The sequence below is a fragment of the Balaenoptera borealis genome, assembly GCF_965194805.1.
Source record: "Balaenoptera borealis genome assembly, chromosome: 1".
Classification (NCBI taxonomy): domain Eukaryota; kingdom Metazoa; phylum Chordata; class Mammalia; order Artiodactyla; family Balaenopteridae; genus Balaenoptera; species Balaenoptera borealis.
In genome coordinates, this window is record NC_138860.1 from 167,962,300 (window position 1) to 168,077,755 (window position 115,456).

The following is a 115,456-nucleotide window of genomic DNA, read 5'->3' on the forward strand; positions in this document are numbered from 1 at the left end:
CAAGCATGGATAATACGTGAAAAGGGCCTATAAGGATATAAACCAAGTATTAACACTAGTTCTTTCTGGGTGGTGTAATCATGAATATTTCAAAGTTCCTTTTAATTTGTCTCTGTGTTTCGTTTTTCTGCAGCGACCACTATGTATTAGCCGCTATATTTAATTGGCAATTAGGAGATTACTAATGAGTTCAGTGGCGTGGTGGGGAGCAGGGCCAGGCTGCCATGGTTGATGAATGGCAGGGCAGGGTGTGTAGATGATTCTTTCAAGAGGCTGGGCTAGAGAAAGGCAAGGAGGTGGTCGCTGAAGGTGGGGGGGGAGTGGAGGGAGGGCTGTTTTAGGAGAAACTTGAGCCTGTTTATAGGCTGAGGGCAAGTAGCCAATGCCAAGGAAGGAAACAAAAATACAGAGTGGAGAGGGGGAGAACTGAAGAAGTCAGGTCCCAGAGGAGGCCCGAGAGGATTAGACCCAGACCCAGGTGGAGGAATTCGTTTTGAACAGAAGTCAACTTCATCCTCAAACCAGAGGAAGGGAGGTGAGGAGGAATAAAGTTATAAATGCACTGACTTCATCCATTTGTTTATTTTACACTCAGCGTCATTTCACAAAGGATTGACAGGTTGAAGGGGAGTGGCCATTGAGAAGTCCCCTTGGAGGGACTTTCTTCCTGGTGTGGGACGCAAGGTCCCCCACTGAGAAAGAAGCAGGGGTGTGTCTATGGGGCTTGAGGAGACAGGCAAAGGTTTGGCATGATGGGGAAGGGACAGAGGAAGGGGGGCTAGCTGGATGGTTTATAAAGACCATTGGATGGAGCCAAGGACCCAGATTTGGCCCAGGTCCAAGGTCCACAACTGTGGGATCTTCTCCAGCAGCTGGGGGTGGAGAAGGCCGTGCCTCTTACTTGCTTTGGCTTTAGGCAAGTCACATCACTCCTCTGAGCTGCAGTTTCCTCATCTGCAAAGGGGAGAAAAATGACAATTCTGGAGGGCTGCTGTGAGGATTAAATAAAGCCACGGACACCAAGCACCTAGTGCAGTGTCTGGCACACAGGAGTGGCTCAATCCATGTTCATTCTCTTGCCCCTCTCCCTTGGACGTGACTGAATCAATGTTACCTGGACAGAAGGAGGCATGGGGGTTGGTACCTCATATTGATGGCTGCTGTTAGACACAACTTTAAATACAGGTGACTCTCGACATTCATGTAGTTATGTTCTACTAAGTTGCTGCAGAGACTGAAATAGGGAATACTGAATCATTGCCCCTTGAGGAAATACAGCGTTAGGTTCCTGCGAGCCTCTGGCCACATTTTCATCAACCGATCAATACATAACCTTGTTTTATGTGTGTTTCTGTTTAAAGATGCCTTATTTAATATATGTTGTTGATTCATTAACGTTGAACTCACAGCCAACAGCACTATAACTCACGCCTGAATGAAGCTTATCAAACACACATATTTTCTCCCCAATGCCCATCACGGCCTTCGTGCACTTGGGAACACTAGACAGCACTTCAGTGCCACGCTTGGAGGTTATTTTAAAACAGCAAAATCACCAATAAAAAAGCCCCAAAGTGAGAAAAATGTGGCATGAAACAGACCACAAAAAGTTGACAATGTGAGAGCTGAAAGAAGAAGGCAGAACGTCCCCTGGTTCCACCTGTCCTGGGAACATGCGTGTTGGGCAATCTAAATTTTTGCCACCCTGGGCCTGTGTATGTCCACAGATGACAGTGAAAACACCTCAAGCATTGATTGGGGGTTACAAGTAAATTTGAGGGGTAGGCAAACTTGCAAATACAGAGTCCATGAATAATGAGAATCAACTGTGTCTTTCTTTTTTTTTTTTTTTTTAGTTGAAGTATAGTTGATTTACAATGTTGTGCCAGTCTCTGCTATACAGCAAATATTTTTTCTGATTATAAAATTAAATAATAAACAAACAGAGCTATACAGTGTCATAATTAAAGTCCTCCCCCTACCCTAGCCCACAGATAAACGCGGTTAGGATTGCTATAGTGTTTTACAGATTTTTGCTATACACAATAATGCCTGTGAGCATGGGTAGGACTGCGTGTGTCCATGTCTGTGTATCTGTGTGTATTTGGGTCTCCCTTTTTCTTTTCACTCAACAACATCTCTTGGATAGCTGTGAAAAAAACTTTTTTTAAACCCCTGATGTTTTTTTTTAGAGATGAATAGAAGTGGGTGGCATACACTGCAGTCAGGGTCATGAAGTCTTGGTTCAGACCCCTCAACCGCATCAGGTTGGGGAAACAGATCCAGAAAGGGCAATGACTTGCCAAACTTAAGTATAACCAATAGTCTGTGGGAGTGTAGCGTTCAGCATCTTAATGGAGATGGGGTAAGTTTAGAAGAGCAACAGCTAGAAGGGTGAAAAGACTAAAAGCTGGAAAGTATTGTGAAGGGTCCAAGAGACTGTGACTTTCAGCCAGAGAAAACCGTGCTCTACACTTCAGAAGATATTGGTGCTAGATATTAAGAGGAACTTAGCTACTGAAAGGATTTAGACAATAGCATAAAATAGTACCAAAGCCTCTTCTAAAAACAGCTATAGAGTAGCATGGGGTAGACTAAGCTGCAGCAACAGAGCCCCCAAATACAATGGCTTCTAGAAAATGGAAGTTTATTTCTCATTCTCTAGTCCACGTTGGTGGGTGGCTCCACTCCATGCAGTCATTCAGGAACCCAGGTTCCTTCCTTATCTTTGCTCTGTCAGCCTCTTTGAAGCATTATTGAAGCTGGGTTCCTTACACATCTGTGTTTCAACTCGAGGCAAGAGGAAATGGAGCACGGAAGAGCAAAAGCCTTAAGGACTATTTCTATTTACTTTTTATTGGAAAAGATTTAGTCACAAAGCCACACTGAACTGCAAGAGTAGCTGGAAAATGCAGTGTCTGGTGGACTAGCCAGTTCTCCAGGTACTATATTGCTATAGAAGAGGAGGATGGATTACATGTTGAGTTAAATGAAACCCACTGTTTCATCCATCATCAAGCCTTTTTTCATTTCATTTCAAATGCTTCAATAATTTAGACCCTGCCCTCTTTACAAAAAAAAAAATTGGACGTGCATATCAGTGCATCATTTGGGATTCTTATGTTTGCCAAGTGCTATTAAACCTGCTTAAGCAATAAGATGGACCATCTCATATATCCAGAAGTCTAGGCTCTGCATCAGTGCACTAGCTCCTCTTCCCCAGGATTCTCCCCACCTCTGTCATGTGTTGGCTGCATCCTCAGGCTGGGAGCAATTCCAAGTATCACCACCAAACACATCCACATCCAGCCAAGGGGGCAGACTGTTTTTGAAAGGGAAGAGACCCTTTGCAAAAGCCACCTCCCTGCCACAGGCTTCCCCTCTGGTTTTTCAGGCCAGACTTGCATCACAGGTCTAAACGCAAACCATCACTGGTAAGAGGAATGCAACCACCATGACGGACTTGGACCAAACGGGATTTACCGCTAGAGCTGGGCTGAGGTCAGCCATTCCTTGGTCACGTGGGGAAGGGGGCCACCTGAACAAAATCAGAGCTCTGACTGCAAAGAAAAGTCAATGAATGGTTGCTGCATGAGCTACCAACTTGTTTCTGGCAATGATGGAGACATGGACCAGGTAATGATGTGATGGAGGACACACAAATAGCAGAGGCATAAACCTCAAGCTTTTTCTTAAATTGTGCCTCAGTAAAGTTTAACTCCAGTGAAGATATTGCTGGAGGAGCCAGAAACTTGGGGGAGCCACCCTCATGCCTCTTTCTTTCTCACTCCATATTCAATCCATTACAAAATTTCGTAGTGTCTATATTTTCAGTGCCCTGGTTTTCTCTCCTTATGCACTGTCATGGCCCCAGTTCAGGTCTCATCTCCTGCAGGCACTATGACAATGGTAATCTACTGGTGCGAAGTCTTCCTGAAATCCACATCTTTGCTACTGTTATTCAGTGACACACCTTCACTGTTCAAAGAGCACTGCACATATGCAGACACATCAGAAAGTGTCCCCGCCTTCATCTTGCTGATGGGATAATGAGCATCTCCTTGGTTCCTGAAACCCACATCAGACCAGGTCAGTCCCCTGCTTGAAAGCCCAATGCCTTCAGGAAATCCATCACCATGACCCTCAATGCCCTCCACCTCACCCTAGCCCCTTTCCCACCCCACCCCCAACAGTAGAGAACCACTTGCACTTCCCCAAATGTGCCTTCCCCTTTCACGCCTCCATGCTCTTGCACATGCTGCCCCCTCTGCCTAGAAATCCCTTATCCCCTCTCCATCTGGCATACAAGTCAAGGTCTCCTATTACTCTTTCTCCCTCTTTCCTGCTCCCTCCTCCCCCCTCCACCTCCACCGGCCACCTATAGCACTCCAGAAATGTCTGCTGAGAGGAGACAACTCCTTGGGTCAGACATTAGTCAGGGCCAGGACTTTCCAACTTCTCCAGCTAGCACTCCTTAAGAAAGTGAAGAGGAAATGGGACCCCAGGGCTTAGGAGTGTGAGGGACTTGAAATTGCTGTAAGCAAGCAGGGTATTTCTTGAGTTTTATCTTTATATTTTATGCAAAAGTTGTATTCTATGCAGATTAAACAACATACCCGCGTTTGTTTTAATACAAAATATTTTTCCCAAATCTTCACATTGATGATCCAACAAGATATTCCTCCTTTATTCGTTATCCTCTCAGATTAGCTGTTCCCCAGCCCCCATCCGCCGCAGGGACCCCAAGCGAGATCTGGATGTTGTTCCAAGTGCACACCCTGAAGGAACAGCTGGGTTTCGCACCCCTGGGAGCTGGAGAATGGTGGGGGCGGGGAGGGGGTCAGCTGGCTGCAGGCCGGGCCACGCCCCTCCTCTCCCCCGCCCGCCGCGGGGGCGGAGTCCTTGAGGCCCCGCCCCCGGGGGCGGGGAGGGAGCCACCTCCGCCGGCTACTCAGGCTCGGCTGGTTCCGGGTTGAGAGGCTGCGCTCGGACCGGAGCAGTGGCCGATGAGCCGGCGGGGGTAAGGGGCCGCGCGGGGCCGGGTCTTGGGGCCGGGATCGGGCAGCTGAGCGTGCTCACAGCCCTCCTCTCCTCTGCCAGGCACAGCCGAGGTGAGGCTCTGCCTGGCTTCCCCCTCCCGCTGAATTCCCCATCCCCAGCTTCTCCCCCTCCCCCCACCGCACCCATACCGGTATTACAGCCCCCCAAGGCCTCCGCCCCCCTCCTAGATCCCCTTCTCCCAGCACACATCCCTTCTGACTGCCCCTTTCCCTAGAAGCTTCTTGCTAGGAGCACCTTCCCTCAGACACCCACGGCTCCCTCCCTCCAGCACCCATCGCTCCGGGTCACCCACTGCCTCGAGACCACCCTCCTGGGCTCGCTTCCCGGGTAGTCTCTACCCCGCACCTCTTGCTCGCGTTACCCCACTCCCAGACAGCACCCATTCCTTCTCCTGTAGCTCCTGCTTCTCCGGGCCTGCTCCCCGCACCCATCCCTAGGTGCTGCCCCCGACAGCGTCGCGCTCTCCAGCCGGCCCCCTGCATCTCGGGGGACCCTCTCCGCCGTCCCCGGCGCCATGGCGTGCAGCCTCAAGGACGAGCTGCTCTGCTCTATCTGTCTGAGCATCTACCAGGACCCGGTGAGCCTGGGCTGCGAGCACTACTTCTGCCGCCGCTGCATCACCGAGCACTGGGTGAGGCAGGAGGCTCAGGGCGCCCGCGACTGCCCCGAGTGCCGGCGCACGTTTGCCGAGCCCGCGCTCGCGCCCAGCCTCAAGCTGGCCAACATCGTGGAGCGCTACAGCGCCTTCCCGCTGGACGCCATCCTCAACGCACGCCGTGCCGCGCGACCCTGCCAGGCACACGACAAGGTCAAGCTCTTCTGCCTCACGGACCGCGCGCTGCTCTGCTTTTTCTGCGATGAACCCGCGCTGCACGAGCAGCACCAGGTCACGGGCATCGATGACGCCTTCGAGGAGTTGCAGGTGAGCCGCTTGGCGGGCCTGGAGCGGGGGCGGGGTCGGCCCGGGGGCGGGGTCAGGGTTGGACCGCAGGCAGGGCCCAGTCAGAATTGCCATGGGGCGGGGCCGCCGGCAGGGTCAGGGCCCTATCAGAATTAGGACGGGGCGGGGCCGCGGCGAGGAGGCGGTGTTGAGGGTGGGGCCTTGGGCCGTGCTCACCAGGCGGGGTCTCAGAGAGACCTGAAGTGGGGGGTGGGTGGGTCCATGGCTGGGGAGAGATCACCAATGGAGTGGAACGGCAGGGACAGATGAGATCAGAGCTGAACCAGGTACCGCCTGGACAAGGTTAGGGACGGAGCCAAATCAGAGCTGGGCAAGGGCAGGGCCACTGTAAGGGGTCATGGGGCTGGACCTGGAGACAGGACCCACGTAAGAAGGGTTCAGGACTGAGTTGGAGACAAAGACACAGATGGGGAATGGGACAAAGTCGGGGCTAGACAGGAGGTGGGGCCGCCATCCGAGGATGAGTCTGGACTATACGGAGTAGCTGAGCTGCAGGCTTTGGGGCACGATGACCCGGGATTCAATCAGGTATGCATCAGGGCCTGGGGAGCAGTACCTGGGCTAGATCGCTCTGGGCAGGTCAGGGTTAAATCTAAGAGAGGGTCTAAATGAGTGTCAGCAAACTGCTGAGAGAGCAGGTTTGGGTGCCAGGGGCTAGGCCGAGGTGTATGAGGGGCTAAGGCTGGGATCAAGTTCAGATACTGTAAAGACCATTCTGGGTTTAAATCACGGTAGAGGCCAGGCTGAGAGTGAGGACAGGACTTAAAGACTCAAGATTTGGAGAATAAGGCCCCGAGGTGAGGTGATTCAAGAAAAGCGAGGGAGGTGGACCTCTAGAAGTCTCCAGGGACTTTTGGTGACCTCCTTAGCTCTGTCACCCGCATCAGGACCTTGAGGACTAAATGAAACAGTACATGCAGGGTAACCTGAACATAGTCAGCCTAGGTCTGTAACTGGTCTCCCTTAAGCCTTCCTGTCCTCACGGACTAACTCCTACTCAACTCTCAAAGCCCTGCTCAAATGCCCTCTCCATGTAAGCCTTCTCTAAGCTCCACTGGCCAAAACAATAGCATTAGAGCTGCATCTTCCCAATCTCTGTTAATAAGTATAATGTTTTAAAAAAAAATAGTGTTCCAAGATTAGCTATATTTAGGAAATATAGTATATTCTCTATACCCTCCTTGGAGGATTCTCAGTGTACATTTGCATATTAAAGGCTTGGAGAAATCTTGTAGCAAAGAAACCCATTTTGCTGTGTTTAATAAAATGATTCCCAAGGTTATTTGAGCCTGGAATCTTTTTCTCAAGCTAAACCATTTAAATCTAGCAGCCCATTTAAATCTAGCAGCTAAACCATTTAAATCTAGCAGCAGTGTGTTTGGCCTTGGGATACCAGGCTAGCACACAGTCCCCAAGAGAAGTCTCTTAGTCATCATATCTATGGCCCCAAAGCCTGCCACAAGGCCTGGCCCACAGTGAACATCAGTAAAGGCTGAATGAATGACTAGTCCTGACCTGAGCTGGCCCAGACTGTGGAGCCTTCGGAAGAAGAAGGTTTTTGACTCCTTAAGCAGGAGCTAAATAACTATTTTCCCTGTTGTAGGGGGTCACCTCCCCCCCTTATACATGAGTCTCTGTGAGCCAGCCTGCACCAGCTGATGCCCTGGCCCTAGGAGAAATGACTCCATGTTCACCTTACCCACTCCTTGTCCCTTTAATCCCCAACCACCACTGACTCCCTTCCAGTTTGGCTGTTTGAGGATGGAGAGCAAGAGTTGGGGGCTCTGGGAGCTTGCACAAGGTTGGCATTGACCGTCTACCCCCAGAGCCCCTTGTGCCAGGCACTGGTATACCCATCTCCCCGTCTATGAAATCACATAAACAGGGAGGAGGAGAGAAGCTTGGACAGGACTAGGTGCAGGTCGTGAGTTTGAAGGGACTCCATCTGAAACCATCTGCCCAACCTCTTCATTATGTAGATGTGGAGACTGAGGTCCAGAGAGGTGATGTGACTTACCCAAAGCCACACTGCCAGACAGTGAGAGCGCCGGCCAAGAAAGCTCAGCCTGACCCCGGCTGGATCCCGCCCCTGCTGCTCACCCCCTCCTCTCCCTGTCTGACTTGCAAGCTGGAGAGAACTCTGTGTTCCAAGGCTTGGTTCCCCTGTCTGCAAACCAGCAAATCCAAATTATTGTGTTGTGGTTTTTTTCAGTCCATTCCATGACCTGGGGCAGGCAGGAGAAATTGAACATATATTTTCCCCCAACGTTATTGAAACACTGTCATTCTTGGGTGAAAAGAAAAAGAGGACTGCCACTCACTTACCCTCTAGTGTACTGTCCTGGGGTCAGTCACACGTGGGTTCCAAACCTTCCTTTAGCACTGTCTGTGTAATCAACACATCTCTTCATGGAAGCCTTGATGCTCTCGCCTGTAAACCGGGGTCAGGATGATTCTTTCCTACCAGGATTTTCATGAGGCTGACCTGAGATGAACCTGCTACTGAGATGCCTGGCACTTGGTAGGGGCTGGATCAGCAAGTGCTCCCATTCTTTCTCCTTCTACCTCTGAGAACTCATGTGCCCAGCTGGGCAAATGCCCAGACCTGCCTCTCACCTGAGCAGGAGGCCTTGCTTTGGTGCCTCCTTTGGGCTTGGCAAGAAAGTAGCAGAGAAACATGCCTCCCCCTGGAGAAGTAAGCTCCTGGGTGAGGTTCAAGCCACTCCCCACCCTCACCACCCCACGCCCTCTCTTCATGGGGAAGTGGGGCTCATTAGCTAGTTATGCACTGGAAATGAGGCTGAGCCTGCCCATCACACCCCTTCCTCTCCCAGCAGCTGGTGGTTTGTCCCCAGGGCTCCTGGAGCCTGGGCTTGGACCCCTCTCCTGGAGAATAACAGACTCAGAGCCGGCAGGGCCTTGGAGATCGCCTGATGCAAACTTCGTTTGACAGATGGGGAAATGCCCCGGGGTTGGGGGGAAACTTTCCCAAGGCCTTGAGGCCAGAGGAGACTCCTGGCTCAGCCAGAGTCTCCTTACACCCCGCTGCTTAGCAGTTGGCCTGGAGCTTTTTTCATTTATTATAAATCCTGGAGGCAGCAGAGCAGAAAGGTTAAAGGCTCTGGCTTTGTATTCAGGCAGCTCAAACCTTGCACTCCTATTTTCTGGCTGTGTGACCTTTGGGAAGTTCCTTATCATCTCTGAGCCTCAGGTCCCTCGTTCACAGCATGGGAATAATGGGGTTGAATTAAGTAAGATGACATTTGCAAGAACTTGGTACAGAACTTGACACATAGTAAGCACTCGATAAATGACAGCTCTAGTATGTTACATCATACTTGGCACTAATGACATTTGGGGCCAGATAAGTCTTTGTTATGCAAGGCAATCCTATGCATCGTAGGATGTTTAGCTGCATCCCTGACCTCCACCCACTGGATGCCAGTAGCACCACCCACCCCAAGCTCTGACAACCAAGAATGTCTCCAGGCTTCATCAAATGTCCTCTACGGTCAAAATCACCCCTGGCTGAGAACCCAGGCCTACAGAAGTCCTACTCAGCTTTCCAGGCTCAGTGCAGATATCACCTCCTTCATGAAGCTTTCCCTGACCTGCCAGGCAGAATCGCTCTGTGCCCCAGATTCCAATACTGGGGTCAGATCCTGGCATCGTCACTGATAATCTGTGTGTCCTTGGTCAGATCACTTCACTTCTCTAAGCCTCCACCTGCTCGTCTAGAACATGGGGATAACCTGACCTTCCTGGGAAGGATGTTGTAGGGGTTAGGGAGGCTGTATCAAAAGTGCCTGATGCTGTGCCTGGCACACAGTAGCACACGACAATTTTTAAATATCTTGATTTTTTCTGATTATAAAATGAACATAATAAACAGAGCTATATAATGTAAAAGTTAAAATCCCCCATAATTTTACCCGTTGGAAAAACATGGTCTTTTTCTTAATGATTTGCTTTATAGTTCTACAGAATTATTGTTGTGTAAACGGCATGTGAGCATGTTTTGTGTGTGTGTGTGTGTGTGCACGTACCTTTCCTTTTTTTTCACTGCTGAGCACTGGACCATAGAGCAAAGGGGATGGAAGGAGCCCCATCTCAGAAGGGTTTGGGGGCTTCTCGGCCAATACTTACTGAGCCCTAGCCCACTGCCTGGGACTATACTAAGCGCTTTTCTGGTATTGCCTCATTTAATCTTCATAACACCCTGTCGAGTGGGTACTGTAAACTATTCCTTTTACAGATAAGAAAACAGAGACTCAGAGGAATTCAGTGACTTGTTTGGTCACCCAGCTGGTAAATGGCAGGGACAGGATTTGAAGCTTAGCTAACTGGCCACACATGGCCTCCGAGCTGCCTCTGAGGGCTGGGTAGTTGTCTCCCCCACACCCTGCCTGTCTTTGTATTTTAAGTGTACTCAGCACAGGGTCAGGCTAAGGACACAGTCTGCCCGTGCCAGCTGATGCACCGAGGGCAGGTGCTGGATGTCATCTTGCTCAGGCATGCCATCCGGCTCTCTGGCCATCTCAGCTTCCTAACCTCCAGAGGAGGGATTGGATGCAGTCCCAGCCACCCCCTCCAGGTCTCATGTGACCACTGGAGCCCTTCCCAAGGCCTCCTTCATGCCAAGGGAGACAGCAGTGGATCAGCCTGGGATGGGAGCCCTGAGGAGTTGGGCATGAGGCTCCAGAGATGTCGAGGCAGCCACACGGGGAAAGAACAGAGCTGGAGGACCGGATTCAAATCCTGGCGCTGGCTTCTTCCAGCTGAGTGGAAGGTGCTGCCTTCTCTGCACCCTTTCCCAACCTGGGAAGTGGAAATAAGAACAAAACCGTCCACTTAATGTATAAAGAGGGAGAGAGAATTGCTGCCTATCCAGAGACAACTGATGCGAAGGCGCTTTATTTTGTACTGTGGACAGGGAGGCAGCCAGGTTATCTGCGTCCTGGGGAAGTGGCCTCTGACGTTACTTTTCCCGAGAGAGGGCAGGATTTGTGTGCAAAGAGCAGCCTCCATGGGGGCGAGGCTGGCAGTGAGTCAGACCCCGGGCTGCTGTTAGCATCTCTACTTCCCTCTTCACAGGTGTGTCAGTCAGCAGCCAGCAAAGCCTGTTCATCCAGGACACCTTGGCTAAGCACAGGCCACGGTGTCAAAACTCAGAATTGAAGTTGGGGCCCCAGGATGTTTATCTTCTAGAGAGAAAAGGATCTGGTAGGAAGTGACAACAGAAACAGTAACAACCCTATGTAAAAAAACACTAGTCAGAGGGTATTGGACACTTGTTATGTGCCAGGTGCTGTTACGGGCATTGAATCCTCACAGCGGCCGTTTTTCCTTTCCCTACTCCCCCAGTGGGACTAGGATCAGCCCCATTTCACAGAAGAAGACGTTGAGGCTCAGAGGCTCAGTAACTTGCCGAAGATCACACTGCAAGCAGGAGGCAGAGCTGGGATTCAGACTCAGGTCTGTCTGGCTCAGAACTCAACCTCACCAAAACGCTAACTGCCTCAGGGAGCATCCAAGTGGGGAGGGACCTCAGAAACCATCCACTTCCATCCTCTCCCCACTTTACAGATGGGGAAACTGACTTGCCCGTGGTTGGTCCAGAGCCCAGCTCCCTGGAATCTCAGTCCAGTGCTATTTTCACAGCATCATTTACCTTCCAGACCTTGAATTCTGCTTGAACACTGGGGCAGGTGTGGAGGATTTGGAGATGGTTCTATCTTGGATTCAGGGATTCATTCAATAATTTCTTCAGTTGACACTCCTGCTATAGCTAACTGAGGGCCAGGTCCTGGGCCCAGGAGAGAGCAGGACAAGCTTGGCCCTGCAGTGGTTCTTGGGTGATAGGCCCAGAAGCTGCAAGGTCATGTCCTAGGCTCCTCTGGCCATAACTGAGGGTTGCCCAGGTCCCCCTGGAGCTGACAACTGAGCTGAATCCTGAGAGCAGAGAAAGGAGACGTTACAGACAGAGGGAATAGCTACATCCACAGCCCCACTGCCTGGGTGCAGAGAGTGCCAGGGGCAGGCGCCCTTTCTCGTTTAATCCTCACAGCAGCCCTAGGAGATGGGTCTCATTGCCCCCTTTTATACATAAGGAAACTGAGGCTCAGAAACTGTGCCTAAGACCACACAACCAATAAGTGTCGCTGAAGCTAGAATTCAGACTCAGATGATCTGAGTCAGACAGGGGCAAGCATGGAGGTGAGCCAGTGGTTCGTTGTAGCTGCAGGGGAAGGGGTGGGAAAGTGAGGCTTGACCAGCTCATAAAGGGCCTTGAATGTGCCACCCCTACCCAAGGAGCTTGGACTTGATCCTGGAGATTCAGGGGAGCCGGGAACAGGTTGGAGCAGGCGAGGCTGGCCGGGTCGGTGTGCATTAAGGGGCAGCGTGCAGGTGGGACGGGTGGGGGGCAGCCTGGAGGAAGGGGAGCAGCCATGAGGTGCTGCCTGCCAGAGACCGCGAGGCTCAGAGGTGTGTGGACAGGGTTGGGGCTCAGAGGCAGAGAAGATGTGCGAGAGTTCAGGTCTGTCGGGAGGGGCAGGAGCGTCGGAGGGCTGTGAGTAGAAGAGAGAAAAGGGGGGAAAGGAGAAAAGAGGCAAGTTCAGTTTGCCATGTGAAGATCTGGTGTATCCTTGGGTCAGAGAGGGGAAGAGAAGGCAGTAACTGGGCACGGAGAAGGGGAGCGGGCCTTGAGCACCTACTGTGTGCCGCGTCATGCTGGGCCCTTCAAGGGTGTCATCTCATTTAATCCTCATCACATCCCCGCAAGTGGCTCCGGTCCTCATTTTACAGATAAGGCTCTGAGAGGGGAACACTGAGAGGGGAACACTGAGAGGGGAAGAAATGATCTACCCAAGGGCACACAGGCAGGATTCAAACCCAGATTCTTCTCACACCCAAGTTCATGCTATTTCCACTGGGCAGCACTGCTTGGTGACCGGGGGTCAGGGGGAGGGGGTGTCGGTCCCTGAAGCCAGGGGAGATGGCTTCCGGCAACAGCTTTTTCCTCTGGGCTGGGAGAGGGATGGCCTCGTAGGAGGGGAGGTCTGGCCTTCGGGGCATGTGAGCCCTGGCTCTCTGTTCTCCCCGTCAGTGGCTGCCTGAGTCCTGGCCTGTCCATGCCTGTGGGAGCCCCAGAGCCTCTCAGCTGACATATTTGCATAATTGTGTGCTTAGGTCTGCACCAGCCCTGACTCTGCCCTCTCTCCAGAGGGAGGGGTACAGAGCTATGGCTCTGCCCTCAGAAGGGCGCTCCTCCCATCCCTGATTCCTGCCCTGCCCCAGAGTTGATGGGGCCTGATGAGTCCGGCTTCCCCAGGCTGACTTCCAAGGCATCCTCCACCCCACCCACAGTGTCCTCACCCCTGCTAGCCCCACTGGCCTTTCCAGCTTGTGACTCCACCCACATACCTGGCTCCCACCATCCCCAACTGCCCCCCACTTCCTGCACGCGCCAGGTGTGCCCCTGTTCTCTCCACCTGGAATGCTCTGGCCCCGCCCTGGAGACTTGAAGGGACCCTGCCCATCCATCCATCCATCCATCCATCTTCCCTGATCCTCCTGTCAGAAATAAACTCTCTCCAAGAAACTCCCACAGTTCTGAGTCCCTATTGCACATACAATTTTTTTTTTTTTTTTTGGCTGCGTTGAGTCTTCGTTGCTGCCCGCGGGGTTTCTCTAGTTGTGGCGAGCGGGGGCTACTCTTCATTGAGGTGCAGGGACTTCTCACTGCAGTGGCTTCCCTTGTTGCGGAGCTTGTTGGGCGCCTAAGGCTCTAGACGCGCGGACTTCAGTAGTTGTGGCGCGCAGGCGGGCTTAGTGGCTCCGCGGCATGTGGGATCTTCCCAGACCAGGGCTCGAACTCGTGTCCCCTGCACTGGCAGGCGGATCCTTAACCACTGCGCCACAAGGGAAGCCCTCACATACAATTATAATTATGGTGACGATAATGACAATGACTACGAGTGACTGAGCGTTTCCTGTGCCTCACTTCAGGTCAGGTATTAAGTCACCTAATCCTCACAGCAACCACAGAGCCGGCCCTGTCATTAGCTGCACTTCGCAGGTTTGGAAGCTGAGGTGGGAGGGATGGTGTCACACACACAGCCGGCTTCCTGGTGTCCCCTCCGCGTTGTCCTGCTCTCCCTTACAGTCTACCTATCTGCATTTCTGCCTCCTCTGGAAACTGCAGACTCGGAGCAGCTGGCACACCGCCTGACCGTGGGTGCCCGGACGTGATGGCTGTATTGAACTGAGCGGGAGGCAGAGAGGCCGAGCGGTTTCCAGCATGGATTTTGGAGTCACTCAGATCCGCACTTCTGACTCTTATGAGCTGGGTGACCTTAGGCAACCTGCCTGACCTCTCTGAGCCTCCATTTCCCTCTCTGTGAGACTGAAGTGATAAAGGCACTAACCTCATGAGGCTGTTGTGAGAATTAAGTGACATGATGCCTGTGAAATTCAAACCCAAACCATGCCACCTCCAGACATGGTTCTGAGCCTCTGGCATGGCCAGCGTCCTTCCTCACAGTTAGCTCTATTGCTTAGGAGTTTATCAACAGCTTCCTGTTTCCTGTCTGATCTTTGCTGGGAGGAAATTTTCCAGTTGGTTCTCTGTAAAGCTGTGTGGCCATGGGCCACTCAGTCACTTTTCTTGGACCTGACTTTCTTGTTCAAGAAATCCAGATGGTTGGAGCAGATGGTTCCTGGGGCTCCTTCCTGCTCTGGCCATCTGAGGAGGAAAGAAGGGGCCTGGACATAGTGAATGGTGGGGACGTGGAGAAGTGACCCAGGAGCCTCACGTGGGACATGGCGACCTCTCTGTCTCCCGAGCAGCCAGTGTGGCCAGGCTCTCCACTGTGGTTAAACACTTCTTACTGTTATCTCATTTCACCCTCCCAACCCTAGGAGGTATTGTTATCCCCATTTCACAGACGAGGGACTGGGGCACAGAGAGGTTAGGGTACCTGCCCAACGTCACACAGCTAGTGGGTGGCAAAACCAGTCTCCTAACCCAGGGAATCAGGTCTGGTCCCAGGCCTGGAAGGAGGGAAGGCAGAGGAAGTGACAAAGCACAGGCTGCCTCCTAGTCTTGCTCTGTGGGTTCTAGGTTTTGTTTTTCCTAAGTTAGCTGTTCCCTCAGGCTCAGTAGCCCACCTGAGGAGAGCTGCCTCCCTGGGGTCTCCTCCTACCCTTTTGGAGGTGAGCTCTGACCCAGCCCAGCCTCCTCTGTGGGCAGATTCATTCCGCAAACTCTGTGCCTGGCCCTGTCCTAGGTACTGATAGTGTGAAAATCTATCTGACACAGTCCCTGGCCTAAGAGCCCATACCTCATGGAGAAGACTGACAGGTCACCTTGCTGTTAAAATGCAGTGTGTGCCAGATAGTGTGAGGGAAGGCTCTGTACACAGAGGATTGTCTGAAGACAGAATGGAGTTTGGGGTATGGCTTCTCAGTGGAGGTGATGTCTGATCTAGATCTTACGAGATGAGCATGAGCCTAACAAGTGGAGAAAACCATGTGGGTGAGCATTCCAGACAGAGGGAACAGCATGTGCAAAGACCTGGCAGAGAGCATGGCAAGTTGTTCAGTGCATCTAGAGCAGCGCTGTCCAGTAGAACTTTCTGGGATAATGGAAGTGTTCTGCATCTGTGCTGATACCGTAGCCACTGGTCACTTGTAGCTATTGAGCACTTGAAATGTGCACCCTGGTGCAACCGAGGAACTGAATTTCAATGGTATTTCATTTAAATTCATTTAAATTTAAATAGCCACATGTGACTAGTGGCTACTGTATTGAACAGTACAGGTCTGGATGAAAAGAAAAGGCTGGAGAAGAAATTTGGGGCCAGTAGTGAAGGGCCTTGAATGCCACACTCAGGCTTCATGCCCTTCTTCCCAGACAATGTAGAAACCCTGCAGAGTGGCTCAGGGAGGAGAGGCAGGGACACATCTGTCCTGTCAAACGATTACCCCAGCTGCTTTGTGGGGCAGGGAGGAGCCTGGGGCCACAGTCCAGAAAAGAAGTGATGAAAACTGAACCGGGGTGGTGGGTATAGAGAGGAGAGAACAAATTCCAGGGCAAGCTTGATGACTGATTGGATTGGGGGCATGGGCCATGTCAAGGGTGACCCCCAGATTTCTGGCTTGGATGGCAGCGGGGGTGAGGGTGCCCTTCACTGCGATGGGGAACGTGGAGGAGGGGCAGTTTTGGGGTCCCGTACCACTATTCCAGCGTCCACTGTTATGTGAGTGTCTATGTCCCTGTCTCCCCCAGCCAATCTGCACACCTCCTGAGGCATCATGGGTTGGGACTCGTACCCCATCCCTCTCCCTGTCGCTGACACAGCAGCATGTGGGGCCCAAGGAGGCCTCATTCAGCACATGTTTGTGGAATGGACGAATGAGTGTTCCATTACTCCCGGGATCCCGTTGTTCCCTGGCCCTGAAAGCAGGGAGGAATTTGACCGTGTCCCTGGGGTGCCCTGAGTGATGTGAGGAACATGGCCTCCAGGGCAGTTTTCTCAGAGAATCTGAAGAGCTGCCTGGGTGGCTGGGTCTATGAGGACCACCAAGGGGAAGGGTTGTAGCATTTGGTTCATCTCCTCAAAATCTGTGTCTCGAGCAGACTATGTCCCAAGCTGCACAGACCTCAGGCCGTCAGAGAGGAGTAGTCATTCTGTACTCTTAGGTGAACACGATCCGTCTGTTCCAGTGGCTCTGATGCACGTGAATCTATTAGGAATGACTTCCAGCTGTTAGTAATAGAGAGCTGCCCAGAGTAGCTGAAATTAGATAGGGATGTATTTCTCTCCCACGTAAAACAGGTCTATAGGACGGGACCACAGTCAGTGGTGTGCCAGAGCCAGCTTGTCCCAGTTCCTCAGAACTAGTTGTGCAAATCTCTTCCCAGCTCTGCATCCGGTGACCTCACATGGAGAGTTTCAAATTGGCTGTGAGGGGAGCCTTTACACCAAGGAAATTGGCCAACAGTATAAATCGGGGCTGTTTTTCTTTTTTCCAGAGGGCAAGCTTCCTAGCACATCACTGAGTGCAGTGATGGTGTGGCTACCCCATCAGGGACCCAGACTGCATCTTCCTTCTATTTCTCTGGTTTCAGCCTGTCACACCCATCTTTCTGGTTGCCTTACAGCCTGAGATGGCTACCAGAGTTCCAGTCATTATGTCTGTGTAAGCTCTCTACTCCCACAAAACCAGCTATTCCAATTTTTCTATCTAACTCGTATTTTCAAGGCTGGCTCCTCTTCATCCTTCAGCTGTCATCTCAGGTGTGACCTCCACGGAGAAGCCTTCCCTGACACGCTACCTAAATTCGCCACCCATCCCATTCGGCTTTCTTTTCTCTAGAGCATAGACCATAACGGGTAGCTCTCTGATTCTTTTATTATTTTCCTTGTTATTATCTGTCTTCCCCAGTAGACTGGAAGATCCCTATTAGTAGGGACTGCATCTGTCTGGTTCTCTGCTGTGTCCCGAGTGCCTCAACAGTGCCTGGTACATCATAATTGCTCAATAAATACTTGAGTGAATAAGGGATAGTAAGCACAGATCATTTTGTTTTCTACATGCTTCCCTTAGTGTGTCATCATGACCATTTTCTCATGTTGCTATTTAGTCTGTAAAATTAGTTGGACTAGATGTTTTCTGAGCGCCCTCCCTGCTCTGACGAGATGAGTGGGCAGGAGGTGAGTGTGAACAGGGAAGTCAACTCCCTGGCATCTATCACAGCACAGGCTGACTAGGGAGCCCGGGCCCTGCTCAGAGGCTGTTTCCATGGAAATTCACTCCCAAAGCAAACTTCCTTGAGCCCCGTCTCAGTGCCAGGCCATTGATGGGTACAGGGGATATAGAGAGAAAACGGTAGGGAGGGCCTGCCCTGCATGGGGATGGATAACGGACAGCCAGAAGAACAACGAGCTGTGATGCAATGGGCTACAAGTCCAGAAGTACTGGGGGCCACCGGCCTCCATACCCCATTCATTCATTTGGCAAATACTTATTGAGGCCCTACTGTGTGCTGGACACTATTCTAAGCATTGGGGATGGAAGAGTGGACAAGCCAGACAAGATTCTTGCCCTCATAAAACTCACATGCCAATGAGGAGATGAACAGTAAACACAATGTCAAATAAATAAGCAAGATCATGGACAGCAGGAGGTGCTATGGAGACCACTAAACAGGAGGGTGGAAGGGCTGCTGCTGCGCGTGGGCTGGTCAGGCAAGACCTCTCCGAGGAGGCAGCATCTGAGTTGATACGTTAATGCTACAAAGGAATCACAGGGAGAAAATCTGAGAGTGAAGTGCACCAGGCAGAGGAAGCAGCAAGTGCAAAGTCATAAGGCTGAAACGAGCCCAGCGCGAGGCACAGGAAGAAGACCGCTTTGGCTGGATGGGAATGATGGGGGAAGGATGGTGGAGACAGAGGTGGGACTAGGGACAGGGGACTGAGGCACTTGCTTCAGGTGCAAAATTGAAGCAGGCGCCCAAAAACTCAGGAATCAAGATAATATTTAATACAATTTTTAAAAATCAAAATTAATGCCAAAACCCCCATGATGAACAAAATATCAATTTTTAAATAAAGACAAGATGACTAGCAGTGTCATGCTGAGCCGTATAGGAAACAGATGCAAAGGAAAAACGAGTAATACCGATCCTGTCCTTATTTAAAAACTTGACCTGTTGTCTATCATGGATTTTTGTTGTTGTTCATCATGGGTGTCATCACTATAGAAAATATGTCACCTGGTGTCACGATCATGTCATCACTATAGAAAACATGTCACCTGGTGTCACGATCATGGTTTCCAGAACCAGACTTCCTGAGTTCCATTTCTGGCACTACCCCTGCATGCTTAGCTGTATGCCTCGGGGCCAGTTTCTTGACCTCTCTGTACCAGTTTCTCCATCGGAAAAGGAGGCTGATAATAGTGCCTACGTCAGGGTTATTGAGAGGATTAAATGACAAGCCAAGGTCTAAGAACAGTGCCTAGCCCACCGGAAGCGCTCAGCAGATGTTGGCAGTCAGTCGTAGCCCTGGACAGCAGTACAGGCTTGGTTCCTGCCAGAGGATTCTAAGCAAGGAGTCTTGGCCAGCAAATCAGGGTGGGTCAGAAAGTATGTGGAGGTAGACTGGAAACAGGGAGACCAGAAGCCCCTAGGATGGCCAGAGAGGAGGCTGTTGCAAAACTCCAGATGGAAGATGGGAACAGACTCTGGAGATACTTAGGAGACAGACTGCGGAACGTGGTGGTTGTTAAACTGTGAAGGGAGGCGGGTGCTGGGGCAGGAGACGGACGGGGCCAGTATAGCTTCCAGCGCCCGCAGTGGACGGGCCTGGGCTCTGCATCACCACGGAATACCCGGGCCGGCTCTGGCCCGCGCCCCCATCCCGATCTTGTCTGTGTTCCAGAGGGAGCTGAAGGAGCAGCTTCAGGCCCTTCAGGACAGTGAGCGGGAGCACACGGAGGCGCTGCAGCTGCTCAAGCGACAGCTGGCGGAGACCAAGGTGAGCCCGCCCTGGACGTGGGGGCGGGGCTGGCTGTGGTGGGGGCGGGGCTTCTTGGGGGCAGAGCCAGTTGGGAAGTTGAGGGGCGTGGCTTTGGGCCTGTTATGGGGGCGGGGCTTCGAGGGTCCAAACTCCAGGTGTTAGGCCGGGGCATGGGGGTGGGGCTGAGGCTGGGGCTTCCCTGAAGGTAAATGGGGCGGGGACCCACTCCAAGATGACTGAGGGCAAGTGGGATCCTTTCTCCCTTCCTGCTTTGGGTGAAAGTTGAGGTGGGACCAGGGACCCTTTGGAAAACCCTGGCGTCCTGCGGGGCTGGAAGAATGTACCTAGTCTCTTTTTTTTTTTTTTTCTCCCGTTGCTAAACACACCCATTGCCCAAGGAGCCAATCCTGAGAATGTTCCTTCGAAGCCCTCCTGATGATCTGTGGCTCAGCCCTGGTATCAGCTCCCCTCTTCAACTCTGACTGTGGAGATATAGACTCTGAAAAGTAGCGTCAAACCCTGCAGGCTCTGGCCACAGTGGTTTGAAAAGAAAAGCCTTTTTTCTTGACCTGAGAGGAAGGCCCTGGGTTCTGATCCAGCCACTACCGTGCTGTGTGACTTTGGGTAAACTGCATACTTATCTGGGCCCCTAGTCTAACCATCTGTGCTGTAGGGACTCTGCCAGGCTCCTTCCAGGCGTGATGTTCTGGATCCTAGCACACTTCCAAGGGGCTCCCTCCAAGTCCCCCACAGATACCTCTAACTGGGCAAGGCTTGCCCTGATTTCTGCTGCCCTTCTGGAACCAAGCAATGGGGACCCAGGCCTGGCTGCTAAGCTCTTGGGTGATTTCAGTGTGGCTCCACTCCATTTGCAGGGGTGCCACTGCCAGCAGCAGCTGGAGCAGAGCCTTAGGAATGCTCTGGGCCTCCAGAGGTCCCCCTGGGGCCTGGAGAGGCCATTGGAGATCCAGACCTGTGCCCCAGCTTGGCCACCAACCCACTGTGGGGTCTTAGGGAGGTCATGACGAACATTTCTTCAGAGAACATTCTGGAGTGCCTCCGGGCCGGACCCTCAGTGGGCAACAGATGGGAAGAGGTCACAGGACTCTGGCCTCTTTGCTTCTCACAGCCTCATTTTCCCCACCTGCCCGGTGATCCCACACCTCTCAGGTGAAGAGAAGCAAATGGAAACCTCTGTCTGGATGAGAGGGGAATATTGTGGTCTGTTTCTTCTCCCCAGCATTCTGTTCTTCTCTCCACTCCCCACCCGCATTGTTTTTCTCCACTGACCTTTCCCTCCCCTGCCTTCCTGTCCATCTGTCTACCTCTGGGGTGTCCTCTGGGGCCACCTTCCCCTCCAGTTCCCCCAGCCCTGCTTCCTGTCTGGACTGGGATGTTTATACAAGAAATGCCTATGGATGCTTTGGAGGTCATATTTCACCTGGTGCCTGACTCGGCTTTCCTGTGGCGCCTGCCCCTCCAGTGGCCCGGCCTGAGGGCCCGTCTGATCTCCCTCCCCCAGCCCAATGTTTTCCTTGGTCGGCCCTGACCGAGTGACGCATTCTTGGCAGGGTGTTGTTCTGAAATGGCCCCAGCTCTTCCAAGCCCCAGTGTGTTCCCAGGGATGTGGTGGGTCAGGGTGGGAGCTGCTCTCCCAGTCGTGACTGAAGGGATTGGGAGTGGGGCGGGGCTGGCTCTGCCCTAGAAAAAACTAGAGTAAATGGGACACACCAGTTTAGCTGAACCTTTCTCTGTGCTGGGAACTGTGTTCCCCATTCATTGTCTCGCCGAACCGCACAGAATGTCACCTCCATGACTGCAGGATTCCCCAGAACCTACACGGTGTCTAGCACACAGTAAATAGTTGTGGAACAAATGAGTGGGGGAAAAAGATACACCTTTTAAGGTAGGAATAGTTGTTGTCTCCATTTTACTGGCAAGGAAACTGAGGCACAGAGAGGTTGAGGGACAGGCCTAAGGCCCCACAGCTAATAAGTAGCTAATTGAGACCTTACTGTCCAGTTCTGTCTGAGCCTAGTGCATATTCCAGCCTCATGCTGGAATGTCCTCAGCGAGATCTCTGGCTTTGTGGGCTGCAAGCCGGGTAGGCCTGGAGAACCCATCAGTGACATATTTCGGGCTCCTGGGGTGGCTGATGTTCCGCTTCTGAGCTGCCCTCTCCCAGCCTCTTTCTTTCCTCTTGTCCTGGGGACACTGGGCCCCTACGTGAGAGAGAAGGTGGAGTCTGCACCCACCTCTACAGAGCAATCTTGGGCACGACCCCTCCCTCCTTTACCTCTCAAGCAGGTCCTGACCATCAGCCTTGTGCCAGGCTCTGGGATGCAGGGCTAAGGAAGATGTCATTCCTACCAGGAGGGGTTCATCCACTAACTGGGAAGCCACATAAAATGTGGGGCAGTATATTCAGAATATTTACAAAATGCTCTGGGAACATTTAACTATTTAACTGCCTGGAAAAGTTAAGGAAGGTATCACAGAGAAGGTGGCTTTTGATCTGGGTCTTGCAGGATGAGTAGGAGTTTGTCAGTTGAATAAAGCATTTGCTGGGGGAGGGGTCCACTCTAGGCAGCTGGAATTACGATGCAGCAGCACTAGAGAGGTAAGCTGGGATCAGATTAAGGACTTTGAATTCCAGGCTAAGAAATTTAGCACTGTACTAGTCATCAAGGAGCCAAGAAGGGTTCCTAAAGACGAGATTGGCTATGACCCAGTTTGCACGTTAGAAGGATCACTCTGGCGGCAAGTTTGTTGGCAAAGATGTGGAGTTGACACGTGGAACCAGTGAGTTGGTGGGACCCAGGGGCATGCGTGGAGGAGGCAGGTGGAGAGATGAATGTGGCACTCAGGAGACATGTAAGACCTTCAAAATGGACTTGGAAGCCATCCTCAAAGCAGTGGGAGTTGCGGGGTGTGACCAAAAGGAGCCAGCCTGGACAAGTCCTCGGGAACAGGGGTGGCAGGGAGGGAGCAGCCACAGAGGTGGGAGGCAAACCAGAATTTTCTATCAGTAGAGGGTGGCCCTTGGGCCAAACGCTGCTGCAGGTTGGCCGAAGAGGAGCCGGAAGGGGTGGCCATGAGATCTGGGGCTCTTTGGAGGGCAGTGGTGGACGGTGCAGGGAGGGCAGGCCCCAGCTTCCCCACCGTGACCTGCCGCTGCCGGAGCCTTGGCCCTGCCTGGGTGAGGGGGCTCTGGGAGGCCACAGGCAGCCTGGCTCTTCATCCCCAGCCTCTCCGCCACCCCCTTTGTCTGCCCTGCGTGCTGGGTGGGCATGCGCAGGGAGGCTGGCCCACTGCCAGCAGCTCTTCCTGCCGCAGGCAGCCAGCAGCCGCGACGACTGGGAGGGAACAGGCCCTAATTGAGCCTTTGTGGAGCCTCCCACAGAGCCCTGGGCACTGATCACAGCAGGGTCTCTGACTCCGTGAACTCCCAGCCAGAATCCCGCAAAGTCAAATTGCAGAGGCAGGCCCCACACGCTGCTGCTGCAGCTGAGCAAGCCGCACTTGTGTACCCTGTGTCATCCTGCCTTGTGCTGTCCCCTCGGCCCGCTGCCCACACCCCCCAGCTGACATCCTGCCCATCCTTCCGGCCTCAGCTCAGAAGTCATCTCTCCATGAAGACTTCTAGGTTGTGGCTGTTCCAGTGTTTTAATAACCAGGCTCTGGGTCTGCACCTCAAACAATACCATGCACTTTGTGAATGTTCCCTCACTTACCATAGACCTGCAGTGTCATTGTATACCCTTTTCCCAGATAAGAAAACTAAGGTTCAGAGATATCAGGCAACTAAGGTTGCCACAGCTGGAGACCCAGAGCCATTGGGCACCAAAGCTGTGCCCTTTACCACTCAACCCCTCCTGGGCCTGGCAGTGCCCTTGGGGGCAGAGAGAACCACGAAAGTCCATGCTTGTCTCCTGTGATGATGGCTTTAACCCCTCAGCTCTTGTTCCCTGGCCAGAGGGTCTCAGGGTGGCAGGACAGGGTTAGTGACCACCAAGCTTTGCCCAGCACGTTGCCAAGTATAAAGCTCTTTAACGTCTGTGATCTCGTCATCTTTGCTTGGGCCCCATGAGTGATTTTTTTAAAAATAGAAATTTAAGGGAATTCCCTGGCGGTCCAGCGGTTAGGACTCGGCGCTTTCACTGCCATGGGCCCAAGTTCGATCCCTGGTTGGGGAACTAAGATCCCACAAGCCATGTGGTGCAGCCAAATAAATAAATAAATAAAATTTTCACTGTCTCCCAGACTGAACTCAGCATCCTCTCCCTGCCCCCCACGTCTCCTGCCAGCTTCCCCATCCCTCCCACCCCCAAGCCAGAAATCTAGACGTCATCCTTACACCTGTCTCTCCTGTACCCCTACAGCCAGCCAGTTGGTCACCAGGGTCAAAGAGGCTCTCCTACAAATGTCTTTCAAGCCATGTCCATCTGCTGCTCCCCTAGTTCAAGCCTCATTGTCTCACCTGGACCATTTCATTAGTTTCCTAATGGAGAACAATTATCTGCTGTCCCTGCTATGCCAGTTCTCTCCTGCCACCATGCTTTTGCATGCGCCATCCCCTCACCGGCATGCCTTTCCCACCCTTTCCTCTGTGCGTGCCAAGACGCTCGGTTTCCTCCTCTCACCCAGAGATCACCCCATCCACTCTCCCTGACTGACCCCTGATGACTGTCTCCACAGTCTTCCACCAAAAGCCTGCGGACCACCATTGGGGAGGTCTTTGAGCGGCTGCACCGGCTGCTGCGGGAACGGCAGAAGGCCATGCTGGAGGAGCTAGAGGCAGACACGGCCCGCACACTGACTGACATTGAGCAGAAAGTCCAGCGCTATAGCCAGCAGCTGCGCAAGGTGCAGGAGGGGGCCCAGATCCTGCAGGAGCGGCTGGCTGAAACTGACCGGCACACCTTCCTGGCCGGAGTGGCTTCGCTGTCTGAGCGGTAAGTACCTGCCTGCTGTGGGTCTTCTCCAGGGGGTATCCCCTCCCTGGCCCTTGTGGGATGGTGGGATTGGAGGCAGATCGGGTGGTTAGCAGAGAATTCATTCATTCAGATCTCCATCAAATACACAGGACATTTGCTATGTGCCAGAGCCTAGGGTAAAAGCTTTATGTATTCATATTATTTTATATATAATATTTATAATCATATAGGATATTACTTGTTTTATGTGCTTTATATTATATTACAAATATGTGTTTTATATTATCTATTATATTATTTATAATAACGTTGATATTATATATAATAAATAATAATATGTAAATTATTATAATCCTAATAGCCCCTTGGAGGTAGTTACCACTGGCATCCCCATTTCACACATGTAGAAACTGAGACACAAAGAAGCTACAGCAATTGGCCAAGGCCCTTCGTCTAGTATGTGGGGGAGCCAGGATTCAAGCCCAGGTCTCTCTAGTTCCATAGCTGCCTTTAATAATAATAACACTTAATTATTGGTTCATTAATGACCAATACTGATAGCTAACATCATGTATTCAGTGTTGACCTTGAGCCAAGTACTGTGCTAAGCATTTTACATACATTATGCCATGTAATCCTCACAAGCCTAAGAAGCAGGTGTTATCATAGTACCCATTTTAAAGATGAGGAAACTGAGTGCAATAGCTAGAGAATTAGGAAGTGGCACAAGCAGGCACTTGAGTCGGCGCTTGGGTCCAGCAGACTTCCCACACATGACCTCGCCCTATGCCAGCTGCCCTGAGGTGCTGGGACAGGAATCCAGCCCCCAATGTGGCCTGCTCTCTTGCTCTCCTTCCAGGCTCAAAGGGAAAATCCATGAGACCAATCTGACCTACGAAGACTTCCCAACCTCCAAGTACACAGGCCCCCTGCAGTACACCATCTGGAAATCCCTGTTCCAGGACATCCACCCAGGTAAGGCCCTTCCTGCCACTCTCCAGTAGGGCTCAGGAAGAGGCAAGGATTATCACGGGTTGGAGCTAGATGGGGCCCAGCCCAGCCCACCCCTTGCTCTACACATGACATGGGGGCAGGGCAGAGGGATGAGAAGAGTGCCTTGCTGAGCACCTACTATGTTCCAGGGCCTGTGCTGGGCACCAGCACAAGAGGAGATAGGTTCTACTAGTGTACCCATTCTCTAGATGAAGAGACTGAGGCCCTGGGTGGGTCACTCATTCACTCTACGAGTACAGGATATATCAAGCACCTACCTCACACCAGGCACTATTCTAGGTACTAGAGATATAGCAGTGAGCAAAACAGGCAAAAATCCCTACCCTTGTGCATCTTACTTACATCCTAGGGTGTGAGAGAGAAAGAAAACAAAATTAAATAAGTAAAATACATAGTTTTTTAGATAATGATAAAAGATAAGGAAAGGGGCTAAGGGATGTTGAGGTAGGATTGAACGTTTAGTAGGGGATCCAGTTAGAAGACCTCCCTGAGAAGGAGGCAGTAAAGACCTGAAGGAGGAAAGAGAAGAATGAGCCACATAGGTATCTGAGAAAAGAGTGTTCCTGGCAGTGGGAATAGGAAGTGCAAAGGCCCTGAGGCAGGAGCAAGCCTGGCATGTTCAAGGGACAGTAAGGAGACTCGCGTGGCTGGAGTGGAATGAGTGAGAGGGAGGGTGGAGGTGAGGAGGTCAGGTCAGTAGCAGTAGCCGACCATGAGATCCTGGAGGCCCATATGAAAACTTTAAATTTTATGCTGAGTGAGATGGGAGCCATTGGAAGGTTTGGGGCAGTGAAGTGACATAAGCCAGCTTAAGTTTTTAAAGTATCCCTCTGGGGGCTGGGTTAAGAATAGACTGCAGGGGGTAAAGGGTGGAGGTTAGGAGACTACTGCAACAATGCAAGTGAGAGATGATGGTGGCCTGGAGCAGGGTGGTGGCAGTGGAGGTGGTGAGAAGTGATCGGATTTAGGATCTATTTTGAACGGGGAGCCAACAGGATTTGCTAACGGATTGGATCTCAGGTGTGAGAAAAAAAATGACAAGGAAGACTACAACGATTTTGGCTGAGGTGACTGGGAGGATGAAGTTGTAATCACGTGAGGTTCGCGATGCCAGTTAGAAGTCTCAGTGCAGACATGGAGAAGGTCGTGGGAATGACACGTCTGCAGTACGGGAGGTGGGTCAGGGCTGGCGTTGTCTACATGTGGACGGTATTGAATGAGGTCACCTAGGAAGTGGGGGTAGAGAGAAAAGAGAGAGGGCCACTCTAACACATGGAGCCCTAGGCCGCTCCTAGAAGTCAAGGACAGGAGGGGGACCCAGCCAAGGAGGCCGAGAAGGAACAGCCAGAGAATAGGAGGAAGACCTGCGTCTGTCCTGGAAGCCAAGTGGAGAAAGTGTTTCGAGGAGGAGAGAGTGGATAGTGGTGGCAAAGCTGTGACCCCAAGTGTGGGAGGATCAGAACTGACTGTTCTCCGGGTCTTGGTGACCTTGACAAGAGCTGCTTTGGTGGAGCAATAGAGGCAAAAGCCTGACTGGAGGCCGTCCAAGAGAAAATGAGAGAGGAAGTGGAGACAGTGCTTTCAACGAGTTTTATTTAAGGGAAGGAGAGAGAATGTGGCAGTGGCTATTTGTTTAAGATAGAAGAAATGGCAGCATATATGGGGAGGTGGGGGGCATGGAAAAGATCCAGTAGCAGAAGGCAGAATTGAGGGTGAAGGAGAGAGAGTTGCTGGGGTGACCGCCAGGAGTGGGATCTGCCTCTGCCTTTGCTGGGAGCCAGGAGAAGGTAGAATAAATGGGCCCCGAAGCAGAGGGGGCAGTGGTGGGGGCTCCTGGGAATTCTCTTCACCTCTCCCAGTAAGGCAGGAAGCAAGGTCGTCCTCTGAGATGAGGATGGGCTAGAGGAGGTCGTGGGAAATCTGCCGAGAGAGGAGAAAGTCTGAAATGGGTTTCTAGTAGAGTTAGTAGACCCTGAGACTGGGAGGTCAACGCCTTCCCGAGATCACACAACCCACAAGGGCATCAGAGTGGAACCTATTGGCAGCAGGGAAACTTCTGTGTTCCTGAGTCAGGCGCAATGTCCTTTAGAGGTGAGACAAGGATATAGAGGAGACTTCTCCCTAAGAGGTAGACACTGTTATTATCATTTTTTAGATGAGGAAACTGAGGCACAGAGCTGTTAGGAACTTGTCGTGGTCACAACCTGTAAGTGGTACAGCCAGGATTTAAACCCAGACACGTCAGACCCCAGAGCCTGTGCCCTTACCTACTAAACTAACCAGGCATTCTCTGGCCTCATACTACCAACCCAGGAAGACTGCTGGGGAGACTGAGGCTCAGAGAGGCTCACTGATTTCCCAAGGTCACACAGCAATCAGTGCTCTTTCCACCTATCTGGATTCATTCTTTCGATCTACAAACACTGAAAGTCCTTCGAGGCACTTTCAGGATCAGGGGAGACAGATGGGACAACAGACCCTGGTAGTCCAGTGGGACCAGGGCCATGATGAGGGACTTACACTGGGTCATGGGAGCCCAGAGGGACAACAGGAGGCTCTGGATGGGGTGAGGGAGGAGCCAGGGGAACACTGAGTAGATGATGTTTGAACTGAGTGCTGAAAACTGAGGGCTTTCCCACTCAGGAAAGGGTGGGGCCTGGAGGTGCCTCCGGACAATCCCCGGCATTGGGAACTGTGTAGGCAAAGGCGGTGGGGAGGGCAGGGGCATGAATGATCCCAGGATGTTCACGATTGGCCTTCAGGTACAGATGGAGAAGGACTGAGGACAATCACTGAGGGTGTGAATGCTGGACAGGGATGGGGCTCCCCTCCAGGTGACTGAAGACCTCATTGGATGGATGCATCATGACCAATTGCACAAAAGTGAAGGGACATCTCCTAGAACCCTTAAATCTGGATCTGTGCCCTCATTGACAAAGGGGGCAGTAGTTGGGGGAAGGGCCCACTTTCCAGCCAACTGGGTGGGGCTCTTGGCTCTCCTCCTGGGGTTGTGGGTCTCTGTGTGCTCCCGGCCTTGGAGAGACCTGCACACTGGGACCCAGCAGGGTGAGGGCCACACATGGGTGAAGCAGCATAACTGAAGGAGGCAAGAAGCCCCTCCAAGGGTCCTGTCCCCTCCGCTGACCCAGGGAAGCCCCTCAGGCAGATGGTCTCAGGAGCTCTATTTATCTCAGCTGCCACAGCTCAGAGAGGCAACCCAGGCACCTCAGCCTGACAGTCAAGGCCATATGAGATCTGGGCCCAGCCATTCCCTCATTCTCCCCTCTGTATCACACTCAGCCACACTGAACCATCTTTAGGTTTTACATGAGCCATATTCCCTCTCCTCCACACTTTTGCACATGCCATTCCCTTTGCCAAGAACACTCGACACAAACCTTAATCTTTGATGACTAACTCCTACTCTCCTTCACATCTTCGTTTATAAACACCTCCTCTGGGAAGCCTTCCTGGATTTCTCCAGGTAGCCCTGGGCTTTGCTGGTCTCACTGTTTTGTTAATGTCTGCATGGCTGTCTCTCTTACTAGACCATGAGCTCTGAGGGGTCAGGGGCTGAGTCTGATTCATCACTATGCATCCCCAGCAGCCAGCAGAGTAAATGTTTGTGGATGAATGCATACAGAAATGAATGAGTCCTGCTCTCAGTTCTGTTACTATTGGGTTGGCCAAAAAGTTCATTCAGGTTTTTCCGTTATATAGGAAAAATCCGAATGAACTTTTTGGCCAACCCAATAGAAGAGGGCCTGGCATTAAGTATGTGCTCAATAATTATTTGGTGAATGAAGGAACTTGCTGCACATCCTTGGACAAGTCACTTCCTCCCTCTGAACCTCAGTTTCTTCCTCTGTATTATAAGGGTGCTAGTGTTCCCTTCTTGACTCCCTCACAAGTGAACAAATGGATGTGGGAATTTGCTGATTGCCCCAGAGCAGGGTTTCTCAGCCTCAGCACTATTGACATTTGGGGCTGGATAATTCCTTGTCTTGGGGGCTGTCCTGTGCATGGTAGGACGTTTAACATCATCCCTGGTCTCTACCCAACTAGATGCCGCACACACCCCCTCCAGTTGTGACAACCAAATTTGTCTCCAGACATTGCCCAATGTCCCCTATGGGGCAAATCCTCCCTAGTTAAGAACCGCTGCCCCAGGGAAAGCTGCCTGTAGGAGAGGGGCTGAGGGAGCAGTAGGGTGTGCCCTGAACATCCTGCCAAGGACAGCGGCCCCTGGGGGTTCACAGAACAGTGACCTGGTTAGCTGGGCCCCTTCCTTTGTCTGTAGGGCCTGTGAAGTCACTCTGGCTCCTCTACCAAAACCAAGGCTCTTTTTGTCCAGTTGGGAGGGGCAGGTGCCCCCAGGGACCCAGCCCTGGATTCTAGCAGCTTCCTGCCTGCCCCCCTTCCAGTTCAGCCTTCCTATTGGGTCACCTGAGAACTCCATAAAGCACCTGTCACTCCCGTGATCTGGAACCTCCACTCTCCACCACCACCCACACCCCTGCCCCACCTCTCAGCTGACATTGGAAACTCTCCTCCAACTGCCTGGCCTGATTGCCCCAGCTCCCAGGCACAAACTTCCTGCCCACCCAGGCCAGGTGGCCATTGTCCAGAGGACACCAGACACTACTTCCTTTGCTCCTGCCACTTCCCTCTCCTGGGCTGCTCTCTCCTCCTCCTGCTTATCTGAATCCAATCATTTTGGGTTCCAGCATGTTCACTGCCTAGCTGTGTGACGCAGGGCAAATGTCTGCCTTCTCTGAGCCTGTTTCCTCATCTGTAAAACAGGGATGGGGAAGGTGTGATTTGTCTCCCAGGGTAAGTAGGAGAATTAAATAAGATTATTTATTTGTGATAATAATCCTGGAGCTTAGTAAATGCTCGATACCTGTTTCTTATGATTATCATGAATCATCAGATGGTTCCTCAGTCTTGCTGAACAGGCTTTCTAGGGCCACATAAAGGAAAGGACATAGTGTGAAAGATCTTAGCTCAAGTTCCAGCTCTGCTTCCACCCAAAGTGGCAACTTGAGCAAGCCACTTAACTCAGAGAAATCTCCTTGGAGCCTCAGTTTCCTCTTCTGAAAAATGGGTATAGTAATTTGTGCTCCTGGAGCTGCTGTACTGGTCCCATGAGCTAGAGGGTGTGAAAATGTTTTTCGAATGCCCATACTGTGTAGCTGAGGGCCTGAGTAGGCAGGAGGACTGAGAGGCCAGACTTCTTGAAGGCCTGGCCAGAGGAAAGAGCTGATTGTCCTTGAGAACAAAGAGGCACAAGCCACTCGCTGCTAAGTGATGGTGCTGGACTTTGGGGTTTCTCTGCCGCTTGGGCCACTGCGGTATGTGGCTGATGGTGACCAGGAGACAGTTCCTGGGCCCCCCACAGTCCACGCTCCTTGCCTTTTGACCTTGAGGTCTCAGAGAGGCTTAAATGGATGGAGAACACACCTGGAGACCAGATGGACTGCCTCAGAGCCTGCTTTCTGTTTTTATAAAAGTGTCCCAGGACCTAGAAAAGAGCTCTGACCTGTAAAATTGTGAACCCCAGGGGACGGGATTTGTTTTGCGTCTGTCTGACGAGTCTGTCACCTCTCCTGAGAATAAAAGATGGGTGGAGGGATTGCCAGTCCCCACACAGGGACTGACTTCTCAGAGGGGGAAAAGGTATTGCCATGTCCCCAGCTGGGTACCTCTCTGGTCTAAAGGCTGTTACTCCTGTCAGCCCTAGCCTCCGGGAGGACTTGAGAGAGGCCCGAAGACAGGACCTCTGTTTATGAGGAGGTGGACCTCAGCCCACCCTTTGGGGTGTAAAAGCCCCCTAAGAATCAAGCCACACCCTTTGCCTAATAAGAATACCAGGCCCTGCCCCTAGCCTCACCCTATGGGCTGTTGGGCCCTGCCCCCTGTGGATCAGGTCCCACCCCCCCAGCCCCGCCTCTGTTGCCAGAACTGACCAATGAACGGCAGACCCCGCCCCTAAGCACACCCAATGAGTGGCAGGTCCTATCTCCGGCAAGTCCCCTGGGCTTCAAGCATGTGGGTCCGCGCCAAGGAGTTAGCCCTCAGTGCAGTGAGGATTTCCTCCGTCCTACAGGCCCAATCTCAGAACCACTGAAAGCCCACTTGCCTGCCTCCTAGGGTGTCCTCCCCACTCATCAGTGGCACTGGAAGGGCCCACGTTGCCCTATTAGGCTTAAGAGTATGGGGCTGAGCCCTTTGCCTGCGTGCTAGTCTCCCCACTGGTCCTTCTAACCTCGGTTTCTGCCTGTCGCTGGTCTCCTCAAATCATCCTGGGCACCACAGACATAAGGCCCAGTTTCCCGTGGGGCACTCAACCGCAGCTGCCCACCCCTTGGCAATGTGCCCGCTTTGTCCCTCTTGCCCCTCTGCCATAGACACCTGAGTATAACCCACATTCCACAGCCAGTAGGAGTGGCCCCATGTGTGTCTGATTAGATGATTCTTCTCTCCCGAGCTCCCCCTCACACATACTTCCTACATCCCCTCCACCTCCTACCTCTGGACCCCACTGTGGGAACACCTGCATTCCACATGGCAGGAGCCTTCTGGTCGGACAGGCTGCGCTGTGACCAGATGACAGGGCGAAACGTTCACACACTGCCTCAGTGTCCTCCTTCTCATGGCTCCCCTCTTCTGTGTCCCTGGATAGAAAATTGTGTTTCCATTGACCCCTCTAGTCACAGGGCTAATTGTTTCCATACAGCCCTCTGACTTCTAAGAACAGGAAAGAAGAGTGTAAAACTCAAGACTAAATTTATCCCTGACAGAGCTCATGGAAGCAGCTTGCTGTAAGTCAATGGCCAGTTTTGTCAGTGGGCTGTGAACAGGAGCACAGTTCAGGGACTGGCTGTCACCCCCTGTTAGAGATGATTGCCATCACTGAGGCATTTTCTTTCTCTGCGTATGTGCAGCCAGCAGAGGTGGCTCAAGTAGGAGGTGATGATGCTTCTGCCACGTGCACTCATGCCTCCGCTCCGCCAGATAAGGAAAGCACCAGAGAGCCAGCTGGAGGAGTCCTTTCTTTGCTCCAAGGAACTAGTGACAGGATTCCTTCTCCTTTTCTCCCCTCTGCCTTACTCTGCCCTGGAAATGCTCATCCAGGCTAATGAGAGCCAATTCTAGGTTCCTTCTTCTGGCTGAGCATCAGCTCCCTCAGGGAGGCAAGAGTAAACAGAGTCCTTGACAAGAGTTCATGAGACTTTGAGAGCCAGACCTGCTAAGCCAGTGTGGCCGGCCCAGAGCCGGGTGCCCCAGCCTGTGCTGCCTGCCCAAAGACCAACACAAGTTTAATTTGGTGAGCCTTTCTGGAAACATTCCGCATGCCAGGCCGTGTGCTGGGCACTGGGCCCACCAGGCAGAGCCTGGTAGGAGAGTACACAGTCCTTGCCCTCCTGGTGTACATGGGGGTAAGACATGGGCACAGAAGACTACCCCACTATCAGGAGAGGGGCACAAACAAAGGTAAGGAATTTCAGAGGAAAGAGTGAGCATACCTGCTGGGCAACCAGGAAGGCTTCCCTGAGGATGGGACCTGGAACTGAGCCTCATGGGGTGTGATTACAACAAGCAGAGATGAGGCGGTAGAGGGAACAGTCTGGGCGAAGGCTTTGGGCCTGAGTGGGGTGGCGGTTGTTGAGTGAGAGGCAGGCAGGAAGAGAGCGCTGGGGCTGGATTCCACCTGGTCTTGATTAGTCCTGGCTCTGCCAGTGTTTGCCTGGTGACCTGAGACTAGTCACATCTCCTCTCTGGGTCTCAGTTTCCCCATCTGTCTAATGGGAGAGTTGGCCTAGAATCAGTGGTTTTCAACTTTTTCAGACCCATCATCTACTTTTCATAACAAATAATTTGTAATGTCTCAAAGATAGTATGACCTTTTCACAAGTTCAAGTATATATACACATATACATGTATATGAGTGTATATACTCTATGATATAAAGGAAAAATAGAAGGAAATTATTTATAATAAAATATTGTATATGTCAGTATGTAGATGCTCACTCACAACCACCCTAGAAAACATAATGAACGAGTCAGGTGCTCACACCATGGCTAAAACACCATTCTGCCTCAAATGCAGTCTTAAATAGGTAGGTTTTATTGGTCAATGGTGTTCTTCTTAGAGATGTATTTTCCAAAAAAGTGAACAATTCTCAGTGACATTCCAGACAAAAAAATTCAGTCTTCCCCCAGTTTATATGGTAATTGCATTTCAAAACATTCAGTATATATTAAAACCGTACAAAAAGTTATTTCATGTTTATATGTAAAATGGAATTAAGCTGTAGCTTCAGGTCATTGTGAAGATTTTTCATCCACATGAATATCTGGTGGAGCGTCTGAAACTCATCGGTGGGGGCATGGGACCGCCCTGTGCATTTCATACAGGGCATTTAGCATCCCTGGATCCCACCTATTGAGACAACCCAAACACCCCAACAAATTTCCAAAGCACCCCATAGGGTGATTATCCAACCCCCGAATAATCTTTAAGCTCCCTCCCAGCTCTGAAATTACCCAATTCTGGACCACATTCATATTTATTCAACAAATCTTGTGGAGTGCCCACTGTGTGCCTTGCCCCAGGACACCATCCGTGAACAAGCAGCCGTAGCTCCTGTCCCCTGCAGCCAGGTTAAAATCTGAAAGGACCTTAGCTGTCACCCTTCCATTTTACAGAGGAGGAAGCTGAGGCCCAGAGAGGGCAGGCTTGTATTCAGCACCACACAGCCTCCTGGGGGCCAACCAGAACCCGTCCTCAGGGAGGCACCATAGAGTGGGTCCACCGCCTTCTCCCCACTCATCTTCTCTTCCTCCTCCATCCCCGGCAGTGCCAGCCGCCCTGACCCTGGACCCGGGCACCGCCCACCAGCGCCTCATCCTGTCCGACGACTGCACCATCGTGGCCTACGGCAACCTGCACCCACAGCCGCTGCAGGACTCACCGAAGCGCTTCGACGTGGAGGTGTCGGTGCTGGGCTCTGAGGCCTTCAGTGGCGGCGTCCACTACTGGGAGGTGGTGGTGGCGGAGAAGACCCAGTGGGTGATCGGGCTGGCACACGAAGCCGCGAGCCGTAAGGGCAGCATCCAGATCCAGCCTAGCCGCGGCTTCTACTGCATCGTCATGCACGACGGCAACCAGTACAGCGCCTGCACCGAGCCCTGGACGCGGCTCAATGTCCGCGACAAGCTCGACAAGGTGGGCGTCTTCCTGGACTACGACCAAGGCCTGCTCATCTTCTATAACGCCGATGACATGTCTTGGCTGTACACCTTCCGCGAGAAGTTCCCCGGCAAGCTCTGCTCCTACTTCAGCCCCGGGCAGAGCCACGCCAACGGCAAGAACGTGCAGCCGCTGCGGATCAACACGGTCCGCATCTAGTGCTGCGGAGGGAGACCGCAGGCCTGAGCATGGCCACCAGCGAGAGCCCTGCCCCGGACAGCGGAGGCCGGGACTCCAGCCCAGCCGGGCCAACCTGAGATCTCAGGCCAGTTGTTTACCCTCATTTCCCTGTCTGTAAAATGGGGGTTGTGCTCCACGATTCCGAAGCTCTTCCAGCATTGACGTTCTGTAGCTCTGACCTTAATGGGGATGCAGCTTTGGTCCAAGGATGTGACATGGCTTCTCCTCAGGGCAGCCACTGCCCAACCCTCATCCCCCTCCTCTCAGGGGCAGGGGACTGCGTCCCTATGTCTCCCTCCTGCCCACATGCCCTAAGCTCAGGATGTGTCAGTTGTTGCCAGCACGTGGCTGCCTGAAAGAGACACAGAACCCTCTTATGCTTCCAGGCCTAAAACTTGCCCCTGATCAAGCTAGTGATGGGCCGTTTTATCCTCAATCCCAGCCCACAGTGGACACAGGCGGTAGCTAGTCCCAGGGTTGCCTGAGAACCACCTTCTCCTTCCATCCCTGTACCAAGAGCTTCATGATTTTCCCACTTATCTGTGGGTAGAAGTGATGTTGTGGCCTGTGGAAGGCATCCAGTGGTTAAGCCCACATGTTACAGTCACTGTGCCACCACCTTCCTGCCCACAGCTCTTAAGGCCAGATAATGGCACACCCCGACTTAGGACAAACATCACTGGATGGTGGAGGTCCCCAGCAGCTCCAAACAAGGGTCCAGCCAGGCCTCTGTGACCAGGCTAGGGTGTAGCGAGGCTGTGGGGACCAGTTATTTCAGTCAGGCCCTGAGCACTGGGGTGGGTGTCAGCTGGACCCCCCCTCATCAATCTTGGCATCTGTCTCAGTTGGGATCCTGTTGCAGAAAACAAGAGCTGCTTTAGCTTTAGACAAGGATTTATTACCAGGTCCCTAGTGGCTTTGTAAAATCACTGGAAGGGCTGGAGGAGCAGACTCTGCTGAATTTCCAGGAACAGCTCCCAGCTGCCAAATTCATCATGTCTGTTGTGACCAGGAACACTGCTCCCATCTGCAGGAAGCCCCTGCATCAAGAAGCCGCTGGCTGCAGAACTACGCTGACTTTGCTACTGTCCACGCCAGTCAGTGGATGTCCTGAGGGCTGCCTCCCCACATTCACTTCAATTTCCGGATCCAAATGTCTACGAGGGATTCTGTGTGGGGAAACTTAAGTCAGATCCAGAACCTGGGCTGCAAGGGAGTCTGGGAAATGTACTTGTCTTCTTTCCAGCCTCATCCCTACAAAAAAGGCACAATAGAAGAAAGTTAGAATGGATGTTGAACAAGCCCACCTTCAGTTTTTGCCATTGGAATCCACCTCTAGGCCTTGGCTTTGAAGCAGCAGAGCCTCTAGGTGTCCTGCTCCGTGGCTTTGTCCTTGTTCGGGACAGGAGTCCCAGGAGCGGGCCTGCCCGACCAAGCTGAAATGTCTCCCAGGCCTTAGCTTTTCCTTCTAGTCCTGGGGCCTAGATTCTGAACTTGGGGTCTCTGACCACACCCACCTCAAAGGAGCCAGACTAGCTGAACTTGGGGGGCTCCCACCTCACAACTGCTGCCCACTGGGGCCTCCCTTGGGCAGGAGGATTCCTCGGTCTCACCCCACCCATTCAGCTACCAGAATCTGGGCCACCCCCAGCAGTATTTTTATTTTAAATGTTGCCCATTTTGTGAGTTATGATGAATTTGTATTAAATTAAAGTTACAGGCTGTGAGCGGTCAGTTCCATTCATTTTGACACACACAGAGGCCCATCTATCCTGGCCCAGGCAGCATACATACATCAGCATAGCTAAACCACAAAGCAACCCTACCAGGTAGATAGTATTATGCCCATTTTACAGAGGGGGAAAAATGAGGTTCATAGAGAGGACATGACTTGCCTACAGTCCCATGTCCCACACCTGGTAAGTGAGTTTAGAACTGAGTGAGCCCAAGGCACTCACATCAGAACTTACCAGCCAGGGCAGACTGTCAGTCTTTGCCTGGAGGAGGGCATGGTGGTAGCCTTGGGAACAGACAGAGGGGAGATTATGAGACAGTGGCAAGAGACTAGTCACTGGAACCCCACAGACCTAGGCTTAAATCCAGGCTCCGTCACTGGGTGCCTTTAGAGAAATGACTTAACCTCTCTGGACCTCACATGTTTTCTCACATGGAAAATGGGGATAATCACACCAATCTCACATAATTTTTGCTCAGCGGCTCTGTCCTCTGGAGGAGAAGCTGCAAAGTGCAGTGCACTTAGGGAGGACCTGCCTCTCACACCAGCTGCCACCCAGAATCAGTGCCTGGAACTGTGTGGGTTTTCTGAACCTCTGGGCTGGCTCTGCCCCTAGGCAGTCTATCTTCTTCCTTGTGCCTTGTGAGGGGTGTGGGACCACCTAGGCCAGGAAGGTCCCCAGGTCTGCTGTGTTGAAGGAGGTCCATCCCACCTCTGACTGACGGGGAAGCAGCCTGGCCAGGAGACAGGGCCCTGCATGTGGACACACAGGCTGTTCAGACTGTAAGTAGAAAGGCCACTGGGACGCCCTGCAGTTGTGCAGTGCAGCAGCCTTGGAAACAGGACTGCTGGACCTAGTCTTTGTTCTGTGCTGACTCATTTTGTACCGTGAGGGTCCTTTCCACAGTCTCCTCACCTGCAGAATGAGGGAGGTTATACTGGATGCTCTCTGAGGTGGACCTTCACCTATACCAGGAGGCAGGGAAGGGAAGAGAGGGAACTACCCCAGTCATTGATTTGTTTGCAGTTCTAAGAAGAGGGACATGAACAAGGAGGAGGAGGGGCCGTTGGCAAGGGCAGAGGGAGAGGTCTCTGATTGGCTGATGGAGAACACCCCAGTTTACAGAGAAGTTGTAGGGGTTGATACTGGAACTAGAGTATCTCCACCCCCCAGCTCCATGCTCTCAGATCCCTGTGACTCCCCCAAAGCCACACCCCTCTATTTTTGCTCAGTGGATCTGTCCTCTGGAGGAGAAGCACCCCATCCATGCTCCTTCTTTTGCCTTCCCCCACTCAGTCTCAGCACCAGGTCCAAGAAAGGCTGGTCGCTGCCCAGTCTTCACTCCCAGTTTCCAAGTGTCTGGGAGTAACTGTAGGGACCTAATCTGAACACACAACTGGGGACTCTGGGAAATCAGGGTACCTCTAAGAGGTATGATGTGTCCAGAGAAATCCTGAATGTAAGAATCTGGGGTTATCAGGCTAATACCAGGAACCCCACATTTAACAGATAAGCAAAGAGGGGAAGTAAAGGCAGCACAGCCTTGGAGAGGAAGGAGGGATCAGGAAAGATCTTCCCCAGGGCAGGAAAGAATTGATAGAATGACAGAAACCCCCATTTGCATCCCTGTTTGTGGTCAGCAAGCAAAGCGCTAGTACTTTTTGCACCTTCTCTAACATCAAGACAAGCCCATGAGGTTGGTATCATTATCTCAGTGTTTGAGCTGGGAAACACTACTTGCCGGGGAACCCACAGCCAGTACTCAGCAGAGCTGGAAATCAGACCCAGGCCTGTCCAAAGCTGAAGACCAGTTCTTCACTTACCTCCCTGGAAATGCTTTTCAACTTTGAGGACCGCTTCAGTGACAGGCAGCAGCCACCAGAACTGTGATACCCCTGGGATTCAAGGTGGGAGCTTAACCCAGGCTCCACACCATTGAATTACACAATTGTACCAGGCTCTGCTACCTTAACAAGCCCATATGGGGGCAGAGCTAGTGTTTATTGTTTCGATTAAGATTACTTCATCTATTTAATGTAAAGAACTTTCGAAAGATTGGCCTTACTTCCGTTGTCCTTTTTTCATAATAGAAGCCTGTCAGGAATGGTATGCCTGTTAGTGCTAGACTTCCAATATTCAGCAAAGATTTAGTAAAAGGCAGAGCTTTAAATGGGCCTCCTAGTTTTTGAATATCTTGCTCATCATTTTAATTATGAATAATGGAGGCAGCGCCTAAGCCTAATATAGCTTTAAAGACATTTTTAAATGTTAGGTATGGTTGATTCATGCCAATAGTTAAGATTATTAAACCTAGTTGTCATGAGTTTGAGAAACCAACAATTTTTTCATTGATGTATAATTGACATAAAACATTATATTACTTTCAGCTGTACAACATAATGATTCAAAGTTTGTATATATTGCAAAATGATCACCATAATAAATGTAATTAACATTCATTGCCATAAAAAAAAAAAAAAAGAATTACACAATTGTGAGTCAAGTCTCATCTGCAGGCTCCGCCTCATGTACCTCCCAGGTCAGAGGGGGACTCATGAAGGCACTATGTGACCTTGAGCAGGTCCCTCTCCCTTCCTGGGCCTCTGTTTCTCCATCTCTATTAGGGAGGGGCTAGGGATCTAGTTAACTGATTGCCAAGGTACTAGCTCTGATGGTCCAGGATTCTGTAAGTCTAATGTTGGTCCCAGGGCTTGGCCTGCTCAGCACCTAACAAGGCCATTAGCTCTGGGTCTTTCTCTCTGGGGTGGCAGCAGGCAGCAGGAACAAAAAACAGAGATAAGGTCTCTTTTTTGTGGGTTTTTTTTTCTTTTTTTTGAAGTGCAAAGAAAGGATGAATAGTTGGACCTCAAGTCTCTCCTTTGTTCATCTCAGCTACTGGTGTGCAGGAGTTAAACTACAACAGACTCCTATGGAAACACTGAAGTTAAATAGTCTCCCGTTAGCTCAGCTTTGAAAGGGAGAGGGGGAGAGGGCCCAATGTGGGGTGGGGGAAAAGAGAGAGAGAGAGAAGGAGAAGAAGATGGAGAGAGGAGATGAGGTCTCTTGACAGCACAGTCTCAGCTCAGGGGCTCTAGAGATGGGCCTTCCCTCCTGCCAGAGAGGACATCCCGGGAGGCTGACTGCTCACACCTGGGCAGAATTCCTGGCTTCTTCCCCTCCTGCCTGAGTCTTGCCCTGTTCACTATCCTCAAATGCTCCACCAGAAAGTCCGTCTCAAAGGACCATGTCACAGGCTTAAATGCAGGTGGCCAGGAGTGGTGAGGTCGGGGGAGGGGTGGTGTGCTGGCCAAGGTGCTGAATTGTCATTGGCCACGAGGGCATGATAATTTCTCCTTACTCTGGGACACCTACAATTCTAGCCAGTGTCTCTGGGGAAGAGGGGGTGATGGGAAGCAGAGCAGAAATCAGAAGTAGAGGGAGTGAGAGAGGGAGGGGGGAGGGGAGGGGAGGAGGAGGGGAGGGAAGGAGGAGGGAGAGGGAAGGAGAGGGGAGTAGAGATGCATTCAGGAAGCACAGCCTCCAAAAAAATAGCAGGGGGGGGATACTTTTATTCTGAAATATGCTCATTTTCCTTTGTTTTTCTTTTCTATCTGGATTAAATTATGTGGATTTTTGTTTACCCTAGATAGAGAAAAGAACGTTCTTCCATCTTCTTTCAAAATTTTGACAGTTCTATCATATTTCTGACTATTACAAAATGCCCCCCATTCACCCTAGGAATTCAGTGAACTAGGGGAAGAGTGGACACTTTGGACCAGAGGACCAGGGGCTTCCTACTCTGATGTCATGACAAGGGAGGGCCTTACAAGAGGCTGGAGCCAGGGGCACAAAGCCCAGGCCCTGGTGAGCTCCCCAAAACTGTGGGCCATGATGTGATCAAGTCTGAATGCTGGAGGATTGGGGGCTCCTCCAGCCCAATCCGGAGGCCCAGAGAGAGTTGGTTTCTAGCTCAAGGTCATATAGCACATGGCAGAGCCAAGGCCAGAACCCAGGTGTCCTGGCTCCCAGTCACTGAGGAGGGAGAAGGGCCAGCTGAGAGGGCCTCCCACCCAGGAAAGAAAAAGGAGCACAGAGGGCCAGCTGGGAGGGGGCAGGGGCAGGGCTGAGGTGGGTGGTGCTCAGAGGAGAAGGGTCCCCATAACTAAAAGGTCAGCGGGGTGTAAGGGTGCCCTCAGAGTGGTGGCTCCAGCTCCTCGGCGAGGAGGAGGAACAAAGCAGAGTCAGGAAGTCCTCTCCGGGGTGGAGTGAGCCCAGCTGAGCGTGCTAGCCAGCATCACAGATTCCACGATGGCTGCTAAGAGACCACTGGTCTCACCCCATCATTTCACAGGTAAGAAAACCGAGGCCCACAAGGAAAGTCACCAGCCCGTGAGGCAGAGCCAGGCCCAGACCCAGGTCTGCAGACTCACAGCCATTGGCTCTTTCCACACAAACTTTAATCTCCCCGCTGTGGATGCTGATGCCTCCTCCCACCCCCTGGGAACCTGGCATCAGAGCGGAAGGAGAAGGGGAGTGGCTTGTGTCCCTGCAGCTCCAGGCACCAACAGCGGGTACCTTTCTCCATCTTCCTCCCCGAAGAGAATGGAGAATTGGCCTGGGCCTCCGTAGCCCCTCCTCCAGGGCAGAGTCAGTCAGTGCCTGCCCACACCTGGTACCTCCCTTTCTGGTAGCAGAGCCAGAGCCAGAACTAGCCACAGCAGGGACAAAGCCACCTGGGCAGCTACTGGAGCCACGGGGAGTCGCAGGTAAGTGAGGGCACTGACCCGAGGGCATCCCCTGATTCCACGGCACTAGTGTCAGCCCTGCTACCCCAGGTGGTCGGGGATTTGGAATTTTTTTCCCGGAGAAGGGGCTTTCCCTCACTCCCTGTAGGCTGAGCCCCTGGGCCTGCTTCCTCTGCCCACCGCACACCCCAGGCAAAGCCCCTCCATGACTAAGCTGCCAGATCTACAAGCCAGGAATGGGGCCCTGGGGCCCAGCAGCTCTCCTCTGCCACTGGGAGAAGGGAGAAGCAGATAAGGGCCCCAGGAGGTCCCAGAAAAAGCAGAGACCAGCTGGAGGTATGTGCGTCCCACAGACGCAGACTGAGGGTTGAGATCTGGGCAAACCTGCTAAATCTGGAGTGGGCCCTGACTTGGTGCCTGACTCACCAGTGACCCTGGACAGCTCCTGGCATCGCCACCTTATGGGTGTCCACTCCTCGTTGGTTCAGCAAGAGAGATGGGTGGCCCTGGGCTATGGGGCAACCCCCGGTTCTAGGGTTCTAGCTTGAGGCAGCCTCATGGAGTTTGTCCAGCAGTGCCCACCCCCTTCACCGCCCCCTCTTCTTCTTTAAGGGTCTCCTTCTGTCACACTTCTGGAATGCGCTCCTCCATCCCTTTCGCTCCTCCAACAAAACTTACCCTCCTGTGTTCCTCGGGGTAACTGACTTATGGTTTGCAATGCCTCCCTCCCTGACCCATGCACATTTATAATAGAAACCTCTTTTTTTAAATATATATAAATAAATAAATAAATTTATTTATTTATTTATTTATTTATTTTTGGCTGCGTTGGGTCTTCGTTGCTGCGTGCGGGCTTTCTCTAGTTGCGGCGAGCGGGAGCTGCTCTTCGTTGTGGCACGTGGGCTTCTCATTGTGGTGTCTTCTCTTGTTGTGGAGCATGGGCTCTAGGCACGGGCTTCAGTAGTTGTGGCTCACGGGCTCTAGAGCGCAGACTCAGTAGTTGTGGCACACGGGCTTAGTTGCTCCGCAGCATGTGGGATCTTCCTGGACCAGGGCTCCAACCTGTGTCCCCTGCATTGGCAGGTGGATTCTTAACCACTGCGCCTCCAGGGAAGTCCCAGAGACCTCTCTTAAAGAGTAGCTAGTGGTGGGATTTCAGGAACCACACCAAGCAGGTGGGAGAAAGATAATAGTAGGGATAGGAAGGCGGAGGAGAACTCTTACGACTCCACATGGGCAGCACTACAGCAGCTGTTACTGTGTGGGCACAGACACAGCCAGAAATGACCGTGGCTCCCATGCACTGAACCGATCCAAGTCCTACTCTTGGCCAAGCTTTCAACCCTCATTCCCCCTCACCAGTACCCAACAGGCTAATGGTGACACAACAACTGCCTTTCTGTTTTGGGGGTCTCACGGTGGAGGAGAAAAAAATGGTGCATATAATGTTAGAATCAGAGCACTCAGAATATTAGGATCCCAAATGGAAAATGTTAAGCAGATTCTGGTCCTTAACACCTCCGCTTTTGTAATACCCATCCGCCTCCTAGCATGCCCTTGCCCCCCTTTTCCTTCCTGTTGAAATCTTACTCATCCTTCACGTCCCATTCAAGGTGAAGCTGCCCTGGTCGTTCAGATCCAGCAGAACTCAATGCTCTGGACCCTTGTAGCACTTCAGGTCTTCCACTACCACTAGACCATGAGCATCTTGAAGCAGGGATCATGTTCCCCGGGGACATGGGTGCAGAGAGTGTCTCAGAAAATATTTGCTGGCTGGAGCTGGTTAGCGTCCAAGCTGGAATCATGAAAAGCACTCCATCTCCAAGTTGGGAGGGAGCTTAGAGACCAGGGATGGCTCCTCGCTAAAGATGCCCAGGGTGAGCACACTGACCACTCCCAGCCAGATTGTGCACAGAGAGAACCAGGAAGAGCCGGCAAAGACTAGGGACATTGTTTGATTGTTTGTCTTCTTTTTTTTTTTTTTTTTCAATTATAAAATAACTTCTGCTTATTGCAAAAAAATTCAAATAGACGTAAGACCGTAAAACAGAAAGTTCCCTCCTCCCACGCCCAGGAGTCAACAGCTATTAACAGTTTGGTGCAGTCCTTCCAGGCATTCCTCCTTATGCATAAACAAAAACAGAATTTTCTTTTACAAAACTATGTTCATTCTTTATTTCCTATGAGTTCTGTAAATTCCTACAAATAGAATTTGTTGGTCAAAAGGCTTGCTCATTTTAAATGTGTTGCTTTCCTAAGTAAATGTTTTTTTCTTATAACATGTTCATCATAGAAAATTTGGAAAATACAGTCAAGACACACAGAGTAAATATTACCCATCAACCACTGTTCAGAGATAACCACTGCTAGCGTCTGGGTGATAAGGTCTACAGGTTTTTTTTCCATGTGAGTATTATTTACCAAAATCAAACACACTCTCCTATTGTTCCACAGCCTATTTTTTTCTCCACTGAATTTTTTTTCCATGCTGTTAAATAGTCTTCTACAGCATCAGTTTAATACAGTAAGGTTGTTTGACCTTGAGGGCCCCCCTAGAAGCCTGCTCTTCCTAAGCCCCATTCTGAGTAGGGAACCTGCTACAACAGTGGGCCAGAACCTGTTGCTCCAGGGTGTAACCTTGGCCTGCCCCTACTTTCAGGAAGGGAAGGCCCAGGAAGGCCTTGAGCACCTGCTGCCTCCACCCCTCCTGAGCGAAGGCCCCAACACCTCACTGATGGGCTCAGAGCCCCCCTGTAACTTCTCCACTGCTGCCCACCGGTGCAGTAAGTAGATACGTGCCTTGCCCTTTCCTCGGCTGTTTTCCTGGACCCTGGGCTCCTCCAATCCTGGGGGGTAGGGGACTTGGGTGATCCTGACCTTGAGGTGGAGAAGGGCCTCTGGAATCAAGTGGGGGGTGAGGGGAGGAGTGCCACTTGCCGTTGCACTTCAGCCAGCTTTCCCTCATACTGGCCAGACTGGGGGAGGAACAGGGGCAGATGGAGGTGGGGGGAGGATGGGGGAAGGAGCTGAGCCACTTGAAAGTTTTCCAAAGCAAATACCCAATTTCCCAACCCAAGCCCATGCTCTGCCCCAGGAATTTACCAGCCAAATAGTGTGGAATTAAGTGTGATCTTGGACAAGACTCTTCTCCACTCTGGGGGAAGTTTAGGGGTGGGTCTCAGTCTCCTCACCAACATACCACAAGGTTCCTAAGGCCCATTCCCAGCTCTGAAATTCTGTAACCCAATTCGAACCCATGTTTCCAAATGCTCTCTTTTCTCTCCAAGCCCCTGAACACCCTTATGATTTGTTAAATCTAATTGTACGCCAGGCCTTGAGGGATCATTAACAGAATGCATATTATTAGCTGTCATCTCATTTAATCCTTACAACAAGCCTGAGAGGAGGTACCATTTTATTCCCATTTTACAGATGAGAACACTAAGTCCAGAGAGTTAAGATGATTTTCCAATTAAGTGGTAAAGCTCAGATTTGAACCCAGGGCTGTGTGACTCCCAAACCCACACTTGTTATTATCCTCCCATACCCATACCACTGTGATGTGTGCAGGGATCATTCTTCCCTAGCTACAGTTGAGGAAACTGAGGCCAGAGAGAGGAGGTGAATTCCTCAAGGTCACACAGCATGTTCATGGCAGAGCTAGGTGAATCCAGGCTTTGTGCCTCCCAGCCCACCCTCACCTCCTACATAGCACTGACCAGTGTTCACAGAGGGAAGCTGGTGAACCAGAAACAGTCCTTGGACTGGAGCCAAATGCCCAGAACTGATTGGGGGTGGGGCAGTCAGGTGGGGAAGGCAGTGTTTGTTCAGCCCAGCCTGGGTCCACCCTCCCCCAGCTCCGTCCAGGGAAGTGTTGACTTTGGGCAGGTCCCGAAGGAGAAAAGGTAGATTACCTGTGGGTGGGGGAGGGCTGGGCCAGAGGAGCCCCATCCCCGCTCTCCTCCTAGAGAGTCCCACTGTCCTCTCCACTCCCTCATTCTCCCATTCAATCACTTACCTAACAAATCCCTACTGAGTGCCTATGATGTGCTAGCACTGAGATGAGCAAGGACAGGTGCATCTCAGGTCTCCAGCAAAGAGCCAGCAGTGACCAGGCAGTCACAGCACACGTGCGGAGGGCTGGGCTAGAACAATAGGGGAGGTGCAGGAACTCAGAGAAGAGGGGCCTGCTGCAGGAGGTGCCACAGAAGCTGAAACCTGCAGCATGAGTAACAGCTGGGGAAAGTGTTCCAGGAAGAGGGAACAGCATGTGCTAGGGATAGGAGTCTGGAAATGAGGTCATGTAGTTAAGGGTTGAATATGAGGCAAAGGGGCAGCCCCTGCATCTCACCTTCTCCATCTGGTAAATGGGAATAGCATCTCGCCAACCTGCATAAGTCAAGGTATATAAAGCACCTGGTGTTATTAGCATCACTTCTCTCCCTTTTAGTCCACAAACGTGTACCAAGCAACAAGTGCCAAACACTGGGGGAAAAGTACTTTTGGCTGCTTGTCCAAGGTCACTCAATCTTTGCCTCCAAGCCTGTTCTTGCTCTGTACCATGCCTCCTCCAGACCTGGGAGCCCAGTATTGTGTGGGTCACAGCTACTGAGGGCAGGGGCACAGCCTGCCCCTGGGGAGCAGTCTACTACCACTGCCCTGATGCCTCCATCCCTTCGGCCAGATGTGGGTGGCTTGCAGGCTGCGGTGATCATCATCCCAACCCTGCTCTCCTCGTCCACTCTGCTGGTCATAAGCTGCATCTTATGGAAGACCTGCCGTCGGTGGTCTCGGGTCACCCACCCCAGCCTGCCATCCACATGAGGGGCCCAGGTAAGTCACTCAAGGACCATAAGGACAGGGAGGTTCTATTTCAGCTTTATTCTTTGTCTCCCTTAAGAGGAGAAACTCTCCTTACTCTCTTGAGGCAACAGGGGATGATGTGCTGAGCTGGATGAAGCCTCACAGAGGCCACAACCACGTGTGGGACCTCATAGTCTCCTGTGCCCTTGTCCAGGTTCTGCTGGAAATTACTCATCAACCTCTCAGGGCGAGGAAGCCCATTCTGCAGCCCCTGTAACTGTGGCCTTTGGTGACTATGAGACCAAGGCCAAGACCCTTGGCCACACGCTGCCCCCCTACTTCCCTGCGATGCCCCCTGCCTCGTGGGGCCTCCACAGGGAACCTGACCAAGGAGCAGGAAGTCCTCCTCCAAGGACTGGATGAGAGCACTCCTGGTTTCACCCCAGTTGGGGTGTGGCTTATCATATTATCCAAGGCTTGCAGTCCTTAGAACTTTCCACTTCTCATATTTTTAAACACTCACATCACCAGTGCTTTCCTGAGGTCATGGTGTTTCAGCTTGTTACATGGTTCTTAGGGGGAACACAGCCCTAAGGCCCCTGACAGGCAAGGCTTGGATGGCATGGAAATTGCCAGATCCCTGGACCCCTGCCCGGCCTGGAGCCTCCTCTCTCCTTGTCTACCGCCTGAGCCCTGGGATTCAGAGGAGCAACAAAGTGAGGAAATGGGTTTCATGCAGCTAATACAAAAGCCCAGAATTCTCACCACTGCCCTAAGATCTCAGGATATCTGCTCTGTCTGCCAGCCACAGGTTCACGGCTTCTTCCATTCATCCAGTGATACTCAGGTGTGTACCATGTGCCGGGCATGCCAGGTGCTGGGTTTATAACAACAAATGAGACCCAGGCTACTAATCTAGTGGCCGTAACAGAACAATGACGACAGAGTATGAGAAGCGCTTGGATGGGGTACAGGAGTCTGGGGGAGCATAAAGAAGAGACCACTAACTAGCCAGGGAGGAGGGTTAAGGAAAGTTTCCAAGAAGTGGCATCTAAACCGAGAACTGAAGGATGACTAGGAGCTTGCTGGAAGGAAGGTGGGAAAGGATAGTACCGGCAGAGGGAACAGAAAGTACAAGGTAAGGTGTTGGCAAACTATGGACCACTTTCTAGCTTTATAAATAAAGTTCTATTGAGATATAGTCATGTCCATTCACTTATGTATTGTCTCTGACTGCTTTCGCTCTACACAGCAGAGTGGAATAGTTGTCAAAGAGATGCTATGGCTCACAAAGCATAAAGCATTTACTATCTGGCCCTTGACAGAAAAAGCTTGCTGACTCCTAGAGGTTAGAGTGCTTATACTACCTTTTAGGAACATAGTAGCTGGAGGGTTGAGGGTGGGAACTGTGCAGTAGGCAGCTCACAATGAGTCCTTCTTTCCTCAGCCACAGTGGATTGATCCAGGAGTAGACACACCTGATTTAAACTGATCTAATCAGATTCTCTCTTCCTAGGAATTTGAAATGTGGAATGTGAGACCCAGAAATGGAGCTGAGTTACATCAATGTCTGTGAACCTCTGCTGCTGAGGCCCTTAGAGCTGCCCTGCTCCTTTCCAGACCCACTCATCAATAAACCCTTTGATTCTGAAGCCCCTTGCAATCAATTCCCCAAACTTTTAATTTTCATTTCTTTCAAAGTCAGTTTCTGTTCATTTTAATGAAAAAACTTTAACTAAAATTAACATAGTGCAGAGAGATGAAACTGGTGGAGTATACAGTCAGCATGGTCCACTATATGTATAATATGAGCCACATATGTACTTTTACATTTTCTAGTAGCTACATTTTAAAAGGTAAAAAGAAATTAGTGAAATTAATTTTAATAATATTTTATTTCACCCAATATAGGCAAATATTATCATTTCAGTATGTAGTCAATATTTTAAAATTGCTGAGATGTTTTACATTCTTCTCTTTGAACTACACCTTTGAAATCTGGGGTGTATTTTACATTTATGGCACATCTCAAATCAGACTAGCCACATTCTGAGTGCTCCATAGCCACATGAGGCTGGTGGCTAACATAATGGACAGCACAGATTAGGACCTTCAAGGCAGCAAAGGACCTGCTAAGAAATCCTGGCTTCATTCTGAAAGCAGTGGGCATCCCCTGAAGAGATTCAAGCCAGGAAGTAACATGATAAGATATAGATAGATAGATAGATATAGATAGATAGATAGATAGATAGATAATTTTAGGAAGGTCACTCTAACTTCCACTTAAAGGATGGACTGGACAGGAATTGAGGCTAGAGTTAGGGAGATCGGCTAGGAGGAGTTGAAGAGAGAGGAGAGGTAAAGATTATGATGGTAGACTTTGGCAGCAGCAGCAGGAATATTAAGACACAGTTGAACTCGAGAGGCTTAGGAGGCAGGAGCAACATGCCTCATCATCATTGCTGCGCCTACACACTAAATCTACTTCCCACCCGCACATCTTTGTGTATCTCCTCCCCATCACGCCATCCCACATATCTTCCCCCTTTCCTCTCTGGTGACCAAAGAGGCAAATCCTCCCCAATCTTCAAGGCATAGTCCAGGGTAGTTATGCATACACAGTGGTCCACAGTAGGAGATCAATTCACAAAAGTTTCTTTCCTCCCTCAGTGAAGTCTTCTGTGAATGCTCTTGTCCACACCTCACCTCCAATCCTGAAGTATGAAAGACAGGAATATTGGCCCAATCTAGGGTAAGCTGGAGGTACTGTCCTGAGAAGTTGTTGGCAACTCTAAGAGGAGCTTTCAGCTGCATGGGTGAAGGTGGAAAGTTATATTTAACCAGAGTTGTGGTTTGGCTAAGAGAGTACACATACAACAAATGAAAAAGAGGCAAGGAAGTAGAGGGTGAATGCAAGGGAGTGATGATAAAGATTAACCATGGAATTTCAGCTGGCATGGGAAACTCTAAGTGCTATTCACAAATATTCCAGTTCTCCAATCCCACCCCTTGCTTCTGGACTTTGGGTAGAAATGCACTTTCCAGTCCACTTGAGGCTAGGTATGGCCATGTGACTGGTTCTGGCCAATCAGATTACAGATTCTTGATGGAGCAGTTAATTGCCAACATGACTCTCCAGAGTTCTCTTTTCCTTCTCCCATAGTGACCAACATTATTTGAGATGGTGGCTTTTCCATCACCCTGGGTTTCTGACTACGAAAAGCAGAGCCTTCTGTTGACCCACGATGTTCAAGTTGTGCGAGCAAGAAATAAATCTTTCTTCATTGTATTAAAGCTTAAAATGTAAGCCTTACATATAAGCCTGAAATGTTGGGAGTATTTGTTACTGCAGCAGCACCTAGCCTATCCTGACTGATATAACTGGAGGAGAGGACATTAACAGGGAGAGAGATAATGCAAAATGTAGGATTAATAGATTTCACTTCCTGGCATGGAAGGATTGATGGGGTCAGAACAGGAGGGAGAATAATTGGAAAGACATGAGGTATTGTTTAGAGCATTAGATTCATGATAAGGTCTAGGGTATGACCATGGAATGAGTGCCTGAGGTAGAGAGAGGACAAGATCTCTGAAGCAAGAAACTGAGAGAACAATGTTGGAAGGATCGTCTCTGTGTATATTGAAATCGTCAAAGATTAAGACAGAAGCAATGTAGGAGAGAGTAAGAACCAGAAGCCAAAAATCTTATTGTTTCTCTTCCTGCAATGAAGATAGGAATGCCATGAAGGCAGAGACTCTTGTGCTCACTTTTACATCCCCAGTGCCTGGGATAGTGCCTGGCACAGAGAAGGCACTTAATACATATTTGCTGAATGAATGACCAGATGAAGGGGAGAGTAGTATACCATACACTTTGACAAGAAAACCTAATTCAGGGAAGAGAGTTCCTTCCAGTTCTTACTCCCTTGGTTCTATTTTTCTGCAGTACTTTTTCCCCAGACCACAGTGACTGTTCTCTTTGTCCAACCTAGAGTCTGCTTGTTGATCTATCTTGTTGTTGCCAGAAATCTCAAGGAGCTACTTTTTAAATTCATCCCCAGTGGCCTGCATGCTGGCAACTCTAGCTAACACCACCCTTTGTGTTACCAAACACTGGTGTTGTTCTCTCCTCCGCCTCCTCCCTCATTCCCACATCCAACTCCATTGCCAAATGTCTTTCCTTTGTTTCCAGACCTATCTCAAATCCGTTCCCTGCTCTTTACCCCCAGAGCTGCTGCCCCAATCCAGATTCTCATCATCTCTTCCCTGACCTAGAACAAGTGTCCCCTCCTAACCACCCCCTGCTTTCTCTTTGCTTCTAATCCGTCTCTATTATCTAGTTAACTATTGCTGCATTAAAATTGCCTTAAATTTTTGTTAAAACTTAAAACCACAAATATTTATTACCTCAAAGTTTCTGTGGGTCAGGAATCTGGGCATGGCTTAGGGGTGCCTCTGGCTCAGGGTCTCTCACGTGGCTGCCACCAAGTGTTGGCCAGGGCTACAGTCATGCCAACGCTCACCTGGAGGAGGATCTACCTCCAAGCTCACTTATGTGGCTATTAGAAGTCCTCAAGTCCTTGCTAGTGGACAGAAACATCAGTTCCTGGACACCTAAACCTCTCCATAGGGCAGCCTGCAACATGGCAGATGTCTTCCCTAAGAGCACGTGAGCAAGAAAGAGAGGGTGCCAAAGACAGAAGTTACGGTCTTTTTGTAATCCAATCTCAGAAATGGTAACCCATCACTTCTAACATATTCTATTCATTAGAATGGAATCAATAAGCCCAGTCCATACTCAAGGAGAGAGAATCATATCAGTATGTGAACACTATGGTTTGGGATCACTGGGGACATCTTAGAGCCTGCCTACCACAACCCCATCACTGCCTCCTAGTGAGCCACCTAAAGTGCAAAGCTGATCTCTTCTCTCCCTTTCTCAGAAACTTCTGTTAACTTGCTGATACTAGGACATAACCCTTCATAATATTCCTCAATCACTATTTCATTCTCATCTTCCATCCTGTACTCCAGTTCCTAAGAAAGAGCTCTGAATTATCGCACTTCTATCCCTTTACACACCACTTCCCTGGTTTGGAATGCTTCCCTCAACCTCCCCAGACTTTTCTACCTGGCCAACTCCTACTCACCCATCAAGGTTTCTGCTTCCATCCATTGCTTCTGCCAAGTCCATCCTAACTTCTAGCAGGCAGTTACGTCTATCCCTAATCAGACTTCCCTTGGCACCCTGTGCTTTCCACTAACACACCACTTAGCACACCAAATTATAATTATCTCCACTTGGATCTCAAAGTCGACATGTTCAGAAGTTCACTTCTGCTGATTTTTATATCAATGAAATTTAACAGGAGATGGATCTTGCAGCCTCACCATCTTCAATGGAGATTTATAGAACAAGTTATAGAACCTCACCATCTTAATTGGCATTATTAAATGCCCTGAGAGCAGTCATTTGGTAATAGTGTCCTACTAAATAAATACACGTGCTGCTCTAAAGGCAATTCTGGTCTCCACAGGCTTCCATAGGAAGAGGGCTGGGTGAGTATGACTGAGAGGTTCTTCCAGAGTAGGCAGAGATGCTTCCCAACCTGCCTCCACTAGTTACTATCTATTCTAGACAAGTTATGTCATATCTAAGCCTCAGTTTCCTAATTTATAAATGGAAATAACCTAAGTGGCTCCTATGGTGACCACAGATCAGCTGCTATTCTGAGCATTTTAAATATGTTAATTTATTTAATCCTTAGAATTAGGATATGCGGTAGGTATATTATTCCATTTTACAGATGCAGAAACTGTGGCACAGAAAACAGGTAATAACTGGCAGAGCCAGGATTCCAACACAGGCACTGAGGAGTCGGAGTCTGTGTCATAAAATCCACTTCACAGGTTAGTGCGGATTAAACGAAAAAGTGCGAGTCAAGGGCGAGGGCAGGGCATGGCACACAGTGAGTACTCTTTATTATTTTAAAACGTAAAACACCTTAGCCTGCAAGTCAGGAATTCTTCCAAAGCCCATGATTTTCTGCGTGAATTCATCGGGTGTCTCCTGTAGGGAATGAAATGGATGAGTGGGGAAGACACTGGGGACGAGCCTCCCAAGATCGATACAGCTCTCTGGTCCCGTTACTCAGGGATGCTCCTACTTTGTAAGGGGAAGCGGAAGTACCTGGTGGGCAGAAGCCCAGTTCCGGTGTTACTGCGGGCCTTTCTAGCCGGGCAGGGGCCCGGTCTCCCCCTTGCCTGCCTCCTGCGTGCCAACAGGACCCCTTGCTCGTGGGGGCCCGCCCTCGACGAAGGTTCGATTTTCCCCTGGTGGAGGCTGCGGGCGGCGTCTGTCCGTCCTTCAGCCAACGGACTCGGCTGTCTCTTCTCGCTGTTTGGTAAAGTCCTCCTCCGCTCAAGCAGAGGGCGCCAGAAGACGGGCCTCGAAGCCTGGGAGGCTCTCTGACACGGAAGTGACGTCACGCCGCCGGAAATCCGCGTCCGCCGGGACTCGGGGGTGTGACGGGTAGTTGTAGCGGCTGAAAGCCGATAGTGTAAGGTTACGCGAGGAGGTGATTAAGGGCATCGTTTCCGCTCCGGTTAGACTCGGAGGCTCAGATGAGACAAGTGAGCTCCTGGAGACCGGGGCTTGTTCATATTCACCCAGCGAGAACCTCTCCCGAGACCAGCGCGCTTCGCACACGACTCCTTTTAGCGGAGGAACGGCCTTGGGGTGGTTTGCTCCGCCTGAGGAGGCCCTGAGGCAAGTGTCACAGGAATACCCGCATTGCACAGATGGGGAAAACGAACCCAGAGAGAGACAGGGACTTGCAGGGTAGGGTTGCCGGATTTAGCAGCTAAAATGCAGGACGCCCAGTTAAAGTTGAAGTTCAGGGGAAAAACAGTGTTTTAGTATAAGGATACCCCTAATAGTTATGGGTCATACGTTTACTGAAAAAGTAGCCGTCGTTTTCTGAATTCAGATTTAACTGGGCTTCCCATATTTTGCATGGCAGTCCTACGTCACGGTCACCCAGCTGAGTGGAAGAGCAGGAAGAGCTTTTGAGACATCCTGTATGCCTCCCCACCTAAGGCTCACTAGTATGTGGACCCGCGCTCCTCCTGGGTGCAACCCTGGAAGCCTGCAGCGACCCCAGCCCGTTCCAGTTAGTGGCCTGCCCTTCGCAGGATCTAGGCTGCTGTTCAGGAGCTGAGGAGAAGGGGCCAGATACCCCTGCCTCGAGGTTCAGGGGTAACCGCCCCCCACCGCCATCCTCCAAGACTAGTTTATTCAAAAGACACTAAGCACTTACTCTGTGCTAAGCACAAACCCAGGCTCCAGATGACATTGGCAAGTAGGAGAAATATTCCCTCTCTTTGTGGAATTAACAGATTTGCGGGGAGACGAGTAGAAGGATTACAATACATTGCGATCAACAGTTCTTTAATATGGGTAAATGCAGCACGCTGTGGAAGCACAGAGGTGCAATATCCAGGCAGAGAGTAAGAGAAAAGGGAGATACCCCAGCTGAGACTTGAAAGATTCATTCAACTTATTTGTTGAATATTTGTTTGTGGGCAGTGCTTTAGGCACTAGGAACACGGCAGTAAACAAACACATCTCTGCCCTTAAGAGCCTAATTCTAAGTAAAATGCACGTCAGATGATGAGCTGTGGGGTGCAGGAGTAAAATGTGAGGCTACGGAGGGGATCATGGGATACTGGGGTGGGAGTATCACAGTTTTAAAGAGTGTGGTCAGGAAGGCCTCACTGAGAAGGTAACATGTGAGCAAAGATCTGAAGGTGTGAGGGAGAAAGATCATGGAGCTATTTGGGGTTATAAGGAAATGTGCCTGGTGTGTTAGAGGAACACAAAGAAAGGAATGATGTACTGCCTCCAGTATGATAGCTTTCTCAGGGATTTTCAGTGACAACTTTGACAACGTGTTTCTCGCCTTAAATACTGCCTTTAGAATCTAACTTCTGTAAAATGTGGCTCCACATAATTAGCTGGGGGGCCACTTTAAATAGGGTGTACAGAACAGGCCTTTCTGAGAAGGTGACAGTTAATGTGAGCCCTTTAAGATAGGGATGAGTCAGCCCTGGAGAAGCTGGAAGAAGAGCTATTTAGGCAGAAGGAACAGCAAGGGCACAGGTCTGGAAGATAGCTAGTGGGAAGCAACCGCATAGCATAGCACAGGGAGATCAGCTCGGTGCTTTGTGACCACCTAGAGGGGCGGGATAGGGAGGGTGGGAGGGAGGGAGATGCAAGAGGGATGAGATATGGGAACATATGTATATGTATAACTGATTCACTTTGTTATAAAGTAGAAACTAACACACCATTGTAAAGCAATTATACTCCAATAAAGATGTTAAAAAAAATAAAGAACTCAGTAGACGTGAGGAACTGAAAAGAGGCCAGTAGGCCGGTGCATGGTGAGAAGAGTGGCAGGAGATGAGGTTGGAAAGTGGGCGGAGATCTCAGGCAATTTAACTTTCATTGGCATCACAGTGGGAATCCACCGGAGGGTTTTCAGCACAGGATTGACAAGATCGGATTCATGTTTCAAAAAGATCCCTCTGACTGTTAGGAGCCTATATCAGATAATTTTGTAGGTTAAGTTTACACAGGCTTAGCTACTCATCCCCTAGGTGCCAGGAAGAGGGTTTAAAATGGAGCAAAGGGTTGACTGGGAACTCACATCCTTTTGCCTTCCGTATGGTCCCTTTACAGCTGGAATGAGTGGCGGGGGGATTGGGGGGACACCCAGAGAGCCACCATCTCCCTCCTGAGCAGGGGTGGACAGAGATGACAACTTGTTGTCCCTTGGACCCCCATCAAGCTCCCTGGCTGGACCCGCCTTAAACAGGCTGGGGGGTGAAGGAAGTGCATGCTACCACCAGCGCACTAGGTCTTCCTCGGCCCCTTTTGAATACACTTTCAATTTTCCTCTCAAAGGCCCTGTCATGCTTCTCTTCCAGAAGCATATAGGGCTCCCTGCTGCCTGCAGAATTAAGTTCAGACTCCTTGCTCTGTTGTTCAGATTTGTAGGACTGAGCCCTTAACCTGTGGGATCTGATTCTATCTCTTTAGGTAGGTAGTGTCAGAATTGAGTGGAGTTGTAGGACGCCCGGCTGGTGTCTGAGAATTGCTTGGTGGTGTGGGAAAAAAAACCACACATTGTACTAGGCTTACCCAGTGAGAAGCTCAAGTGAAGATATAAAAACAATCGCAATGAAATGTCTAGACCAGGCAAGTCCACAGAGATGGAAAATAGATTCGTGGGTGCCGGGGCTGGGGGAGGGGAGAATGGGGAGTGACTGCTAGTGGATATGGGGTTTCTTTTTGAGGTAATGAACATGTTCTAGAATTAGGTAGTGGTGATGGTTGCACAAACTCTGTGAATATACTAAAAACCACTGAATTCTACACTTTGAAAGGGTGAATTTTAAGGCATGTGGATTATATCTCAATATTTTTTTAATTGCAGAAGAAGAATCTTTAGGGTCACCAGTAGCAGCTGGGGGAACTCTAAAATCTGAACTCCTTTGCTAAGCGGCTCACACTCCCCAGTTGCATAGCTTGAGACCCTAGCAATGTGAAGTCCTGAAGAGAACTGCCAGTGTCTGAGGAGACATGAGCATCAGAGCCGTTGGCACTGGATGTGGCAGTAGTCTGTGGCCAACCATGTTCTAACAATTACTGCCTGAATAAGCAAAACCAACCAGCACATATTTGCATTACTCTGATTGCCTTGCTGGCCTGCAAGGAGAGGAAGGGTACGGGGTCTCCTCAGAACCTCCCAGGGACCCACCTCTTTGCTCTTTATCTTTGGTATGAATTTCCAAAAGCGGTGTCAAATATTCAGTTTTCCCCACTTTGGGCCGGGACTTAAGCTGGCTGTTGGGTTCACACAGAAGCCCCTCACCAGCCATGAGCTGCAGCCCCGGTGCCGCACGGAGACAACCGTGACCCCGACCCCAGGCCCTGACAGCTCCCCCTTCCTCATGAAGCCAGGCATGGAAGCTTGTGAAGACGAGAGCGATGAGTCAGGAAGCTGGGTGGCAGTGGGAGGTGCCCACACTGCAGCGGGTCAGGACCGAAGCAGAGGGCATGGGGTTATCATAGTAGGGTGGGGAAGTCTCGGCCCTGGCCTCACGCAGGCTGCTTCGTGGATTGAACCACCGGGTTCCGCTGGCGTATTAAACAACCTAAATATTTATTCACTTCATATTTACAAAGGTGGGAAGGAGACCAAGGGAGACCCCAAGAACACCCCCATACCTGGCTGACCGGGCCCCTGGCGCTGCAGAGGAGGCAGACACAGCTGGAAGGGACAGGATTTATGTTGCATACTTGAATTACAGGGAGCGTAAGACTGTTCCTATTTACAGGGCAGAAACACTGCAGGGGGAGCGCGGGGCCGGCAGAGCGAGCGCCGGAGTCCTGGCCAGCGGGTGCTCCTGATTGCCACCTTCCCCTCCGCTCCCGGAGGCATCTCTGCGGCCCCGCTGGGGTTCTCGGCGGGGGGTGGGGTACGGGTCCCGCTCACATGATGCTCGCCGGGGTGAAGACAGGGCCCATGCACAAGGTGTCTGTGATCTCCCAGCCACAGGACAGAGGCTTGCACGTGCCCTCGGCGTCCTCGTCCTGTTCTGCAGGCAGCAGCTGCCCTCGCAGGGCTTCCCTGCAAGTGAGAGGGGGTCCCTGGAGGCAGCCAGCACGGGGCCCGCAGGCCAGGAACACCTGATGGCCACTGCACTGGAAGACCTGGCGCCACTGGGGCCGCAGAACCCAGGGGCAGGGGGGCGGGGGAAGGCCTGCCGCCCCTTCTTCCTCCGCTGCTCCCTTCTCCCCATAGTCTACCCCCACAAGGGAGAGGAACCCACATTCACTGATATGCCCACTATTGTGCCAGGCACTTTACTTACAGTATCTAGTATCCTCCCAAAACCCTGTAAGGGTGACATTATCGTCCCCATTTTACTCTGAGGAAATTGAGACTCAGAAGTTACCTGCCCAAGGTCACATCTTCTACCCTAGAAGGTGGTAGAACTAGGACTCAACCCAACGCTCACTTCAGTGACCACATTCTTCATATCCCAAGCTTAGTACTTTAAAAAAAATCATCCGCCTCCCCTCAAAAACTCTACAGGCTGTTTCTCCTACATCCCCACGCTAATAAACGGCTCCTGCTCTTGCCACAGGTTGTCTTCTTCCCACAGCCAGTAGATCCCTGCTGAGCCTAGCTCCTGAGCATCCTCAACGGTACCTGCTGCTCTCCGTTCCCGCTGAGACCACCATCTCTAGCTGGGAAAGTGCAGTCTCCCTGATCTGCTCTTGCCCCCTCTGGACAATTCTGACCCAGGTTCACTTCCCAAAATGCAAACCCCTGCTCTTGAGTCACCAGCAGTTTCCCTCCACTCTCAGGCCCCACAAGATCTGGCCCCTGCCAGCCTCTCCCATCACACACAACAGGGCTGCCTGGTTGCCGGCCACAGCAGCCATCTCCTGGGCTCACGTCTCATCCTAGGCCTGTGCACATCCGGCCTCTGCCTGCATCATCAACCGTTCGCTGAGTCCCACAGCCCAGTGTACTCCTTCATAGCAACAAGGGTTCAATGCCTGCTTCCCTGACATTCCTCCAGCTATAGCAGGGTAGGGAATACGTCTGAGTTACTCACTGCCTCGTGGCCCCAACAGCAGGCTGGCACATGGTAAACACTTGGTGAGGAGGGGTGGACGCCGGGTAGGAGGACAGGGAAAGAGCACTGGCTTCAGTGTCAAGAGGCCTGGGGGTAGGGGCAGCATGACAGCCTGTCCTTTACTTCTGCCAAGTTCTGCTTCCCCACAAAACCCTCCCTCTTCCATCTACATCTTCCCTTCCCTCCCTTCATGCTTCCAGCCTATTCCAGTCCCCCACCTGCAGGAAGGCCTCCCTCTTTGCCAATATGTGCAATTCAGCAGCAAATCAGTAGTCAGTATCTTTGCAGAGTCCAGTCAGGCCGTTCCCTTCCAGGTGGGAGGTCCTCTGGGCCAAGCACCCTCTGTCTGAGCCTCTGTCTCCTTATCTTTCAAAATGGGTTTTGAAAGATAAGTTTCTTAGAACCCCTCACTGGCTCCCTACTGCCTTCAAGATCAAGTCCAACCTGGGCCTCCATGGTCCTTCTTGATCCATTCTTCCCCACAGGCCACTCCAACCAGCCAGAGCTACTAAAAATTCTTTGGATGGACTAGACTCTGAAGCCCCTACCCCTTGTGGCCCAGACCACCCTCCTGTCAGCTCGCCTGGCCCTCCATACCCATCAGGCCTCCTGAGAAGCAGCCCTGACCACCCTCCCCAGCCCGCTGGCCCTCCCTCCCTAGTGACCTTGGCATTCTCTATGCCAGGGTCTGTGTATGCCGGTCCGCACCTTGGCTCACCACGTTCTCAGATGCTCTTTTACCCCCCAGGACCCAGCACAGAGCCAGACTCTAAAGTAGGACGTTTTGATGAGGCCCCTTTAATATGGGGAATTTTTTGACATGGCCATTTCAATACATCAAAATTTTGTGTTCCTAAGTAATGAGTGCATCTGACTCCCTGCAACCTCATCCAACTGTGTTTGCTGGTGATGGTGCCAGGATGGGATAAGGAAGTCTGTGTGATTATTGTTTTTTGACTTTGGTTTTTTAGGCCTTGTCAAAACACCCCTGATGTCAAAATGGTGGCATCAGCCTATCCTGTGCCCCTGCAGGGAGTAGAAACAGCAGGTTTGTTGACTGGATAAATGACATGCAACTTTGATACTGAGCCCCGTCAGGCCTGGCATTTGGTAGCACTGTTCCGGCGGGGGTGGGCGGGGGTGGGGCGTGCAGGGAAGAGGCTCAGGAACCCAGCATGTCCCTGGGGACACAGGCTGCACTCACTGCTGAGGGCCCAGCATAAAAGCCCCTCCCAACTGCCCCAGCCCCCAAAGAGGGGGCCTCTTCATCACCGGCCAGCTGTGCGACCTCAAGCAAGTGACCTCTGTTTGTGTGGGTAAAAGGAAATCGTCAAAAGGTGCCTAATGTAGGGCCTGACAGAAAGTTTCAACAAATGTGAATTTCTTTCCATCTGGCCTCACTGGATCCCACTGCTGGCCTGGCGTGGGCAAGCTCAGTGAGCAGGCGAGTCTTTGTCTTTCCCGGGTCACAAAGCAGCCACCCAAGTGATCAGCTCTATCTACATCTGCCCTTGTCTTCCCTTAATCCACCCAGTAGTTAGAGCGGTCTTTCAGGCTTCGAACCAGTCCCCGCTTGCTGCTGCTCAAAGCTCTCAACTTGCCTTCAAGGCCCTTCCCAGATCCAGCCCTGCTCCTTCTCCAGCCCCGACCAACCTCGTGTAGTTTCCTGAAGTTATGCTCGCTCCCTGTTCCTTCTGCCTGGAACCCCCTTCCCGCCCCTCCTGCCACCTAACTCCCACTCGTCCACCAGGCTTTGGCTTCATCCTTCCTTCCTCAGGGAGGTAGATCTGGGCCTTGGGATGGGGGTGGGGCTCTAAGCCTCCAGAGCCTGCCCCCCTCCCTCCAGCACTGCATTATCAGGAGTGTCTGTCTGCTTCTGTGTCTCTCACGGGACTCTGAGCTCCTCAAGGGAAGCTCAGTCTCATTCATGGCCACAGCCAAGCACAGGCCTCACTTGGAATCAGCAGCCAAGAGCTACTTGTCACATTGGGTTACACAGGAGCAGGGACCCAAACCTGGGGTTCCCCTCATTGCTTCTGCCCAGGCTGCTCCCTTCTCCCCCCACTCCATTTCCCAGCAGGGCCCCCTTACCAGGCCACCCGGGACATGGCATAGGTGATGCGGCAGGTCTGGGCGCCCCCGAGGAGGGAACCCATGCCCACGGTGTAGGCGCCCATGTTCTCAAACACCAGCCAGTCCCCTACATGTAGTTGCGGCAGCCACAGGCCCTCAGCTATGCAGTCACAGCCATCGACCACTGGGCCCCATAGGCTGCTGCTGTACAGGGGCTGCTCCATGGATGGTTTCTGCAGGAGAGAGGGATGACAACGGTCAGCTTTCCTGGGCATACATGCACAGCCTGAGCACCCCCTCCCTCCGAAGCCTGCATGGCTCCCAGAGCCAATAGAATAAAGACTTGATGGGCCTCCGAGCCGGCAGTTAAGGGCCTCCCACTTCTCTGCATTCATTGCTTCCTACACTCTGAAGCCACAGTGCCTGGTCTTACATCCAGGCTCCAATACTTGCTAGCTGTGTGACCTTGGGCAAGATACTTTATCCCTCTGTGCCTCAGTTTGCTCATTTGTAAAATGGGAATAATAACAGTACCTACCTCACAGGCTACTGAAAGGATAAATGAGTATAGGTAGAGCATGTAGAACAGTGTCTGGCACATGGCAAGGGCCCAGTAAGTTAGCACTATCTTTATTATTGCTGGTGTTGCTGTCAGCTCCCAGCTTCGGCCTTCACTGGTGTGTCTTCCACTTTCCCCCCCTCTGCAGCCCTTCCCCCTCCCTCAAATCAGAGATTGTCCTCTGGGCCCAGCCCTGGGGCTCCTTCTTCTATGCAGGCCTCCACGATCCCCTCCTTCCATGCCAGACCTGGTAACAGGAGCCAAAAGCACACCAGTGAGTTAGACCCTCCCTCCCTCCCTCCCTCGGGCTCTCAGTCTGGTGAGGAAGATGGGCCTCCCACAGACAGTCACAGGGTGACCTGCCAGGGGTCACAGAGGACCTCACAGGGTGATAGAATTACTCCCATTTCAGGGAAACTAAGGTTCTGAGAGGTTAAGTGACTTACCCAAAGGCACAACTAACAATGACATAAAATTTTTATTTTTTTTTAAGTGACTTCCAAATCCAGGAAAGAAATCTGTAACATAGGCCGTTTGCGGACAACCAAGATATCAGTGCAGTTTGTCACAGTGTAGGGATCCTGCCAGGCAGGTCCTAGAGGAGGAGTCATGACTGAAAGATGGACAGGAGCGAATCCTGGCTGAATCGTGCCCTTGAAAGCCCCTCGTTCCAGTTAGTCCAGCTGCTCTGGGCTCCCCAGGTAAACCCTGCTTCCCTTGCCCCAGCCCCAGCCATCCCCATGCTATTCCCTGAGGCTCCAAACCTACCAACTCCTAATTTTCCTTTAGATCTCAGCTTCCTCATGGAAGCTTTCCTAAGGCTCCCCAAGCTTTGTCGTCACAGCATGTACTATGATTTATGATTAGATATTTATGGAATGTATCACCCAGGCCTGTCTTCCCTGTCAGACTATAAATTCCATGAGTCCAGAGATCACGACAGTCTTGTTTACCCCCATCTCCTCCAAGCCTAGCAGTCTGGCATACAGTAGGTGCTTTTGTCAATAATATTTCTTAAGTGAATGAATGAATAAATGAATAGGGAATACATGAGTGATGAGAAAGAGAAAGAGCCAAAAAGAAAGAAAAAGAAGGTATGAATGGAAGCCATCAAAGAGCCTAGAAGGAGGCAGCGGAGGAAACCAATGGAGGATGAAGGAAAGGTGTTTCAGTACCTCAGCCAGGAGCAGGAATGAGTCAGACTGAGAAGAGTCATGGGTGCCATAAGCAGAAATAATACTCATAGTTGACAAAAAGTTAATGCATAAGCCATTGTCTCATTAATAAAGAAAACCATGCACGTTTTAAAAATCAAACATGAGAAATATCCTATACTCATTAATTCATTCAATAGGTACTTATTAAGCACCTACTATATGCCAGGCTCTGATCTAGGAGCTGCGGATGCATCAGTGAACACACACACAAAAAAACAAAGTTCCTGTGCTCATGAAGCTCACATTCTAGGAAAGCAAGACAAACCAATACATCCTTGTTCATATAACTTAACAAGCTTGTTCACAAGCTTCTTGTTAATAAGTAAAATTCATCTTAGTTGCTCAGAATTATTTCCCTTAGCTCCAGTTGTTAAAAAACAATAAGCTAGGGACTTCCCTGGTGGTGCAGTGGTTAAGAATCCACCTGCCAATGCAGGGGACACGGGTTTGAGCCCCGGTCCGGGAAGATCCTACATGCCGTGGGGCAACTAAGCCCGTGTGCCACAACTACTGAGCCTGCGCTCTAGAGCCCGCGAGCCACAACTACTGAGCCCGCGTGCCACAACTACTGAAGCCCGCATGCCTAGAGCCTGTGCTCCGCAACAAGAGAAGCCATCGCAATGAGAAGCCCACGCACCGCAACGAAGAGTAGCCACCGCTCGCCCGCGCGCAGGAATGAAGACCCAACGCAGCCAAATAAATAAATAATTTGTAAAAAATTAAAACAAAAAACCAAAAAAAAAAACCAATAAGCTAACTTTTAAAGAACTGTGAGAGGAAATGCTATATAATTGAATCCATGAGGATCCTTAAGAAAATAGGTTCCAAAGATTCTTCCACAATAAAAGAAAAAGAAAAGGAACCCTTGAGTTATAATCAGAGTTCCCTCACTTCTTAATAGTGGTATAAATTAAAAATGGGTGGAAAAGAAAGATTTTAAAACTTCACAGGAAATAATGCAATTATCATTTAAAACCTTTAAAAAAAAAGGAATATGCAAAATAAATGTTCCAAAAGCATGTGGGGACAGGCTTGTAAGTCTCAGCTCTGTTGATGAGTCAGAACACTGAATGGAAATGGACAGGCACCTGTAAAAATATAAGATGCGCAGTCTGCTACTAGGGCCCCCTCTGAGAGAGAGGGCAGGGGGTTTCTACTCTACAAAGCATGCCCACCACTACTTCACACCTCATCTGGGAGGCAGTTGCAATTCCCATGTTACAGATGAGAAAACTCAGAAGAAATGACCTGCTCCAGGTTCTGGAGGGCGTTAGCAGCAGAATTCCAGGTGGTCCCAGACAACGTGCCTCCTAGCTGCACCTGAATGGCTGCTTTCCTCAAAGAGGCCCAATAGGTGAGCAGATCCACAGATGAACCAAGGTGAAACATTTAGAATGGCACATGGCTCTGATGGAATCCCTAAATAGTTCCCCAACTTTTAAAGAATAAATCAATTAACTCCTATACTGCATAAAGTGTACAGAAATATTTTCAAAGGGAAAAAAAATGGGATGAGCAAGGGCTGCACACAAAAAGGAAAAAGAGGAAACAGAATAAAAGCCTATGATCAAAATCTCACTCGTGAACATACAGGCAAAAATCCAAAATGAATCCCTAGCTAATCAAATCCACACTCATATTCAAAGAATCACTTTCAGTGATCAGATAATTTGTCTCTAAATGGAAGGCAGGGATGATATGAGCAAGGCAATCACTGGCTTCATCATAATATGGAAAATATAGATCAACAATTCAAATTAAATTTTCCCAATACATGTCAACATGGCGTTCAATAGCCTATAGCATCTCTTCTTGATTAAAACTACAGACAAAACTAAACCCCACAATGACGAGAAACTATTTAAAATAAGGAGCCAACTCTAACTTAATGGAGATACACTAGAATGGCTTCATTTTAGAACTAGAAGCAACCTTAGTAATTAAAGTTAAGCCCCCTCATTTTCCAGATGAAGAAATGAGAGAAACAGGGCCCAGAGAGGTTAAGTAATTTGCCTAATGTTACTCAGCTACTATATGGCAGAGCCAGGACTCAGACCCACATCTTCTGACTCCAAGTCTGAAGCTTTCTGTCATCATTTCTATTTTATATAGTATGAGAAATGCTGGCAATAGCTAGCAGGGGAAAAAGAAACAATATAGAGAAAATGAAGAAATAAAATACCACATTGCAGATAACACTTGCCCACCGGGAAAACAAAGGGGAGAGAGGTAGTTACTAGAGGAGCTCAGTGAGTTTCAGCATGCAAGCCAGTGTCTTAGCTCAAACACACAGGGGACCGTCTTCACTCACGACAGTAATGAAAGCATTACTAAACTCAGGGATGTACTTGGGCCACAATAATACTTATTCAAAGAAAATAATAAAACCGTAAAAGGAGAGATAAAATACAAGAGCTCTACCCTCTCCTAGCTAGAAAAGCTTAGTAAAGCAAAAAAGAGAATTCTCTCCAATGTAATAGGTAGATTAAATATGCTACGACTAATTAAAACTCCCAGGCTATTTTTCTAAACGTTAGAAACAATATGACAAAAAATAAACATGAGGCTATCACAGAATATTAATAAGTAGCAGTGACAGACTCAATTTTTTGTTAAATGTTTAATTCATACAAAAGGACATTTGTATCATGTGTAAAATAAAAAGAATAATGATAAAATGAATATCTGTGTGCCCACTGCCCAGCTAAAGAAATAGAACATTTCCTCTATCTTTGAAATTCCCATCCCAATGACATGTCCCTTCCCAAACCCCTCCAGAGGTAACCATTATCCTGAATTTTGTTTTCATTATTCTTTTGCTTTACTTTCTTTTCCATAAGTATACCTAACCCTAAACAATTTAGAATTTGATTTTGCACTTTTTTAAATGTATATGATTGGAAATATAGGGTATGTAATCTCTGCAACTTGCTTTTTTGTTTATTTGAAACTTACATTCCCAAGATTCATCCAACTGATGCATGTAGATATAATTCACAATAAGCTGCATAGAATTCATTGTATGGAATACACTGTAATTTATTTAATTATTACCCAGCATCAAGACAACATTAAGGTTGTTTCCAACGTTTTGTATTATATAAATTGCTCCTGTGAACATTCTGACATCTCTTCAAATACACATGCCCAGAGTTTCTATGCAATATATACCTACGAACTTGCTGGGAGAGTATACACATGTCTAACTTTACCTAAATAATGCCAACTTGTTTCCCAAAGTAGAAATACCAACTCCACCTAGCCAGTATCTAAGAGATCCAACTCTCTATATGCCACCAACACTTGATATTGTCATGCTTTTAATTTTTTTCTAATCTAGTCGGTAGAAGATGTATCTTGTTTTACTTTTACTTTGCGTTTCCTTGATTACCAATGAGGTTGAGCACCTTTGCATTTTCTATTTGGCTTTCCTCTTCTGTGAACTGCCTGTTAAAGTCTTTTGCCCCTATTTCTATTGCTTTCTGCTTCACTTTTTTCCCCTTATTTTCGTAAGATTCTTATTTGTCTCTGTTTCCTTTTTAAGAATCCTTCATATATTCTGTCTACTAATTCCTTATCAATTATATATGTGTTTCAGTATTTTTCTCCCACTTTATGATTGACTCCTTCCTTTCACTAACAGATGAGCAGAAACTCTTCATTTTAATGTAGACAAATATCAGTCTTTTCCTTTTTGGTTTTAAAGTATTCTTCACTGTTTTTTCCTATTTCAAGGCCAAACTGATACTCTCCTATATTGGTCTCTGGAATTGATATATATGTATGGTAAGATAGGGATCCAGTTTCATTTTTTGCATATGGACAATCAGGTGGTCTAGCATCATATATTAAACAATTCCCAACGATATGCTTTGCAAGTGCTGTCAAAATCAAGTTTCCAGATATATGTGGATCTTTTTTGTGCTCTCAACTATGTTTTGCTGGTCTATGTTTTTATGCCACTCTCCAAACCAAACTATTTTAATAAACTTCTACTATTTTAGTGGTTACTCTAGACATTTACATTTTAACATGCATACCTAACGTAAAGTCTAAAATTAATCGATATCTTTACCTTCTGCTCAAACAATTCAAAATCTTAGAAGACCAACTTGGTCACTCTGCCTCCCAACTTACATTCTATTGCTATCCAGTGTTTTAGTCTATCTCGTTTGTGACAGAGGCTGCTAGTTGCCTACCCCCAGCAATTCCAACCTTCAATGTTTGCTGGGCACATGTCCACCTAGAATAAAGACTGTATTTCTCAACTTCCCTTGCAGGTAGTTATGGCCATAAGATAAAAGCATAATTACTTTCAGGAAATTTCCTTGAAAGACAACTGGCAGAGGGACTTCTCTTATTTCCTATAATGGCTGGAGCTTCAAATTGCACCTACCAAGATGGGGGCAACACCTAGAAACAGGTACAACTGAAAGCCATATGGTTCCATATGAATATGAAACCACTATACCAGCTCTGAATTGCCTGCATCCAGACAGTTGCATAAGAGTAAAATAAACTTCAGTGTCTTGTTCTAGTCACGTAATTGTTGTTGTTGGTGGTGCTCGTACCAGTCAGTGATCCTTTAAATATACCCGCATATTTACGTACCTTTGCTCATCATTCCTTCCTGCAACTCAGAACATCCATCTGGATAATTTTCCTTATGTCTGAAATATATCCTTTAGAATTTCCTTTAGTGAAGATCTATCTCTCAGTATTTGCTTGTCAGAAAATGCCTATGTTTCATACTCACTCTTGAAAAACAATTTTGCTGGATATAAAATTCTAGGTTGATAGATTGAAGCTGCTATTCCACTATCTTCTGCCTTCCATTGTTACAGGAGAAAAATAAGCTGTAAGTCTAATTAACATTCTTCTACAGGTATTCTATCTGTCTCATTTCTCTCACTAGTTTTATGATCTTCTCCTTATCTTTGGTATTCAGTTTCACTAATATGTTGTCTAGGTATGGATTTATTTTTAGGTAACATACTTGGAATTTGTTGGATTTCCCAAATCTAAGAATAAGTGTTCCTCTCTTTCATTTTATTAACTCTCTGCCAGCTATTAATTTTTTTAATTTTAATTTATTTATTTTGCCTCTCAGCTCCAAATCCACCCTTCTTTGCCCTGGTTTGTGATGCTGGAGTAAGACATTTCTTCTTTACTATCCATCTCTATGTTAGGCTTTGTCAATAGAAGTTGCTGGAAAGACACTGCAAGAACAGATCAGGAAGAAGGGACTTTCCTCCTTTTAGCCTGATGTTTTCTGTGTGGCCACCTCTGGTTCAGGGTATGAGGGTCTGGTTGCATTCACTTCAGTGGCCCCCACAGTTCAACTTTGGCCTGCACAGTCCAACAAGCTTCCCTCCACTCCGCAGCAGGCTGTTTCTGTGATGCAGTTGTGTTGGGAACCCTCTGAAAGTTTCTTTGCCACTGGTAGGCTGCATAGCCACAGCCTCTCTTCAAAGGTTTCAATCTCAGCCTTGGAGGGAGAAGCCCTCCTCTAAGTTTCTTCCTTTTTCACTCATCCCTACCAGGGGTAGTAACTGCTTTTATCCTTTTTAGTAATTAACCATCTTTAAAGTTAGCAATTCTTTATATTAAAATTCCCCTGTTCAAATTACTTGTCTCGTTTCTGTATCCTGATACAATCTCTTCCTGAAACTATGATTAGACATTATGCCTTCTCATTCTACCACTTCCTTTGCCTTTCTTATTTTCTTTTCTATCTCTTTTTGTGCTACATTTGCATAGTTTCTTCAGCTCTATCTTCCCACTCCCTAATTCTCTCTTCAACTGTCTCTAATATCTTTCTTACCCTGTGCATAATTTCAATTTTCATATATTTCATTTCTAGAAGTTCTATTTAGTCCTTTTAAAAATCTGCTAGTTCATGTTTTTATATTTGCTTACTTTTGGGTCATATTTTCCATTTCTTATTTCTTTAAACATTGTAAATATTTTTATTTTTAGCATCTGATAATTCCAGTACATGTAGTCATTGCAGGTTTGAATCTGCTGTCTATTGCTTCTGCTGGTTTCCCCTCATGGTGACTTGTTTCTTTGTGTTTTGTGATTTTTTATTGTGATCTCATGTACCTTGGAACTTTATCTGTGAGAATTTTTAAAAGCCTAGGTTGAGGAGTCCTCCTCCAGAGAGAATTTGTGTTTGCTTCTGCAAGATAAAATGAATTCTAGGCTTGAGGTTTTTCAGACCACACAGTTAATATGAATTTGGGCAACAAACCCAAGAAAAGCCCGGCTTGTGGTTTCAAATTCTCATTTTTTTGCTCTCTTCCAACTACTAATAAGATCAAAACAGACAAGTTTTCTTGCTGTCCTCCTCTGTGGGAGTTTTTCCTAATATTCTCTTACACTAATGATTATGTACTTTTTCAGGGTTCCCAGCTTTATGTGAGGGATCCTATCATATTCTCTATCTTGACTAGTCCCTAGGAACACACACAACTATGAAAACTGAAGATCAGTGCTAAAAGGATTCAGTATACACCTTCCAGAGAGAAAGCCAGTTTCAGAGTTAGGTTTTCTCTCTGGATTAATTAATTCACTCAACACATATTTGAATAGTCACTGTTGTATGTGCTTGGGACACACTAGTGAACAAAATAGACAAAGATCCTTGTCCTCATGGAGTTTATAGTCTAGCAGGAGGGAGGAAAACAAAATAAAGAAGTTATATACTGTGTTATAAAGTAATTAAAAAACAACAGACCAGGTGGGGGGTACAGGTGTAATATTAAATAAGGTGTAAGGTGTCAGGGTAGGCCTCCTTTAGGGCAAGGACCTAAAGGAGGTGAGGAGTGAACCAGTGTGGTACCTAGAAGAGAAGTGATCCAGGCAGAGGGGAAAGCTGGTGCAAAGATGCTGAGGCAGGAACATGCTGGGTGAGTTCAAGGAACTGCAAGGAGGCTGGTATGATTAGAGTGGGGTGAGCAAGGCGAAGAGGGTGGGGGAGGTGGTCAGAGAGGAAACAGGGTCAGATCACAAAGGGCTGCGGAAGCTATTGTAAGGGCTCTGGCTTTAATATGGAGTGAGGCAGGAGCCAAAGAAGGGTTTTAGGTAGAAAAGAGACATGATTTGACTTACATTTAAAAAGGATCCCTCAGGCTGGTGAGTTGACTGGCTTTTACTCTAAGTGAAATGGAGATTCCTACTTTCACTTATTTTTTGACCTCTGAAGATTCCCTGCTATCTCTAAGTCAGGACACAGTTTTCTTTGTTGTCAGTGGGGAGGCTGTTTGGGGTATCTAGTCTACCACATTGCTGGAAATAGAAGGCACCCTACCAGTTTTCTAAACATAGCACAAAGCTGTTGTCAAAAGAATTGGATAAAAACTAGAGATCATTGAAAAAAAAAATGAAATTAATGTACAGTATGGCAAAGCAGAAATAAAACAAAAAAGGGTTAGAAATCATTACTTAAGAATTTTTAAGACAAGAACTAACCAGGTCGCAGCCGAGACCGTTATGGCCGCTGCCGCCCTGAGGAGGATGAGGGGAGCCCAGCAAGCGAAACTGCGGCCGAGGCCAGCCATCCAGGTCCCCGGAGGGCTGGCGCTGCCGCTGGTCCTGGCACTTCTGCTTGCGTCCGCCACCACGTCCAGTGCTCTATCACAGACTGATTCGCTGAGCCAGACTGTACTCAAGACACATGTTTCTACTCCAAATACGAATGCTTTAACAAATGAAAACCAAACCAAACCTTCTATTTCCCAAATCAGCACCACTCTCCCTCCCACAACTAGTACAGAAAAAAGTGGAGTGGCATCTCTGTCCCCTCATCCCTCGCCTACTACTTCTCTGTCCCAAGAGGAAGCTGATAACAATGAAGATCCTAGCATAGAGGAGGAGGATCTTCTCACACTGAATAGTTCTCCGTCCACTGCCAAAGACACTCTGGCCAATGGAGATTATGGAGAACCAGACTACGACTGGACCACCAGCCCCCAGGACAATGAGTCCAATGAGGCCTTGGAAGAAAACAGGAGCTATATGGAAGTTGAACAGTCAGTGAGACCTTTTAAGACCCCACCCTCAAATATAGAAGAAGAAGATAGCCATTTCTTTTTCCATCTTATTATTTCTGCTTTTTGTATTGCTGTTGTTTATATTACATATCACAACAAAAGGAAGATTTTTCCTTCTGGTTCAAAGCATGAAATGGCGTGATGGTCTTTGTTCCAAAACAGTGGAATATCATCGTCTAGACCAGAATGTTAATGAGGCAATGCCTTCTCTGAAGATTACCAATGATTATATATTTTAAAGCACTGTGATTTGCGTTTGCTTATTACGTAATTTTATTTGCTTGACTTTTTATATGATATTGTGCAGATGTTCACCATTGGCAGCACTTAAATGAGAGGTGGGCCTCTCTTTTTTTTTTTTTAATTAATTAATTAATTTATTTATTTATTTATGGCTGTGTTGGGTCTTCGTTTCTGTGCGAGGGCTTTCTCTAGTTGCGGCAAGCGGGGGCCACTCTTCATCGCGGTGCGCGGGCCTCTCACTATCGCGGCCTCTCTTGTTGCGGAGCACAGGCTCCAGACGCGCAGGCTCAGTAGCTGTGGCTCATGGGCCTAGTTGCCCCGCGGCATGTGGGATCTTCCCAGACCAGGGCTCGAACCCGTGTCCCCTGCATTAGCAGGCAGATTCTCAACCACTGCGCCACCAGGGAAGCCCCTGGGCCTCTCTTTATTTTGCCTTGGTGCTTTGGAAGTTAAGTATCATGAACAAGGAGTATATAATTTTTTTATCTACATTTTTAGAGTTGAATTCAATCAGGTGTCCAAAATGTGGAGCTAAGCATTACCTGTTTTTATTGTTTTAGATTTCTTTATTGTGCTTTTTCTGGAAGTGTTAGTAATGCTACTTTTAAAAGATCCCAAACTTACAATTAAATTCTAACACATTTGATACTGCTGACTCAGATTCTCTTTCTGCCATCCAAATACTCTTTCTTAAGCACACATTTCTTTGTGCTGTCAAACTGTATCTATGTATGTAAGGATGTATGTAATAATGCTTTATATATAAGTAACATTTTTTTCTTCCAGGAAAATTGCTTTGGATATTTTTGGATAACTTATACATAATTTATTATTGCTCATTCTGACCACAATTTTAAGTAACACATTAATAAATTTGTCTAGAAATTCTGGCAGTAGAGACTCTGCAGTTTGCAGTGGACATAAATAAAATGTTATAGAGAGCATTTTTTGGTTTGAATTACTGAATTAAATTTAGAGGTAGAAATTGTCATAAAATTTTAAATACGTGAATAATTGCTTTTACTTAGCAACTGATTGTAGCATGGGTTTCTCCAAGCTTTCAAGCTAGGGGCAGAGTTTAAAATTATACCATATTTGTTCACTTGTTTATTTTTTTATAGTAAGTTTGAATAAATTTTAGGGGCCATGTCACTTAAATAATATTGTGTCTAAGTCTTTCAAATTAAAATTATACCTGAATGAAGTTGTTTGTATACATGAAGGATATATGTGTACGCTGACTCTTTCTCCCCCTGTATTTGTTTTGTTTTCTTGTTCTTTTTTAATAGAAACTGGAAATTATTTACTGTATTTAATTTTAGCCTGTCTTTCTATCATAAGGAGTTGATCAATATGTAAATATGTGATTTGAAACCTGGTTGACTTCTTACAAGTGTCACGACAACTTTTTAGAAAACATAACCCCTAATATATGTTAAACACCACTCACAAAGCCCGGATGAGCCAGTGGGCATGCAGTTTGTGTAGAGATGGAAGAGGCAGGGCAGTCCATTGTTGCTCTCGGGTGGACAATTTACTGTTATAATAAGGAAGGGAAGCAGAGTGGAAATACACCTGAACTGATTTATTGCAGTAATTTTTTTCATATCTGAAATTGTATTATTTAATATTTTGAATAAGATTTTAAAAAATAAATGGCAAAGATATAAAAAAATAAAAAATAAAAAGAACTAACCAGATCCAGACCTGACAAGTACTACTGCAATATATTCCATACGGATTCACACTTTTTAAACCATAAATAATTAGAATAAAATACAATGACAAGTAAGAAAGCCCAATCTTGGCAAGGGGGGTGTCTGTACAGAGTGGGGCAACTAGAGCCTGTACCCTGAATTTTGCTTCCCAAGATTCTCGTAAAACTCCCATGGTACTTGCCCCCTCTGGGTCCCTCCCCACACCTAACTATACCTTACATTTATGAAGTGCTAATACCCATTTATTGAATTGCATCTTTATACCCTAAATATATGTCATTCTAGACCACTCAGTGGACATTTAAAATGTTTATAAATAAAGAGTCCACCTAACATATCAGTAAAGAAAACCATGTCTCATAGTATATAATTTTTTTTAAGTTAAAAACAATGTGCACTATGACACTTAAAAAAAAAAACAGGAATGAAAGTAAATTTTAACAATAGTTGTCTCTGAATGGTGGGATTAGTGGGTTATTTTATTTTACTGTTTGTGCTAAATTTTTCTCCAATAAATGTTCTATTTGTTATATATATACACCATATATATGGTAATCTATAACCTGCAGAGAAGTTAGAGACAAATTTCCTTACTATTAATTGCAGCACACTTAGTTAAGATATATGATAGTGTGTTGAAACTTCTATGAAAGAATAACAAAGAATCACAAAACTAAAATAATAAACCATCAGATTAAGAAAAAATATATGTATCAAATATTATATTAAATACATACACACATGCATATGCAGGCTCATCTTCATTTGCAAGGAAAAAAAAAACTTTAAGACCTCCCAAATTAGGCGAACAGAAGATATAAAAATATATTGACGGGACTTCCCTGGTGGTGCAGTGGTTAAGAATCTGCCTGCCAATGCAGGGAACACGGGTTCATTCCCTGGTCTGGGAAGATGCCGCATGCCGTGGAGCAACTAAGCCCGTGCGCCACAACTACTGAGCCTGCGCTCTAGAGCCTGCAAGCCACAACTACTGAGCCCGTGTGCCACAACTACTGAAGCCTACGTGCCTAGAGCCCATGCTCTGCAACAAGAGAAGTCACCACAATGAGAAGCTCACATGCCGCAATGAAGAGTACCCCCTGCTCGCCGCAACTAGAGAAAGCCCGCGCAGCAAGGAAGACCCAACACAGCCAAAAATAAATAGATAAATAAATTTATTTATTTTTTAAAAAAAGGATCACTTAAAAAAAAAGACATTGACATCAAAGGAAATAAAATAAACCAAAAAAAAAAAAAAGCTTTATCTTCGTCAAAGAAACAAGAATGAAAGAAACATTGAGGTATACCATTTCAGATAAATTACCCAACAAGAAAAAGGTCATGGACTTCCCTGGTGGCGCAGTGCTTAAGAATCCGCCTCCCAATGCAGGGGACACGGGTTCGATCCCTGGTCCAGGAAGATCCCACATGCCATGAAACAACCAAGCCCATGCGCCACAACTACTGAGCCTGCACTCTACAGCCCACAGGCCACAGCTACCGAGCCCACGCACCACAACTACTGAAGCCCGCGTGCCCTAGAGCCCAAGTGCTGCAACTACTGAGCCCGCGTGCTGCAACTACTGAAGCCTGCATGGCCAGAGCCCGTGCTCCACAACAAGAGAAGCCACCACAATGAGAAGCCTGCACACCGCAGCGAAGAGTAGCCCCTGCTCGCCACAACTAGAGAAAGCCCACACAGCAACAAAGACCCAACACAGCCAAAAAATTTTTTAATTTTTTAAATAAAAAGAAAAAATAGAAAAAAGAAAATGGTCACAGCATGTAATGCTGGTGAGCTTATTGTGAAATGGTACAAATGGTAACAATACATATTGGTCCAAGCTTTGAGGAAAACAATCTGACAATATGTATCAAGAGGCATAAAAATGCTCAAATCATTTTACCCGGTAGTCCTATTTCAGAGATGGGGGTGGGGGAGGGGGAAGCTGGGGCGAAGTGAGAGAAGCACTGACATATACAAATGTAAAATAGATATCTAGTGGGAAGCAGCCGCATAGCACAGGGAGATGAGCTCGGTGCTTTGCGACGACCTAGAGGGGTGGGATAGGGAGAGTGGGAGGGAAGCTCAAGACGGAGGGGACGTGGGGATGTATGTATGCATATGGCTGATTCACTTTATTGTACAACAGAAACTAACACAGCATTGTGAAGCAATTATACTCCAATAAAGATGTATAAAAAAAGAAAATAGTTTTTAAAAGGGAATATACTTTAAGCATGTGCATTGAGCCAGCATACAAAGAGACTAACAAAGAGCATTCTAGGCAGAGGGAGTACTCATAGAAACATGAATAAGAATAACCAAAAATCAGCAATGCCCAAATGCCCAATGATGGCGAGATTTTACAAGGAGGCGGTGATTTTATAGAGAGGCCATCCTTTCATAGGAAAGTATCAATAGTCAAGAGCTTGTTCTTTGGCAGCAGACAGGTAATCAAAGATGAATAAGACATGAACTCTGCCCCCAAGGGTCCACAGTTTATTCCTTTATCAACTGTGTGACTTTTGAGTCAGTTGCTTCACCACCCTATGCCTCAGTTTTCTCATCTGTAAAATCAACTATAAAAACCATTTATGGGGGCTTCCCTGGTGGCGCAGTGGTTGAGAATCTGCCTGCCAATGCAGGGGACACGGGTTCGAGCCCTGGTCTGGGAAGATCCCACATGCCGCGGAGCAACTGGGCCCGTGAGCCACAACTACTGAGCCTGCGCGTCTGGAGCCTGTGCTCCGCAACAAGAGAGGCCGCGATAGTGAGAGGCCCGCGCACCGCGATGAAGAGTGGCCCCCGCTCGCCGCAACTAGAGAAAGCCCTCGCACAGAAACGAAGACCCAACACAGCCAAAAAATTAATTAATTCATTCATTCATTAATTTTTTAAAAAACCGTTTATGACGGGAGATCTGAACACCAACTAGATGACAGGGGATACTATGGAACTGCTCATTTTTCAGTTTGGTGATGTTACTGTGTTCTTTTTTTAAGTCCTTATCTTTTAGTGACAACTACTAAAATATTTTTGAAAAAACATCAATAACATTTGTTCTGTAGTTTTTGTACTTTTCTCATGACACTGTTGTAGTTTGTGTACTACTCTCTCTCTCTCTCACACACACACACACACACACACGTGTGTTTCTACCCAGCGGGATTGTATTTCCAAGACACAGGCAATTCTTCCTCACCTACTGTCTTCTGCAGACCTCGGCACAATGCCTTGCATGTGGAGGGTACTCAAATATTTGTTGAATTTTTAAAAAGTAAAAGAAAAGAAACAAAAAGGAGTCATGCATATTCCAATGATGAGAAGAAAACCCTGAACCAAGGATTATGTTTAATATGAGTTTTTCTACCTGAGGTCCAAAAACAAAGTGCCTGGGCATGAAGAGCAGGGTACAAAGCTGCCATCCTGGCTAGTGAGGGGCACCTTCCTTGGGGAAGAAAGTACAGATACCCCTGGCCAGGCTGGGTCCCTCTGACACACTCCCAGCACAACTGTAGCTAACTATGTGTGCTGTCACCTACACGGTGTCTGTCTCCACGGCCACACCGGGGGCCCCACCCTGGGTATGGTCACGTGGCAGGACTCCTAAGTGGTTGACAGCCTGAAGAAGAAACCTCAGCACCCACCAGAGGAGGAGCAGCACAGACCACAGAGAGGGTCAGTAACATCCTGGAGCCCAAGTCAGGAACACCAGCTAGAGACTGATCAGCCAGAGCGCCTGGAGCAGGTGTGGGGCTGGGCTGGGACTACAGCCCCGCTCGCTCGTCTGCGGAGCTGATGAAGGGAATGGGGAGAGGGCCAGGGACGGCCTGCCACAGAAAGAAGGGAGCGGAACCGGGACTGGGAGGGGGACTGGAAGGGAGAGTAACCGGGAAGCAGCTGCTGCCTGCTGTGTAGCCCGGGGCTTGGCTGGCCTAGGCCTGGTGCTTCCTCTGTGTGGTAGGATGTGGGAGACCACAGGAATGCAGGCAATGCTAGTGCATCACCGTAGAAAACTGAATTCCTGAGCACGTCGGGAAGGCTTACTCAGACAAGGCAGCTATGGAATGAATATCCATCGAGTCGCGGGTGGGGTAGGGACGCCTGGAGGAGAGAGGGGTTCCCTCTGCCAGCAGTAGAGGAGGGGCAGGAAGAGCTACAAAGAGGAGCTAACATCTGATTGCCTCTGGAAAAACTAGTCAGCATGGAAACGGAAAGAAAAACAAAAACACATATTGAAAGCTCACGATGGTCTAGGTGCTAGTTAGGCACTTAAGTTTCCTTCCCAAAGCAAGACCACACAAAGGCCTGGAGATGTGAAAATCTTACAAGTGTGTCTGATTTTCTTTCCCCTCTTAACAACGCCTGCTAAAGCTGCCAGAGGCCCTGGGCTGGATTCTGCAGGCTAGAAGGAAAGTTCTGTCTATTCCTATTCCCTTGTTAACATGGAAAACTCATTAAAGATGAATTTTTACTTCTAGGAATTTACCCCAGAGCAGTGATCAGAGATGGATGTCAAGATAGACCGACAAAGCTCAAAAACAGGAAACCAAACGGACAATCACTAGAGTTAGATTGGCTAAAATATTACGTAGTCATCAAGAAGCGTGTTGTCAAAGATTGGTTAATGGCAATGCAAAGAGCTACACCCCATATTAAGTGGGAAAAAAATCAGGTTACAAATTGATATGATCCCAACTTTATGGGAAAAAAGTATAATACATTTTTTAAAAGATTGAAAAGAAATCTAATGTTCAAAGAGTCTATCTCTGTGGTGGAATTATGGGTGATAACGTTCTTCATTCTTATTGTCTGTTTTCCACAATGAATGTGTTACTTTTTAAAAATTAGATAACAATACACACACACAAATGTTATTTAAATGCACCCACCCAATTGAAAACAGGCCCAGTGGGGTAGGCTTACCTTCTGCAGGATGGGGGTAGGGCAGGTGTTGTCAAACAGGACTGAGTTGAAGATTCCATACTCGCCTTCACCGAGTTGGTACAGGATGGTCTTGGGGGCGGAACCGTTTTCCTCTGCAGGGAGGGGAGGGGAGCGGGAGGGGAGGGGAGGGGGAGGGGAGGGGAGGGGGCGGGGCGGCACAAGCAGCACATGAGGGGTTGGAACAATGGCGGGCTCAGCAAGGGGACAAGCTACTGAAGCAAGAGGGCTGCCCCTTCCTCGGCTATGAGGTGGCCAGCCTCCTCCTGTGAGAGGAGGTTCACTACTGTGTTGGAAACACCTTGCAGCTGAGCAACCCTGCCCAGGACACACTCCCTGCCTGCATCGGAGCGCCTCAACGCCCCAGCAAAGGCAGGAGAGCAGCCCACCCAAACTCAAGACCCCAAGAGGTTAAGCCACCTGCTCAGAGGCACACGATGGGGCAGTGCATGAGCTGGAATGAGAAGCCAGGTCTCCCGGCTGGACTAGAAAGTATAATCCCCCAGATGTGTAAAGGAGGCCAGAATTCCATCCCTACACACACACACACAGAAGACCTTCCACCTGGAGCCCACCACCCCTCTCCAAGGAAGAGCACACTGACCTCAGCCTCTCCTGCCTGGGGGTCCCAGAGCAGAGAAAAAAGCCCCAAGATCAGAGTCAGACCTCTCACTCAAGAGGCTGCTGGGAGGACTGATCTATCTGGAAGGTCAGGGAAGAGCGCTGATGTTGGCAGTGTGGACAGAAGAGCCTTGAGTCAGCCCAGCCTGGACTTGAACCCTGGCACTGCCCCTTATCAGCTGTGTGATCTTGGGCTAGTGACTCAACCTCTCCGTGCCTACGTTCTGTCGTCTATAAAGTGGGCTTAGACAAATATAAGTTGTCATTAATTACTTTCAAAATGTTGTGAGAAGCAGTAGGGTGGGTAAGAGCCTGTACTTTGAAGAGAAGACAAACATGGGGTGAAATGCAGGCTTTACCACTTACTAGCAATTAAGCAATTCACCTGTATTCTCTCTGGCTCTCAATTTCTTCATTTGTACAATAGGGTTAATAAAGCATCTGTTCTCCCTAAGGTTGCTCTGATCTCAATCTTCACAAAATATAAACATGCATAGGAAAAAAAAAGATGCTAAAGAGTGTCCTGGGGTGAGGAGACTTGATTGTAAATTTCCCTAAAGCAAGGACCCATTTTCCAGATTCCCCCACCCCTTAAAATCAGACCCGGCTCAGCCAGCCACTGTCCCTGGCTTTAGGGAAGAATGGGGCTCTGCTGCCCACCTGGCACCTACCCTCCCTGCCAGGCTGTTCCAGAAGAACCTCCTTCTTGGCAATGATGCTGGCTGCCAAGGTGAAGGCCGAGGTCACATAGTAGCGCCCCAGCTTGGCAAGGATGTCCACACCACAGCCCTCCGGGAAGTACAGGTCCAAGGCTGAGTTGACCACAGAAGAAATCTGAGAGGATGGGGGACAATTACATGTTTGAAATGTGGGATTTATGCTGAAGACTTGCTGCAGCTCCAAGTCTATTTCTTGAAAGCCTCTCTGATTTCAGGTTACCCCAGCTGGTAACCACGGACAGCTGGAGAAGAAGGTAGGCAGAGACAGAGCTGGGTCAAGACCCTCACACCTGTGTAAATCACCCTTCAATGACCCTACAGTGGGAAAAGACACTCTTAATCTAACACTTGGTACTCAGATTCCAGAAGCCCTGACGTGGATTTTTCTTTCCTAAATAACCAATATGCTAAATAACACATTTTTTAAATAGAAACTACAGAGAAGGAAAAGGAAGATCAAAGTCACCCCTAATTCTATTACCCAGATTAACCTAATCAGTGTTAACTTTTTGGAGTAGCTCCTTTAATTCCTTTTCATACAAACCTAAAAACCTGATTTTTTTATTATAAACATGATAGAGCTATAATTATATGTTTTTATAAACTGTTTCACTCAATAAACTGAATGACCTCCCCATGTGTGTAAATGTTTTCACCATAAGAATATACCATAATTTAACCAATCCCTGAGTGCTATATGGACCAAGGAAGTCCACTGGACTTCTGTTATGAAGAATGCTGCAATGCTCATCTTTGAAGCTAATTCTTAGTGTCCATCACGTATTATTTTCTTAAATTCAGTCCCAAGATGTGAGTATTCCAGGACAAGGCACTTACTAAGGAAAAGCGACCCCTAGTGGTTCCAGTCGGGATTGCAATGACACGTTTTTCCTGATTTCACCTTCCAGATGGGAGGAGACAGACGGACTAGGAGTGGACAGAAGGTTGGCTTTTCCTTCCCCTGCCCACTTGACTTCTCATCAGTCCGCCGGAGGGTGAATAGGGCACACCCAGACCCTCAGAAAGCCTTATGACTTATGCAAATATGGCCTGGTTAAGCCTCAAATAGGTGCATGGACGGAGTCAGGCAGAGCTGGGTACGCAACCGGCTCTGCCGTGGACTCAGGAAGTGAAGTAACGTCTGCGAGCCTCAGTTTGCTCAGCTGTAACATAGGGTTAATAATAATATAATCCAGGTAAAGCACTAAGCACAGCATGTAGCACATGGGACCCACTCCCAGTGGGCTTCCTGGGATCATTATAACCCTCCCCGCCCCCATCCCCACCCCCACCAAGCCCAGTGTGACACTTGCGATCCCAGGGTTACCTCTTCGAATCTCACTTTGGCCCCCTCCACTCCAGGGAAGCCACCGCCAAGGTCCAGGATGTGCATCCTGTGGCCCAGCTCAGCACCCATTTCAAACACAAGCCGGGCGTCTGCGATGGACTGAGCGTAGGCCTGAGGGTCAGGACAGCCACTGCCAATGTGAAAACTGGGAAGGGAGGAAGAGCCTCGGCTTACACACAGGGGCCCAAGTACCACCACCTCAGTCCCAGCCAGGAGCAACCTTGGCCGAGCACACTGGATGCTGTGCCCATTTTCCAGGTGTAGTGACTGTGGGCATAAAAGGTTAAATGGGCTGCCAAGGGCCATGTGGCAAGTGAGGAGTGGACAGGAGACTAGATCCAAGGTCCCTTGGCACTTGGCGCCACCCCCCCATCCCTCCATGCTGCCCCCGGGGCTGAGCCTTCTGGGGTGAGGGCTAGGGCCCCAGATTCAGCCACATCTGATGTACATCTCACTCAGCAGTCTGACATGCTGTGCTTCAGTTTCCCCGTCTATAAAGTGGGGATAAGATCCCACAATTATGGGATAGTGTCCATGAAGCATTTAGCAGAGTGCCTGGCCAACCTAAGTGCAAAAAAAAGGAAAGCTATATTGTTAGGTCATAGTTCTTGCTTCTTCCATATCCCCTACCAGAAAAGAGGCAGAGCCAAGGTGTGCCTGGACGACATTTGGCCTCAGGCTGGGAAAACTCCTGCAAAGCCAGGTCCCTCCTGGAACCTCCTGGGACAGGACCTTCTGCAGACTGTGGGGTTGGGGCAGTGGGACACTCCAAACCTTCTTTCCAAAGGGAGGAAGCTCTCAAATGGCAGAATTCTAGGCCCAGGGACAGGCCCTCCTTGGAGACACTGAGGGAGGCCTCACACAGAGTTGATGAAGTCCTGGGAAAGAGGCAGTGGGCAGCGGGCGTGGGTGGTCATGGCGGGGCTCCTGGGCACTCACCTCACACCCACCACCTCTACGTGGTTCCTCTTGGCATCTTCAAGCAGGTGTCTGCAGGATTGCAGCGACACTCCGAACGTGAGGCTCAGGCGGCTCCGGGAGTGGGAGTCATCGGTGGCAATGCACAGAACCATCCTGAGGAGACACGCAGCACCTCTGCGGGGGGCGCCAGGCCTCACCCCCCCACCCCGCCCCCGACCAAGCCTTCTCCAAGTCAAGGGGCGTGAACCCCCATGGCTCAGAGCTACCCAACCCCACAAGCCCCTGGACCCCTTCCTCTCCCTGCACAGCCAGTCAGCCTCTGAGTCCTGTCCAATCCATTCCCTAAATGTCCCTGGGCCCTTCCCTGGGGCCCTGCCTTGGTCCCAACCTCACCAGTTCTCCTCTGGGCAGCCCCACTTCTCCGAATCAGCCTTAACACCAGCCAGGCTTTTCCAACTTCTCTTGTATCGGGGGGACCATTTTTTAAACACAGTCTTATTGAGAACCCCGATATCCCCAATATGTAAAACAGACAAAATGGAAGCTGCTTTGGGTGAACTAGAGTGGCCCGCCATCTGGCTCCCCAGGGTGTCCAGTGACCAGGTAAGAGGCACAGCCTGAGCAAGATGTCCAGCCCTGACCCCTCCCAAAGCCCACGTGCATTGGGGTCCCTGCCCTGTGACAAGCGTCATTCACTTCTCCTTCTCCCCTTGCACATGGTATGTTCCAGCCACACCAAATTTCTGCTTATGCCTCAAATGCCCCATGCTGCTTCTGGCCTCCATGCGTTTGCTCACGCAGTTCACTCTGACACACTGTTTAGGCCCTCCCCAGATGCTGGTCACTCCTCAAGGCCCTCCTTAAATGCCACCTCCTCTGTGAAACTTCCCCAACCACCCCCTCTTGCTTCCTCTGCCGTGACTTTGACCTCCGTAGTACCGTGGGCTTTGCTCTGCCTGGCCTGTAATCCATCATTTCTACCTCTGTCCTAGTCAGGCTCTACATCCTGGGTCCAGTCCAGGAGTGCCTGCCCCAAACTCCTGTGACTCTGGCCGGGTCCAAGGCAGGGTCCTCAGCCCCGGCCCCATTCCTCCCACTCCCTCTGCCCTCACACGCAGCCCAGCCTCCCACATGAGTGCTTCTCAGCTTACTTGGCACTGGGGTGGCTTTTTACCACCTTTGCCAGCTCCATCTCGTTGTCAAAGCTCAGCAGCCGGACCCCATGCTTGGCAGCATACTTGATGTGTGCAATTTGCTTACAGGGGTTGGCGTAGATGATCTTACTGGCGGGGACACCAATATGCTGGACCAACTCCATCTCTGCCTGTGGGATCCCAAAGGTGGTGGTGAGGAAGCACCAAAGCCTGCTGGGCCCACAGAGGCCAAGGAAGCACAGATGAGGCGCAAAGTCATGGCTGTGCCTGGGGAGGTCCATAAAAAGTGGGCCTCACTTTTAGACAACAGGTATACAAAAATCAGGACGCACGCTGGTTCACCATTGACAGGCAGGGCTGCCATGTACAGCTGTGTGGGTGGTTTACTGCAGTCCTAGGGAGGGAGGGGTCCCGTTCAGAGAATACATGGTAGATTTGTATGTTTGTTATGACTTCCTAACAGTAAAGCATCTTGCTCTAACAAAATCAGTATATTTATTTACAACGATTAAGTGTCTTAAGGAAAGGATACATTTTCTAATTCACACAAAGGCACTCTACAGATTCATGGTAGCCCTGAAAACAGGTTTCTGACACATTTTCCTAGCAGATTTAAATGTTTAGAGACTATCACTTGATGTATTAGAAAGTTCACCAGACCAATAGTCTTTCTGACACAGGTCATCCAACATCCAAACACCTGCTCTGTGCATGGCATGGTGCTGGGTGGCTCCAGCAAGGCCCTCTCCCCACAGGGCCTCCTCTTCCTCACCTTTCCAGAACGGTGCTCCACCTGATTGCTGCATTAATGATCCAGACAATGATAATGATGATGGTGAAAGCAACCATGGCCACAGAGCACCGACCACAAGCAGGCACTGAATGAGAGGCTTTACATCAGGTGTTGGCAAACTTTTTCCATGAAGGGCCAGAGAGTAAATATTTTAGGCTTTGTGGGCCATATAGTTTCTGTACAACTACTCAAATGTCTTTGTAGCACCAAAGCAGCCACAGATAATGCATAAGAGAATGAGCATGGCTGTGGTCCAATAAAACTCTACAAGTCCCACCATCCATTGTTTGCCAACCCTTGCTTTACTTATTTATTTATGTATGTATGTATTTATTTATTTGGCCTTGCCGCACACCTTGTGGGATCTTAGCTCCCCGACCAGGGATCAAACCCGTGCCCCCTGCAGTGGAAGCACAGGGTCCTAGCCACTGGACTGCCAGTGAAGTCCCCAACCCTTGCTTTAGATTCACTCTTTTATTTACTCCTTACAATACACCACCAGATGGTATTAGCTCCATCCTATAGAGAAGGAAACATGCTCAGAGAGGCTATGCAGCAAGTAGGAGGCAGAACCAGCTTTCAAACTCAAGCCTGACCCTCCATGATCAAGAAGGTGGCAGTTTGGAAGCACGGTAGGAGACACAGGGCCATCTTTAGCCATCCCAAGTTTGTAATAAGACTGTAATTTTGGGCTTCCCTGGTGGCACAGTGGTTGGGAGTCTGCCTGCCGGTGCGGGGGACGCGGGTTCGGGCCCTGGTCTGGGGGGATCCCGCATGCCGCGGAGCGGCTGGGCCCGTGGGCCACAGCTACTGGGCCTGCGCGTCTGGAGCCTGTGCTCCGCAACGGGAGGGGCCGCGGTGGTGAGAGGCCCGCGCGCCGCGGTGAGGGGTGGCCCCCGCTCGCCGCGACTGGAGGGAGCCCTCGCACGGAGGCTAGGATCCAACACAGCCATAAATAAATAAATAAAAAATAAAAATAAAGGAATTCCTTTAAAAAAAAAAAAAAAAGTAAAATAAATATCCTTCTTTAAAAAAAAAAAAAAGACTGTAATTTTAACGTAGCAACTTTTAAGCATGAGGTATTTATGTGCATTATCTCATGCAATGCCTATAACTATCCTATGAAATATTTATAGGCCACATTTTACAGAGGACAAATTGAGTTCAAAGAAACCCACTTGCCTTGGTGACACAGCCAGTGAGTAGCAGAGGGAGACACAAAGGTCCACCTCCAGATCTGGAACTGCTGTCATCACAGCTTGCTTCCAAAGACCCCACGTCTGAGCAGTTATGAAAATGTGGCTTTGCTCCCTGCCTCACCCAAGAGGTGAGAGGAAGCAGCAATGGTAACACTTTGGGGACCTGTGGTTTAGCTTTGATTAAAATTATTTAAATAATAACCATTGTCATTCATTAAAGGATTACTGTATGCCAGCCACTGCATTAAATATTTTATAGACATTCTTATTTCATCGTCATATTAATCTTATGAGGCAGGAAACAGAGGCTCAGAGAGGCCTTAAGTGACTTGTCCAAAGTCACACGGCTTACAAGTGGCACTGCTAGAATTCTAACCCAGGACCGTCTGACTTTAGCACACCAGCTCTTAACCACAGCACTTCAGTGGAGAAGACACCTTGATGCTGAATTGGCAAGTGTGTCTCGAGCATCTATTGAGTTGCCAGGCTTTGAGACAAGTGCTAATGAAAACAAGTGGTGAGTAAAGCAGACAGGGTCTCTGACCCTGTGGAGGTTTCAGGCAGATGGGAAAGAAGGGGAGGAATGAATGAACACTGAATAATAATAGGATTACAAATGGATAAGAGCCATGGAGAAAAAGTACGGGATACTAGAGAATGTGGGATGGGGAAACCTGGATGTGAGGGGGTGACGGACAGCTTTCTGAAGGTCAGAAATTTAAGTTGAGGAGGAGGTGTGGAGAAAAGGGAACCCTCCTACACTGTTGGTGGGAATGTAAATTGGTGCAGCCACTATGGAAAACAGTATGGAGGTTCCTTAACAAACTGGAAATAGAGTTACCATATGATCTAGCAATCTCACTCCTGGGCATATATCTGGAAAGGACAAAAGCTCTAATTTGAAAAGATACATGCACCCCAATGTTCACAGCAGCACCATTACAATAGCCAAGACATGGAAGCAACCTAAGTGTCCATCAACAGATGAATGGATAAAGAGGATGTGGTGTGTATATATATATATATAAACACACATACACACACACAATGGAATATTACTCAGCCATAAAAAAATGAAATTCTGTCATTTGCAGCAATGTGGATGGACCTAGAGATTATCATACTAAGTGAAATAAGTCAGAGAAAGACAAATACCATATGATATCACTTATATGTAGAATCTAAAATATGATACAAATGAATTTATTTACAAAACAGAAACAGACTCACAGATACAGAAAACAAACTTATGGCTTCCAAAGGGGAAGGAAGGGAGGGAGGAATAAACTGGGAGTATGGGATTGACAGATGCATACTTCTGCATATAAAACAGGTAAACAACAAGGATTTACTGTATAGCACAGGGAACTATATTCAGTATCTTATAATAAACCATAATAGAAAAGAATTGAAAAAAAGAATATAGATATATACATATATATGAATAACTGAACCACTTTGCTGTACACCTGAAACTAACACAGTACTGTAAATCAACTATACTTCAATTTTAAAAAGAAAAAGAAAGAAAGAAATTTAAGCTGAGCCCCATAGGAGGCCTGGGCCAGGCTGAAAGGGAAGGAAAGAATGTTTCTGGTAGGAGAAGTGGCCTGTGCGGAGGTTCTGAGGCAAGAATGTACTCAGCCTGGGGGAGGAACAGAGAACGCTGGGGTGGCCTGGGCAGGGTGACCACCGTGGGGGACGATGAGCTTGGAGGGATGCAGGCAGAGCCAACAGGGAGACCAAGAAGGCTGATGTGATTTATATTTGACCCTGCCAGTGGTGGGAAACAGTTTGAGGGGTCTCAAGAGGGAAAAGGACATGATCAGATGGGCATTTTGAATGCAAGGTCTAAATGCATGTCACTGTGGCTACCGTGTGAAAATGGACCAAGGAAGGGCCTAGGAGAATTCTGGGAGACAGTCACAACCTCCCTGGGAAGCAGGACAGGCTGCATAGAAAGGAGGGTGGTGTCATCTGTAGGCATGGCTGGCAAACTTGGTGAGGGACTGCACATGGGGATGTGGGGTTAGATGTCTGAGGGGGACTCCTCGCCCAGCAGGCCCAGGGGCCCCTCTCAAGGGGCAGATCATGAGTGCATTTGAACACACTGGGTTCCAGGCATCCTGTGGCAACAAGTCAGCACCTGGATACATAGGGTCTGGGCTGGAGATCAAAACAGGGGAGGTGGTGGCATATTAGGGGTATTTGAAGCCATGGGAGGAGATGAAATCCCCTACAAAGACAGAGAGTTTATAAGAGAAGGGAGCCTGAGCCGGAATCCAGAGGAACTCTCCCAGTTAGAGAGCAGGAAGAGCCAGCACAGGACCGGCAGAGAGGGGAGGAGAGAGCATCTCCAGAAGAGGCAGAACAACGCAGAGGTTTCTTATGCCATTCCTGTCAAAGCAAACCCTGTCTTGCAATTCACATCTGTGCAGAAGGAGACCTCTCCACTGTCAGAGGCACCCCAGGAGGGTGGAGCAGGATCCCAGCAGCGTCCACTTTCACTGGATATGTTTCTAAAGTCTTTAAAACCAAGAGCACGTGTTGTTGTTGAGTACAAGCATACCTCATTTTATTTCGCCTCACTCTGTTGTGCTTTGCAGATATTGCAATTTTTACAAATTGACGGTTTGTGGCAACCCTGCATCAAGCAAGTCTATTGGCACCATTTTTCCAGCAGTGTTTGCTCACTTCACGTCTCTGTGTCACATTTTGGTAATTCTTGCGATATTTCAGACGTTTTCAGTGTTACTGTATTTGTTATGGTGATCTGTGATCAGTGATCTTTGATGTTACTATTGTCATTGTTTTGGGGTCACGAACCACGCCCATATGCCCATACAGTGAACTTAATGGATAAATGTGTGTTCTGACTGCTCCACCCCTCAGCCATTCCCCATCTCCCTCCCGCTCGTTGGGCCTCCCTATTCCCTGACATACAACAACACAACCATATTGAAATTAGGCCAGTTAATAACCCTACAATGACCTCTAGGTATTCAAGTGAAACGAAGAGTCTTCTCTTAAGAAACTGCCACCCCACACTTCAGCAACCACTGCCCTGAGCAGTCAGCAGCCATCAACATTGAGGCAAGACCCTCCACCAGCAAAAAAGATTACGACTCGCTGATGGTTCAGATGATGGTTAGCATTTTTTAGCAAGAAAATATTTTTTACTTAAGGTATGTACATTTTACTTAAAGTGTTTTTTTAGACATAATGCTATTGCACACTTAATAGACTACAGTATAGTGTAAGCATAACTTTTATATGCACTGGGAAACCAAAAAATTCATGTGACTTACTTTATTGTGATCTTCACTTTACTGTAGTGGTCTGGAACCCAACCCACAATATCCTAGGCTAGGCCTGTGTTTTTAAAAAGAATGTGTTTCAATGGATGCAACCAGAGATTATCATACCAAGTGAAGTAAGTCAGAAAGAGAAAGACAAATACCATATGATTATCACTTATATGTGGAATCTAAAATATGACACAAATGAACCTATCTATGAAACAGAAATAGAATCGGGGACATAGAGGATAGACTGGTGGTTGCCAAGGGGGAGGGTGGGTAGGAGAGCGATGGATTGGGAGTTTGGGATTAGCAGATGGAAACTGGTATATATAGAATGGATAAACAAGGTCCTGCTATATAGCACAGCAACTCTATTCAGTATCCTGTGATAAACCATAACGGAAAAGAATATGAAAAAGAATGTATATATATGTATAACTGAGTCACTTTGCTGTTCAGCAGTAATTAACACAAAATTGTAATTCAACTATACTTCAATAAAAAATAAATTTAAAAACTAAATTAAAAAAATACTAAAAAAACAAAAAAAGAATGTTTCAAATGGGGAGTTGCTACTCAATGGGTATAAAGTGTCAGTTCTGCAAGAGGAATCAGTTCTAGAGATCTGCTATACAACATGGTGCCTATACTTAACAATTCCCTATTAAACACTTAAAAATTTGTGAGGGTAGATCTCACTTTAAGTGTTCCCACCACACACACACACACACACACACACACACACACACACACACACACAATTTTCATGGTGAGATCAAAAGCTAGGAGGACCAAGGACTGTCCCCTACAAGGTCTAAAAGCTTCAACATGGACAGATCTCCAAAATCTGCTGAGCTTAAAGCTATTGTAAGGGACTTCCCTGGTGGCGCAGTGGTTAAGAATCCACCTGCCAATGTAAGGCACATGGGTTCGAGCCCTGGTCCGGGAAGATCCCACATGCCGTGGAGCAACTAAGCCCGTGCAGTGCACCACAACTACTGAGCCTGCGCTCTAGAGCCCACGCGCCACAACTACTGAAGCCCGCGCTCCTAGAGCTCGTGCCCCGCAACAAGAGAAGCCACCCCAAGGAGAAGCCTGCACACCGCAACAAAGAGTAGCCCCACTCGCCACGACTAGAGATAGCCCACGCGCAGCAATGAATACCAAACGCAGCCAATAAATAAATAAATAAATAAATAATTTATTAAAAAAATAAAAATAAAGCTATGTGGCACAATACCTACCACGTGAACATCTTATATTTTGTTACAAAATCACAAGATATTTTCTATGTTTCCTATGGATCATATTTGTAAGTATTTTTCAAATACCATGTAGCCACCAAACTCAAACTCAGAATGTTGATTATCTCTGGAGACATAAAGCTGACGTTCTACTTTTTTTTTGCAGATGAATCAACGTATTATTTGAATAATTCAAAATGAATGTTTAGAATAAAGTGCTGGATCCTGGAGATTGCTGGGGACGTTGGCAAGAGGAGATTCCTTGGAATGATGAGTGGAGGTCGGGAAGCAGTGGCTTAAGGAGTGGGTGCTAAGGGAAAGAGACAAGTGACTGCAGACAGGCAAGTGTAGACAACTCAGTTTGGCCATGAAGAGAGAGCAAGGGATTGGGCTGGGGGACGATGTGGTGTCCAGAGAAGGCATTTTAAGATGGGAGGATGCTGAGGGAGACAGCCAGAGAGGGCAAGGGATGGGGTAGGAGAAATGACATAAGGTCCTTGGGAAGGTGGGTGGGTGGACCAGAGCCCCGTGTAAGGCGTGGCTGGTGCCCTTGACCCTGGAGCCTGTCTGATGCATATCTGTACACCCAGCCCCAGCTCATGCCTGACCCTAGGTCAGTGGCCGCCAAAGCATGGTGCGGTACAGCGTGGCCACCAGCTCCAGCCAACCAGAAGAGGGCAGCCTCGGCCTTCCAAGAAAAGCTGTGCCACCTCTCAGGAAATGCACCCAAGGGCCACATGATCCCACCTACCGGGAGGGGTCTCAGCTCTGCCATCCCCTCCCTGGGGATCTTGGCAAAGACAGCAGTGATAAAGTCAGAGACCCCTTGCCATACTCAAGCGGCCCCTTCCCAGGGCATACCACAAACCTCTGTGCCTCCTTTCCTTATACACTAACTGCTTCCTCATGGGGCTGTTGTCAAAATCACGGTGATAATAATTACCTCACAGGGTTGTTTCAAGAGTCAAATGAGATCATGTACAGAAAATGCTTGGCAAAGCACCTGACACAACAGGAGCCCTCAGCAAATGACCCCCACCCGACTTCTAAGCCCTACACCCCACAACTCTGCCCTTTGGAGGCCAGTCCTGAGTCTTGAGGGCCAGCACAGGGCCCCACCTCTGGGTTTCCAGAAGCAGAGGACTCTAGTCAGTGAGGTTTGGTCCTGTTCTTCACCCCTAGACCAAGGGGGCTGGAAAAGGGTCCCCTTCCTCCTCGGTCAGAGCAGAGACCCGGCATGCTGCAGGGGGCAAGTCTTGGCTCTGCTACCAGCAAGCTGTGTGAAGCTGACCCCCAGTTCCTCAACTGCAAAATGGCAATCTCTTCCCCTAGGCACCCCATGGGGCTTTATGTGAGGCATGCATGAAACCAGGTGTGCAAAACAAGAGCTGATGCAAAGGGGCTTCACAGGTGACATGAGGGAGACTCATCTACCACTAAGGACACTAACATGCGTCTCTGATAAAGGTGAACCTGCTCGTTCCAACCGTCCACCATGGTGTGCACCTCTCTCCCACCTGGAACCCCTCCAGCCTCCTACCCAGATGAGCTCTCCTCCTGTCTCCTCCAGATCCCTTTCTAGAATCCTCCTCACCACACCCAGCTATATTGCTGACCAGGGTTTAAAAGGGATTCCCCCTCAAAACAATCATTACTAAACATTTAAAAATAACTGTAATAACAATATCACAAACTAATGCCCACAGGCTTGCTCCCACCTCAGGACCTTTGCACTTGCTGGTCCCTCTGCCTGGAATGCTCTTCACCTGGTTATCCACCTGGCTTGGATCCTTTGCTTCCTTCAGATCTGTGTTCAAATTTCAGTGATGCCCTCCCTGGCCAAACCATCTAAAAGTACAATCCTCTTTCCTGACATCCAGGTCTCTTCTCTACTTCCCTTTCCCTCTTTAATTTTCTCCACAACATTTACCATCTAAAATACCATAGACTTTCATTGTTTAACTTGTTTGTTCTTTAGAAAGCAAGCTCCATGAAGGGACCTTTTTTGTTTTGTTCACTTGCTAAATCCCCACCTAGAAAAGTACTTGACTTTAAAAAAAAAAAAAGAAAGAAAAAAGAAAAGTACTTGACTCCCTAGTAGGTGCTCAATAAATGTTGCTGAATGAATAACTATGTCCAAAGCTGTACTCTGAGGAAACTCTATTGCTAAAAGACTTATCAAGTAAGAATAGAATGGAAATAGATAAGCTGTGTATTCAACTCAAGGACAACAAAGTCTGTTTTACTCAACACTGTATTGCCAGCCCTACCTAGCACAGTGTCTAGCACACTGCAAGAGTTCAATGAATAGAGAATGACAGTAATAAACAAATCTAAAGAGAGCAGGAGGGAATTAAGACAACAGCATTAATCAAATCAGAAAGGCAGCAGAACTGGCAACAACAAAACTCTACAAGCATTAGTTAAGAAAATGTACAGTCACACGTTATTAATATTATAAAAGAAAAAAATAAAACCAATGATAAAACGGTGTTTTTGTTTTGTTTTAATTAGAAGAATACCACATATAGCTCTATGCCAAGAAGTTTGAAAATCTCCATTAAAAAGGTGACCCACCTACCCAGGGTCACACGTGGTTCCAATGTGGAACTTCAAGGCTGGCAAATTCCACCCTCATCTTACACCCCCTGCATGTGGGTGGCCCCTCCCAGAGGGCAGGGGCCAATTACAGGTCACTCCTGCTTCCCCAGGTCCACCCACAGCAGCTGCAGCCGGGCCATGCGGGTGTTCAGTAGGCAGTGAGGGTCAGTGTGCAGGTGGGGGGCAGGAGCTCACCTTGTTGGCACAGCTGAAGCCCAGTCCTAGCTCAGCCAGGACCTTCAGCACGCCCGGGCTGCTGTTGCACTTGACAGCGTAAAAGGGTCGGACTCGCGGCAGGCACTTCAGAAAGCAGAAGTGCTTTCTCACTACAGCACCCAGGTCGGCCACAAAGAAGGCAGCGACCTCTTCCTGCACAACAAGAAGGGTGAATATGAGACCCCACCCAGCTTCCTCCTACTGCGTGCCATCCACAGTCCTCCCAAGTACCCTGCTCTAAAATTCTCTGGGGATCCCCAAGCCTACAGGACATTCGAGGCTCTGTGATCCAGCTCCAGTCCCTTCCCTCATTTCAGCTCAAACTCCAGCTCTATCCTAGATCATTTTCCACCTCCCAGCCTTTACTCCCACCATGTCCTCCATGTAGAATATCCTTCCCCCACATGTGTCTGGCAAGTTCCTAATCCACCTTCAAGTTTCAACTGAAATGCCACCTTCCCCCAAACCAATAAGGCAACTCCACCTTTAATGCTCCCACTGCATTTTGCACATGCTTCCAAAGTATCAGAGCTCTGTGTATATAGACATCTGTCTTCTCCAGAAAAAAAATAAATTCCTTGAAGACCCACAGCCTACAGCCACTGCCTTTCACATTTAGGTGTTCAATGAAGCCTTGAAGGAGACCCACTGCCACTGCAACCCATGCCTGAGGACAACTGTTTACTGAGGGTTGAACACATATGAGGCCATTGGTGAGACCACATTAATTAAACCTTTTCTGGGACTCAGTTTCCCTTTTATGCAACACTTTTTTACTGATGCCCACTTGGTGTCTGACCAAGCATACCTATGCAAGTATGCTAAGTATGCTTGGGTCTGCAAAAGAACCCCTTAAGCAATTACAAGCCCATTCAATAAATGCTAAGCAGGAGTTTCTACAAAATGCAGAGAAGGAGAAAATCCATGGAGAAGCAAAGTACAAAATCTGCCTGGGGCAATCAGGAAAAGGTGACAGGGATGAGTAATAAGTAATGAGTAGAAATAGGTAAGAGGCAAGAGAGGCTGGGAGAAGGGAAGAGGGAACAGCCTGGGCAAAGGAGTGATAATGGAGCACATGCAATCCTCGGGAAATATGAGCAGAGTAGTTCAGCTCTGATGGAGCATAATATATACCGTGGGAAAAGCCAGAAATGGGGCTATGAAGGCAGAGGAGTTCTGACCTGGATCCTGTAGGGAGTGAGAAACTGCCAAAGAATTCTGATTTTGAGCAGGGCTGTGATAAAGTTGGAAGGGGTGGGATGAGGCAGGGAAAAGGTTAGGGGGGTTTTAGAGAGATGAGGCCTAAACTACACAGTGAGGTCCCAGAAGAACACACTGAGGGGTAATTTAAGGAGGCTGGATTCACAGAGCTTAGGGGTGCCCAGGTGTGGGAGGGGAAGTGAGGACTCCCAGGTTTCTGACCTAGAGGGCTGCGTAGATGATGGTAGTGTTGTTCATGAAGGCAGGGAACACAGGAGGGGCAGGTTTGGGGGCAAGGACCAGGAATTTGGAGAAAAAAAGAGACGTCTCTCACAAATAGAAAGGAATGAATACCAAATAAATGAAAGAATCAGATGAGGGCCCTAGGAGGCACCTGAGCCTGCTGGGAGAACAGAAGACCCATCCCCACTCCCAGGTCCTCACCGTGGTGGACTGTGAGGCCCCCAGAGTGAGCTGCTCCAGCAGGTCTCGGGTGCTGAAGCCCTCCTCCACCATCACGAAGTCCGCTTCACTCAGGTAGCCAGCCATGCCGAGGAGGAGCCGATGGGCTGGATGGAGCTGCCGCTGCCTCAGGCGCCTTAGAAAGTATGCAACACACTGCGGGAGGAGAGTGAGGGGGCCTCTGGGGGGCTGGCGTCAGCCGCACCCCTCACCTCCCCAGGCCAGGGCGCCCACTCCTGTCACACCCTGCCCCCAGCACAAGCCTGGGGAGCTTAGGTTCACTGGGAGGAGTGGGGACGATCAGGAATCCTGGACGGGGCCAAGTCATTATCTGCCTAGATGTCACTGCCTCTCCGAGCCTCAGTTTCCACATCTGTAAAATGGATGCATTGTTTTGGGATCCTTTCCAGTTCTGAAATTAGGGTTTTGGTTTAAAGGGAAAGAATGAGAGAGAAGGAGCAGGAAAGCCGAGTGGGGAAGTTTCCAGGTGACCCCCCATCCTGACCACGCCCACCTAAAGTGGCTGCAGGTGGTCCCACCAAGGAGTCTCAGCCTGAGAGCTGAGGTTCAAGTCTGCTCTCTGCTGCGTGACCCTGGGTACGCCCCGTCCCCTCTCGGAGCCTCAGTTTCACCGTTTGTAAAGAGGGGCCGGGCTGGTCCTGACTTGCTAGGATGGTAAGCGTGCATGGGGGCTCCACATGGTGGGTGATGGCCGCGGGCTCTCGGGCAAGAACTGAAGGCTGAGGTTCTGTCCGGGTGAGCCCTCCTGAGTGCAGGGCCGAGGTCCCGCCCCCCCCCAAACCCCCTTACCAAGCCCCGTGCTCCTTCGCGGGGGCCAGAGCCAGGCGCGCTGCTAGGGGGGGTCGCCGGTGACCTCGAAACTTGTGCAGCACCCCGAGGAGGAGTGGCAATTGCGGAGCCGAGGCCCCTGCTGAGAGGAGACAAGAGGGGCCAGGGAGCAGGTCAGCACTGGAGCCGAGAGCGCCCGCTCCCGAGGCTCCCCAAGCCTTTCCCCCGCACTCGCCTTAAAACGCATTTACACGGCTTCGGCCCATAGGTCTCCCCAGCGAGTGAAACTGCTCCTCCGCGCCTCCACTCGCTAGCTTTCCCCGGCTTCGGGCCCGCGGCCTGCTGCCGCCCGCCCAGCAGCCAGCGACCCCACGCCCCGCCTTCCGCCCGCCGCTCACTTATATAAGCCCCGCCCAGACCCCGCCCCTGCGCTCAGGCCCCTCCTCCGCTCGGCCCCCCTCCGTAGCCCTGGCAACTGGGTGCCACCATCCCATTGGTCGATTCCGACATAAAGCATTCAACCCTGCTAGCCGGCTCTGCAAACGTGATTCTCAGTCCTACCGAGACCCTTCCGCCGCTACCCTACGCTGGGAAATAGGAACTGCAGGCCCGCTAGCTCAGAATCCCGAGCGTCTACGCTGTGGGACGCTTAGCTCCTGGATATTGGATCTTGGAGAGTGGGCAGGAAGCCAGGAGGTTTTTTATTTGCTCTGGAAAGCCTTTTCTGTGACTACTTCAGCTCGACGGTGCCTCTCCTCTCCGATCTGGTGAATTGCCCACTCATCCCGGAAAGCCCAGGTCAAATGTCATCTCCTTGTTTTACTTTTCTAATAAAATCATTTTTATTTAATTGCCTCTTCCAGCATCCTCCAACTCAAAACCCAGATGAAATGTCTTCAGAGATCCTTCTTGCGACTTTCCCAGCTCAGGGCAATCCCTCCCTTCATCCCATCTTCTGGATCAGGCAAACTCTTACCTGTCAAATAAAATGTCTCCCTCTCCAAGAAGCGTTCTCTGACTTCCTCAACTCAAAGCGTTTCTTCTCTTTTATACCTATTGAACTCCTGCTCCTGCACATTCATCAAAGTCCAGTATGTCATCTCCCCTGTTGAGCTTCCCATGACTTCCCTAGCCAGAGGAACAATGGAACTCACAGCACTTACATCCGTGTGGACTCCTCACTCTTTTGGCTTTTGTTACCCATAGCGTGAGATTCCTGTTGTTGCTTTACACTTCTTGCTTGGTTACACTTCCCAGCTAGTCTGTGAGCTCCCAAGGGCAGCAGCTGAGTGCCTGGCTCCTCAGAACACCCAGGGCCTGGCATAAACAAGAGTGCTGGGACTTCTCTGGTGGCACAGTGCTTAAGAATCCGCCTGCCAATGCAGGGGACACGGGTTCGAGCCCTGGCCCCAGAATATCCCACATGCCGCGGAGCAACTAAGCCCGCATGCCACAACTACTGAAGGCCACATGCCTAGAGCCCATGCTCTGCAACAAGAGAAGCCACCCAATGAGAAGCCCGTGCACCACAACAAAGAGTAGCCCCCCACTCGCCACAACTAGAGAAAGACCGCATGCAGCAACGAAGACCCAACACAGCCAAAAATAAATAAATAAATTTTTTTTAAAAAAAGAGTGCTGAGGAAGATTCAATATCTATGCTACTCAAAAGCTAATTCAAAAGTTCATCTGAAACATTAATTGTACAAGAACAGCCAAGACATTCTTGAAAAAGAAGAGGACGTCTTCTACAATACATCAAGATATTTTATAAAGCTATGGTCTTTAAAACAGCATGGTGCTGGTACAGGAAAAGACAGTGGTAGAACAGAAAAGAGTTTAGAACAGTCTTGTGCATATTGGAGAATTTGGTCACAGTGAAGGCAGCATTTCAAATCAGTGGGGCCAAAGAGCTTTTGGCCTTACATATGTGCTCATGTCCCCTGTCAGGCTGTAGGCTTCTTGAAAGCCAGAGGCACTTCTTGTTCTGCATCAGTATCTCCCTAGGGCACCCTGCACAACCTAATCAAAGCATCCTCAGCACACAGATGGTATAGAGCAGTGACCATGGAGTCTGCAAGAGCCATTTTCTGCTCCCCACCCAGCCTGGCCACATAACTGCTGGAAGTCCTTGGTTGGATCATCCTGCTGAGACCAGGGTCACATCTGCCTGGCCTGATTTCCCCCTGTGAACTGGGAGAGCTCAGACTGAATGATTTATCTGGGCTCTTCTGCCTTGAACACTCTTGCTTTCTATGCTAGGAACAGACTTTCAGTAGGCAGTCACCTTCACAGGAGGAGTCATTTGAGATCCATTCTTTGAGAGATCTGTAGTCATTTGCACCATAGTGTGAATTAATGACTGAAGTCCTCCTAAGAATAAGTATCTACTGAATGGGAAGGGGTAGATAAGGATGGCCATGGCAGAAACCTCAAAGGGAGCCCTCAAGAAAAGATGACAGTAAGAGGATGGGAGAGGCACCCAAACAAAATGGCTCTACTTTTTTTTAAGTCATTCTTTGAGCTGACTTTATTTGGATGTCATGGTCTAAGTCTGCCTCACTAGCTCTTTTCATTACCTGGTACATAGTAGGCACATAATAGGCACATTCAGTATGCTAACTGAATGAATTGATAAAGGTAAAAAGAAACAAACCATAATCCAATCTGTCCATTTGTAATTTGTCAAGGGTTGGTAGTCAGAGCAGAAAAATCTGTCTCCTGGACTGGATACAAATAAGCTGTGGATTTATCTTTTTCCCTACTGGGTATGTGATGTCACTGAATCTCCATGACAACCCTATGTCATAGGGCTATAATTATCCCCATTTTACAGATAAGGAATCTGAGATTCAGAGAAGTTCAGTACCTTACCCAGGGTCACACAGCAAGTAAGGGTGGAGCTCAGATTTAAACCCATCTGGCCTGACCCTTAACCTTCATGCTTAACTGCCAACCAGTAGCTGAGCATTCAGGCCCCAGCTCAAAAAAAGTCATCCTGTTGGCATCCAGCCCAAAGTCTGGTGGCTCCTCTCCTGCTGGTCTCTCATGCCACTGTTATCGATGGATGCTATGCAGAGCCCTCAAAAACATGTTGCTGGGGCTTCCCTGGTGGCGCAGTCGTTGAGAGTCTGCCTGCCAATGCAGGGGACACGGGTTCGAGCCCTGGTCTGGGAAGATCCCACATGCCGCGGAGCGACTAAGCCCGTGAGCCACAATTGCTGAGCCTGCGCGTCTGGAGCCCGTGCTCCGCAACAAGAGAGGCCGCGATAGTGAGAGGCCCGCGCACCGCGATGAAGAGTGGCCCCCACTTGCCGCAACTGGAGAAAGCCCTCGCACAGAAACGAAGACCCGACACAGCCATAAATAAATAAATAAATAAAATTTAAAAAAATAAAAATAAAAAATAAAACAAGATATTTAAAAAATAAAACAAGATATTTAAAAAACAAAAACAACAACAACAAAAAAAACATGTTGCTGAAGGAGGACAAAGAGCCTTTGATCTTTGACCAGGATCATATCTGTCAATTTCAGCCTATTCTTAAATTAATCGTAAGTGTAGTCACAAACACTGCAATAACAAAAATGCCTTACGTGTGCATAGAACTGGAGAGTTTGTAAAATACTTTCCTGTTCATCATTTATCTGGGCTTCACAGTACTTTGTAAGATTGGATATCAGTTAAATTTAGGTTTGGCTGAGGAAAACAGAAAAGTCAAAAGTAATAGAGCCATAAACAAACAGGTTTACTCTACTATGTATGTAGTATAACACTGGAGGTAGGCTGTCCAAATCTGGCATGGCAGCTCCACAAGGTCATCAGGAACCAAGGTGCCTCCTCTCTTTCAACTCTGCCATCCTCACTGACTGGCTTCTAGCCTCATAGTCCAAAATAGCTGCAAGAGCTCCAGCCACATTCCTAGGGCTAATATTTAACCAGTACACACAAGTGTGACCAGAAAAATTGTTCACGGCCATTGTCCTTTCTGATTGATCAGTGCCCATCTTCATATTGATTGCTAAATATTTTAAACACCAACCCTGCACGTTCCAGGCAGGAGAAAGCAGCCACCCCCAAATTCCACATGTGTTAATTTCCCAGGGCTGCCATAACAAAGTACCAAACACTGGGTGGCTTAAAACAATATTATTTATTGTCTCACAGTGCTGGAGGCTAGAATTCCAAAATCAAGGTGTTGGCAGTGCCATGCTCTCTCTGATAATTCTAGGGGAGAATCCTTCCTTGCCCCTTCTAGCTTCTGGTGTCCACTGGCAATCCTTGGCATTCCTTGGCTTGTAGATGTATCATTCCGGTCACATGGCCATCTTCTTCACCCTGTGTCTTCACATCATCTTCTCTGTATACATGTCGGTCCCTGTGACCAAATTACCCCTTTTAATAAGGACTTCAGTCATATTGGATTAGGGCCCACCCGAATGACCTCATTTTAACCAGATTACCTGCATAAAGACCTTATTTCCAAATAGAGTCATATTCTGTGATACTGGGGGTTAGAACTTTAACTAATCTTTTGGGGGGACACAATTCACACCATACCAGCACCCAATACTTCCTTTCATATCATTGGCCAAAACACAGATACATGGCGCCACCTAGCTGCAACGGAGACAGGAAGATGTCTTTAGTCTGGTACCTTGTTGCTTCCTCCCACCCCCAGTAAAGTCAAAATAGTAAAGAAGAAAGTAACCAGTTCAGAAGGATTATGGGATTTACTCCATAGGGAGAGGTGACAGAGAAGTAAACAAACATTTATTGACCACCCATTGTATGACAGGCATCATGCTGAATGCATGATTGCAATTAATCTTTAGACAACCCTGCAAGATAGGCATTATTAGTTCCATTTTACAGATGAGAAAATTGTGATTAAATCCTTTCTCTGGTGAGTAACAGAGCTGGGACTTAACTCCGGTCTGACTGACATTATGCTTGTGAGATGGGTCCCAGGAAGAGGGCATGACTCCAGAACAAAGAATGCTGAGATTGATCTCAGAGAGGCAGCAGTGAGTGGTGGCATGAAGCAAGGTCTTAATTCCCTGCCCAGGAATTGAACCTGGGTAGCCTGGATGAAAACCAGGAATCCTAGCTACCACACCCCCTGGCTCTTGCCCCCAGTGAAAAATGCATTTCTCACGGAGGCAAAAACTGTAAAAACAGGTACAAAGTTTATCATTAGACACATAGCGCAACAACAAGTGGGAGAGCACAGTTTGTTTAGTTACGACAGAAGCAAGGCAGAGATGCACACCCGGAGAGCAAGGGTGTGGACGTCCTCCCTAATGAGGAGGAGTGCAGTAAAGAGGTGGTGAAGTCATTTATATAGGGCAGGTCTTCCGGGCCTTTGTTTACCTTTTGCCAATTATCTGGTTTCTTTTTCCACACCTGACCTGCCTTAGGACCCTCCAACATGTGTGCGCAGCTTTTTTCCAAGATGGATTACAGCCCAGAGGCCTGTGGGATGGCCTTAGCGTCACATGTTATGGGGTGGTGCCCCCTCCTTTATGACCCCCAAAGAGCCTTTCTGCGCATGTGCAATGTTTCCCTTGCTCCAAGGGTGGGGAATGTATGACCTCTTGATCTTTTAACAGGGTTTAGTCCCGCTCTATCCCTGCCATAAAAATGTCCAACGTCTGGTTATTTACCCTATTTCTGTTGCTGGTTTTTATATCGAGGGGCAGATCTCGAAATATAGACACAAGTCCGGTCATAAATATGTAGTCCTGGAGCCCGTTTGTCTCTTGCTTCAGGAAATGTAAACAGGTGGCTGGTAATGAATGTCCAGCCTGGAGCCCATCTTCTTCTCATCCCAGGAAGTGTGAACAGGAGGCCGGTTGTAAATGTCTAGCCTGGAGCCCATCTACCTCCTTGCTCAAGATCAAACCAAGCGCAAACAGCAGGAGACCTGAGAGAGGCTGGAATTCAGAGTCAGACACAAGATGGATTGGCAGAAAAGGCACCAACCTCAAGTCAGCACTGCAAACTCCCTGAAGGCATCAGTGAGATGGAGACCCTGAAGTAACCAGAAACCAGAAGCTGAAAGCAGCATTAGGCACTGTTAGGTCAGACCTGTCTTCACATTAAGATGGAAACTAAGTACTAACAGCAGCCGCCGTTTATTGAGCATCTACTGTGCTCCAGGCACTGTACTGTGTGCTTAATAATAACAATAGCAGCTAACATTGCCAGAGTACTTACTATCCTGCAGCCTTGATTTATATAACCTTTAACCTCACAACAACGCTGTGAGGTTCGTGCTATTGGTATTACAGAGCAGGAAGCAAGGTAGAGAGACTAACAAACCTGCTCAAGGTTACACAGCTAGTGAGTGGCACCATTATGCTACATACATTTCCTCCATCCTCACAGCAAGCCTGCAAGGTGGGAATTATTACTCTCGTTTCACAGTAGAAGAACCTGAGGCCCAGGGAGGCCGAGTGATTTGCCCAAAATCACACAGCTGGTAAGTGGTAGAACCTGGACCCAAACTCAGGGCTGTGCGCTGGTGAGGAACTTGAAATGCTGCAGTCCAGAGTCGTGTTGGAGCAGACCCTGAACCACAACCCTTGGAACCCCCCAATTCTAGTTATTAGTGAGGTGTCTGTGTCCCTTGACACAAAAGCAGGCAGGACAGAGGCCCAGTCTGTGCCTCAGAGCCCAGCCCGGGACCCGGCACCAAGGAGGCAAAGCTTGAGTGTGTCGACTGAGTGTGGAATTATAGTTGCAACCCTTCCCTAGACAGACAGGATGCTAAGATACTGAATTTGGTACTTTGGATTTCTTCATGTTTATTTTCACTCTCTTTTAGGCTGAACACAAATGTGAAAAAATAATAATAAAGTGCGACAAGGAATTCACACACTATCTCTCGCCAACCCTGAGTCATCTCTGACAAATGTGTTGAGAAAACAACAACAATAACAACCGAATAAAAAAATAAAAAATACTCGAATGAAAATTCTCACTTTGGCCAGCTGCTGTCGCCAGAGCCACCTGGGAGTAGAATGGAAAAGCGTGTTGATTCTTCTGCATTCTCCAATGATTCTCAAATAAGTGTGCATCAGAAGCACCTGGAAGGCTTGCTAAATGACAGATTTCTGGACCCCACCCTAGAGTTTCTGATTCAGTAAGTCTGGGTGGGCCTGAGAATATGCATTCTGACAAATTCCCAGGTGATGCTGATGCTCTGGCCCAGGAACCCCGCTTTGAGAACCCTTGCCCTACACGAACCTGAAGCACAGCAGGTAAAGAGGTCAAAGCTGCGTACCCTTGAAAAAGGGCGTCAGGCTCTTCCGCCCATCCCCTCTCTGGCAGGGAAGTAGAGTGGGGCAAAAACCAACCTGGGCTAGCCGAATGGCTGTACAGTTTCTAGATAACAAGAGAACAAACTTCATGGGTATATAACCTTTACTCCATCTCCTGGGGCCACACTCACTGGCTGTGTGACCTTGGCAAAGTTACTTATCTTGTGTGAGCCTCACTTTATTCATCTGTAAAATGGACATAATAAGAGTACCTACTTCCTAGAATTGGTGTAAGGAATTCATGAGCATGTAAAAGCTCTTGCCTAGTGCCTGGCACATAACATTAGTAAATGCATTCTAAGTAGTAGCTGCTAGTATTATGACCCTGAGCCGGGGGTGCAGGGGCCCAGAGGAGAAAATTCAGAAATGTGTCAGAGTGATACTGCTGGGACAGGATGGGAGAAGCAGCCCCACAGGGAGGTTTTGGGACCTGAACTGAGGAACACCCAGCAGGAGGCAGAGGCTCAGGAAGAGAGTCCACGCAGTGTGAGGGGATGGGTGGTGGAATTCCATTCCAACCCCATGGGATTTCACGGGAGCAGAGCCAGTGTGCTGAGCACTGAGTCATGGAAGCCTGCCCCAAGCTGGGCCTCTTTCTAAACTGCTGTAGTGTCATGTTCTCCCTTTGAAAACTGCTCACTCACCCCAGGGTGGAGTGGAGACAGGCAGCCATGTCTGTACCTCAGGGATCCTGCTCCCCTGCCCCACTGCCAATAGAACCACACAGCATCCATATGCCTCCAGTTAACTGACCAATCAGAGACACAGAGACTGTGGTCAGGTGACAGTTCAGAGCCAGGGTCAGTGGAATCTTCTCCAGAGGGAGCCAGAGAGTGTTTGCCTCTGTCTCTGAGGGTTCCTGCCCTGCCTGGTGTCCATGAGAGGCCCTGTGTCCTTTGGCTAAACCCCTTCACAGAGACCAAAGAGCAGAGTCCTCTATAGCATGGACACCAGACCTCCTGCCTTTGAAAGGCACAGTGTCACTTTCTCTGCATTCTATTGGTCAAAGTGGGTCACAGAGCTATCCCAGATTCAATGTGGGATGCGACTACACAAGGCATGACTATTGGGAGGCATGGTTCATTGGGGACATCTTTGGGGACTAGCACCACAAAATCCAACCAATCTCTGTATAGCCATAGCCCCACTCTAAATTGTCATCATCTCTAGCCTGGAGGTCTGCAATAATTTTCTAAAGAATCCCCCTGCATTACTTTTACCTCCTGCCAATCTAGTCCCACACTGCCACCAGTGTTCTTATTAAAATACAAACAATGTCAAATGCAAATTAAGTCAATCCCCATTTTAAACTCTGCAATGGCTTCCCATGGCTCTTGGGAGAAAGTCCCAGATCCTTCACAAAACCTGTGAGGCCCTCCATCAGGGACCAAGTTCCAGGCTCCTCACTCTACCTGCCACCACCATCCGGACCTTTCTGCAGCTCCTCAAACCTTCACTGCCCTTTCCTTTCCTGGGGCCTTTGCATTTGCCGGTCCCTCTTCCTGGAATGCTTTCCCTGCCTCTTCATCCGACCAACTGCTGCTCATCCTTCAGGTCTCTGCCTAAATGTCCATTCCTCAGAGAGGCTGACCCTAACACTTGGGATCAGTCAACATGTTTTTTGTTGCGAGTAAGAGAAAATCCAACTCAAACTGGCTCAAGCAAAAAGGGAATTTGTTGCCTCATGTAACTAAGCCACCAAGGGATAAAAGTTCAGACACAGACTTTGCTTCAAGTCTCAGCTGGGCCTTCCGCGGAGTTGGCTTCCTCCTCAGGCAGGCTCTCTCCACATCCGCCAGCCCTGGACACCGGGACTCTGTCTCCTTGGCCCTGTTGCTTGATGTGCACATCTCTGATCGGCCGGACCTGCATCTCCAGCCAAGCTGGGAGATGGGATGAGTACGGAAGGAGAGTGGGGAAGGGGAAGTTCCTCAAAGGAAAAGTGGGTGTTGTTACCTGAAGAATGAGGATGCATTCTAGGCAGGTAATAAACACCGATGCATTCTCTTTACAGCTCTTCCTCAACTTAGGATGGGTTACATTCCAATAAACCCATCATAAGTTGAAAATATCATATGCTGAAAATGCATTTAATACACCCAACCCACCAAACATCATAGTTTAGCCCAACCTACCTTAAACATGCTCAGAACACTGATATTAGCCTACAGTTGGGCAAAACCATCTAACACAAGTGTTGAATACCTCATGTAATTTATTGAACACTGTACTGAAAGGGAAAAACAGAATGCTTGTGTGGGTACAGAATGGTTGTAAGTGTATGTATGGTTTACCCTTGTGACCACGCGGCTGACCTGGAGCTGCAGCTGCCACTGCCCAGCATCACAAGAGAGTATTGGGGCTTCCCTGGTGGTGCAGCGGTTGAGAATCCGCCTGCCAATGCAGGGGACACGGGTTCGAGCCCTGGTCTGGGAGGATCCCACATGCCGCGGAGCAACTAGGCCCGTGAGCCACAACTACTGAGCCTGCGCGTCTGGAGCCTGTGCTCCGCAACAAGAGAGCCCGCAATAGTGAGAGGCCCGCGCACCGCGATGAAGAGTGGCTCCCACTTGCCACAACTAGAGAAAGCCCTTGCACAGAAACGAAGACCCAACACAGCCAAAAATAAATAAATAAATTTATTAAAAAAAAAAAAAAAGAGAGTATTGTACCACATATTGATAGTCTGGGAAAAGACCAAAATTCAAAATTCAAAGTACCGTTTCTACTGAATGCGTATCGCTTTCACACCATCATAAAGTTGAAAAATTGTAAGTCGAACCATCATAAGTTGGGCTCCATCTGTATTTCCTTTGCCAGTGCCCTGAGTGTCTCCTTCACAAACCAGGCACCCTCTCATCTAAGGGTCTTTGCACAAGCTGCTCCCTCTACCTGGAATGCTTTTTTTTCCTCTTTAAATAATATAAATCTTTTAAAAAAATATTTTATTTTGGAATTTCATAGAGAAAATTTCTAAAAATTTTATATCCTCTTCACCCAGATTCCCCAAATGTTAACATTTTAACACTGCTTTATCATTCTTTTTCTCTAAATACAACTATATTTACATATGTAAATACACACATACATATTATATATCTATTTCTATCTATCCATATAATTAATTTTCTTGGAACTGTCTTAAGTTGCAGACATGATTCCCCCTCACCCCGAATACATCAGGGTGTATTTCGCCTGGAATGTGTTTCCTCCCGATATCCAGATGGTTCACTCTGGATATGGCACACCCTCACCCCCTTCAAGTTTTTGAAAGTTCAGATGAAACCTTCTCAAGGAGGCCTCCCTGATCACCCTTTTAAAGATTTCAACCCACCCCCTCCATACACACTGTTGTCACTCTTGGTCCTCTTACCCCTCCTTACTTTTTCTTCTTTTACATACCTTTCACTTTCTAGAATATACTTTAGAATTTATATATTAAGTCTGTGTACTTTAAGCTTCATAAGGGCAAGGATCTTGTGTTCACTGAAATATCCCAAGCTCCTAAAACAGAACTTAGCCCAAAGCAGATAGTTGATAAATATTTATTGAATGAATGAATGAATGAATGAGGCGACTCAGGGTCACAGCAAATGATGGCGCAGTGCTTTTCATCAGGTGCTGCCACGGGCCAGGCTCTGTCCTTGGAGCTTTTCTGTGATGTCCTCAGGGGCTGCCTAGGCTCTCAATGAGTCCATCTGCGATGCTGGTTAATGTAGACCCTAGCCACGGCGGGGATGACCCAAGACAAAATTATGAGATCTCCATTTTGTTGTTGTTACCTTAGCTTCCCTTTTTCTCTCCTTCCCCCACCCCAAAGCTACCCTTTACCCCAATGTGCTTCCCCCATGTGGCAACCATTCCCCTCCTGTGTGGCAGGGACAGGGCAGTTCAGTGCAAAGAGCACTGGGCAGCGGGCTTCCCTGGTGGTGCAGTGGTTAAGAATCCGCCTGCCAATGCAGGGGACACGGGTTCGAGCCCTGGTCCGGGAAGATCCCACATGCCGCAGAGCAACTAAGCCCGCGCACCACAACTACTGAGCCTGTGCTCTAGGGCCCGTGTGCCACAACTACTGAGCCCACATGCTACAACTACTGAAGTCCGTGTGCCTAGAGCCCGTGCTCCACAGCAAGAGAAGCCACCGCAGTGAGAAGCCTGGGCACCGCAACGAAGACTAGCTCCCGCTCGCCACAACTAGAGAAAGCCTGCGGGCAGCAACAAAGACCCATTGCAGCCAAAACAAATAAATAAAATAAATTTATTTAAAAAAAAAAAGAGAGCACTGGGCAGGAGCCCTTGGAAAAGTCACTTTCCTCTCTGGGTCTCCATTCCCTCCTCTGTGACTCCCACGACCTCTGAGACTCTTGGTGACTCAGATATCCTCCGCAGTCTCTTTACATCATTGCCCTGGGGAATCTGGGTTGAGATTGTGCCCTTTCCTCTGATGGAAGAATGTGTGGCTTGTTCTTACAGGCAATAGATGAGAAAAGTATTTTCAGATCGGGGGCTGCTGCTTTCCAGCCTCCCAGTTTGGGAACTAGACAAATCTGGATTTAAATCTAGAGCTGCCACACCCTAGTAGCTCTATAACCCTGGCAATTTGCTTGAGTGTTCTGAACCTCCGTTTTCTCCACTGTAAAATAGGTTTAGTAATATCTTCTTCAGAAGGTTGTTGGGAAGAGTAAGTTAAAAGATGCTCACAAAATGCTTTGCATATCACCTGACACATAGGAAGTGTTCTAAAAATTGTAGCTGTTATTAGCTTCTGAGCCCCGAGTGGATTCCTGCAGGTGCACATGGGCAGGGTGGGGGGAGCATTTCTGGAGTCCTCTCTGCTCTGCAGTTGTGGGCCTGGGCGCTGTGTGCAGCTGGCTCCTGCTGTGGGCATGGGTGGAGGCTGTGGCTATTTCGGAGACGCCAGTTCCTGACGTCTAGACAGAGCTCAGCCCTCTCATTTCCCCATCGTGGAGATGGAGCCCAGAAGTCTGAGTCACGGAAAGCACTTGAAGGTCTCTGGGAAAGCCATCTGGGTCAGGCGCCCTTAGAAGATGTATTCCCCACGTTTAGTTTATCAAAATATTGCATTTGTCATTTACGCCTGCAAAACAAAAAACTCCCAAAACATAATGGTTTCAAACAAGCATTTATTATTTCACACAGTTCCTGAGGGTCAGGAATCAGGAGGCAGCCTAGCTGGGTGGCCTGGCTCAGGGTCTTTCATGAGTTTGTGGTCAGCCAAGGCTGCAGACATCTGAAGGCTTTAACCAAGGCTGAAGGATCCACTTACTGGAAGCTCCCTCACAGAGCCAGGAAGCTTTGGATCGTTGCCTGGTGCATTTCTCCACAGGGATGCTCAACACTTGGCAGATTAAGTGATTTGAGAGAGAGAGCCCAAAACAGAATCTTAGCATCTTTTGTAATCTAATCTCAAAAGTGGCACGCCATCATTTCTGCCATATTCTATTCGCCACACAGACCAACCTGCTACAATGTGGCAGGTTGTGTGCATACCCAAGGTGGGGGTCACTGGGAGCTACTTTGAATGCCGCTCATCACAGGTATAATTTCCATATAATGAAACTCACAGGCCTTAGGTATACAGTTTGATCAGTTTTAACAATCGAATATTCTCATGAAACTCACACTCCTGTCAAGGTGTAGAACGTTTTCATCACCGCACATTGCCCCTCATCCTCATTCCTCATCCTCAGAACATTCCTCACAACAGCCATCACCCCATGCCTCTTCCCAGTCGATCCCCCCTCCTCGCAAGCAACTGCTGATCTTATTTCTATCAACACGTAATCCACAGTTGTGCCTGGTCTAGAACTTCATAACATGGAATCGGGCAGTCTGTACTCTGTGTCTGGCTTCTTGTGTTCCACGTGATGATTGTGTGATGTGTCCCTGTCGTTGTGTGTATCAATGTTTCGTTCCTTTTTGTTGCTGAGTGAAGCACTCTCACCTCGGTATGAGTCTTACCCTTCTTCAGTGTGCCCTGTAAACTGTGTGGGCAAAGAATGTCACCTGCCATTTCAATAAACAAAGGATGTTGTGGCCATCAAGCCATCAGCCACTACAACTGCCCCAACCATGTACCCTGAGGGGATTCAGGATGGAGAAAAACAGGATCCTGGCCCTAGATAGCTAAGATGCATACCAAGAGAATGATTCCAGTAAGCCCAGACTCTTGCCTCTTCCCATGCATAGAAAAGTGTTAAATTCATTAACTTGAGATGTCTGGTTTTTCTTTAATTAACAGTAATCTTGGGACTTCCCTGGTGGTCCAGGGGCTAAGACTCGGTGCACCCAGTGCAGGGGGCCTGGGTTTGATCCCTGGTCAGGGAACTAGATCCCGCATGCTGCAACTAAGACCCGGCACAGCCAAATAAATAAATAAATATTTTTTTAAAAAAGGAAACAGTAATCTTTCGACGTTCTGACTACCTGGGGTTTTTTTTTGCAAAACTCCTATATATCATGTCTCCTCCCTTGCCTCTTCAACACAGTCCCTCAGGGCTGTCTGAGAGGCTGTCTCCTGGGCTTTAGTCCTCAGTATGTCCACTGAATAAAACATAATTCTCAATTTTTAGGTTGTGCTTTTTTTTTCAGCTGACACCTGACATCTGCCAGTTAACTCTGCATGTTTCTCCTTCTACTGGACTCTGACCTGCCCAAGGACAGAAGCTGTATCTCATTTATTTTTGGGTCCCCAACATGAGCTCAGTGCCTGGCAGGCAGTAAGTGCGGGGAAATGTCACATCCGGGGACTTGGAAGTGGGGCATAATGGGAAGTAGGGGTCGGCAGGGAGCGAAGTGGTGGGGTAGGGCAGGCCGGACACTGGCCGGAGACCTGTTCACTGAGGCCAGAAATCACTCCGAGACCCAGAATCCACAGGGCCCATGAGCTCAGAAGGATCTCCACCCAGAGGTTCCAGGACAGAGAGGGGCTTCTTGTCCAACAAACACAGAGGGTCCTTAGGCCAGGGCTTTCACCTCTGGCCACTAAAAAGCTCACTGGCTGAGGACAGGCCCAAGAAGAAAGTAAAAGCCGATTCTCCTTCTCTCGTTTCCTCCCTTTTCATCCGAACAGTGCACCTGACAACTAGCCCCCACCCTTAGGCAAGGGTTTGAAGCCAAGCCTCTCTGAACACCTCCCAGCAGCCCTTCCGTCTCACACTGCGCACACCTGCCTCATCCTTGGCAGGGCCCTGAGAAGACCAGGGCTAAGGCTCCAACACCCAGTAAGCTTTTTGGAATCCCAGGGTCCCTAGAGCAGGGACTTAGGGGTCAGGGTGCTGAGTCCCTGCTCTACCACCCTCCGGCTACATGACCTTGGCCAGATGAATCCCTCCTCTGTAAAATGGGGTCATAGCTAGTAGGATGAGTGTGGGACAGACTGAGGCAAAATGCTAAGTGCAGGTACTTCCCTGGTGGTCCAGTGGCTAAGACTCCATGCTCCCAATGCAGCGGGCCAGGGTTCGATCCCTGGTCAGGGAACTAGATCCCACATGACTCAAGTAAAAAAAATAAATAAATAAAATATCCTGCATGCCGCAACTAAGACCCTGTGCAGCCAAATAAACAAATAAATGAATATTTTTTTTTAATTGCTAATTGCAGTGGCTGCCAAAGAAAGGGTAGTGCAACTTGGTGGGACAAGGTGCCAGGTGGGACCTTCTCTGTTTATCCAGAAAGGTAGAATTAACACCAGAATCCAGAGATGAGAACAAAAGGCTGGAAGTACTCCACCTTCCAAGCTCAGAGGATTGCTGGCTCCCCTCAGGGCTCGGTAGGAAGTGCCTTTTAAGCAGAGCCAGCACTACTCACAGGACACAGGCTGTGTCTCTCTCTCCCTGAGGGGCAGAGCAGGGAGCGATAGATTGGTTCCTCTCGGGCTGCTATGCCCAACTATGGCCACCATAGTATCCGTTGTCCCACTTGGTCTTCTGCAGTGTAATCTGATCACTCCTCCATCAGGAGGACCAGTCACATCCCCTCCCCTTGAATGTGGGCTGGTCTTGGTGACTCACTTGTAACAACAGAATGCAGCAGCAGGTGACCCATGTGACTTCTGAGACAAGGCCAAAAAGAACCTTGCAACTTCTTCCTTAGTCTCTTGGAAAGCTCACTCTGTAGACTCTCCCTCTTGAGACATTCCCTCTCGGAGCCCAGCTACTTTGCTGTGAGAAGCCAAGCCACGTGGACAGAGCACATGTCGGCCCTCCAGGTGACAGTGCCAGCTCAGCCTTCAAGTCATCCCAGCTCAGGCACCAGCCCCGTGAATGAAGCAGCCTTCACGTCAGCCCACAGCTATTTGAGTCTTCCCAGCTAAGGGCCCAGACATCATGGAGCAATGTATTAGTTATATATCACTGTATAACAAATTACCCCCAAAGTGTAACAGCTTAAAACAACAAACATTTATCATCTCACACAGTTTCTGACAGTTAGGAATCCGAGAGCAGCCCCTCTGGGTGGTTCTGACTCAGGATCTCTCATGAAGTTGCAGTCAAGTGGTCTGCCTAGGACTGCAGTCATCTAAATCTTCCTCTGGGGCTAGCCGGAGGCCTCAGTTCCTCTCCAGATGGGCCTCTCCATATATGAGTGTCGTCACAACGTGGCAGCTGGCTTCCCCCAGAGTGAGTGATCCAAAAGAGAGGCCAAGCCTCAGATTGTGTTCAACACTATTACCAGGTTTCCCCAGGGAGAAAAGTGTGCTAAGTTCAAAGTAATTTCTATTGGCCTTATTGGGATGTGCTGGGAAATGCTCTGTATTATAATTCATTGGGGGAAATAGTAGGATTTTTACTTGAGATTTTTAAATCTGGGAAAAGGTCAATCAAAATTTTTAAAAGAGAGAGAGGGGAAGGGAGGGAGAAGGAGAGGGAGAGAGAGAGAGAAGGAGGGAGAGAGAGGGAAAGAGAGAGAGGGAGAGAGAGAGAGAGGGAGAGAGAGAGAGGGAGAGAGAGGGAGAGAGAGGGAGAGAGAGAGAGAGAGGGAGAGACAGGGAGGTGTGGGGGGGAGAGAGAGAGAGAGAGAGAGAGAGAGAGGGAGAGAGAGGGAAAGAGAGAGAGAGAGGGAGAGAGAGAGAGGGAGAGAGAGGGAGAGAGGGGGAGAGAGAGAGAGAGGGAGAGAGAGGGAGAGAGAGGGAAAGAGAGAGAGAGAGAGGGAGAGAGAGAGAGGGAGAGAGAGGGAGAGAGAGGGGGAGAGAGAGAGAGAGGGAGAGAGAGGGAAAGAGAGGGAGAGAGAGAGAGAGAGAGGGAGAGAGAGGGAGGTGTGTGTGTGTGTGTGTGTGAGAGAGAGAGAGAGAGAGAGAGAGAGAGAGAGAGAGAGGGAGGGAGGGAGGGAGGGAGAGAGAGAGAGAGAGAGAGAGAGAGAGAGAGAGAGAGAGAGAGAGAGAGAGAGAGAGAGAGAGGGAGAGAGAGAGAGAGAGAGAGAGAGAGAGAGAGAGAGAGAGAGAGAGATGGCGGCGCAGTGGGTAAGAATCTGCTTGCCAATTCAGGGGATACGGGTTCGAGCCCTGGTCCGGGAAGATCCCACATGCCGCGGAGCAACTAAGCCCGTGTGCCACAACCATTGAGCCTGAACTCTAGAGCCGGCAAGCCACAACTACTGAAGCCCGCGCACCTGGAGCCTGTGCTCCGCAACAAGAGAAGCCACCGCAACGAGAAGCCCGTGCACCGCAACGAAGAGTAGCCCCTGCTCACGGCAACTAGAGAAAGCCGGTGCACAGCAACGAAGACCCAACGCAGCCAAAAATAAAAATTAAATTAAATTAATTAATTTTAAAAAGAGAGAGAGAGAGGCAGAAACCACAGTATCTTTTATAACCTAGATTCCAAAGTGACATACTATCACTTCTGCCATATGCTATTGGGCACACAGACCAACCTGATGCAAAGTGGGAGGGGACTACACAAGGGCTTGAAGACCCAGAGGCAGGGGTCATTGGGAATCATCTTGGAGGCTGCCTACAGCAAGCAGAGCCCAAGCATTCCACCCCCCCACCCCGCACCCCAGGTGCCCTGTTAAATTCCTGACCCACAGAATCCATGAGCATGATCAAGTGCTGATTGCTTATGCCGGGAAGTTTGGGGTGCTTTATTACACAGTGGTAGATAATGAGAACAGAGCCAAGGGAATTATTCATCCGGTTCGGAGTGCCACCAGAGGGCGTCTCACCGCTCATTCCCCGTGGTTGTCAGCTCAGCCCTGCCGACCCGCCTTGGTGCTACCGAGATAGGGGAAAGGGCACTGGAGAGACAAGGCCAAGGAGGTGACCGGGTGGCAATTGGGCAAGAAGAGGAAGAAAGACTGATTCTGCGCATGTCCACGGGCCCCGGGACTGGGGCTGCACAGGATAGAAGCTCCGCGGGCAGGAGGCCGGCGGGGGCTACGAGGTGAGCCGTGAGGCGGGAGCCCGAGGCTGCCAGCAGAGAAAGCTGTTTGACACAGAGCCCTTTAGCCGAACGGCTTGGTCATAAGCAGTCATGGAGGGGTCGGCCAAGGGCCAGCTGGGGACACCTAAGGAAACAAGTCTTTTTTTCCTTCTTGTTTCTCCACCGGAGGGCAGGACACAGCACGCCCATCTCCTCTCCCGACACCAGTCCTGCCTGCTGCGACTTTGAATCCAACAGAGATTGATCTTTGAAAAAGGAAAAACCAAGTTAATGCCCCCAAACAAGAGACTGCTCTAAAAACTAGGAAATTCCCTGGCGCTCCAGTGGTTAGGACTCCACGCTTCCACTGCAGGGGGCGCGGGTTCGATCCCTGGTTGGAGGACTGGGATCCCCCGTGCCGTGAGGGGCAGCCAAAAAAAAAGAGGGAAAAAACAGAGAGAGAGAGAGAGAAACTGCACTAAAAACTAAAAATGACTGAAAGTTTTGGAAGCAGCTGGAGACATCACGGTGGGGGGGAGGGGGCGGAGTGCCCATCAGGAAAGGGGGAGTGACAGATTACAACTGGTATGTTATTTTTTAAACTGTTTGATATTTACCTTTAAATGTTGATATACCTCAAACTAGTTCCTGAAGCCATTATTATTACTGTTGTTCTTGACTCCTCCTATTTCACCTCATTCATTCACTCACTCATTCACTCCCCTTTCACCTCATATATTCATTCACTCATAAGCACTTACTGGGTGCCAGGCACTGTGCTAGGCACAGCACTATCTTAAGTACAGTAAATTAAAAGTATAGTCAACTGGGCACCAGATCCTGTCCATTCAACTTCCAAATATCTCCTAGGCCTTTTTTGTCCACATCCCCCACCCCAGATGTCTCTGCCTTGGTTCAAGCCTCAGTAGCTACCATTTGGATTATACCCTTGGCTCTGACCTCTTACCATCTAGTCCATTCTCCACCCATGAGACACCTTTCCAAAAGGCAAATAGGATTAACACTCCCTGTTGAAGACAGCTAGTTGTCCCCCAGCATCCATCCTTCCTTTAGTAACAAAGCCTCTACATTTTAGATAAGCACATGTCTGTCCAGAATAAAAACTATGTTTCCCAGCACCGTGGCTGCCAGTGGTGGTCATGTGACTACATTCTGGATTGAGCAATGTGAATGACAGTGATGTGTGCAAGTTCTAGGTTATGCCTTTCAAGGGAAGGGGTGTGTCTTCCACAGCCCCTTTACTCTTCCCTGCTGGCTGAAATGCAGATGTGATGGTAGGAGCTGGAGCCGCCCTCTTGGACCACTAGAAGGAAGCTGTATATTAAAGGATGTCCGGGCAGCGGGCGGGAAGGAGCCAGGGTCCCTGAGGATTGTGGAGCCACCATGCCCACTCTGGCTTACCTACCCGGGTTTTTACATAAGTGACAAGTAAGCTTCTATCTTGTTTAAGCCATTGTTATTTTGGAGTCTTTGTTATAGTAGCTGAGCCTGTTTCCTGACAAATAAACACTCCAACTTAAAACTCTTCCAGTGTCTCCTACTATCTTCAGGCTGAGTCCAAGCAAGTGAACCCAGAACTCAGGACCATTTGAGATAAATAGTGCCTGTCAGACTAGCTTCTCACCTTATCTCTTGCCCCTCTTTAGTTTAAACTCTGTGTTTTAGTCATACCAAACTACTTGCACTTACCAAATGCACTAAGCTGATTCATGCTTCGAGGCCTTTGCTTAAACAGTTCCCTCTGCCTGGAACACCCTTCCTGCTTCTTCTTTGCTGCCTCCTTCCTGCTCATCCGTCAGGACTCAGTTCTGGAGTCATGTCCTTTGTAAAGTTATCCCAGAACCCCCATCCCCATCCCAGATTAGTTTATTCACCTCTACTAAATGCTTCCTTAGTACATTGTGTATATCTCTCATGTCTGGTAGACTATAAACTTCAGCAGGGCAGTGAGAATCCCTGTCTGGTTTACACTAAATGCCCAGTCCTCAGCATATCAGGAGAGCGCAATAAATACGCATCAGATGAATGAATGACTAAATTAGCCAACCCACCTCATTTATCACACTGTACTATCATCCTCTGCTCACTCTCTTGTCTTTGTCCACCATCACCTGAGGTCCCTGACACAGGGACCACAGAGTTCTGACCGCCAGAAATAATAGGTGCTCAATAACTGTTGTTCTAGGAGCACTTCCAACCCAGTGCCCTCTGCTCTGTGTCATCATTTTCCAATAGAACTTCTGGCTCATTCCACAAGGGTTTCCTCACAGGCAGTGTCCAATGTGCAGCATTCCCCCCAAAGCATGTATTTGTTGCTGTTAACAACATAAGCCTTTTCTTGGGAAGCTTGCAGCATTTATGGAAATTAGCATTTGGCCACAGTGACCTCAAAACACTGTGAGCTGAAAGGCTTTGCTTGTTTAGGTCTCTTGGGCTTAGCCAGTTCTTTAGACAACCCCATCTCAGCATTGTGGTTTGGGTGGCAAAAGGACAGCAAGCATGCTGCAGAGATTGGGAAGTGGTGCCAGGTCAGGAGAGGTTATGGAGCCCCAGAAGGGCACAGAAGAAGGGGTGCACTCTGGCAGGTGGGAGATGTGTGTTTTGTACCAGTTGCTTATACCAGGTAGGCACATAACCAGCTCCTGCCTGAGCAGTCAGGAGGAGCCAGGAGGGAACCAGACTCCTGAGAATGGGAGATGGGAGCTTCTCACACCCAGAAGAACCCTCTTTCTGTGCAGCAACAGCAGCTTACATCTTGATGTGGAACTTTGGGAGTCCTGAGCTACCCGTACCTCCATCTGGGAACATGCACGTCATCTCCTGCTTAGTGGACTCCAAACAGATATTTCCAGGGACTTCCCCGGCAGTCCAGTGGTTAAGACTTCACCTTCCAATGCAGGGGGTTCGGGTTCAATCCCTGGTCAGGGAGCTGGAATCCCACATGCCTCTCCGCCAAAAAAAACAAAAACAAAAAACAGAGGCAATATTGTAACAAATTCAGTAAAGACTTAAAAAAAAAACCCAAAAAACAGATGTTTCCATACCCAGGGCCATTAAAGAAAAGTTGACATTCTTTAGTTCTGCTGGTATTTTTCATTAATCATTTCACTCTCCTGATGGAACACCCCAGCCAGACCAAAAGTTTGCATTCTAGATCAGCTCCTCTGAGGGCAATATGGGAGAGAAACTGGAGGTTGTAGGAGGTCAGCCAGGGGTGGGGTAGCTGTGATAATCCTGGTGAGAGGGGAAGGTGGCCTGAGCCAGGAGGTAGCAGGAGAGATGGAAGGAAGGAGACAGACACGAGAGGTGTTAAGGAGATAGGACAGATGCAACTTGCCGACCACTTGGATCTGGGGGAGGGGGAGGAGGGAAAGGAAGGAGTCAGGCCGACTTCCAGGACTGCTCTAGGAAAGACTTTGAAAATTTGGCACCAGAAGTAACTTGACAGCAAAATCTGACCTGAAAGACAGTCTGGTTTGAAGGATATGAGACTCTGTAATCTTTAGGCATCCCATACATTTTACTGAAGAAATATGAATGTATTTCATTACATGGGGCTGCCCCGGACCACGCTAACAGTGTTACATCACGCACTGCTGTGCCCCGTGTCACCTTTGTCTAAAGTCCCAAAGAACTCCAAATTCTGAATCACATCTGGTTTTAGATAAGGGATTGTGGGCCTGTTCAACTAGCAGTGGCGGCAGCTCACCACTACACTAGGCTCCTCCTAAGAGGGCATGCAGGGCCGTCCTTGTCCCCATTTGCTTTCCAGTCATCAGTCCACAGAGGTCCCTACTGCGAGCTCCTTGTAACCCCCTCAAGGCCTCTTCTAGTCTACTGGTCACCCGTGCCCACCGCTCCCCAACCCACAACGGGCAACTACACATCCTGATGCCCTGCAGTACACTGGGTCAGGAGGGGCCCATGGGGGTGTCCCTGGTCCCTGGTCTTGCCCTGAATTGGGGGTGGGGGTGGGACTCTGAGATCCTATGCTTTCTTTGCCCCCCTCCCACCCCACAATCCTGCCCCCAGAAAAGTGATAGATCCTCATCTGCTCTAGGATTTCCCACACCTGTCTGGGAATCCTATTATTGCCACTCCCCACACCACCGACCCCCAGGGTTCCCCATATTTATGAAAATGCTTGGTTCTGGCAGTGGGGAACGGATTCTGTTTCTTCTGTTTTTCTTTTTCCTTAGGCCGGGACCTCAACTTTTAGCATCCTCAAATGAGACTCTTTCTCTTTCATTCTTTGCCTTCCCCAGTGTCATCCCTGGCACGAAGCATGACGGTGGAAAAACCATAGTTGCAGAAAGAGATTGGTTGATACTAAAAATGACAGGCTGATAAAGAGCCTGCCTCTTTCTAGAAGACACCTTGCCTTCCACTTGGCTACTCCTCAGGTTATCA

The 115,456-nt window shown here is 49.0% G+C and overlaps 2 protein-coding genes, 2 long non-coding RNA genes and 1 pseudogene across 16 annotated transcripts; 3 read left to right on the plus strand and 2 right to left on the minus strand.

Annotated features, from left to right (window-relative positions):
• Nucleotides 1-302: 302 nt before the first annotated feature.
• On the plus strand, nucleotides 303-36,659 carry TRIM62 (tripartite motif containing 62). Of its 2 annotated transcripts, none has more exons than XM_082352728.1 (6): nucleotides 303-5,020; nucleotides 5,459-5,983; nucleotides 19,471-19,566; nucleotides 24,247-24,503; nucleotides 25,345-25,460; nucleotides 34,366-36,659. In XM_082352728.1, exons 2-6 carry the CDS (start codon nucleotides 5,576-5,578, stop codon nucleotides 34,914-34,916), a joined length of 1,428 nt encoding a protein of 475 aa, XP_082208854.1. In that variant the 5' UTR covers nucleotides 303-5,020; nucleotides 5,459-5,575; the 3' UTR covers nucleotides 34,917-36,659. The 2 variants fall into 2 exon arrangements, with proteins under 2 accessions (XP_082208854.1, XP_082208855.1); XM_082352729.1 differs by having other exon boundaries at nucleotides 4,983-5,111.
• On the minus strand, nucleotides 34,939-93,699 carry AZIN2 (antizyme inhibitor 2). Of its 8 annotated transcripts, none has more exons than XM_082352659.1 (13): nucleotides 93,553-93,699; nucleotides 93,339-93,459; nucleotides 92,511-92,684; nucleotides 90,846-91,019; nucleotides 81,509-81,681; nucleotides 80,376-80,510; nucleotides 79,416-79,581; nucleotides 78,041-78,203; nucleotides 76,731-76,843; nucleotides 60,028-60,242; nucleotides 56,784-56,918; nucleotides 52,412-52,766; nucleotides 34,939-36,191 (listed from the first exon to the last, which is right to left on the minus strand). In XM_082352659.1, exons 3-12 carry the CDS (start codon nucleotides 92,613-92,615, stop codon nucleotides 52,643-52,645), a joined length of 1,503 nt encoding a protein of 500 aa, XP_082208785.1. In that variant the 5' UTR covers nucleotides 92,616-92,684; nucleotides 93,339-93,459; nucleotides 93,553-93,699; the 3' UTR covers nucleotides 34,939-36,191; nucleotides 52,412-52,642. The 8 variants fall into 8 exon arrangements, with proteins under 8 accessions (XP_082208785.1, XP_082208786.1, XP_082208784.1 ...); XM_082352658.1 differs by lacking the exon at nucleotides 34,939-36,191 and adding an exon at nucleotides 52,226-52,291; XM_082352660.1 differs by lacking the exons at nucleotides 34,939-36,191; nucleotides 52,412-52,766 and adding an exon at nucleotides 46,282-48,935.
• On the plus strand, nucleotides 40,172-52,211 carry LOC309610209. 4 transcript variants are annotated; one of them, XR_014233779.1, is made up of 4 exons: nucleotides 40,172-41,439; nucleotides 43,712-44,201; nucleotides 46,103-46,251; nucleotides 49,385-52,211. It is a non-coding gene; the product is annotated as an uncharacterized lncRNA (long non-coding RNA). The 4 variants fall into 4 exon arrangements; XR_014233780.1 differs by having other exon boundaries at nucleotides 44,078-44,201; XR_014233781.1 differs by lacking the exon at nucleotides 40,172-41,439 and having other exon boundaries at nucleotides 42,328-44,201; nucleotides 45,993-46,251.
• LOC309610204 (keratinocyte-associated transmembrane protein 2 pseudogene) lies at nucleotides 65,583-70,157 on the plus strand (annotated as a pseudogene). The gene has a single exon. The product of its transcript is annotated as a keratinocyte-associated transmembrane protein 2 pseudogene (transcript).
• A 1,224-nt stretch (nucleotides 93,700-94,923) lies between the features above and the next one.
• LOC309610680 lies at nucleotides 94,924-101,911 on the minus strand. The gene is made up of 2 exons (XR_014234133.1): nucleotides 96,783-101,911; nucleotides 94,924-96,399 (listed from the first exon to the last, which is right to left on the minus strand). It is a non-coding gene; the product is annotated as an uncharacterized lncRNA (long non-coding RNA).
• Nucleotides 101,912-115,456: the final 13,545 nt, after the last annotated feature.

Coding starts and splice junctions, on each gene's coding strand:
- TRIM62 (XM_082352728.1), top strand. CDS start 5,576: ATGGCGTGCAGCCTCAAGGACGAGCTGCTCTGCTCTATCTGTCTGAGC. Junction 5,984..19,470: donor ACGCCTTCGAGGAGTTGCAG/GTGAGCCGCTTG, acceptor TCTGTGTTCCAG/AGGGAGCTGAAGGAGCAGCT. Junction 24,504..25,344: donor GTGGCTTCGCTGTCTGAGCG/GTAAGTACCTGC, acceptor CTCTCCTTCCAG/GCTCAAAGGGAAAATCCATG.
- AZIN2 (XM_082352657.1), bottom strand. CDS start 92,615: ATGGCTGGCTACCTGAGTGAAGCGGACTTCGTGATGGTGGAGGAGGGC. Junction 80,511..81,508: donor AAAAGCCACCCCAGTGCCAA/GTAAGCTGAGAA, acceptor GTGTCTCCTCAG/GATGGTTCTGTGCATTGCCA. Junction 60,243..76,730: donor CTACCCCCATCCTGCAGAAG/GTAAGCCTACCC, acceptor TCTCTCCTGCAG/AAACCATCCATGGAGCAGCC.